Source organism: Amblyomma mixtum, chromosome 3 (assembly GCF_055824585.1).
Source record: "Amblyomma mixtum isolate Tamu chromosome 3, ASM5582458v1, whole genome shotgun sequence".
Classification (NCBI taxonomy): Eukaryota; Metazoa; Arthropoda; class Arachnida; order Ixodida; family Ixodidae; genus Amblyomma; species Amblyomma mixtum.
Window position 1 is genome coordinate 56423654 of NC_143014.1, and position 144179 is coordinate 56567832.

At 49.1% G+C, this 144179-nt stretch overlaps 2 protein-coding genes across 4 annotated transcripts in view; both read left to right on the plus strand.

Annotated features, from left to right (window-relative positions):
• The first annotated feature begins 47363 nt into the window (after positions 1–47363).
• On the plus strand, positions 47364–101729 carry LOC149350271 (uncharacterized). Of its 3 annotated transcripts, none has more exons than XM_089579268.1 (4): positions 47364–47503; positions 92943–93466; positions 95325–95638; positions 98600–101729. In XM_089579268.1, exons 2-4 carry the CDS (start codon positions 92987–92989, stop codon positions 99009–99011), a joined length of 1206 nt encoding a protein of 401 aa, XP_089435394.1. In that variant the 5' UTR covers positions 47364–47503; positions 92943–92986; the 3' UTR covers positions 99012–101729. The 3 variants fall into 3 exon arrangements, with proteins under 3 accessions (XP_089435394.1, XP_089435393.1, XP_089435392.1); XM_089579267.1 differs by lacking the exon at positions 47364–47503 and adding an exon at positions 48121–48403; XM_089579266.1 differs by lacking the exon at positions 47364–47503 and adding an exon at positions 48533–48676.
• Positions 101730–138382: 36653 nt separating this feature from the next.
• The window catches only part of LOC149350272 (uncharacterized), a 10939-nt gene continuing 5142 nt past the window's right edge, over positions 138383–144179 (plus strand). Inside the window, exon 1 of the mRNA XM_089576862.1 lies at positions 138383–138634. Within this exon, the coding sequence (XP_089432988.1) occupies positions 138625–138634 (10 nt within the window). The 5' untranslated portion in view covers positions 138383–138624. The remainder of the gene's footprint in view (positions 138635–144179) is intronic.

Below are 144179 nucleotides of genomic sequence, written 5' to 3' on the forward strand. Positions count from 1 at the left end.
TCCGCTTCGCATGCTTGAGGTGCGGCGTTCGATTCCCAGTACCGCCGGGAACTTTCAACTCGCCTGGTGCTCGACTTCTTTAGGGTGAAATGGGAAATGTTTGGGAAATGGGTCTTCGACACCACCTTGAGAAGACGAAAACACCTTGTGCCATGGCGCGCTTTGGCGGCAGTTGCCCTTGCGCCATAAAAATTGACAGTTTTCTTCATTGTACTAATTTTAGCTGGCGTGCATAGGTTTCTATAAGGATTTGCGTGCTCTCATGCATGTAGATGCCCGCTCAGTCGCGGATACCAACGGCGCGGTTTTATTCGACACATTCGCTTCAGGGAGCAAACAGAGACATTTCGATCCAAGATTAGGCTGTGTTAACTCACAAAAGCGATATTTCATGCTTTTGGAAGCGTTTGCTTTAACGATAATCGGATTTCCGCACCCAAATCACTGCGTAGATCGTCGGCCATGACGGCCATGTTGGAGGCGGGGAGAGCAGGCAGTAAAACCGGAAGAGCGGGCTTTCTGATGCTCCTGCCCACGCGCAGTGACATGTGTGGGGCCAGGCGGAGCAACTGTGTGTACAGGAACACTAAAAGAGATTCGCGGCAATATGTATACGTCTACGTTAATAAGTCTCCGGTGTGCTAAAAACGCCTTATATCTGGCGTTTACATATCAACGGCGGCGAAGGTTTTTTCGTCTCCGGGCGTCGAGTGCGCGCCGCAGGATGAAAATCGCCAACCTGCAGCGTTAAAATTGCTGCATGTATCCCTGCCTTTCGAGGGAAATGTTTGCTTTGGCGTCCGGTGTGTGAAGCCTTGGGGGAGAGGAAAAGGGCGAGAGGGAAATAGAAGGAGATAAGTAGTGAGGGAAAGCGGACTGGAGAGAGGGCGAGTTGGCGGCAGGCGAGCAAGTCGAGAGGTGAGCACAGTGATGAGCGGGTACGGCCTGGCACGCACACTGTGTTTGCTGTGCTGGATTGATTGGATCAAGCAAGTGGAGAGGGGAACGACGTGCGACGTGGTGGTTGAAGGACTAGATTACGCCACCCGCCACCGTCAGGGAGGAACACTAATTCTAACGCATACTCAGCCGTGTCAATCGCATTGATCGTCCTGGGCATTTCTATTTTTCGACCACCGTACACGTTTCGGAATTTTAAAAAGCCCTGCTGAGACACCTGAGAATTGAAAAACCATATGTGTCCCAGGTCTTGCATGTAAATTAGTGTCAGTGGTCGTAGTCCAAGCCACTCCCTGTTCTCATCGCTGGTGCACACAACTGTTTCAGTTTTCCTTTGCCGCATGTGTGCGATCTTTTCAGAGCAAAGTGCTTGATGAAGATGGAAGTAAGTATCTAGAAGTATACCATAAGGCGATAGCTGCATGCATGGAATACTTTTTTCGAAGCAAGCGGCGCCACTGTCGACGTCGTATGTCTAAATTGAAAGCTTCCACATTCACCTGCCAGTTTGAATGGTTGTACGCTTCATAATACTCGTAGCTTCTCCTTGGGATATTTAAACTTACTTAAAAACTAAATTCTAGTAAATATTACGAGTATAAATAAATCTTGAAGCAAATATACATCATCTACTAGAAGTTCGTGGTGTTATCTGAGCACTCCCCACACGAACCACGCAAAATATTAGTTGCTACCTTGCGTTGACTATCAATCTGATGCATCCTTGATAATGCACAGGAGGTGTAAACTTTGGCGGCAAACTGTAAAGCAGATTCACATTTGGCGCTGAGTAGAATTTGCGAAAGCTTAAATAGGTATTCAATTTCAACTTGCAAATGTGCTTAAAAAATGTGGTCTAAGTGTTCGCCTCCAGATATTCCATGGTTTCGTAAGGCGCAGTTGGAACACACTTGCATCTAGAGCACGAATCAAGTGGCGCTAAGGGTAACAGATTCGTTTAAAATAATTTCCTTCTTGGGATTTCTGAAACACTTGAGGGTCATCTTGAGCTTATCCATATGTTTCATTTCCGCAAACGCAATCCCATATCTTTCAATGTTTGTTCGCAAAAGTTCTGTATACTTATCGCAGGATTTATGAAAAACGGATATCGTTATGCTATCGATGTACTGGTAAAATACAACATTTATATATGGTGTTCTACATCATATGAATAGCGCACACACTTCACAAAACTTGTTTGTAATTGCTTAACTGATCATTATGTGCGGGTTGATTTGAAATGTTCGAGTAGATGGCTGCGTAGGCATACAGTAGCCTTGTCGAAGACTTCTGTAGGGCCCAAAATCTCAGGGCAGCATCAGGTTTATGTTCGCGTCGTATGTGAGCTAGCGGTCACTTTTTATACAGGTGTTCTCTTGTGCGCTAGTGACGTCACTGTGCGCGTTTCTTAAATAGACTATACGGACCATGCATGTGAACCCGTCGCTCATCTTGGGATGTTTATTTTCCATAGCAGAAGAACCTCTCTGTGGCTTATCGTATGCAACGTGACCCCGGCGAATACATTGTTTTTGAATGTGTACCTCCTTACCGTTACAGCACAACGAGAAAACCTAAATGGCGGTTATAAATTCGTAATAATGCAGGTTTATTTCAAACAACAACAACAACAAAAATTGTTCGACGTGACGCGGCAAAAGACATACCCATGACTGACGAGGCCGTACCAACGGTGTTGCAAGCAGCGGAGTTGACATGTTGCACGCAGCAAAGTAAAATGAGCACAACTACGTACAAACGGAGAAAACAACAGGCTCCGTGGGCTACTTTCACTGCCGCGGTCAGACCAAAGGGAGTCGAGTGAGTGAGTGAGTGAGTGAGTGAGTGAGTGAGTGAGTGAGTGAGTGAGTGAGTGAGTGAGTGAGTGATTGAGTGAGTGAGTGAGTGAGTGAGTGAGTGAGTGAGTGAGTGAGTGAGTGAGTGAGTGAGTGAGTGAGTGAGTGAGTGAGTGAGCGAGCGAGTGAGTGAGTGAGTGAGTGAGTGAGTGAGTGAGTGAGTGAGTGAGTGAGTGAGTGAACGTTTATTGAAGATGATGGTGGCCGGAGCGCATGTGGGTGGGACCTCAGTCCACGGCTGTGGAGGCTTCTGGCGATGAGAAGGAGAGCTGCCTGGTCGTCGAGGCGTGCGCTGGTCAGCTTCACCTCCCACAGTTCCAGGGCCGCATTACGCGGGTTTAGATGGTGGGGTTTGGGGGGACATGTCCATGTGATATGTGTTAGGGTGTCGCCGCACCACGCAAATTTGTCTTCGTAAAGTGTTGGGCGTACGCGATGTAAATAGTGTAGGTTGGGATAGCTGTTTGTTTTAAGACGCCGTAGGAGACAGGAGTCTTCAGAGGTGAGAGAGGGATGAAGGAGAGGGTATAGGCGTCTATTACGGCATGGGGTTTCGAGTCGGGTGGCGAAGTGGGAGGATAGGGGGCGTAGGTCAGGAGGGCATGGCCCCGCTCGGTGAGTGTATTCTCTAGCTAATGTGTTCGCCCTGACGTTGCCATCAAGGCCCTCGTGGCCGGGGACTGAGGTTGAGATGTGGTCTTGATGGAAAGTGTGTTCCAGGATGCATAGCCCCTGTCGTGGGACACGGCCGATTGTATACGCCCGACAGGCGGCTTGAGAGTCTGTGCATATGTCAGCGCTGTCGGATTGGGTGTCACTCATTTGTATGGCAAGGGCGATGGCGATCGCTTCAGAGGCGGTTGGATCTGGGGCTGGGGCTCGGACCGAGGCTGCCAGCGGTGGAGTGTTGGTGCTAAATACGATAGATGCCAAAGAAAAGATTGAAAGACTAGGCGCGCATCGCAGCAACCACGTCCGCTGAAGCGATGACGCCGGCTGCTACAGTAACAGATACCCCCCCCCCCCCCTCCCGGTCATCTGGCATGACACGTGCAGAAAATGTCTACAGATATTCCTCTACCAACGCTAGAGTCCTCGTTCCTTGCATCCGCATGACCGACCTCACCTAGATTGCGTGACAACACTGGAAAGTAAGTGAAATTAAAAACAAATGCTTGCACCGAGACTCCGAAAACATGCTAGGATTCTAAGCAGGCGTCTGGTACATGCTACGTCGTCGCTACAACCACGTGGGTGCTTACAAGCGATGTAAGGAAAAAAGTGCATCAAGATTTCTTTAGACACAACCTTCCTTGTGCTGCTTAAGAAGATGAAGCGCAAAAACGACGTGCGCTTTTTTGCTTTTCATATTTATACTTAAGCAACGCACCAACTCGTCCAGCAACGTGTTTTACTGCAGTACCTTCCTTGTGTTGAAATATTGAACAACACGCATGCATTCTTGCAGTTGAGTAATCTAGGCGCAGCACTGATTAGGCAGACACTTTTTTTTCCCTATTACGACGAGGTTAGCGCCAGAAGCCAGGCACGTGCTATGCACGGGGCGTGCCGAGGGATGGCGGACACTTTTTGACTAGGACGACGACAAACAAGCGTTGGCAGGAAAAGTAATACTGCGCGTTATGTTACAACGCCGACATCCATCCTTCCCTCACATTTAATAAACCAACAAGAGTAGCAGAAAAAAAAAATGCGAAAGCTTACTGCGTACGTGGCGTAGGATGTTTGTTAATGTGGCCTAAACGTAAGCTCATGGGCGCATTTGAAACTAGTTTCATCAACACTGTTTGAACCGGTTCTTTTCCCGGGTGTAGAAACAACGAGAAAACAACGTGGACGGCGGCGAAAACAAGACGGCGTTGCCCTACAACCTGTTTTAATTTGATGAGGATGCGAAATTTTATGTTTACGACTCTCTCTTACTTTTACATACCTTGGCACGAAAACAGATAAGTCGTAAGTCAGCTCTGTGTTGCATCAGCGAAGTTTCCACGCAGCGTATCAATTAATTTGACACGAGCCGCCGCGGTGGCTCAGTGGCTATGGTGCTCGGCTGCTGACCCGAAAGACGCGGGTTCGATCCCGGCCGCGGCGGCTAGAATTTCTTTGGAGGAGAAATTCTAGAGGCCCGTGTACTGTGCGATGTCAGTGCACGTTAAAGAACCCCAGGTGGTCGAAATTTCCGGAGCCCTTCACTACGGCGTCTCTCATAGCCTTAGTCGCTTTGGGACGTTAAACCCCATAAACCAAACCAAACCAATTTGACACGAGCTTGAACATGAATATAAAATGATGGGTGAAGAAGCAGAAGTCGACAAAAACAAAAAAAGGTGAAGAGAAAAAAAAAGAAGTCCTTATTAAACAGAGTCCTTGTTAAACCTTTACACTCGAGTTGCACGCAAGCGGTGATTATTTTTTGTTTTACACTGATAATGCTCCAGGAGTACCACTCTTTAAGACGCTTACAGCTGTAAAAGGAAATTATTTGTCTTTGATGTTGCAGTTATCAGGTCATAATCTAAAAATTGACAGAAAAACAATTAATCGTGCACAATCACCAACGAAAAAAAAAGCTTTTTTGTTGTCACGCACATTAAAACAGCGCAGCAGAAGTTGGTGCAAACAGCTGACCTAAAAAGGCTGCAATAGGCGCTACGTGCAGCGCCACGTACGTAAGCCACCTAGGTGAAGCAACGCGCAAATGTCACTGCAGGGCGGACAGGAGACCCTTGTAGGGTTTTTCATCTAGTGGCCCGCGAAGCATCGCCTAGGTTTCCAGCACTGCGCATAGCGAGTGACTGAACACGCTGCAGAGGCAAAAGTCTGTGCCTTTCATTTGTTCAACATTGCTGATGAAGACCACACTCTAAATCATCATTCAGTGTTAACTATATGCAGCGCGAGCTCCTGAATATCTGCAGGAACACGTCTCATTTCTTGCCTCAGTTAACACAGAGGAAAAAAAAATGTAAGAGGTTAAACCGCTCCACCAACTTTCGGCCGCTTTTCAATGTCCTCTGTGCCGGGAAGGTGGTTTATTAACTTTTTTATCGTGCGCATTTGCGTTATTGCGCTCTCTTATCCTGCGTTGGGTTCAGTCAGGCAAGTAGCACATAGGACTACAGTCGTCTTCCGTCATTGCTGAGTTCTGGCTAGGCTTCGGTTTCACGTGAGATTTAGCCGCTGACTTACAACAGGTCTTACGTTGCTCTTATGCACGCCATATGTCAAACAGAAGTTGCTGTTGAGCGAGATGGTGCAAGCGAGACTGGTTTCATCCAACTGTGACACAGCTACAGTGTCCCAGTTAAAAGCATAAATGCCGCACTGTACGTGACATGAATAGGCTCTTCGCGGATTCCTGTAGCTCTCCTGTCTCTCCAGGACTCGTAGGGCGAAGAGTAAGATCTCTCCTTCCCATCGAGATCTTCGGACATGGTCGTATTCGATAGGACCCACACTTCACGAAAAAATATGTGCTTAAGTAGGTAACTTTAAGCGAAATAAGTTTTGTGTGTACTCATTGCTCAGCGTCCTGGATAAAAATAAAAAAAGAAACAAACGAAAGGGCAAGCAGACTAAAAATTTGGGTTGGACATTAACAAAAAAAAAAGTCTTACTGAAGTCAAGGCAAGAAAGCCCAATATAGAGACGTGATCTGTTTGGCGACGGATTCGTTGCTTTGGGAGCAAGGGAGCCTTGCAAAGTCGGCGGCCTCGTCTCGTCGTAATAAATTTTACTGCACAAGAAAAGAAAGAAGAATGGAAGGGAGAATGGAGGAGGGGAGCTCCAGGTCCGCGTAAAGAAATACGGGAAAAGTATCCCCGGTTTCATCGTACCTTGGGACAATGCGAAGGCTGCGGGTAACGCGAGCAGATCAGGTCATGACAGCCGGCCACATGATTGCTGCCAAGGAGTCGATCAGCGAAAGTATTACATGTAACTGTCAAAAAAAAAAATAATAACGCTTGTAATCGCAAGTATTAAAGGGCAGAGATACATTCGAAGAGGTTATGAAGATGCCGCAAATATCCCCCCTCCCCCTCCCTCGACCCTGAAACACATACACAAGAAACAGCTAAGACTTAATTCACGCGAAAAAAAAAAAAAAACGAAAATGTATTCCCCAAATTTGTTCTCTATCTCGTCGCTTAGAGTAGGTACCAGCGTGCTATGCTTCTCAGGAGCAGCGTAGCGCATCGTAGGACCGGTCATAGGCGTTGCTAGCGGCACTCATCGAATCTGTCTTGGCCAGGTTCACGTGTTTTGCGCAATAACGTGTGTTGCGCAAAAAGGTTCGTCTGCTTTTCTTCTTTGACGTTAAGCGCGACTTCGGCTGCCATCTCGCGACCGCGTGCGGTCGCATAAAGCAGCCGCTGCCGATCAGTCCATCGCTTCTTGTGCTCCGATATCAAAACACGCGGCGCGTCCCAGATTTTCAACACGTTTGCTGATTCGAATCATCAGGCCTCATCAAACGGTGCAGCACTACTTCCGCCGAGCACGTGGACATGAAGGGTGACTGATGTAGACGATAATGATTTAAGTCCTTCCTGTTTTGTGTCAGCGCGATAGGCTTCGCCATCTGTGCTTTCACCCGCAGCCACTACCAGCGCTCTCAAAGGGCAGGCACGTGATAGCAGTGTGACGACCTACACTTTTCCGAGCATCGCCGTCTATGCAGCGCCATTCAGTCTAGCCGCTTAGTCTACGGCAAGTGCCCCCCGTACATGCATGGAAATATATGTGGGAAACACTGTTTTTATCATTGCGGTGATGGCCCTTTTGCCCGTAGTGCAAGTCGAGCGAGCCAATGGGTTCTAATCCAACTCGGGGAACTCTAGAGATTCTCTACTCTCGTATATGATTACCTTTCGGTCTGAAATTCTCGTCGTGTGTACCGGCGTCATCATTGCTGCCGCTGCAGGAGTATGTTTACGTTTTCTGAGAATGGGAGCTAAAATCATTCCATCCTTAAAGAAACGGTGAGCTCGGGATCATCTATGCATGAAAATGCAAAAAAAAAAAGCTTCAGTACGAAAAGCTGTACCACGCTCGGTATACTGTTTTTCTTCGGTGGCGGTCTTGTAGCCATTCTTCGCGCTCACTGCGTACTATTGAGAAAGACAAAGAGGCCGTACACAAAACCAGCGAAGCGGACATAGGGCGCTCCGTGTACGTCGCCGAGGCGGGTCTCAAGGACGAGCAGGAAAAAGGAGCAATTAGTGGTTGCGTATTCGGCCCCACACGAGCCAAGAGGTAGCTGAAGGAAGGAGAGGAAGTGGTCTTCTTTCCCCCGGTGGTGAGCAGACAGTGATTCGAAAACAAGGGCAAACAGCCTGTTGTGCCAAGTGAGCCCCCTTTTTTTTTTGCACTTCTTTCCCTCCAGCATTTACGTGGCATGAGTACGGGGTAGTAAACAAACGCTAATTAGTCGCGGTGCGTCATTGCGTGGTTTGCGCCTTCTTGTTGGCGCGCCTCACTCCCTCCAGCGGAGTCGATATTCTCTCAACTATACTGGGTGTTTCACCTTAGTCTTTCTGTAATTTTAAAAAAAGAGCGCTTTTTCCGGCATAGTATTGTCAGCGATGTAGTACAACAGAATGCAGCTAAGACGTGCTAACTAATATTGAATAGTTAACCTTTTAACTATTACTGTTAGGCTCACTGTAAATAATATCCATATGAGTTTTTAGAACTTTGAAAAACGCGGTTACCGTCGGCGCTGTGGCTGAACAAATCTTAGATATTTCTGCGAGTTACGTGCACTGGAAAAGTTGCTTTGCCGGCAATCTTCTATAAAGAGCATGTATTTTGGCCCGATGTACCCAGAATTTGTTGGCCCACAGCGCTGAGGATAACTGCGTTTTAAAATTTCCATAAACTGATATTGATATTACTTACGGTGGGCTATGCGCCTCTCAATAATTAAGGAGCCTAACCGTAACAGTTAAAAGTTATCTACTCGGTATTAGTTAACAAGCCTGCTAGTTAGCACGTCTTAGATGTACTCTGATGCCTGACAATGCTATGTCGAAAAAAATGCTCTTCTAACTGAAAAAATTGGCGGGGCTTAGCTTTGGTTAAGCCTGGTAGGTTGCGAAAGCAAAAGCGCAACGCCTCCGACTGAAGGAACGCAGTGCGCCGCGTCTACAGGTCACGCGTGGCTACCGGCCGCACTGCGCGACGACTCAAAGCGTCTTCGGTGATTTTTTTATATTTTGTTTTTGATGTTGTTGCGACTGAGAGAAAGAAAACATAATCTACAGCTGGTATGACGTCACAGCGGCAGTAGCGTCACAGGTGCGCAGCGCGGCAAACACACACAGTAACTGCAGCCGGGCTTTCTGAAGGAGCGAGTTGGTCGCCCATATTCACTCCGCTAAAGGTCAAACGTAACTGCGGCCGGGTCACGCGAAGGCTTGAAAGTGCGAGTAGTATTGCTTTCGCAATAAAAGCCTATTTTTAAGAATTGCTGAAAGTATTAGGTGAAACGCCCTGTATATACGCTTCACCAACGCCACCTCCAATGGGTCTGTTATACATGTTTTACGCTAGCTCGTCTGTTGAACACTTCGACCTGTTTTTAGTAAAATACTTTCTAGAGGTAACTCTCTGTGCGCAATCACAACTAAGTCAGAAAGTACCCAACAAGGCCACTAATAAAAGCACCAAAATATAATCGGACGTAAAAATTTGCCAGAAGGTAAGTTTTCGCTGACGAAATACTAAGACGGCCAGTCGTTTACTCCTGCAACGATCGCTACAAGAATTCTGCCCGCCTCCCATAAAGAGTAAGTTTGCTTTCCAACTCTAGTATTCCAGAGCACGCTCACAGCCCGTACATCATCTGGAATCGGTGCTTTTTCGTGCTGGAAACGAACACACTTGACACGAAGGTTACTTTCACTGACAAGATTTATCTGCGCTGCTCCTGTGAACTTCTCCATCAGGAGGCTCTGTACAGAAAAAGAACTTAGCATTCGCATTTTGTTACATCGCTGTCTGAATGAAATTTGAAATAAAATTGAGTGACGTTTGCAGGAGAGAAGGCGCCTTTGTTTAAATGCAGCTCTGCCTTCGAGCATGCAGAAAATACCGCTCACTAAGCGCCAGTAGAGATAGAGCTTGTTTCTACTGCGAAAGAGAGACAGAGGAAAGACGACGTCCCCTCAGCTCGCACATTGCAGTTTTGTTGCGAAAGCAACAAACACTACGCGAGTCGCCGAGCCATTTCGCGGAGCTGAGACAAGGCCATACTGCGCATGCGCGAGGAGCAGTGACGTCACACGGCGCCCAGCTGGCGCGCTGCCGCCGTCGCTGCGCGGGTGACTCAGAGGTGCCGCCGCCGCGCTCTTCAGTTGCGCATGCACAGTAGCGGCGCATAGCTAGCGTGCCGGGGCCGCCGTCGCTGCCGCGCGCTCTCCATCCTCTCTCTCTCCTCGTTGCTTTCGCAATCCTCCAGGATTAACCATAGCTAAACCATTGCCAACTTTTTAACGTGGTTGTATACGGCAAGCGCAGGATGAAGTTCAGAAAGCCATTCTTATATGTACAGCCGGGATCAAAAGTGTTATATGCTAGGCATTCTTGCATGGCTTATTGTCCTTACGACACCTTCCGGCGTTTTCGCCAAACAGGAGCATCACGCATAGCAACGAGCACACCGTACTGCCTCCGGATCACTACTCCTTCACGGCGCTCCTGCGAAAAACGGTCAGCTCCTCGCCTCTCCCAACAGCAGGCATGGAAAATCGCGTGGCGATGAAGGCTGGCCGAAGCTCGAGTTCCATGAGCTCCCGACAGTGCGCAGGCGCGGTTCGTGAACGGTTGGCGCCTTTCGCATTCGCTATAGTTGGATATAACTCCTGGCCAGCGCTCGTACGGGAGCCAGCGACGCAGCATACTCAATTAAGAGCAGGTTTGCTCAAATGGAATACGCAGTATGATGTTTGTTAAGCGCGGTTCCGGAAATAAGCTGTTAAGCATTTCGTACACCCGTCCTTGTTGTGGTAAGGCGAGATGGTTATGAGGAAAGCAAAGACGCAGCAGCCGTCTCACTCACAGCGGACACCTGTACCACATTTTGAGGGGAGGGATCTCTCCAATTAAAATGAGGGAAAGAGAAACAGTCGCCGTAGTGGGGGACTTCTGATTAATTTCGACCGCCTGGTGTTCGTTAACGTGCGCTGAGATCGCACAGAACAACTTCACATCGCGTTTGATTGTTAAGATAGTTTTCTCTGAGGTTGTGAACATATTCAGTTGCTCCATATTAGCATGCGCACCGTGCTTGCTTAAGAAACTCGACGGTTTAGTATGTCGGAAAAAATAGCGAGGGTTACGCGTAATTTTATTTGCATTATCGGTTTGTCATTCTGCAAGCGTACAGGTCTCATACGTCTACAAGACGAACAGCGATTATTTTAATTTCTGCTTAAGCATCACCCGACTCGATGTGACCTAAAGAGATCAAAGTTTGGAGAGTCAAGAATGCATTAATTTGTTTATTCATCAGGAAGGAATTAACGTCTATATAACTTTGTTTAATACATATAGCAAATTATATATAAATTATACATAGCCAGAGCAGGAATTAGTGTGCTTAAATGAGGGGTAGGCATCTTAAGCCATTTTTCGCGTTCTTACCGGCAGCGGCGAATTTCTGTTGGAGGTAGGGCTGAGAAATTTGACATAGGAAAGTAATGCTGAACTGCGTGTTTTGTTGCTAAGGAAAGCGTGAATAAAATGAGACCCCCCTCAAGAGCCTCCTCCAAGAGTGACCCACAAATCGGCCCCTGTTTCCAAGTTTCGTAAGGGCTCAAGAAAACATTTGCTAGCGACATGCACCTGAAGCGGTACAATGAAAAGCGCCTGTTTAACTTGCATATTTTTTTAATTTTCAGTCTTTAGGGCACTGCAACATGCCTACAAGCGATGAGGCATCCGGCTTGTGAAGATAATAGGCGTATATAAGAAAGGAAATAGGCGTGGGAGGTGTTGAGGGATAAAACGCATTCAACAAAGAAATGCATTGCTCGCATGCGAACTCATCCTTTTCCGTTCATTTCGAAATCTGCGCTTCGGAAGGGACCACGGGGCACGGCTTAACTCGTTCTGCCGTTAGCTTTCCCGCTATTAAGTGGAGAGACACCCGTGCGATTTATGGGCGGTTGATATATATTAAAGGACAATACGCAATGAAGCCGAGTGGCGCAGTGGCGATACGCTAAAGCGGGGCAAAATAGCGCAGTGAATTATAAAATGGTCTCTAGCGGGTCTAAATATGGATCAAAATTATCAGGTATGAACTTTCAAATGCTTTTAAATAAAAGGGCGATACAATCCAAAAAAATTTCCTGGAAAAAATGCAGGTGCGAACGTCGCAGAGTAGTGAAAACCGAGCGACCATGCGGTGAACGAATGACATGACTGAGTATTTCCTCACCGACGACAGACATAGCACAAGCGATGTTGTGAGAGAGAGAGACAAGAGCCAATGGTGTCCAAGATTGCCGGCTATTCCGATGACTGCACGATCTGCAGGTCTTCGCTTTGGCAAGAACCTTGAAGAGCTGGGCAGGTCAAGCCGAGAACATGAAGCGAGATAAGTGCACGCAAGTGCTTTTATGGGTATCATAAGTACGAGGGGGTACCCAAAAGAAACCGGACTTATTTTTGTTTGAATTTATTTGTTCACATTTTAAGCACAGACCTTCAATCTCCTTCAAAGTATTCCCCACTTGCAATGATACGCTTGTCGAATCTTTCATTCCATTTTTGAAAACATTGTTTAAATTAATCTTTTGTGATGCTTGACAGTGCCTCCGTCGTTTTTTTCTTCACCTCAGCAACATCAGCGAAACGCTTTCCATTCACCTATTTTTTCATTCTAGGAAACAAAGAAAGTAGCACGGGGCAAGTTCGGGAGAGTATGAGGGTTGAGGAATAGGGGTCATGGCATTTTTGGTTCAAAATTGTCGTAGAGACAGGGCTGCGTGAGCAGGGGCATTGCCATGATGGAAAAACCAGTCACCCGACCACCACAAATCTGGCCGCTTCCACCGAACACTGTTGCCCAATCTTTTCAAAACATCCAAGTAGAAAGCCTGGCTAACTGTATGACCCTGCGGACAAATTCTCAATGGACGACTTCTCTCACGTCGAAAAAACAAATCAGCATTGTTTTGAGGTTTGGTTTCACCTGACGAGCTTTCTTGAGGCGAGGTGAATTTGAAGTTTTCCATTGGCGTGATTGTTGCTTTGATTCAGGATTCGATTCAGGAACACTTGAGTTGTCCCCATAGCATCGTCCTTGTACGTCTTTCTTAATATTTCAAGAATTTCCATTCAACTTTTTTCCGAGCAAAAATCAGAATTTCACCGGCGCACGCTGTTTACGAAAATCAGCCATTGCAAAAACGACATTCATACAAAACAGTCGTCACTCTAAAACTCTGCCTAAACTAGTCTGACCTCCTTCAACGATGGCACTCGGCTTACTGACTCTGGAATGTTTGTTCTATGCGCTCCTAGTGGCAAAACGCGGTACCACAGAAGCTTTGCCGACCAAAAAATTTAGTCTGGTTTCTTTTGGGTACCCCCTCGTATAGGCGTCCGTGACCGGAGCTGACTCCAGGCTGCGTGTGGCGTGGCTTCTGTCGCTATCCGCGCTTGTGTAAGGCATCGAAAAGCGAGAGCCAGAATTCTCCTCCTCCTTCTCTCCAGAAGCTTTGTAGCTGAGCAGGCATGATAAAGAGGGGGAAGTTGCCTGGTCAAGGGCAGGTTAACACCATTCCGAGCTTTTGATGACGGCACCCACGTGCAGATTGAAGACGAAGGCCAATTCATGGGTTCATTCGTCACTTTTCGTACCTGCACGATGACACATCATGGAACCTGCCATTGACGTAATCTACGCCAATATGGTCCCCGTTAAGTTCTTTTTTTTTTAAGTATGATTCGCGCGTTCTGGAAAGGAACCTCATTTGCTTCTCCAAACAGGTGCACGTACTCTGCATGGAGTGAGAAATTTCCTTTACAGACTTCACAATTATTCACGTACGTTATGCATTTTCACCGCTCGTACTTCGTCCGCTTTTGGCAGGCCGTATCACCCGTCTTCCGGACAGCATACGTATCGTCCAAGCTCGGGCTTCATCAACTCGAATACATAATTCCACTATTCGCACTTCAGTCGCTAAATAAAATTTTCTCTTCCTGTCAGCGGGCAATCTGCTCTGAAGTTAACCAGTGCCAAAACAGCGATATAGCCCAGCGACCGGATGGAGCAACATTGAGGAGAATGCAGATAGGTTTTGCGAAACCGCCTGGACCTGCCGTGATGGCTCAGTTGCTATGACGTTCAGATTGAGGTCGCGGCACTGAATCCCGCCCGCGCTGGCCTTACTTAGATAAAGGCTAAGTGTGAAAATGCTTGTGAGTTGTAAGGTATGAATGCATGTTTAAGTACACCCTGCTGGTCGAAATACATCCGGTTCCGTCCACAACGGTGGCTAATTCATTCCCTAATAGTCGAGCCCACTTACAACGAACCTCACGGTCAATACGATGGCGTTCGTTGCGTCCGAGATTCGTTGTAAATAGGCTTCTCATATTACAGCTAAGAAAACTAAGCTTGACAAAAGTGGCATTTATTTCTCTTAAAAGTGGGTTTTGTGCGTCTACTTCTTCAAAGCTGACCCTGACACGGTGCTTTCCATTCTCTTCAGAGCGCTCATGCTCTCCTCGCCGAGACGATAACCGATTGTTCGCTGCTAACAATCTGCTTTGGGAACGCGTTATAACATATAACTAATCGCAGATGAAGCGTTCACGGTAGCTGGGGGAAGTTCAGCCACGTTAATCAAATTATTGGAGGCCGGGCACTGCCCTTACTTCGCGTAGAATTGAATTGAGTTCGCCGCTGCGGTGCTGGCGGTCGCACCAATGAAATCATACTATGAGACATCCGACTAGTTTTGCATTAAAGACGCGTTGAATAAAATCCACGTGCCTCTCATCCTATGGGCTTTCGACAGCGTCATCTGTCATTTCTGGGCCCAGCAGCAACTAAGGTGGCGTAGTTTTTATGTTAGCACAGAATGCAGCTGCACTATTTATTGTCTACGCGCTGTCTGCACACGATAACAGCAGGGAAGGTCGGCAGCCGACTGGGCAGGCCGCAGGAATCGCATACCACGTGACCAGCTATTCCAGCAAGGCATCCCAACTTTTCAAATCGCTCCCGTTGGTTCATCCCCGACCGTTCACAGCGTAGCTTCGCTTTCGATGCTGCCCCTGTCTCGTGCCCACAGCGATTCTCCGTCTACTTTACTCGCCTTGCGCACCCGGCAAAGATGAGACGATTGACAAGCCGGCCATTGGCGCGCTCTTGGCCGGCGGTTATCTGCAGCATCAATGACACCTTTGTTAGTGCTTTTTGGTATCGGAGACGCTCTTGGGTCTTCGCACCTGCTGGAAGCGCGAGTTTTCCGTCTCAGGAGGCAAGTTTACGGCGCCTCCTCCTTCGCTACAAGCGAGTGGTGCGGCCACAGTTGTTCGTTCTGTCTGAGATGCGTTGCCACTGACTTAAAGGTGCACTGAAGAGGAATCTGAACTCGTCTTTTTGCCGCGGGAACTCGATCTACACGTTCCTAGCATTCTTAGAAACTGCGACTTATTGCCCGGTGTGGCCGATTTCCCTAATTAAATCGAATTAACGTCCGGCTCCCGCCTTTATTTTTTGAATTCTGCCTCGTACGATGGGCGGAGTCGACCGACGCGGGGAGTGCCTTCCACCCAGTCCCGTGGCGGCTTGCCGCCCTGCCATCGGCGGAGTAATACGTAGTAGTCCGTAGAAGCAAATAGTCCGCGCGAATTTTTATTTCTGCGGGCTTATTTTGCGGTTATATTATCTGCAAATGAAACTGTTTATTCACGGAAACCTAAAAAACAAAATGAAGCGAAAGCAAAGCCTCCACGGAGCTGGCTGAAAGGCACTCCCCGCGTCGGTCGACTCCGCCCACCGTACGAGGCAGAATTAAAAAAAAAAGGCGGGAGCCGGACGTTAATTCGATTTAATTAGGGAAATCGGCCAAACAGGGCAATAAACCGAAGTTTCTAAGAATGCTCGGAACGTGTAGATTGAGTTCCCGCGGCAAAAAGACGAGTTCAGATTCCTCTTCAGTGCACCTTTAATGCATATTTTGACAGTCACGCCGTCCTCATTCGTAATAACCGAGCGTTCCCTATATCTGCGGCAGTTATACGTGGGCTCAACTATAGTGGCAGTGCGCAAAGAAAAAGGCGCAGTAACTGCCTCCCGTTGAACAATTAACCCAACCGCTCCATGACGAAAGGGATGGAAGTGGGAGCGCAGGAAGGGAGAGAAAGAGAGTCGCCGTATTGGAGCATTAACCTCGACCAGCTGCAATTCTTTAACCTGCACTAGAAATCTGGCACAACAATGCTTTTATATTCAGCCTTGATCAAAACGCGGCCGTCCCTGCCAGTATCGAACCCGCCACCTAGTGCTCAAGAGCAAAACACCATAGCCACTGAACACCCGCGCTGTGTTTCTCTGAACAGCTACAGGCAGCCTTCAAACTAAGCGATCAGTCTCAAAAGAAGCACGAAAGTGAGTCAAGAATTGCCGAAACTTTCTTTTAATCCTTGCAACTATTTTTGAAAACATATATTATTGTGGAAAATTAGACACTGTCAAAACGTTTGTCCCCCGATGTCCACATATAGCCAGCCAGGCTGGTGGACAGAGAGCGATTGTCCTCTTCAATCATTCAACATTAAAAAGTTTGGGTCTTCATCCTCCTGTCTATTGATGTCGTCTCGCAGCAGCAACGAAGATGAGACAAACGTTTCCTACCGTCGACTGACGTCGAAACGGAGTGGCTCAATTGGGCCACATAAATCAAAACTGTATCAGCATCGGCGCATTCGAGGGCCAGGAATACTAGTCGCTCGCCTTCATGACACCAGTGGTGAGCCCCGTGTGCGACGTGCCGTTAGCGCTGGGATGAATACGAGGTCGTCTTTTACACGAGTGGTGGTGAGTCATCGTGGCGACGTGGCCATACTCGCCGGGACCAGGAGCACGAGACCGTCGCCTTTACGGTGATGGTGGCGAGCGACCGGGGTGACATGGCCGTAGCTGCGCTGGCACCAGGAGCACGAGGTGGTCACCTTTACGATGTCGGTCGCTCGTGCCCGGGGAGCCATGGCCATACTCGCCGGGACCAGGAGTACGAGACCATCGCCTTGACGAAGATAGTGGCGAGCGACCGGGGTGACATGGCCGTAGCTGCGCTGGCACCAGGAGCACGAGGTGGTCACCTTTACGATGTCGGTGGCTCGTGTCTGGGGAGCCATGGCCATACCCGCCAGGACCAGGAGTACGAGACCGTCGCCTTCACGATGATAGTAGCGAGCCACCGAGGTGACATGGCCGTAGCTGCGCTGGCACCAGGAGCACGAGGTGGTCACCATTACGATGTCGGTCGCTCGTGTCCGGGGAGCCATGGCCATACTCGCCAGGACCAGGAGTACGAGACCGTCGCCTTCACGATGATAGTGGCGAGCGACCGGGGTGACTTGGCCGTAGCTGCGCTGGCCCCAGGAGCACGAGGTGGTCACGATGTTGGTGGCTCGTGGCCGGGGAGCCATGGCCATACTCGCCGGGACCAGGAGTACGAGACCGTCGGCTTCACGATGGCAGTGGCGAGCGACCGGGGTAACGTGGCCGTAGCTGCGCTGGCACCAGGAGCACGAGGTGGTCACCTTTACGATGTCGGGCGCTCGTGCCCGGGGAGCCATGGCCATACTCGCCAGGACCAGGAGTACGAGACCGTCGCCTTCACGATGATAGTGGCGAGCGACCGGGGTGACATGGCCGTAGCTGCGCTGGCCCCAGGAGCACGAGGTGGTCACCTTTACGATGTCGGTCGCTGGTGTCTGGGTAGCCATGGCCATACTCTCCAGGACCAGGAGTACGAGACCGTCGCCTTCACGATGGTAGTGGCGAGCGACCGGGGTGCCCTGGCCGTAGCTGCGCTGGCACCAGGAGCACAAGGTGGTCACCATTACGATGTCGGTGGCTCGTATCCGGGGAGCCATGGCCATACTCGCCGGGACCAGGAGTACGAGACCGTCGGCTTCACGATGGTAGTGGCGAGCGACCGGGGTGACATGGCCGTAGCTGCGCTGGCCCCAGGAGCACGAGGTGGTCACCTTTACGATGTTGGTGGCTCGTATCCGGGGAGCCATGACCATACTCGCCGGGACCAGGAGTACGAGACCGTCGCCTTCACGATGGTAGTGGCGAGCAACCGGGGTGACATGGCCGCAGCTGCGCTGGCACCAGGAGCACGAGGTGGTCACCTTTACGATGTCGGTCGCTCGTGTCTGGGTAGCCATGGCCATACTCTCCAGGACCAGGAGTACGAGACCGTCGCCTTCACGATGGTAGTGGCGAGCGACCGGGGTGCCCTGGCCGTAGCTGCGCTGGCACCAGGAGCACAAGGTGGTCACCATTACGATGTCGGTGGCTCGTATCCGGGGAGCCATGGCCATACTCGCCGGGACCAGGAGTACGAGACCGTCGGCTTCACGATGGTAGTGGCGAGCGACCGGGGTGACGTGGCCGTAGCTGCGCTGGCACCAGGAGCACGAGGTGGTCACCTTTACGATGTCGGTCGCTCGTGTCTGGGTAGCCATGGCCATACTCTCCAGGACCAGGAGTACGAGACCGTCGCCTTCACGATGGTAGTGGCGAGCGACCGGGGTGCCCTGGCCGTAGCTGCGCTGGCACCAGGAGCACAAGGTGGTCACCATTACGATGTCGGTGGCTCGTATCCGGGGAGCCATGGCCATACTCGCCGGGACCAGGAGTACGAGACCGTCGCCTTCACGATGATAGTGGCGAGCGACCGGGGTGACATGGCCGTAGCGGCGCTGACCCCAGGAGCACGAGGTGGTCACCTTTACGATGTTGGTGGCTCGTATCCGGGGAGCCATGGCCATACTCGCCGGGACCAGGAGTACGAGACCGTCGCCTTCACGATGGTAGTGGCGAGCGACCGGGGTGACATGGCCGCAGCTGCGCTGGCACCAGGAGCACGAGGTGGTCACCTTTACGATGTCGGTCGCTCGTGTCTGGGTAGCCATGGCCATACTCTCCAGGACCAGGAGTACGAGACCGTCGCCTTCACGATGGTAGTGGCGAGCGACCGGGGTGCCCTGGCCGTAGCTGCGCTGGCACCAGGAGCACAAGGTGGTCACCATTACGATGTCGGTGGCTCGTATCCGGGGAGCCATGGCCATACTCGCCGGGACCAGGAGTACGAGACCGTCGGCTTCACGATGGTAGTGGCGAGCGACCGGGGTGACGTGGCCGTAGCTGCACTGGCACCAGGAGCACGAGGTGGTCACCTTTACGATGTCGGTGGTTCGTGTCCTGGGACCCATGGCCATACTCGCCGGGACCAGGAGTACGAGACCGTCGTCTTCACGATGATAGTGGCGAGCGACCGGGGCGACATGGCCGTAGCTGCGCTGGCACCAGCCCTGGCACGGGGTGGTTACTTCCAGGATTATATCTTTGGGTGATCGGCGCGGCATGGCCATCCGTGCTTGGATCTCGAACAAAATGTTGTCCATCACGATGATGGTGGTGAGCGATGGGAGTAACGAATACTGGAAAGCACTCGGTGTGGACGCTGACGGCACTGTGGTCGGCTTCGAATCCCTGCCTCGACCACTAGCGCATACTGGTCTGCTAGCTTTTGTCACCATCGGGGTAAGGACCGGAGAGCAGGAGGCAGTAGGGCAGCTTCCAGCAGACCAGGGGCTCTGCGCCTGTTGACGCAGCCTTGGGCAGACACGCCGTGCAGGATTCCAACCAGAATGGTTCCGCGCGGATGTCGTCCTCTACGAAGCCCGTCGACGTCAGTTTTCTTTTAGACGTGAGCTGAGAAGCAATCGCTTTACCTTGGCTGGGGGGCAGGATGGAACAACTTCGCTCGGTGTCCTCGTCGAGCTGCGAAGCAACGTTGACGCAGACCTTGGCGTTCGGAAGTAAGGAATGGCGCATTCGCTGGGTGCTCCGAAGACACGTATCCCGCGTGTTGCGCGAGAGCGGACCGAGCTTTCTGCTTTCTCTTCGTCAAAATCAGCTAAAAGGATGTACAGGCGCGGACAAAAGTAAACTGAGCGCGCAATTGTCTTCGAATATTTTTCACCCGTCACCTAATTGAAATTTCTATCAGTGGTACGCGCATGCTGGTAGACGAGGTTGGTGGGCTTTCTTGTAGAGAAACAACGCTTCTTCATTTCCAATGGAGAAGGCGTGATTGCACTTCCAACGCAATAGCGTGCTCCGTTTACTTATGACCGCGCCTGTACGTTGGCTGAATCCCCGTGATCTTTGCCAGCGGGCTTTCTTTCTTTCGTTACTTCCTTTCTTCCTTGCTTCCTTCCTTGCTCCTTTCTTTCTTACTTTCTTTTTTAATGCGAAAGCACTTCTAGGCTATACGTCGGGGAGGTTCATGTCATTAAAAGATATCTGCAGCAGTTGTGAGGTCCTCAGAAGAGGTAGCGTCAAACGAGTGGTTGTAATCGAAAGAGGGCCATGTGAGGATGACGCCGCGAAAAGGATTATATCGATAAGATGATTAGTTAATTAATTAGAGCCAGAAATGTCCAAACAGTGGGCGGAACTAGGGCAAAGCGTGGCGCCAAAATTTGAAAACCTAAAATGGGTACTAAGATGAAACGAAGCAATAATCGGAGTTAAACGAAATTCAGGCAATCAATTAATGATTAATCAAAAGACGCAAGTCGTGGTTACGATTAAGCATCTAATTAGTTATCAGTGATTATTTAGATTGATTAATTGGATCTATTAAGTAATTGAGTCTAGATCAACCACTCATCGACCAATCAATTAATCATCGGCCGTGCAATCCATCTATAAAAAAACAATCAGAAACAATTAAACGTTAAATGAGTGTACTAATCCCCATAATTGTAATGATGTAATTGGAAACATGGTGGTGATGGATAAACGCAGTTAATAAGGAGCGGATGACGTAACGTTGTGACGTCATAGCATAACGTTGAGGTGACGGCACCGGGCGGCGAAGGAGCGCGGCGCCCGCCGTGTCGTCTCCGTGCGACGCCGCTCCAAGGGTGTTGCCATGGAGACGACTAGTGCGCAAGCGCGTCTCCTTGGATCGGACCACCGTGACGTCAGCAGTGGAATAATGTGGTGGCGTGAGGAAAAAAAGAAAAGAAACGAAAAGAATAGAAGAGCAAAGAGGGGCAAAGACAGCCAAAGAGGGGCGGGGAGGCGTGAATGCTTTCGCATTTCTCCAATGCGGGTTACCGCAGGGATCTCAAACGTTCCTTTCTTTCTTCCTTTCTTTCTCTCTTCCTTTCTTTCTTCCTTTCTTTCTTTCTTCCTTTCTTTCCTTCTTTCTTCGTTTCTTTCTTTCTTTCCTTCTTTCTTTCTTCCTTTCTTGCCTTCTTTCTTTCCTTCTTCCTTTCTTTCCTTCTTTCTTTCTTTCTCTCTTTCCTTCTTTCTTTATTTCCTTCCTTCTCTCTTTCTTTCTTCCTTTCTTCCTTCCTTTCTTTCTTTCTTTCTTTCTTTCTTTCTTTCTCTCTTTCCTTCTTTCTTTCTTTGTTTCCTTCCTTGTCTCTTTCTTTCCTTCTTGCTTTATTTTCTTCTTTCTTTCTTCATTTCTTTCTCTCCTCCTTCCTTCCTTCCTTTCTCTCGTTCTTCCTTTCTTTCTTTCTTTCTTTCTTCACTTCTTTCTTAATTTCTTTCCTTCCTTCTCTCTTTCCTTCTTTCTTTATTTCCTTTTTTCTTTCTCTCTTCCATCCTTTCTTTCCTTCTTTCTTTCTTTCTTTCATTCTTTCTTCATTTCTCTCTTTCTTTCTTGACTTCTTTCTTTCTTTGTTTCCTTGCTTCTCTCTTTCCTTCTTTCTTTATTTCCTTCTTTCTTCCTTTCTTTCCTTCTTTGTTCCTTTCATTGTTTCTTGCTTTCTTCCTTTCTTTTTTTTTCTTTCTTCCTTTTTCTCTCTCTTTATTTCTTTCTTTCTTTATCTCTTTCTTCCTTTCCTTCTTTCTCTCTTGCTTTCTTTTTGGTTTCAAGCTTTTCTTCCTTCCTCAAAGCACGATATGTGGCTTCGCTTTGTGTGGCTTTTGGAAAAACCCTGCAAGACAGGCCAAACAAGGGCCTGCCGCTTTCTATTTCCTGCTCCTGATTTGTCGACCACTGGCGGTATTTTATTTCGTGCGTGCTTTTTGGCTGCGGCGCTTCATAACGGTCTACGGTGGTTAGACCAGCAGAGAACGTTAGCGCCGTGAGAGTGGAGGAGCCACACTCCTGTTAATGCGGAAGCAGACGTGCAGTTGGAGAGGGTACCTGATTAACCCTTTCGCCCCCGATGTCGTCCACTGACATCACAACACACATATTCAACTCGTGCCTCAGCAATAGAAGAAAATACTATTAATTTTTAGTCGTATAGTTCCTGCGCTATACCTTTTGATATCGGCATCACTGCTCACGATTTTCCATTGAGGTGTGCGGTATAAGGAAGAAGCAGCAGCAGCATGGTAGACATTTGCTGAAGAAGACGAGCAACAGCAAATTTGTACATTTATATCGCGCTAACCACTCCTTTTCCGACCAGATTTTTAGATCTTTTCTGAAACGCCTATGGATGCCTATATCTGCGTTCTAAATATTATTGAATGCGTAAGGGCTGCGCTGCTACATGTTTTTGACATTCGCGATTTTGACACCAGCAGGTCTCAACAGTTGCCTGCGGTGACCATTGAGTGGTGATACGTAATCTTTCTAAAAGAACTTCTGCTAGTCTTTTTGCGGATGCAGTTATACTGATGAGCTCGTTCGACTGCTGACATGAATATTCCTCGCGCCCAATCGACGAAAGCTTAAAGGAGTACAGACACCTAATTTTGGTGGCATGCTTCCTTCTCTGTAATGGGAATACATTAATATGCATGATCACCGCCTGATATTCGCCTACAACCGCTAAATAATTTATAGTTCAATTTTTCTGTCATGCTGTTTCCGTTTCGGTTTCAACAGCCGAACGATGGCCGTGACGCCGACGTGTACTTATAGGTCACGTGAGGCACGAAAAAACTGCGATATAGTCGTTGCTTCTACATTCGTTGTCACGTAGACTCTTGAAGCAGGCCGGCTTTAGTATTGTAGTGAATTAAAACGACGAGCAACGATTATATTGCAACTTTTTTCATTCCTCACGTGAGCTATCAGCACAAACTGACGTCACATTCATCGTTCGGCTGTTGAAACCGAAACCGAAACAGCATGAGGAAAGAAATCGATTATAAAATTATTCAGCGGTCGTGGGATAATACCACGGGGTAATCAGTGCATCAAAATGCCTTATGCCTCATTGCAAAGAAAACACGCACCCAAAAGTTAGGTGTCTGTACTCCTTTAACATTAGCTTATTGAAGAATTAGAAATCGAAATTTTCGCTGTCGTAAAAAGTGAAATTTGAGATCGAGCCTGGAAATAACAATGCGGATGTCGGGGAACAGCAACCGGAGCTAGGGAACAGTGAGAATAAATGGACGCCTGACCTTGCGCTTTTTACTTCCTTTTCTACCACTCTACCCCTCCTGTGAGCATAGACAGCGAGCTGCAAGAAGCGACCGGGGCATTCGCACTGAAACTCGAGCACCGCCCCTCGTGCAGCACATGTGACGCAACTTCAGCATTAGGAGATGAATGGATGGAAAAGCTTTATTTTCGTCAGAATGCATGTGCGAACGATTCCGTGTTAGATGGCCATCAACCAATATAAGTTGCTGCTTTAAGCGAACTCAATCGATGGAGTTCATTGAATTCACTGTCTATAAATAAAAGCAAGACAAAGGCTGTACTTTTTCAACCTAAAAACAAAAATGTCCACATTGACGGCCATTTGCAAATGGGTTCCTCGGTTATCAACATTGTGCCATCCATTAAGTGCCTCGGGGTCGTATTTCAAGAGAACTTACTTTGGAATCTTTGTACAGACTCAGTTGCTAACAAAATCGCTCGTGTTGTGGGGATACTAACGAAACTTCGATTTTTTCTTCCCTTGAGCGTGAAAAAGCTGCTTTACAACTGTCTCTTCCTGTCCCATCTGAATTACTGCCATTTAGTATGGGGAAACACCACAATGTCTAACATCACAAAGCTTTATCTTTTGCAGAAGAAAGCAGTGCGCGCTATCGCTAATTCCTCATATGACGCTCATACGCAGCCTCTTTTCAGTGCCCTTAACTTACAGCCGGTCACCTCCATATATCGTAGTATTTTACTCAAGCGTTTCACTACTGCGAAAAAACAGAACACCAAATTCTTCGAGCATTTATCTCTATTGACAGTGAGTTCTAACATTTACAACACACGTCACAGAGAAACATGGTACGTTCCTAAAACGCGCACTAACTACGGTCAACAAATGTTACGCCACACACTGCCATCTTTGTTAAACTCATTAGAAACTTAATGACAACGTAGCTCTCCTTTTATGGGCTCATTGTGGATTCGTTTTTTTTGTTTTGTTTGCTTTGCTGTAGTATACACTGACGCCATGAATGTCTAACCAATTTTCTTTGCTTGTTAGTAACTTATTATTTATGTTTGTGAATTTCAAAGCTATTTTATTTGTATAATTTTATGCTTTATGCTTTCTGCTTTTTAAATCCTTTCAGCATTCTATCATTGATTTTTTTTTGGCCGTATGTATTTCTGTTATAGCATAGAATGTTATAGAATGTTCACTAATACTTTTTTTTTCGTTTATCCATTATTGTATCTTTGCGTTCTCTTTATTGTCCATAGTGCCATTTCTGTAGGGGGTACAGACCCCGTCAAGCCAAATCCATTTGGCTTTTTGTCTGCACTCCCGTCATCTGTACATGTATAGATGCAAATAAACTTGAATTGAATTGAATTGAACCCATGGCTGACGGCATCTGGGTGGCCCATTCTACGGCCCTGGTCTAGACGACCGGGTCTGCGCTGGTCAACACAGCCTCCCACTGCTCGAGAGAAGGATCACGCATTATATACGCCGGTGGAGGCACTATGCTACAGCTCCATAATATGTGGTCATAGGTTGCCAGTTCTTGACACCATCTGCATTCCGGCTGAATGTCCGGGTAGATCTTGTTTAACACGTGTGGGTTTAAGAACGATCTCGTCTGCTATCTTCGCCAGACGCACTCTTGCGCCTGGGTAAATTATCCGCTCAAGTTTGCAATGGTTAGTAATGCCGTGTAAGGACACCAGCCCATCTCTCGTGGACCCCCCCGGAACGTCCGGCTCACCTGCTCGGCTGACGAAACCTCGAGAATTCATGTGAGCCGTCTCGTTCCCACGGTTCCCAGAGTGTGCCGCTACCCAGACAATTTCCACCTCCGCAGTCCATCGCCCCGTGGCCCGATTTAGCAATCGTGCCGCTGTGACAGATATTCTGCCCTTCGCCAAATTTCAGATGGCTCTTTTTGAGTCGCTGAAAATCTGGTACTAGCTACAGCTAACGCTATCGCCGCCTACTGTGCAGTTTCTGACGAACGCGTTTTGACGGATCCAGAGGTGGCCAAGGGTTCCCCCCGCCGTCCACCACCGCAACTGCAAATGCGTCATTGTCCTTATACTCGGCGACGTGTACGTAGACTGCCCCGTTGTACTTCCCGTACATAGCAAGTAAAGCTCTGGCTCTTGCCTTCCTGCGGTCCTTGTGATGCATCGGATGCATATTTTTGGGCGAAGGTTTTATGTACAAGCCCTTGCGCATTTCCCGCCACATTTAATTGTCATGTCCCCGCTGGAGCATCAACTCATATGCCGATCCTCTCCAATATGTCCATTCCTGCTCTCGTTTTTGAAAGCCTATTTAGTTGCATCAGCAAGTGCGCCTCCCGCAGTTCTTCCAGGGTGTTGTGCACCCCTGATACCAGCAGCCTTTTGGTAGACGCATTGTTAGACAACCCAAGGGCCGCCTTATACGCCTGCCTAATCATAGCCTCCACCTTGCCTTTCTCCGTCGCGCCAATGTTCATAAAAGGCGTCGCATACACTCCTCTCCTGAATTCCTTTTCCTTGACCCCTCGCTTACGTTTGGCGATTCTCCAGATTAGCCTCATGGTAGCATTGACCGTATTTTTAAGCCTTTCCAAGGCCTCCCTATTCTTCCTGTTAGTATGCGGATGCAGACCCAGGAACCTGATCGTTTGGACCTCAGCGACTGGTGCTCCCCCCCCCCCCCCCCCCCGCCCTGTCACCTCTAGCGGGGGTGGCGGCACATAGTGCCTCGCACGTATCCCTCTTGGTTTATCCCTAAGCGTAAAAAGCTCGGATTTGGGCTGAGAACACGAGAGTCCTGCCTCCCCTGCTGGCTCCTCCACAATATTCACTGCCTGTTGTAGAGTTTCCTCTAATTGGGCGTCGTTGCCCCTGGTTACCCATAGAGTAATGTCATGCGTATAAAATGTATTTTTAAGTCCCGACGTCCCCCCCAGCCTCGGCGGTATCTTTATCAAGCCGAGATTAAACGAGAACGGGGATGAAACTGACCCTTGCGGTGTCCCCTTGCCCCCAACGGGAAGTGATCCGCTTTAGCTTCTCCGACTACAATGTCCGCAGACCTGCCCTCCAGAAATGATCTGATGTACCGGAAGTTTCTATCCCCCGCTCATATATGTCCGATAGGTTCCTAAATATTGCCTCATGGGTAACATTGTCAAAGGCCTTAGTGAGGTCGAGCCCCAAGATAACCTTCGCTCCCCTGCAATACCGCCAGGATCAACCACGTCCTTTTTGAGCTGTATCATGACGTCCTGCGTTGATAAATTAGCAATGAAGTCGATCATCGTTTCAAGTATCAACTCTTTGTCCTCCATTAACCCTGAAGCCTGTCCATCAATTTGGCCAAGCAGGACGTCAGCGAGATGGGACACAGATTCTCAATACAGAGCTTCTTCCCTGGTTTAGGAATAAATGTAATCCTAGCATGCTTCCACTCTGCCGGGATCTCCCCGGCCACTCAATACTTGTTCATCAAGTCCGTGGGCGCCCCCATTGACATGAAATCCAGGTTCCTCAGCATTTCATTTGTAACCCCGTCCGGTCCCGCTGCCGACGTAGTACAAAGCTGCCCCGTTGCAAACTCCAGCTCCGCCACCGTAAAGTCCGCGTCAAATTCTAGGTTTTCTTCTCCCGAGTAATCCGGCAAGCAACCGCCCGCCTCACCGTTTATGTAACGACTGCGCAGTTCCTGTATAAACTCCCCAATCGTGCCTCGATACCGATGCACTAGCCTAGCCATTTGCCCCTTCTGCGCCAATTTGGTTGCCGCCGGATCTAAAAGGTGCTTCAACAACTGCCATGTTTTGTTGCATCAAAATTGCCCATTCATCCGGCCAGAAATCTGCCCCCCCCCCCTTTGCACTGCAAGCCCACCGTGTAGGTTTCGATTTCTGGTTCTAGCTTGGCTACCTTCCTAAGGAGTACCCCATTATGCCTTTGTTTCCTCCACCTCCGAAGGAGACTCGCATGCGCTTCCTGCATGTGTAACGGTCTAGAGTCCGCCGTAAAGCACTCCTCCTCCATCGGAACCTCTTCTGTGGTACCCTTCACGTCCTGCTCGAGCGCCTCAACCCAGGCTCGCAAGTCCTCGATTTCCCCGTTCGCTGTGTCTTTCCCGACTTTCCGAAATCTGTCCTAATCCGTCACTCTAGTTCCCTTCATCTTGTCTTTGTGCTTAGTGGCGCTAAATATCGTGGAAAGGATATAGTTATCACTTCCCAGTGGCTCTCCCTCAACGTTAGAAAAAATGCAGCGTGTTTGGCTACTGTTTCTTGAGAACTCTATCCGGTGTGTTCAACAGCTACTGCTTTCTCCCCGGCCGAGATATCCGTGTCGCGTAAACCTATGGATGAGAGGGAATTTCTTGTCGCCTTTACACAACAGCATTTCTTCAAGATGCAGATCTCGAAGTTTATGAGTGCCTCTACAGAAAACAGCTGGTTTTAAAACAGGCGCTAGCCAGATGCATTGCGCTTCGGGCAATCTAGTAACTTATACATGTATGTAGTGGGCTAGCGTTGAGCGTTACTGAAGCGCTTCCTGAAGAACACCGGACGCGAAATTCGGAGGTCGTGGGTTCGTATCCCACCAGCGGCATGTGATTGCTTTTTTTTCGCCTTTATAATTCATTGTATTTCAGCGAGAATATTGTTACGGGATTGGAGAAACGCCGAAAGGGCAAGGCCGCAGAACAAAAGAAGAAGAGGTTGAGAGTGTTGTGCCCCGCTGGACGCTGATCCAACCCGATCCAACCTCCGATCCACCTCTCCGATCCAACCTCTCGCCGCTGGCCTGTTGAACCAGCTAGAACACCCCGGCTGTAAAGATTATAGCTGTAACAATATACGTGCACCAATAATTTAGCATTGATCAACACTGCAAGTAATAAAAAAAATAAACATTCCCCTGTGGTGCTTGATTTCAGTGACTGTTGGCTTCCTTCGTATGCATGTCATAACAAACCCCTTATTTCCCTTGTTCCCTCATCTGCTTAGTAGCTTAACGGGGGTCTCGGTTCTGGCAGTCTTGACTTCACAGGTGGCATAAGAGCGTTCTCACACAGCTTCCGTGACCGGAGCTAACTCCTCCTCCTCCTCCTCTCCAGAAACTTTGTAGCTGTGCAGGCATGATAAAGAGGGGGCAGGTGCCTGGTCAAGGGCAGGTTAACATCCCTCCGAGCTTTTATCTGGGTTCGGCAGTCACATTTCGTACGTGCACGATGACAAATTATGAAACCTGACATTAACGTAATCTTCGTCCATATGGACACCGCTAAGATCTTATTTTTTTTTCATATGATTCGCACGTTCTGGAAAGGAACCACATTTGCTGCTAGAAACATACTTTGCATGGAGCCAGATATTTGCTTTACAGACTTCACAATTATTCACCTCCGTTATGCATTTTCGCCGCTCGCACTTCGTTCGCTTTCGGCGGGTCGTATCACCTATCTTCCGGACAGCATACGTATCGTCCAAACTTCGGCTTTCTCAGCTCGAATACATAATTCCACTATTTGCACTTGAGTCGCTAAATAAAATTTTCTCTCCCTGTCCGCGGGCAATCTGCAATGAAGTTAACCCGTACCAAAAGAGCGACATAGCCCAGCGACAGGATGGAACAGCTTCGAGGAGAATGCAAAGTGGTTTTGCGAAACCGCCTGGACCTGCCACGATAACTCAGTTGCTATGACGTTCAGCTTGAGGTCGCGGCACTGAATCCCGGAGGCGGTGGCCTTAGCTGGATGGAGGCTAAATGTGAAAATGCTTGTGAGTTGTAAGGTATGAATGCATGTTTAAGTACACCCTGCCGGTCGAAATACATCCGGTTCCGTTCACAACGGTGGGAAATTCATTCCCTAATAGTCGAGCCCACTTACAACGAACCTGACGGTCAATCCGGTGGAGTTCGTTGTATCCGACGTTCATAGTAAATGGACTTCCCACATTACAGCCAAAAAAACTAAGGCCGACAGAAGTGGCATTTATTTCTTTTAAAAGTGGGTTTTGTGCGTCTGCTTCTTCAAAGTTTACCCTGTCACGGTGGTTTCCATCCTCTGCAGAGCGGTCATGGTCTCCTCGCCGAGACGATAACCGATCGTTCGCTGCGAACAATCTGCTTTAGGAACGCGTTATAACGTATAACTAATCGCAGATTAAGCGTTCACGGTAGCCGGGGCAGTTCAGCCACGTTAATCAAATTATTGGAGTCCGGGCACTGCCCTTACTTCGCGTAGAATAGAATTGAGATTGTCTCTGCGATGCTGGCGGTCGCGCCAATGAAATCATCCCATGAGATATCCGACTTGTTTTGCATCCAAGGCGCGTTGAAAGAAATCCACCTGCATCTGATCCCATGGGCTTTCGACAGCGTCATCTGTCGTTTCTGGGCCAGCAGCAACGAAGATGGCCTAGTTTTTATGTTAGCACAGAATGCAGCTGCACTATTTATTGTCTACGCGCTGTCTGCACACGGTAACAGCAGGGAAGGTCGGCAGCCGACTGGGCAGGCCGCAGGAATCGCATACCACGTGACCAGCTATTCCAGCAAGGCACCCCAACTTTGCAAATCGCTCCCGTTGGTTGATCCCCGACCGTGCACAGCGTAGTTTCGCTTTTGATGCATGCGCCTGTCTCGTGCCCACCGCGCTTCTCCGTCTACTTTACTCGCCTTGCGCACCCAGTACAGATGAGACGATTGACAAGCAGGCCATGGGCGCGCTCTGGGCCGGCGGTTATCTGCAGTGTCAATGTCGCCTTTGTTACTGCTTTTTGGGATCAGATACGCTCTTGGGTCTTCGCACCTGCTAAAAGAAAGCGCGAGTTTTCCGTCTCAGGAGGCAAGTTTACGGCGCCTCCTCCTTCACTACTGCCTAGTGGTGCGGCCACAGCTGTTCGTTCTATCTTAAATGCTTTGCCATTGCCATAATGCATATTTTGGCGGTTGCGCGTTCCTCATTCGTAGTAACCGAGCGTTCGCGTTATCTGCGGCTGCTATAAGTGGGCTCGACTGTTGTGGTTGTGCAGAAAGAAAAGGAGCAGTAACAGCCTCCCGTTGAACTATTAACCCAACCGCTCCATGACGAACGGGATGGAAGTGGGAGTCAGGGATGGGAGAGAAAGAGTCGCCGTAATGGAGCATTAACCTCGACCAGCTGGAATTCTTTAACAAACAATTGATGTCTGGCACAACAATGCTTTTATATTTAGCCTTCATCAAAACGCGTACGTCCCTGCCAGTATCGAACCCACCACCTCATGCTCAAGAGCAAAACACCAACTGAACACCCACGCTGTGTTTCTCTGAACAGGTACAGGCGGCCTTCAAACTAAGCAATTAGTTTCAAATCAAGCAAGAAAGAGGGTCAAGAATTGCAGAAACTTTCTTTTACTCCTTGCAACCATTTTTGAAAACTTACATATTATTGTAAAAAATTAAACAGTACCAAAACGTTTGTACCGCAATGACTACCAGCCAGCGAAGCTGGTGGACAGAGAGCAATTGTCCTCTTCAATCAGTCAACGTTAACAAATTTGGGTCTTCATCCTCCCGTCCATTGATGCCGTCTTGCAGCAGCTACAAAGATCAGACGAACGCTTCCAACCGATGCAATCAAGCTAGCGCCTGCCACCGACCGACGTCGAAACCGAGTGGCTGAAGTGGGCCTCATAAATCAAAACTGTATGAGCATCGGCGCAGTCGAGGGCCAGGAATACTAGTCACTCGTCTTCATGACACCGGTGGTGAGCCCCGTGTGCGACGTGCCGTTAGCGCTGGGATGAAGAACACGAGGTCGTCATTTACATGAGTGGCGGTGAGTCTTCGTGGCTACGCGGCCATACTCGCCGGGACGAGGAGCACGAGACCGTCGCCTTCACGATGATGGTGGCGAGCGACCGGGGTGACATGGCCGTATCTGCGCTGGCACCAGGAGCACGAGGTGGTCACCTTTACGATGTTGGTGGTTCGTGTCCGGGGAGCCATGGCCATACTCACCGGGACCAGGAGCACGAGACGGTCGTCTTCACCATGATGGCGGCGAGCGACCGGGGTGACATGTCCGTAGCTGCGCTGGCACCAGGAGCACGAGGTGGTCACCTTTACGATGTTGGTGGTTCGTGTCCGGGGAGCCATGGCCATAATCGCCGGGACCAGGAGTACGAAGCGGTCGTCTTCACCATGATGGGGGCGAGCGACCGGGGTGACATGGCCGTATCTGCGCTGGCACCAGGAGCACGAGGTGGTCACCTTTACGATGTTGGTGGTTCGTGTCCGGGGATCCATGGCCGTACTCGCTGGGACCAGTAGTACGAGACCGTCGTCTTCACGATGATGGTGGCCAGCGACCGGGATGACATGGCCGTGTCTGCGCTGGCACCAGGAGCACGAGGTGGTCACCTTTACGATGTTGGTGGTTCGTGTCCGGGGAGCCATGGCCCTACTCACCGGGACCAGGAGCACGAGACGGTCGTCTTCACCATGATGGCGGCGAGCGACCGGGGTGACATGTCCGTAGCTGCGCTGGCACCAGGAGCACGAGGTGGTCACCTTTACGATGTTGGTGGTTCGTGTCCGGGGAGCCATGGCCATACTCGCCGGGACCAGGAGTACGAGGCGGTCGTCTTCACCATGATGGCGGCGAGCGACCGGGGTGACATGGCCGTATCTGCGCTGGCACCAGGAGCACGAGGTGGTCACCTTTACGATGTTGGTGGTTCGTGTCCGGGGAGCCATGGCCATACTCGCCGGGACCAGGAGCACGAGACCGTCGCCTTCACGTTGATGGCGGCGAGCGACCGGGGTGACATGGCAGTGGCTACGCTGGCACCAGCACTGGCACGGGGTGGTCATTTCCAGGATTATATGTTTGGGTGATCGGCGCGGCATGGCCATCCGTGCTGGGACCACGAACACAGTGCCGTCCACCACTGTGATGTTGGTAAGCGATGGGAGTAACGAATACTGGAAAGCACTCGGTGTGGACGCTGACGACGCTGTGGTCGGCTTCGAATCCCTGCATCGACCACTGGCGCATACTGGTCTGCAAGCTTTTGTCACCATCGGGGAAAGGACCGGAGAGCAGGAGACAGGAGGGCAGCTTCCAGCAGACCAGGGGCTCTGCGCCTATTGACGCAGTCTTGGGCAGACACGCCGTGCAGGATTCCAACCAGAATGGTTCCGCGCGGTTGTCGTCCTCTCCGAAGCCCGTCGACGTCAGTTTTGGTTTAGACGCGAGCTGAGAAGCAATCGCTTTACCTTGGCCGCGGAGCAGGATGGAAACTCTTCGCTCGGGTCCTCGTCGGGCTTCGAAGCAACAATGACGCAGACCTCGGCGCTCGGAAGTAAGGAATGGCGCTGGGCAATGCGAGGACACGTATCCCGCGTGTTGCACGAGAGCGGACAGAGCTTTCTTCGTCTTTCTCTTCTTCAAAATCAGCTAAAAGTATGTACGTTGGCTGAATCTCCGTGATCTTTTCCAGCGGGCGTGCTTTCTTTCGTTACTTCCTTCCTTCCTTGCTTCCTTCCTTGCTTCTTTCTTTCTTACTTTCTTTTTCAATGCGAAAGCACTTCTAGGCTATATGTCGGGGAGGTTCGTGTCAACAAAAGATGTCCGCAGCTGTTGTGAGGTCCTCAGAAAAAGTAGCGTCATACGAGTGGTTGTAATCGAAAGAGGGCTATGTGAGCATGACGTTGCAAAAAGAATTATATCGATGGGATGATTACTTAATTAATTAGAGCCAGAAATGTCCAGACAGTGGGCGGAACTAGGGCAAAGCGGAGCGCCAAAATTTTGAAAACCCAAAATGGGTACTGAGATGAAAGGGGGGAATTATCGGAGTTAACCGAAATTCAGTCAATCAATTAATTAATGATTAATAAAAAGACGCAAGTCGTGGTTACGATTAAGCATCTAATTAGTGATCAATGATTATTTAGATTGGTTAATTACATCGATTAAGTAATTGAGTGTAGATCAAGCAATCATCTACCAATCAATTAATTAGTCATCGGTCGTGTAATCCATCTACAATGAAACAATCGGAAACAAACGTTAAATGAGTGTACTAATCCCCAAATTGTAATGATGTAATTGGGAACATGATGTTGGTGGATAAACGCAGTTAATAAGGAGCGAATGACGTAACGTCGTGACGTCATAGCATCACGTTGAGGTGACGGCACCGGGCGGTGAAGGAGCGCGGCGCCCGCCGCGTCGCCTCCGTGCGCAGCCGCGCCAAGGGAGTTGCCATGGAGACGACTAGCGCGCACGCGTGCCTCCTTGCATTTGACCACCATGACGACAGCAGTGGAATAATGTGTGGCGTGAGGAGAAGAAAAACTTTCAGTGGCTTAACTCTGATTAAGCCTGGATATGCAAGAGAAAAGCTGCAGTTATGCTTTGTTTGACGTCATGGCTGTCGCAGTTCGCGCACAATGGACTGGGAGCACCACGAAAACGGTGTAGGCAAGCGCGTTGCATACGTAGCAACTGTGGTAAACACGCGGCTTCGACGAAGGGGCAAACGGTGGCGAGGAGGGGAGCGCGCAGTAGCCGAGTCCCTCGCTACCACTTCTGGGTCTTCTTTTCCTCCTTCCATGGGGAATGTCTGCGCCTCTTCGAAGTTCTAAGGCCGCCGCCGCCGCTCACGCGTTCTCGCAACGCCTTGCGAAAGAACCTCCTCCTCTTGTGACGGCGGCGACCGCACGGCAGCGGCGAGGGGTGACAGTGGAGGACAGTGGAGGAGCCACACTCCTGTTAATGTGGAAGCAGACGTGCAGTTGGGGAGGGTACCTGATTAACCCTTTCGCCACCGATGTCGTCCACTGACATCACAACACACATATTCAACTCGCGCTTTAGCAATAGTAGAAAATACTATTCATTTTTAGTCGTATAGTTCCTGCGTTATACCTTTTGCTATCGGCATCACTGCTCACGCTTTTCCATTGAGCTGTGCGGTGTAAGGAAGAAGCAGCAGCATGGTAGGCATGGGGTGAAGAAGGCGAGGTACAGCAAATGTGTACATTTATATCGCACTAACCATTCTTTCTTTTCCGATCAGATTTTTAGATGTTTTATGAGACGTCTATGGATGCCTGTATCTGCGTAGTAAATGTTATTGAATGCGTAGGGGCTGCGCTGCAACACGTCTTTGACATGTGCGATTTTGACACCAACAGTGCTCAAGGGTTGCCTGCGGTGGCCATTGAATGTTGATAGGTGATCTTTCTAAAGGAACTTCTGCTAGTCTTTTTGCGGATGCATTCATACTGATGAGCTTGTTCGACTGCTGACAGGAATATTCCTCGCGTCCAATCGATAAAATCTTAAATGAGTATGGACACCTAATTTGGCCGGCAAGTTTTCTTCTCTATAATGGCACGGTAAGCATTAATATGCACGATCACCACCAGATATTCGCCTACAACCGCTAAACAATTTACAGTCCAATTTTTCTGTCATGCTGTTTCGGTTTCGGGTTCAGCAGCCGAACGATGGCCGTGACGCCGACGTGTACTTATAGGTCACGTGAGACACGAAAAAAACTGCGATATAGTCGTTGCATCTACATTCGTTGTCACTTAGGCTATTGAAGCAGGCTGGCTTTAGCCCTGTAGTGAATTAAAACGGCACAGCAGCGATTATAACGCAGCTTTTTTCATGACTCCCGTGAGCTATCAGCACACACTGACGTCGCAGTCATCTGGTGGCTGGTGAAACCGAAACTGAAACAGCACAAGAAAGAAATTTGAATACAAATTTTTCAGCGGTCGTGGGAGGATACCACGTGGTAATCCATGCATGAAAACGCCTTACGCCTCATTACAAAGAAGAAAACACCGCACTCAAATGTTAGGTGTCTGTACTCCTTTAACATTAGCTTTTTGATGAACTGGAGAATGGAAATTTTCTCTACCGTGAAAGGTGAAATTTGAGATCGAGCCTGGAAATAACACGCAAAGGTGGAACCCAGTGAAACAGACGCAGGAAAAAAACAAGGAGGCACACACACAACACCGCTGCACTTAAAAGTTGTAAGTCCAGCGGTGTTGTGTGTGTGCCGCCTTGTTCTTGTCCTGCGTCTGCTTCTCTGGTTCCACCTTTGCCCATTATGAACCAACTAGCCGAGCGATTTACTCTGGAAATAACAATGCGGATGTCGGCGAACAGCAACCGGAGCTAGATAACAGTGAGAATAAATAGACGCCAGACCTTGCGCTTTTATTTCCCTTTTCTACCGCTCTCCCCCACCTGTGAGTATAGACAGCCAGCTGCAAGAAGCGACCGGGGCATTCGCACTGAAACTCCTGCACCGCCCCTCGTGCAGCACGTGTGGCGCAACTTCAACATTAGGAAAAATGCAGCGTGTTTGGCTACTTTTTCTTGACAACTCGTATCCGGTGCGGTCAACAGCTTCTGCTTTCTCCCCCTCCCAGATATCCGCGCCGCATAAAACTATGGATGAGAGGGAATTTCTTGTCGCCTGTACCGAACAGCATTTCTTCAAGATGCAGACACAACAGATTGTCTCGAAGTTATGAATTCCTCTGCAGAAAACAGCTGGTTTGAAAACAGGCGCTAGCCACACGCATTGTGCTTCGCGCAAGCTAGTAACTCAGATGTACTGGCATCGCGCTGAGCATTACTGAAGCGCTTCATGAAGAACACCCGACGCGAAATTCGGAGGCCGTGGGTTCGCTTCCCACCGGCGACTTGTGGTTGTTTTTTTTTCGCCTTTCCAATTCATTATATTTCAGCGAGAGTATACTTGCACCATTAATTTAGCATTGATAAACACTATACGTAAAAAAAAAACAATAAACATTCCCCTGTGCTCCATGTTTTCAGTGACTGTTGGCTTATCCTTCTTATGTATGCGAACCCCTTAACGAACCCCTTAAGTCCCAAAATTGGCGGCGTGGTGTGTAGTGGAGTGAGCTGATAACAATTTAACTAAACGAGTACACCGCACATTTTGATGCTGCAGTTGTACTAAATTTAGTACATCAGAGTAATTGATTCCACTGCACAAATAATAGCACAAAGTTCAATTCACCTAATCACCCTTGTTATAAAAAGCGAAAAATTTAATACCACAAAGTTCAATTCATCAAATCACCCTTGTTATAAAAAGCGGAAAATTTTAATATTTCCGCTACACAAATAACTACACAATACCAGTGTAGTTGGGGCCAACACACACTGAAGAAGTAGTAAGGCTTTCAGTGCATATAATTTTTTTAGCTTGTCAAATAAAACCGAGGCCCGTTAGACGCGCCGAACATTCCCTTCCTCCTTTCCCCGCCAACTCGTACCTCTGCTGCATTGCAGAGACGCGCTTTCGTGTTTCCCGCCTCTCTGCCCAGCTTGTACACTCTTGACGTCACGATGGGCTGTGTGCTTACACACGGCCCTGCGGCAAGTCGCGGGTGGAGGTGGGTGAAGGGTTTGACTCGGCGTTCCCACTTGGGGATTCATGCACAGTGCTCAGACGTGGACACTGCAGAGAGATGCACACGATCATATATTTCCTCACTGAGTAAGTTATGAACAAGCGGCAGGAGTCTCGTCCAGATAAGCCTAATGTAAATATTTTTTAGGAGCAAAGTATTAAACGTGCTACGTTGACGGCCAACCAAATTTAATAGAGAGTTTTAGAATAGCGTCGGGGCGAATAGGGTGACCCTATCCGCATGCGCTTAGCGTCAGGGGAACGGGTTCACGTTTTCTGTCGCGGTTGGTCGCTTTGCGTAGCTTGAAGGCAGCGCCATAACGGCGGGAAACAGAAGCTCTTAGAACAAATAAGTTAATATATATGCTGGATTTTTCATTTTGTACATAAAACGACACGCAAACTGTTCCAGTTACCAATTACTACTTAAGAAATGTGAAAAATGACGCAAATATATTTTATAATGCGGACATGTTCAATCCGAGTCAAAACAATCCACACAGGAAGTTGCCGCCGCTAATAGCCGATTGCCCCTCCGTGAGCGCGCCTTGCTTTATTTTTGTGCATAAGTTCTGCGCTCGCTTTGGCGCTAGCTGTGCAAGGAATGCTTTTCAGATTTTTTTTTGTTGTTTGTCAAGTGCAGAACAATCTCGGGCGGAACACGTAATGGTAACTCTCGCAAATGAAATTATTTTCAGTTTTATTTACGTCCGCACGAATCAAATATACTGCGTAAATAAGAAAAGTGTGTTATCGCTATGCCAATTCTTCGTGACTCCTTTTTGAGACCAAAATTGCAAACATATTAGTGGAGATCAGTAGTTCAAACCTCCCGCGCTCTCTGACGTCAGTCGACGCGTACTCGCTAAGCCTAGCAGCTCTGTAAACACGGAAGCAATCTGAAAATTTGGCGTGTTTTATCGTTAAAATTTTGTGGTTCAGGCAACTTCAGCCAAAGCGAAAGCCTCGTGCGCCTTTAGTTTGCTGTGAGCGTGAGCCACAGAGTAGCGGCAACGACGAATCGGTGATGAAGCGAGAGGGCCCGCTTCGAGAGGCGCCGCCATGTTGACCCAACGTAAAGCGGCTTTGGGGCGCACGCACCCAAGGGCTAATAGCGTTCTGCGCATGCGCAGTAGCGTCCCGCTATTCCCCTATGACCCAAAGCGATAGGGTGACGCTATACTAAAACTCTCTAATATGAGCACGCCGAAAAGTGCGCCATTAAGTGCAGGTGTTCAGTGGCGTTAAATAATTAAACGTTCCGCGGGAAAAGAAAAAAAAAAACTGGGAGGAAAATATTTACTCGAAATAAATCTAACGAGTTAGCAACTCGGCTTCGAGACACGTCAGCTCATTATTAGTTATCAAAAGGAAATAAAAATGAAACGCGTGTAGACGTACTGCAGAATTGCCCAATATCACATGACCACGGGATCACATGATCATGCGTCTTGCTGGCCTTTCTTGTGACACGTTGAACGAGGTGACAAGTTTGAATAAAAGAAGTCATGTGGAAGAACTATTCTTTTGTTCAAGGGCTCTAAACTAGGCGCATTCAAGATTTCTAGTCTCTGATTTCCGTGAGCGTTTTGGTGGTGGCTGACTTCATGCGTGCGTTCGCAAGGAGTGTTTATTAAAGCGCGACAAAAAGTCGATTGCTGCGTAACTATGCATCTTGAGGCCAAGACGTGGAGGTACTCGAAGGCCATAGACAGAGAGAGAGAGAAGAGAGAGAGATGTAGCCTTTAGTGACTACTGAGATGCCTGCCAGGGTGGGGGAGTTGCGATGCAGCCGCTCTCGCCGTTAAAAAGTCGAAAAAATAGTCGTACGGAGTAACTTTTACAAGGACAACTCGTTCGCACGTGCTGTTCTCGAGATGCCTCAATCGAGGTGAGGGGGCCCAAGAGTTGCCCTGCCCGCGGCACAGGCGGCACGAGTGCAAGGGAGAAAGCCGGTGCGTTCCCCGGACGCCTGTCGACGAAGCGGAACGGCGGCGGCGGGAGGTCCGCCCATCGGTTCGTGTAGTGGCTTGCCGCATGCCCGCTTCCGTGGATCGTGACTAGACTGAGCAGCGCGCGCTCCCGCTGCAGATTTCCGAAGCAACGGGAAAGCGCTTCCCTGCATTAGCTGCTCTCTCCGTCGATCGCTTTATTTTGTCTCTTTTCTTTTATCCTCCGAAACCGCAAAGTGTCAATTACAAGATTGCGACCGGCGGAGCGACGACGAGGCGCTACAGCGTGCGCTCGTTTTGACTCTCGCCTGCATGCTGCCTTCGCCTTCGTTTTCTGTACCGTCCTTTCTGTGTCCAGGTACGCAACTCTGGGTTCTTCGACAGTGGCATCAACGCTTATTTTCTTTCTTTTTTTTTTTTGCGGTAGAGTGAATGCCCCAATTGTTGGGCCTTCACCGTGAACTCTTCGTTTATACTTTTATAGCGTTTGCTTGGATCCAGTGCTTGCGATCCTTGCATCAGGTGTTTCTTTCGCTTTCACGAAACGTGGTCGATCCCTGCCTTTCCAGTTCTGAAATTCCCTCCGCTTACAAGCCTAAAAGATGCCTCGGCGCTCGAGTCTTCAATGATTTGTTAATTAAACGGCTCTATGAAGATAATGAAGATAGTAATTTGCAGTTTTTATAAATTGCATCGTTGTGAGGCATTATTTATTCTTTTATTAACGTGGCAGTCACGAGAAGCAATTAGGGAGTCCTGATACCTCCTTAGAAGTATATAGCTAGAGAGTGAAACCTCTGCGCCAGTATAGAAGCCCAACTTCAATACGGAAACACTTCTGGGTGAACATTTTAAGGGGTGTGTTCTATACGGGAAATAGGCGAAAGGTCTTTTATTTATTCGCGAGCAGGAGATATAAACAAGCACCCCTACGAGTACAATGCAAAGCTACCAAATGCGATGCATTTACGCGAGCGGATGCCGCTCTAGGATACTTTTCCAAGAGAAGTATATATCATCGTCTAGGGCTGTAGCGACAGCAGATGCTAGGAAGAGTCTGTTTGCAGTGCGCGCGGCCATGCCTCCGAAATTTTTGCTCTTGCAAGGATGAATCTGTGTTGATGGAAAATTGCGAGAAAATCATAGGGACAGCACATCGGTCTGAATGACGTCACAGTGGCACGCACCGAAGTGCAGTGTCGGAAACGAACGTAGTATCGTTCTTTCAACTGCGCAAAAAATTGCTGGCAGTTCTTTTCTGTATATCCGCCGACCGTCAATTCCGCCCACGGGTGGCGTTTTAGTCCGATTGAAATCTTCCTTTTTCTTGCCGTTTTTTTTTATTAATTTTAAGCAGTTGTTGACACATTGCTGCTTCAAGTGGTTTTCTCAACGTGCGATAAGTCAGCTGCGGCCATCTTTAATTGGCGCCCAAATTTAGTCTTGGGTAGTAGTATTCGATATTTTTTTTTTTGCGTGTGCCAGTATCCTGCCATACAACTGATACAGCACGTTTGAACGTTTGTGAAGACAGCATTTTACATCCCTTCAGACCCCGGGTACATTACGATGCACATCTATCTTTTAGAGCGTTTTAATAGCGCATCAATTCTGCGGCATAAGTGCCATTCGGGGTTTACCCTAGTTACTCGGGTAAGCTCGGGTTAGTTCGGGGGAGCATCGCGCCAGCTGTATCCAATGGGAGGAGGGCGTCACACCACCTAGGTCACGTATAACCTTGTGGCGTCATCCCAACCTGCCCAACGCATTGTGAGCAAACTGGCCGCCATGGCAGTTGGCAGTTAAATTAATGTTTGATCGTGCTCGGGAAGAGCAGCATAGTGTGCACAATCCCCAGCCACCTGTCAGTGCAGTGGCGCATCGCTTAACTGCTACACCACTGCGCTGGAAGCGATACGAAGACTCGCCGCGATCTATGAATTTTAAGTAGGGAATGACCAGTACTGCATATATGGGTGTCATCCCAATAAAGCCCTTAAGGCTGAGCTCAAGTGTCCCCTGCTTTCGCACGTGTACTCGGTTTAACTACGTTAAACCCCTACCACTTTTATCTAAGTACGTATTCATCCGCTCACGTATTTAACTAAATATCTCTCATAAGGCGTTGTTGCACTTTTATGAAGGCACACTGAGAGGTAGTACACAGCAGAGAGAAAGGTGATAAGTGTTGGACTTACAGCAGCAAAGTTTTGTCCGTGATTTCAAAGGAACTCCAAGACGTGAGAGAAATGTTTCGATCAACGCCAACAAGCCGAAATTTCGCTCAGGGTTGAAGAGGACATGAATAGTGGCTAATTTGGCCACGCAGGAGTGGCTCTGCAGGGATGGATTGCAAGGAACATCCGTCGCACACGAAAATATGAAGATGAGCTGGAGGAGGTGAGGCGAGAGGCCATTATGCGCAGTTACCTCGTCTGAATACACGCTGGCATCCCCTCGTGTATCAGCTCCCTCCGATAGGCGGCGGCCACGGTCGCGCTCCCAGTTACGCGATTCGGTGCATTAGTGGGGAGCGTGAATGCTCGACAGCGGCGCGCTAACCGTGGCACGTGTCGCGCTGAGAGCGGTCGGAGAATTTCTTTTTCTCGGGTACCACCGTGGCACATAATCGCCGCCGCCCGAAATTGCGTCCCGGTTTCTTCCTGCTTCTTAATGCGGTGTCGCACGCCAACGGCTATTTTGGGATCCTCTTTTCCAGCCCGTATAGCAAAGCGAACGGCTCAACAGCACATTCTTCGGCCGTATGATGTCGTGATTAGCCTTCCCTCCCCCCTTGCCAGTGATGCTGAAAAAGTTAGGGAGATAAAAGGACGCGGAAACAGCTCGGAGAGGAACTAAAAATAGCAAAACAAAAGTCGAGAGGTCGAGAAAAGGTGGGGGCGAACATGCAGACTCTCTCAGGGCGCTTTTAAAGAGCGTTGGGACAAGCCGGAGTAAAGTGGCGGAGCCATCGTGCATGATTAGAGAAGGAAATAAGCCCCGAGTAGGAAATAAGACAAGCATCGAGAAGCAAAAAAAAAAAAAGAAACATCTAAATGAGCGGCTACGTGAAAGGCGGCCGCTATCGGCAGTCGCGCGACGCTACACGCAAAAAGCCCCAGATGCCATTACGCTGCGTGACGGTGACACCTGCACCGCGGAGTCATTAGGAGTACTCTGCCGGACGCGTTCTGTGAAAGATGCGCGGCAAACGAGAGGCTGGTTTAGGTTCAGAGTAGCTCGCTGGCGTGTGTTCGCGTCTGACTCTTCCGTTCTGAGCTGTCCTCCGCTGCCTACCGCATTCTTCCGCTGTACTCCCGTATTCACACGGAAACGCCCTTGACGCGCCAGCTTGTTTCCGCCATACGAGAGGAGTGTTCGGCAAAGGAAAGGGGGTGTTAGCGTTGCGTGAGCAGGTCGCTGGTTACGTGGTAGTCTGTTGCAACAACACGTAGAGAACCCGCGGCCTCATTTCACCTCTGAGAGCATCGATCGTTTGCTGTGGAAGCGGTATAAAAGGGAAAAGGTGAAAAGCAGTCGCAGAGCTCTCATCTAGACTTCACCTATTCGTTTCCTTTCTTTGCCGGAGAACTGCATTTTTCACCCTGAAACTTCCGGGAACTTAGGCAACTCTTGCTAATGCTTCATGGCAGCTAAGTGAGCCGTCATTATCGTGGCCGTGCAAACGATACTAGAAAGTAACTAGCCGCCAAAGAGAACAAAAGACTGACAAATGAGTCTACATCTGCCTGCTGTAGAAAGCTGACATCCGCTTTAGACTTGGCTTAGTGCACCCGGTCGGTGTTAACTTCAGGAACTACTGTGATCATGCGGGATATTTGATCGAGTGCAAACAGAGTTTGGATTAGTGCGATGTTACTTAAATGGTTGCTGTCATGCTAGTCTTGGCACAAGGCTGCGGGGAGGAGCATGGAAACGATCTTTTTAGTGCCCATATTCACGAAAAAAGCCTTTGTCCTTCTGGTAGATGGCACACCTGTCAACCCCCCTCCTCCTCCCCCCCCCCCCCCCCACACACACACACACGCACACTAGAATACAGCTACTACGCGCAGTAAACCGGTGTTTCCCATCTGGCACGGTGCGCATATTGGGATAACGTCGCAAGGTCACGTGACTAGCCACCTGACTTTTCTGCTCACAACGCCGCCGCCGACGACGCTAGATTTTCTGCAATACGGGAGCAGTGACTGGTATGCAGGCATAGCAGGGCTGTAGTGAGCACTGTGTCCTGTGCGCTTCATCCATACCATACACTCGCACAGCACACAGAAACGCTTGATTGACCACTTTAATCACATAACAATATCATGTATAACAAAGCATAATCAAGATAAAAATGCAAAACCAAGATAAACGATGCAACTCAATGGCCACACAGTGCTAGCGCACCTATCCTATTTTGGCATCACTGCACAAATCGAGCGTCATTTTTTTTTGTGTGTGAGAGAATCTAAGGTCAAATGCTCGGCTGCCAGTTGTCTTCAGTGTTTGAAAATGAGCGATACCGCCGTCCTCCGGCAGGCAGCCCTGAGTTTGCAGGTCTGGGTCCAGCGACTGCAGAATGGGTTGTACATAGTGAAAAGGTAGCGGCCACCACAGCCTATGGAGGCGGAATGTGGAAGTGTACAGATTTCTTTCGGGACACCGTGTAGTTGCTCCGGGGTGGTGTTGGCGTACTGTACAGCTACGTCCACATTAGGGCCGTAGTTATCAGGCCAGTAAGCTGGTGTACGCGTTAGCTAATTGACTGATGCAGTTTCTTTTTGTTCACTTACCGCTTTCCTTGCCGGCTCATAACAGTTGCAAACTTGAAATCGCACTGGAAGGGAATCATTTCTGTTGACAAACTACCAGCGAAATTAACTACTCTCCCCTCTTTTAAACTCATCACAACATTTATGTACACAACAGTCAGGAAGGGTGTCAGGCAAGGAGACACGATCTCTCCCGTACTATTCAACGCGTGTACACAGGAAACATTCAGAGAGCTTGTTTGGGAAGAACAGTGGATAAAAGTTAATGGAGAATACCTGGTAGTAATCTACGGTTCACTGATGACATCGCCTTGCGAAGTTCATGGACAAATTGCAAAGCATGATCGAGGACCTGGACTAAGAAAGCACAACGGCGGCTCTAATAACTAATATGCACAAAACTAAAGCAATGTTCGACAGTCTCGGGGTGTGTGTGTGTGTGTGTGGGGGGGGGGGGGGGGGGCAGCTGTTTACGATAGGCGGCGAAGCGTTGGAAGTGGTAAGGGAATACATACTTAGGACAGATTTGCAGATTCGGAACACGAGAGGAAATAGCGAGGATAATGAGAATGGGATGGAGTGCATTTGGTCTACACTTACAGGTGAGGAATAGCAGCTTAAACAAGCCCTCACTATGGGGAAAAAACGTGGAGGCTATTGAAAAGCGTTGAATTTAAATTGAAGACAATGCAGCGAGCTATGGAAAGGGACCAGAGTTGGACAGGGAACAAAAATGAGCTAATGACATCGTAGTCGAAATCAAGAAGAAAAAATAGGTTTGGGCAAGGAATGTAATGCGAACGCAGATAAGCGATGGCTGCTTAAGGTGACGGAGTGGATTCCAAGAGAGGGCAAGCTAAACAGGGGAGGCAGAAAGTCAGGTGGGTGGATGAGGTTAAGATGTTTGCAGGCATGAGGTGGGCACAGCTGGCGCAGGACAGCGTTAATTGGAGGGATGTGGGGCATGTTGTGCTGCAGTGGACGTAGTTAGGCTGATGATGATGATTTAAAGTAAAGCGACTTTTATTTTGACCCTTTAAGAATGATTAATTCATGTGCAGCTAGCGTAATTATCCAGGTGCAAATGGAGCATTGCAGTGCGGTTATGAGAGTGGTGGTTTGAGTCTGCACTTAATGCTTCGGTCAAGGATTAATCGTTCGCGCGCGTGCGCGCGCCCACACACACACGCACACGCACACGCACGCGCGCACGCGCTTTTTTTTTTGCCAAAGGAGGACTACACTGCTAACACAGTAAAAAGTTCAGGCCCATCAGGGATTCGAACCAGCACCGGGGTCATTGGAGCAGCTTCGTTTCTCGATGCCTTAGACCACTGGACCACCGCCGCAGCATACCGCGTTGTGTTTTCCACCTGGTGGTCTCCCATTCTACTGTTTCCATCTGTCGTCTGCGTCACCTTCGTCGTCATCTGCGCTTCCAAATGCTGGGTTGCCGCCGCAGCCGAGTGAGTGAAGAGACAGAAATAAGGCTCGTCCATGTCGCCAACGACAGCTTTATGCAGCTGCACACGAAGGTGAGAAGACGGCGCAGGCGGACTAACACGTCGTTGCAGGGCCGAACATGAGCGGGAAAGCGCCTTAAAGGAATGCCGACGACAACTACATCCATATATTGTTCTCAGTAAAAATTGGTTCTCTGAGTCTCGGGCTATGTTGGCATTTTTCATGCACCAAAAGACTTATCAACGGAAAATAAGGTTCAAAATCTACCCGCTAATATCTAGTCGATTCCAGTTCGTGGCATCCTTACATAAAAGGTTGGGTTTTCACCGCTTTGAAGTGAATGCCGATGTAGCGCAGCCTCCACGCAAAAAAAACAAAAAAAAATCGTAATCGACGCATGCATTTTTACTCGAGGAACCGGCTGGTGAGGGCGGCGTCTGCATGTAGCTTTCTGGCCTTTCCTAGGTTATTAAAGCTTCGTTTTTGGTGAGAGTTGTCTATTTGTGATTAGAGCGAGGTACCCTACATCGATACGGGACAACATCTATTTGTCCTCAGAGACCCTCCGAACAGGGAGGGACGCCAGCGCGCTGCCTAACGCAAAAAAGGTAAGCGGCTGAACGCGACGGCTCCTAAAGCAGCACGAAAATCCACATTTAAGCTTGTTGCGTAAATCGGCCATTCCTTTGGAGGGTGCCAGATACAGTGTGAAGTTACGAGGACGCCCCGTGGGCTGTTCAGCAGGAAGAGAAGCGGCTCTTGAAGTCTCGAAAGCAGCCAGGGAGCGGCCATGCGCGCTGCCCGGTTGAAGAATAGAAGCGGGCGAAGGCGGCACCACAGCCAGCAGCCGAATGACCGGGTTAATACCTGAGTGCGGCTACCACTTATGGGCGCCCTATAAGGTGCAATGCCTTCCCAGCAGTGCATTTCATGCGTACATTTGCTCTCGCTGATGAGATGGACTAAAAATTTTTGCCCACCGAGATGCGGCCGTCACGGCTAGTATTGAACCCGCGGACTATTTGTCCAGCGGACTAAGATCGCGTGCTTCGGTGGGTTACAAGCCCACCTGATTCTGCCAGAGGTAACAGAAGAATGCAGGTTTCGTAGGAGATGCACGTAGAAGTGATCGATGGTGGAGACCAATTGAACAGTGCTAACAGACAGCACGTAAGAGAAGAACACAGACGCAATCGCTGACTAGCAACCAAATGTCTGTTAGCGCTGCTCAATCGGTTTCCATTAACATGCACCAACCAGCGCGACTAAACCCTCTTCTAGAAGTGATCGGTCTTCGGCTTCTGGTTGAGAAAAAAAAATATATGTGGGCACCGCTGGCTAAAGCCTGAACCGACTACAGCATGGTTGGGTGCTCTTTAACAGGAACGTTTAACTTGCCTGATCACCCCGTTCCTTAGATATTTCAATTGCAATCTGTAACTTACTACCTTTTTCTTTTTTACGGCGATAACAGTACTATGTGGCACCTGGAGAAAATGCTGGCGTTGTCTGTGTGAAGCATCGGTGAATGATGTCCCCTCCATCCAGTAACACCACCCACCTCCCCATTACACCCTCTAGCCAAAAGGCAGCACTTACCCGCATACAAGCTACGCACTGAGCAACTGAGCAGTTTTTTTTTGTTTTTAAGGGTAGAAATTATGAACTAAGCTGCTTAATTTGCATAGATTCAGAAAGGACCCAAGGACGGTTGCGTACGAGGGACGTCAAGGCCATGGAGACCTACAAAGTGGGACGAAGCAAATCTATGTCCAAATTTTATTTTCCTGTAATCTTATTTTTGTGAGGAAACGAAAATCAGTGGAATTTTTTTACCTGCATCTTCCACGATTACCGCTCTCTGCTCATACGTCATAGCCAGACTTCTTTCTTTTTTTTTTTGACTAATGCAGGCTAAGAAGCTGCCTCAACTTGCACAGACTACACGAACGCAAGCTACTTCTGGAATAACTCCAATACCTGAGTAGCAGCTGCATGACCTTGAAGGCAGGAAATGTACAAGAAGCCCCCGTGGTTCGCACTTCCTGCATATTAAGAAAATACTTGCAAGAGAAACAATGGACCTACTGCCACTTACATCCTGAGAGCCTCATAAGCCTTGCTCCAAAACAAGCATGACGTTGCATCGAGAGACAAGCTGACCGCAAGGCGCGCAAGGCCGAAAACAGGAGCCAGTCGAAGGCTGTAAGTTGGTGCATCAAGAGCTCAGTATCTTATCTCTCCAACCGCGCCTCAAGTGAAAACCTGCTCAACATCACCAAAACACCGAACCCAAGTCACATGACACTGTGTTTTGCTCGGGCGGCCCGCCCTGAAGCCATGCGTAGACTTGAGGTAAGGGCTTTTTTACCATTGGGATGAAGGATTTTGGGCCGTCGCCACCAGCTAACTGCGCTCGCTGTTCCGGACAGTAGGACTGGGCGATGCACTGCACGTTTGAAGACCTGCTCCCTGGGACAGCATTCTGTCTGCTTGAGCGAGACAAACCACCACCGACAAACACACCGAGGTGCGCAGGAGAGGTCGTGGCCCCTGGAATGCAAGAGTGGTGGGGGACTCCCCCCCTCTCATTATCGTAAGGGAATCCGCCGGTCACTTTTCTTGTCACCGCTTCGCGACGCCACTCGGTCGTTTGCCTGCGCGTTCGACGAAGCGCCCACTTAAGCCGCAAAGAAACAGCAGTGACGGGACGCCCGGTTGCTGTCAGGTTTCGTTTTTTCTGTTTTTTTTTCTTGTTGCTGACCGTGGTGGCGTTTGCGCGGACCCTCCTCCCCAGCTGCGGTGGTTCTTCCTGGGGACCGGGGGCCCGCGACAAAGCTTCGTCTTCCTGCTGTCGGTGGCGGGCGGGGGAGAAATCGCTGCCGCCCGAAAGTGCTGCGCCGCCGGCGGGCGGCCGTGGATTCCGGCGGCGTTCTCGCAGACTGGCTTTCTTCGGCAGCCGGGAAAAAGTGGCCTCTTTAAGGAGCCGGCCCGCCAGCAGCAGCAGCAGCAGGGGAAGGGGGGACCCGTGACGTAGCCGGAAAGGGGCCTTCCTCCTTCGCGCCGACTCGCTTTCGGCGGGCGGCCCATTCTCGCTGCGCTGGCGGCCAACGTCGCGTACGCCGACGGTAGCGCGCGCGCGCCGGGCTCGCCCTCAAGGATAGCCGCGACGTCAGAGATCAGCGCTCGCGCGCCGTCGGGTCTGCCGGCCCACGGGACGACATGCGCCAGCCACGCGGCCTGCGCTGAGCACAGGTGAGAAAGCGAGGCCGCGCCGATGGCCTCAACTCTTTGCTGAGCCGCCCATCATCGGTGATCGGCGCGTTTCTCGCGTTTCCGCTTCTCTTACTCTTTCCAGTTCACTCGCTTCGCTTAACCACTAAAATTCACGTCCTGCCTGCCCGCTAGCCTTCGAGCGATTAGACCGGTATAAAATAGAGCTGCCTCTTAAATGGCACTTCCTCATTCATGCAAGTATGCCGGCCAAGCCGATGCTGTCCTCACCGCCGACGCGATACTGGACCGCAGGTACGCCGTGATGTCCGGCCTTTCATTTTGGGCTGACCCGTTCGGTTAAGCACGTACTTTCCTGAAAAATTCCCCTGCTTGCTTGAGATGGAGGCCAGTACGAATCAGACACGCGGTCCGTGATTTTCCGTACCGCGCTTTGCGCGCGGCTTCGAATGGGGACATGCCCAGTGAGATATCGCGCCTTCACTTCCGGAGAAAGCGGCGCTCACGAAGAGAGAAAGTGCTGCGCGCGGACGGGGCCGCCACAGCGCTGCCGGCGCCCGCTCGCTGTCAGAGTGAACGTTGCTGGTTCTGGCATCACCCGCACGCTTTGGAGTGATAAGTGTGTTTTTGAAGCGATGTGGTGCGGTAGTGGCCGCATTTTTCATGCTCAACGTTCTGATAGCTTTCGCGCCTCAGGGGTAAAATTAACCATTGTTTGTTCGTAATTTCCCTTCATAACCGGTACAGATAATTATAATCGCTCTGGTGATGGCGTGTGCGTAACGTGCGCTGGCGGCGGACTTTTCAGTGTGTGAAAGATTTCCGTCCAAGCCCATGATGGTCATCCTCACGTTCTCAGTGCAAATGAGGCTTCGTACTCATTCGCGCTGTGTGCGAGAGCGTTCCAGAGGGGGAATGGAAGCGCGAAACTGCATTTGCACTAGAAACTAAAGAAGGCTTTTCCTGTGTTTTCCTGTGTGCGTGTCATAATGTTCATTGCGAGTTAAGCTTTAGTAAAAGAGCCAAATCGACTACTGCATCGAACTCGAAAAGTTTGTGCCGTGAACGGCAGGAGTTTCGAGCGATCACAGTGGCGAAGTGTTCTTGTTCACCTTCGGTTCAAATAATGCTTTCAGCCGAGGGTAAGAGATTCTGATGTGAAATTGGCTTGGTTCGGTTTATGACATTTAGCTTCCCAAAGTGGATTAGGCTATGAGAGACGTCCTAGTGGAGGGCTCCGGATAATTTCGAACACCTGCGTCTATCGTGTCAGCAGCCAAGCACCGTAACCACTGAGCCACCGTGGAGTCTGGTGGGAAAATGGAGGAGGAAAAGTTGTGCAGGGCGTGTCTCGGTCTGTCTGAACAAAATTATGTTTAGAGCTTGCCAAGAAGAAAGAAAAGGAAGTTTTCGAAGTCCTCTTTCAGTGCACGTATAAGCAGTCTTTTAGTTCACGTTATTCACTCGCTGTGAACATCGATGTTTAAGCTTTCTTTTTTTTTTTCTCTCTCGCGACATATAAGTATCTCTTCGGAGCGCGCGACAAACAGTGAAGAAAAAATGCGCAAGAGCGAAGCTCGTCTTCAGAGCGGCCTCGGCGTCTCCCCGAATAGCGACAGCGAAAACGCCCCCCGTGAAGAGCTTTCTAAATCGACAGGCACAGCGCTCCTGAGCTCATCCCCACGCTCGCCTCACCACCGCGCGGCGGCGCACATGCATGCCTTCCAAGAAAAGATGTCCAGAAAGGGACGGACCGGTCCAGCGTAACCATTGCGCATCTTACGACACTCACTGAGGGGCTTGCGTGTCTGCTCGCCGCCTTCTGTCATTCACTTTCATTTCGTTTTGTTTTCTTCTCCCCTCTCCCTATTTACTTTCTTTTTCGGCAACCTCTGGCCGGCTGGATAGCTGCTGCCAACGCATGAAAGCTTTACGTAGTCACGAGTGAACGAGTTACGTGAGTTCCGGGTTCGCTTGAGAGTACAAAACAGGAGGCGAGTACGCACGACCCAGAAATAATAGCAATAATAATCGCAAACAGAAAAAGAAACGAACCCAAAACGAGAGGCCGCGAGCTTTCTCCCTGACGGGACGAGCGCCCAGTGTCCGCGGCGGTTCGTTCGGGCGGATATTTATGGCATGGTAATGCCGAATGCCGCGAACAGCCCGAACGGACGCGCTCTCGCCGGCGTTGCCGCCTTCTCTGGAAATGTCGGTCAAGCCGGCGGCGGATTGCTTGTCGCCAACCGCTTTTCCGGCTTTTCCTTCGGGGCCGCCTTCCAAATGACCTGGAGTCGTTCTGTCGGTGAAAGTTTTTTTTTCGCCGCGGCGCGTCCGTAACGCGGGACGGTGATACCGGAGATGTTTCACCGATCACGCAGCGGCTGAAGCGTGCGTCTCTGATGATCCCAAAAGGTGCGGATTTGTAGTTGGAAGCCTTCTTTCAGAGTGAGCGCAAAGGTGAGCGCGAAATACTCGCAGGTTGCACTTCAATGCCAAAAAGAAAGAAAATCTGCCTTCGCTTGATTTGTTGCGAGTGTGTATACCTTTGTTGTCACAGTGGGGGGATGATGTAGGGGGACGATCCTAAGTATTTCAGTACTATACTATAGTGAAATAGTAAGGCCCTTCGCAGTAATACCTCCCTGCTTGTTCAGCGCGGTAAGCTCCGCTTTTTAGCAGGAGCACTTCCAGATAATTTAACGGATTAGTATGCCACATCCCCAGCTGTTGAATTCGTGACGTCAAGCGTGACGATTTAGGGCCGGGCGTCGTGACTGGACAGGCCACGGGGGCGGCGCTACTGCTGCTTTTGTCTTTTTTTGTCGTCTCCATACTTAGTGTGTCAACCTATTGTTCAAACAACGGTCTAAAACAACAAAAACAAATGCAGTACCAGCCAAGACGTGCCGTGCTTTATCATGTTGGGAGCGTTGTTATATACTGCAATGTGCGGGGCTTAGAGAGTCGACTTGCTTGTAAAAAAATCGTCCCCGCTTGCAGTGCAGGAAAGCTGTGCGGTGAGTCGCCATGAGTATTTGATGTTTGCGCTATTTTCTCACTTAACGAAGTTTTACTTGCTGGTGCAGTGCGCCGGTTTCATATCTTTAAAATGTCTGTATACACGTACTGACTTCATACTGCATGCAGATTGTAGTCAGTTTAACGTCTCCAGGTTTGGGTGTTTGTATATTTGTAGAAAGCGGCCGCTGACATTTGGTTGTTTGTTCCACAAAAGATCGGTACGGTGCAGCCGAGTTAAATGATACATGGTACAGACCCGTAAAGCTATTCGAAAATGTCCCTGCATGTCCGATTCGTTTGACACTCGAGGGCATCCTAAATGTACTCTGGTTGGCTGCTTCCACTGGCCATCGCATTGGGTGCTGGCCATTTAAGAACGGGCCTTGCACACCAGGATACACGAATATTTGGGCATTTGGCCCCTGCTTCTTTCCACAGCACTGAATTAGTTATACAGAGCTGCAGGCACGCAGCGTATTCATTTGCCGTATTATAGTGGCCAGCGCTTGTCCTTTGTGCCGGACCGAATTAGTGCCGCTGTCCATACTTAATTAGCTGTAATAGATATGGACTGTCCACTCACTATCTTAAGGATATAGGAAGAGCAGTGAGAACAATAGGGGAGCAAGAGGAACGTTATTACACGGCGACTGTAACACGCGAAGTGGCCTTCATGCTCTCGAAGAAGAGCGTAATTTGTTCTTCTTCCAGTATAGCTGCAGTGAGCTTGAACGTTACGGAAAGAATGAGCTCGAACAACTGTGTTATGATGGTGATTCGCAGCGTCTTTTCCCTTTTCGCCGCCATTAACAGAAAATTGACCGTAAGGTATAGCAGTAGTCGTGCATGCTACGTGATCTTTCTGTGCCAAGCTGTATGATCTCATTTAGATGCACGTTTTTCTAACGCACTTGATGTACAAAAATATTATTTATTGGTTTGTTCGGTTTGAAAATGACAACGTTGAGTCTTTCTCTGCTCTGTGATTTTTTTAGCATGTTTTCAGTGCAAAGTGTCGGTTCCGTCGCTCATGTCTGTCATGACCTTTGCATAGTGTAGGGATATATATACTGTTGGCAGTAATTAAGGGAAAGTATTACGCCGGCATCTTGGTGTGTATAGAATTCTGTAAGAAAATTAAGGAACTTCGGCACTTCTCGCCATAGTTTCCTTTGCAAACCTACGGCAGTCAGCATCCCTAAGCACCAAAAAACCATTTACAATGACGATGCGTCCCATACCGAGGGCATAAGTTGGGTGTAGTGCTTGATACTTCTATCGCAGACCGTACGCACCTTCTCTCTATCGCGACTGCTACACGCTGCAGAAGCGTGCAGAAGCGTGCAGAAAGAACACGCAACAATATTCTGCTTCCAAGAGCCTCCAGCGCTGCCCAAAGAAAAGGGCGCAAGTGGTCCGTAATGTATAGCTAAATCTACCGGATTGAACATTACATAAACAAGCTGTAATTGTAAAAACAGCTTATAAGCAATTCAACAGTTATTGTACAAGGTCTAAAGCACGGAATAGGCCAGCTCTTTTCCTTTCTGCTTGCTGCTCTGCTGCAACCCACTTCTCGACCGCGTCGCTGGACTATAAAACAGGTCGCCTTTGCCCATTCAGTCGTCGCATAGTAGCTCAGAGCTGGGTATAAAGCGGCTATAGCAACTCAAGGCCCGAGGCATGTTGCTCTAGTTCACTGGCTGCGTTTTCGCCATGCCCCAGCGATTCGTCCAGGGTACAAATACCAGAAATTTTGGCTGAAGAAACGCTCAGTCGTCATTATATAGCACTTCACATCACAAGCTAAAGAATGAGTGAGCACTTGCTTGTAGCTCTAGTAGCCCTGCCATGTTCAGAGTTTTAACGTATCACAAAACGCTTGGCATTTTTGTTCAACACATCGAACTTTTAAACGCTTTGTAGCTGCAAATTGTCCGCGGTAGTCAGTTCCGTATTAAACATATAAGAGATCTGCATCATATTCTGGAGACCGACCGAATCAGTTTGTTTTCGCAGGTGAGTGAGCTGTGTGCCGTCGTAAAATGTGGTTGCAGAAAAGGTCTCGACGTGCTCACTTATAGTACTAACTAGCACAGTGTGGTATACGCCATGCACATTAACATTTTAATTTAGATGCTTCTGAATGATCTAGTACGGAGCGGATAGCAGATTGCGTCATGTACCTTCCTGATTTCTCTGCACTGGAGAGAGTGAGAAAGAGAGAGCCAGACAGCGCCGGAAATGCGTCATTGGCTGCACCAACGGTGCGCAAGTGTTCATTTTCGTTGCAAGGTCGCGACGTACTGTACGAGGCAGGATGCACTATTTTCGCCGTATAGCTCGATATCTATCTCGGATGGCCAGATAACAAAGTCTAAAGAGCGCGAAAGGCCACTGTTATGCTCGCGGTCAGGGATGGAGACCGAACTGCGCAACCGGTGCACCTTGATTGCATACGGAAGATGGAGGTAGATTGGCGATAGCGATCTGTCTGGCAGGACAGGATGTATACGTAAGGCGTCATAGCACACGTCACTAATCTCCTTTTGTTTTACTTTCTGCAGTGTAACTGCGTCCAGACGTTTATTTCCAGGAAGACAAAGACTTTCGCCATTCCATTTCAACTTTGTGTGCACTTTCCTACGTGGAATATGCCAGCAGTTGTAAACGAACAATGTTCGGTACATCTTTTGCCCTGAAAGGTCGGTCGGCGAGTTGTGTATTTTATGCCTCAAGTAACATCACCCAGACACGGGATAATCGTGCAATTTTTTATAGGCCATTTACCGAGGCTTATTCAGAGGCAAAAAAAATTGTTACTGTAACAAATTATTGTATTTTTATTAATTGTTTTCTTAATTATAGAAAGTCAAGGAAAATGATTTCAGCAAAGAGGCAGTAATGCATCAAAGAAGCTATCATGCCAGAGCTTGGAAATCTGATATCTTTCTCTAAAAATTTCACGTCGCTTGATAGATTAAACTGGTGCAGAACTGGTTAGCATTATCAGTATTTGTTTCTTCTTTCGTCACGAGCAAAGCGCATTCTTTTACATGTCTCTGTGTATTGAAAACACTGCTGTTGTTGTTTCACCACTGTTTAAAGGGACCCTGAGGTCAACTCCATCCAATTATTTTTTGCAGTAAAGATTGACTCTCTGGAAACATCTGGCCTTGTTGGCGTTTATCTGGCAGCAAAAGAGGCATCTATCGGTCAGAAAATCGTATTGAAGAATCTTCCCGCCAGTCGATCAGGACGCCCTCACCAACAAAAACCGGTTGCCACCGTTTGGAAGTGAATGGTTGTGTAGCGTAGCCTCAGGGATCCGCGCAAAAAAAATGTTGTTAACGCACGTATTTTACTTGCGGAAACGACCGGTGATGGCGACACCTGTATTTATTTTTCTTTCTGTCTTTTCTAGCTTATAAAAGCTCCGTCTCCAGAGAGAGTGGTCACTTTGTAATTATAACACAGTCCCCTATATCGATACAGGCCAACTTCTATTTGTCGTCAGTATCCCTTTAATTTTCGCAGTTTTAGTGAAGTCAAGCTTGAAAGACAACACTGCGAAAATCAGCTTGTCATCTGAAAGTAAGTTATGCTGCGTTTAATGGTGCGTAAGCAACAAAGGACATAATGCCAAAGACATTGGGTCAAAGTATCTAAAAGTGACGACTGTTCCTTTCCCTGCTAACTGCGTGGTGCGTGTGGTACATGACGTGTCACGTACCTCAAGCGCGACTTGTCGGCTGCAGAAAGAGGTGCGGAAAGTATACTGGACGGAGGACATCAAAGCTGTATCCCTCGTCACAGTCTTTCTGCTGTTTCGCGAAAAATTCCGGCATGCTGAAAGAAAGATACTGTTCCTTTGTTTCGAACATACTTTAAGTTTGCATGCACGCGCTGAAATGAAAAGAGTAAAGGAATGCGATGTGCGTGGCAATTCCAGAACGCTATGAGAAAGGACTCCCCTAAGCGCAACGCCTGCTTGATGATTTGGTTAACACCGCTTGCTGTAAGATAGTCTGCAAAAGTGTTGCAACTTCAGGAGATGAGCTTAGCATTCTTGGTCTGCCTCTGTTAATACGGGACATTCTTTTAATTTTGTTTATGCGCAAAAACGAGGCGACGCTGAAAATGGCGTCGGCTACTCGTTTCAGCATCACAGACGAGAGAGAGAGAGAGAAAAAAAAATGGAGCAGCGACGTTAATCCACTGGCAGAAAAAACTAATAACAGAGCTCGGTTCGATGCAAGGTCGAGCCCCACAAAAGCATTAGCTTTATGTAGCTGTCAGAGCTGATATGTGGTCAGTCTCTATCGGACGGTCTTGAATGGCCTCTTTGACTGGACAGTCTTTATCCCTTGTTTCGAACTGATTGGTTGGTGTATGTGGTTTAACGTCCCAAAGCGACTGAGGCTATGAGAGACGCCGTAGTGGAGGGCTCCGGAAATTTCGACCACCTGGGGTTCTTTAACGTGCACTGACATCGCACAGTACACGGGCCTCGAATTTCTCCTCCAAAGAAATTCAACCGCCGCGGCCGGGATCGAACCCGCGTCTTTCGGGCCAGCAGCCGAGCACCGTAGCCACTGAGCCACCGCGGCGGCTTTTCGAACTGACGGTACGTTCGTCAGACACAAGCGCGGGCACCACCGTTAGCTACGAAGCACTTGGTTCCACTTCTCCGTCTTCTTTTCTCATTTCATCCCATGGCCACTCCGTACGTGCGGGAGTCCGAGTCCGTGGTCGGAATGCCGAGCTGCTCTCCTTGCAATCGCGATGCGCCAGCGCCCTGGGCCCAGGCGGCTCCCGGCCGCTGTGAGAGCAGAGTGCACCTCTGCGCTCGGGCGCTGTTGCATTAGGTGTGACAAAGAGCCGGAGCGCGAGCGAAGCAACGGCCGGCCGACTAGCGGCGGCGCTGGAGGAGCGAGCTTTCGCTTTCTCGTCACGGTTTCGCGACGGGCGACGTGGCCGTTCACCCGGCGGGGGAAGTGCTCGCTACCTGGGCCGCGGATGGTCGGATCTATTACGCTCGAGGCAGTGGCCTCCCTCGCTACACGCAGGCCCCTAAGGAGCACACGGCATGGCGCGCGGCGCTGGCGGCGAAGCCCCTCGGAACGCCTTCGTGCTGCTCGCGTCCGCCGTGCGCTGAGGCAGTTCGAATGCGCGCGCAGCAGTTGAGGTCTCCATCGACGTGTGATGCGTCGCGGGCGGTCAGCCAGCCGTCGAAAGCCGCCATTTCTGCCTTTTCAACTTCTACAGAGCTAAGTGCGGCATGGCCAACAATCAACGTCTCATCTCTAATAGCACGGCGTCACTTGAGTGCTCGGCGGTAGCTTCTGAAATAGCTGTTGGCCAAAACAAAAGAAAGTCTGCTGCCGCCGCCCATCTTGGAGCACTGGACTGCCCGAATGAGCATTACAGGACGGAGCATCTGCTTTCCACATCGGCAGGAGGTGACGCACTTGAGGCCCTCCAGCTTGATTACGAATACGTGCTGGGTTTACAATGCAACTTGGTTCTTGCAGAAACCGCCCTTGCAGGGCGGAACGACCTTGGCCCTCGCGAAGTTTTCTCGCCTGCAGCACTAAGTGCTCTTTCCTCTTGCTGTTACTCTCTGCAGATAACGCAACACCCGGGTTCGTCCGCCCTAATTAGGCTGGTGTACGATGACGTGGGTTTTTTATTTTTACTTGAGTAGCGACGGTAAATAGCCACGGCATTACACGACGCACTCATTTCGCGAACAATGTTGAGGAAAAGTTGGGCCCCCTCTTCTTTTATTCAGAACAGGAGCATTAAAGAAAGAAAATTGCCAGTTTTGCATCAACACGCGCGCTCGCTGTCCATCATTACTCGCGAGGAAGGTGCGCGATGAAATTCCTGCGCGCATTCACCTTGTAAGCGTCCTGCGCTCATTACGCGCGCCGCAATTTTCCTATCTTCGAGTAAAAAAAAATAACGCCTCCTAGAATGCCTAACACGCGCATGCTCTTACGTCACATACTTGTTGGTCCCTCTCGTAGCAACCAGAATTGTGACGAACTAGCAGTTTTACGCCGCACGCGCATTTTCGTCCATTCTTTATTTTTCCCTTTTCGTCGCGCGGCGTCTCAAGAATGTGGGATAGGCACGTCTATAAACGCGCGGCTTCCCCCGTAAGCGGATCATCCTCGGCGGCCGACCTTGTGCCACAAAGGGCTAATCATCGCGCTGGTCTTAATGACGCCGCGTGGTGCGATGCGCAGACGAGGGTGCCTGCCTCGCCGCCAGGGGGAAGACCTCACCCGTGCCGGCGGCCACGCATGGCGCTCAGCCGTCAGCGGCGGCGCATGAACGCTCTAGCACGCCTCCCCCGAAGCACGCGCAGGACTACTCGAGGAAAAAAACGTCAAGGTTGTCGTTGCTCTTCCATTTTGCCGACTCCGGATGAGCCGCAGACGGAAGACCGAGCGACAGATCCATCCCGGCATGAAGGGGCAAAAAAAAAAAAAAAGTATTGCATAAAAGAGGCAAGATTCTTTCGCCAGATAGTCGCGTTCCCTAAAACATGTTGTCGCGCTTGGCGCTCAGCGAGCCGTGGCGCCGAGCAGGTACCTGCGCTGCATAACAAGCCTCTTGTTAAGCCCACGCAACATGCAAATGAGCGCCGACGGGCGAATGGGAGACAATGACGTGAATCACTGCCGCCGCTGTAAACCTCAGGCGCAACGCTAACGCGCACGTAACCGCTGGCGTCGTACGAGCTCACAAAGCCACCGTTTCCTCTTCCTCCGATTGTGCATACTGCGACGTATCCTATGTGTCAAAACAAGGCGGTCATTGTATGATCTCTATACAGTGGCATTTGTTGTCACACTCAAAGGCACTCTTTATCGCTTAGACGGCTTTCTAGCGCTATTAAGCCTCATAGAATACGGTTCCTTGAGTACTCACGCTCTAGAGCCTAACCAGGTCTCTCAGACTGGCAACCCAAGCTGAAAAAAAAAAAAAAAAAAGAGGCAAGGTGCTCTGTAATTTTCGGTGCACAGTCCGCGGACTAAACATGTTTAATGGCAGGAATTTTGCGCTTTGCGGACCATAGATAGGTGCGGACTATGCGCCATAGATTTTTGACATCGCCGAATATGGCAAGAAATTCCCAACAGTTATTTTATTACGAGGTTTTGGGATACTTGCGCTGAGCGCGCAAATTCGTTTTGATGAGCTGGTTGCATACCTTGCATTTACGGGCTGTGTACCGGGTGCGGACAATCTGGTAATTTTTTTAGCGAAAATTGTGTCCCACGGACTGTACACCTGTAGCAGACTGTATACCGGAAATTAGGATAATTTTCACGGAAAGGCAATTCATTGACTTCGGCTTGCACGAGAACAAATTTCTTCTCGTAAGAATCCCCCTTTTTGGTCTGCCTTGCGTTGAATTACAGAGAAGAGTAGGATGACTGCTTTAAACCAGTTTTTAGCATCAACATGACGTATAATATATGCGGCGCAGATAAAATTCAAGAGCCGGATGAGCAAAGTATTTATTATCTAAGTTTGGTTAGCGCTTGTTTGAAGGCAGTGTGCTGTGAAAGGTGGTCAACCACGAGATGATAACTGAAGTGCCAGCCAGTCACAAACCGAGGTCATATTTAACATTAAACCTTGTTTAGTGAATTCAGGTCCTCAATAGCGGCGGTAGGTACAAATTGCACATGAAGACAACAAGAAACGTTTTTTCATCAAGCAGACTGTTTCTGCTTTTCCCCTTTTGTTACTAGGGGCACATATCGATAACCTAGTGCTATACAACGTGCCAGTGAGGGTATTAGAGAAATCACCTGCATACAAGTTGTTGTTAGTGGCGATTTATTAATAAAAATAAAAGTAACAATGCAAGGAAAAGATGTTGCTAGCCTTGGCATCTGCCATCGAAACCTGAAGCACCTGAGCTGCGGCTAGCGGGAATAAAATAACAGGGAGAGGGAAAGAAAGGGTAGAGCAATAGTAAGAAAGGATAGGGGTAGGGCGGCAGTATACACTATGTACAAATACAGGATGTAGAAACACGCATATAAGTGTCCAGATGTCAAATATAGCGTTGCACTACATTCACGAAATTCATTTTCAATTAGAGGTGCATGTACTCGCCTTACCACCGTGTGCGGAAACTTGGGCGTGCTGATGGTTTTCATGGCCGCAGTAAACACAGTGCGGAAGACAAGGACGCAGAAGATAGAAGCACAACCACAGGACTGCGAGGTTTACCGAATAAAAAAAGGATGCGCAGATAGAGCCGTAAAAGGGAGCTTTGTGCTAGAAATGTAGCCCACAAGTGTGGGAGCTTGGGCGTGTAAGCACTGCGTGTAAACACAACCCGGCACCAATGTGTCTGTGCTTTTTTTTTTTTTTTAATGCGCTAGTGCTGAGAACCCCACTCACCGATTTCGCCGCTGCCTGTCTGGCGACGCGGGTTGCTCGGGAAGAGCAACCTGGGTCGCACAAGCCCCACCGGTGGCAGCACCTGTCATCGCAGGGCAGTGGCGCACCGCTCAACCGCTGCACCACTGCGCCAGGATGGGGTATGAGGACTCCCAGGAATCTATGAATGTAAAGTAAAGAATACGCTTCCGCATATACGGGCATTAACCCATCAACGCCATCGCCTCATACCCTGAGGGCGAAGCTGAAGTATCCCCTCCAGTTTCAGTGCGCCAGCACTAAGGTCTCCACTCACCGAGTTGGCCGACCTTCGTCTAAAGCCTGCTTGACCACGAAAACCTAGCCTCGCTAAATAGTCTCGCAATATTTTCCCTTAAATTCCCTTGTTTTTCGCGCCTTGTTTATTATAGTTTTTTGTCACCCCGCTTCTGCTGCTTGGAACATTTTTATTTATTTATTTATTTTTCGCGGGTAGCACTTACACGTGTACAACACTGGGAAAGGGACTGGGCGAGAAAAAAACCTTTGCCGCTTGTCGGAGTTTGTCTACAAGATGGTGGAGAGGAAGGCTTCAGCCCGGCTAGCCCGTATTCGCCCACTGTTGCGTTATGGTCCCTTCTCCACATTTATTACTGATTGAGCCGTTGCTTCTCGTCCTTCAACTCGCTAATTTATTTTTCCCCGCAATCATGCGACTGTATTGTCACATGAATTGCACGCGAATGTATCGTCGCAGTTAAGTAAATAAAACAATAACAACAGCCAAATTAAAAAAATTCTCTTATGTATGATCGGCTTCGGGTCAACCGACGCCCCGAATGCCGATTCTTTCTCAAGGCATCGGCAACAATCACGACATAGACACGACTCAAGTATGTCAGTATTTCCTTCAAATTCGGTGTGCTGAATATTCCGGCTGGTGAACTTTATGAATACAGATTTTTTTGCTGACTCTTCCTAAATTAACTTTTTGATACTAGAACTTTCCACTGAAGTGAGAAAGAGGCTCTCTTGGTGTTCTGAAATCGAAGCGAAGCGATGTTGCATATTTTCACCGCCCATCAACTTAGGTAGGTGCTGGCCAGTAATCGAATCCGATACCTTGACTACAGCAGTGCAAAGTTCAAGTGATTACGAGGCTATGCAGCAGGGTGAGAACCCATACTTGCTTGCAACAGCATGTTTTTGTTTTGTTTTTTCGCGCAGTGTGATTATGCTCCCATAGCCACCGAAAATATTTCTAGGGCTGTGTATATTCCGAAAGGGCGTTTTCTTTAAATGGCATAGGAAGTCATTTCGACTTGCTTTGAACCAGTTCCTAGGTTTCGCTGTGAAATTATTTCTCATTAGTTATTTCGCCTGTCACGCGCTGGCCGCCACCTGCGCTTTGCTATTAGACGCAGCGCTGTATTATGGCCTCGCTTTTGTTCAGGTGTCCACATAAGGTGCACAACGGACGAAAGTGTCATCCAGGTACCTCTATAACTACACAGAACGCGTGGGTGGCGAACTACACGTGGTTCTCGTCGTATAGTAGCACAGTGCCGGAGAGAAGACATTCGTGTTTCGCCAGTAGAAGTGTCCTACTTTGAAAAGAGTGCATGCACGTGGCGGTTCTCCCTGCTTGGATTTATTCAGAAGTGTTAGGGAAGAAATGACTCGGTGATACAGAGTATGTGCAGTTGCGGATGGAAGATCATTTGCACACAAACCAATTTCGCCGCGCCAGGCGTATCGCGTCCGCTTCATACACTTCTACCGGCTCAGACAACCGAAAGGTATCTGCCCTCGAAAGAGACTTTCCGAAACAGCGACTGTGCATCTGCAGTTTCATTACCAGTTTGCTGTTTCAGCGCAAGACTTGCCGCCACCCGCAGTATAGTTTAGAAGGAACGATTGCGCAAGAAGTAGGACTGCACGCCAGGTGGCTTCTGGAACTGGTATCGCCAGGGTTAGTAAAAACGTCGCGTTATCAGATAAATACCCACGTCGCCAGTATAGACTCCTAGCGTGTGCGCATGCCTCCAATGACCCGATTATGGGAGCAAATTTTATGTAGCACGAAAAACAAAAGAAATGCGGAGAATTCGCGCCTGATAGCCGCGTGGTGGCGTTGCCGACGGTCGAAGGCCATCGAGGCTCCCCACAGCGCGCGTCAGCCGCGAAGCCGAGGCGCCCGGCCTTCCTCTGTTTATCGTTGCAAGTGAAAGGGGGCCCCGTTCGTGCCTGTGAATCGCGAGCAGCATCTGCCCGGCTGACACGAAGGCAGGTCGAGCAAGGAGAATGAGTCGCAGTGGAAACATAAGCCATGGTAACAGCACCGTCACCATTACGCCAAGGTGCGCCTGAAAGATATTATCTGAGATCGGGAAGATAACCTCGGGCGTAAAGAGCGAAAGTCTCGTTTCTCGCTCGCCAGGGACATCGTGTTGGGCGGTAGAAAATGGTTTGTCCTAAATTACGCTCGACGATAAGGGACCCGGCACAGCTAGCAGGAGCGTATGCTGGCGTGAGCGTAACTGGCGGCCCTTTCTTTCACTGCGGTTGCGCTTGCCTTCGTGTTCATGAGCACGGTGTCCACGTCCCTTCCACTTCTATCTCTTCGTAGGTCAGTAGCTTCAGTATGGATTTTTCATAAAATTTACCACAACAGCTATAGCCGCCGCGGTGGCTCAGCGGCTATGGTGCTCGGCTGCTGACCCAAAAGACGCGGGTTCGATCCCGGCCGCGGCGGCTGGAATTTCTTTGGAGGAGAAATTCTAGAGGCCCGTGTACTGTGCGATGTCAGTGCACGTTAAAGAACCCCAGGTGGTCGAAATTTCCGGAGCCCTCCACTACGGCGTCTCTCATAGCCTTAGTCGCTTTGGGACGTTAAACCCCATAAACCAAACCAAACCAAACCACAACAGCTATGTGACCGAAAAAAACATACTAACAAAACCACCTTAAATATCAGCACGCATTGATCACCGCCGCAAAGTTTAGATTCCATCTTGCCACACAGTATGTTTTCATGGCTCATTCGTATCTAGAACTTATGTCAGCTGGATTCACCTTCCCTATGACATAGCTTTTATGACCGATAATGACGCATTTCGCAAAGCCATTGTTTTTCTCTAAATGTGCATATGCTTGCTACTGTCTAAATCTTGCTCTTTACTGCCTGATGATTGTTTTTTATGTGTCCCCGCTGTATTTGTAACGGTCATTTTCTTCTCGTGTTTTTTACGCCTATGTACTTGTACTTTCCTTCGTTTCTCTTTCTGTTGATACTGTTCATATTGCATTTTTTGTATGTATCCCCACTCCCCTCTGTAATGCCCACTGGTCCAGAGGGAGTAAAAATAAATAAATAAGCAAGAACCCGGCGCCGAACATTCCCTCCGCCTCTTGGGGCTGCATCTGCTTGGATTCGCCCATTGATTCGCCCGTTGATTCGCCCGTTGATTCGCCCGTTGATTCGCCCGTTGATTCGCCCGTTTATTCGCCCGTTGATTCGCCCATTGATGTGTAATATTTTTCCCCTCTCGTGAAGTGCAGTTGTGCTCATAAGACGCCTATAGATTGTCATTGCGCCCTTAGGGCGGTCTTCTTGCTGGGCGGCCCGACTCAAGCCAATTATATGGTTTTAGAGGGTTGATGTTTGTGCTCTATATACTGATTTATTGACCGAATCTCGTTCATTTAAATTCACTAAATGTTCGTATGCGCTGCAGATTTCCATGATATTGTGCGCAATACATATATTTTTTATCTGTAACAGGGGAAAACAGGCATGCTTTGTGATATAAAAAAAATTTATAGAGCGTAACTTACCAACCTAGCGCTTTAATCAGCGAAAGCAGTTATAGCTTTGGTTCAGCCATTCAGCTCTGCAGTTTGCGGAGGAATCTATACCGTCAGCTGTGAGAGCAAGCCTAGCCGTGCTAAGGAGAATCAGCGAAATCTGATCTGGTCACCCGTCGCCTGCCACCCTCTCGCTTCTCTCTCTCACTTTCTGTCTCCTTTCCCTCCCCTAAACGGGAGTAAGCGAGTAAAAACTTTATTGAACGAAAGAGTAGAGTGGTGGTCAGTGGGTGATGTCCAGACCATGCAGGTCTTGGACAGCACAGGCCCATTAGACGGCCTTGACTTGAGTGTCTTGGTCGTCATTGGCCTTTGCTGAAAGCCACAGGTCATGTGAGGGAGCAGTCATGAGATATGTGGGGGGGGAGGATGCGCTTTACAGTCCCATATTATGTAGTCCAAAGTAGCCTATTCGCCACGGAGCCGGCAGTTTGGGCTAGAGATTTGAGTAAATATGTGCGTGACAGCTGGAGCAGGACGTTTTGGGTGGAGCGTCCTCTTCTGAAGCCCACCATGGAGTGTGACATGAGGTTGTGGTCTTTGGTGTAGTTCCGTAGTCTGCTCAGTACTACGTGCTCCATGAGCTACTCGAGGCAAGATGCGAGGGAAATAGGTCATAGGTTGTCCAAGTTGAGTTTCTTGTTAAGGTTTGGGATTAATGTCACTTTGGCATGTTTCCAGCTGCTGGGTTGATTCCTATCTCCCAGCGTATGTTGACGCAATCTGTGAGTGCCGCGACAGATTTCAGGTCTAGGTTATGGAGTGCCCTATTTCGAATTAGGTCCGCCGAACAGTCTAACCTCGATTCGAGATTGGCACACATGTGTGAGGCAACAAATAGTCTCATGAAGAGATGGAAGAGACAGACTCAACAAAAGGCTATGAGTAGTCAAATCGCCAAACTCGAAAGAGAAATCGAACAGCATGCAAGAGAACTCACCCGGAAACAGTGGTGTCAAACCTGCGACAGACCAAATGGACAACTGCGGAGCAAGAGAACGTGGCACCTGCTCCACCACCTTCTCGACCCCTCGCAGTCCAAGTCGGCTGTGCAAGGACAGCTCACTCCAATCGTCCATCAACACATCGGGGACGAACAAGACTCATTTGACCTCCTCCGGGACAAATACCTAACCACCGCATACGACGGAGAAACGAGCCCACAATATTCGGGACAACTAAACCCGCAGCTGTACAAGCCTTTCAGTGACGCAGAAGTCTGGGCCACGCTGGACCAGCTTAGGACAACCTCAGCGGCAGGACCCTAAACGGGAAAGGGGATTTTACTCTCTCCACTTTGCCACCTGCCAACCGTTCTAAGTGGCCGCTACCTGCTACGGCAGGTGGCGGCCATTGACTTGGATTTGATTTAAACTCAGTTAACTTAAAATAAATGAATTAATTTGCAACAAGTTAATTCAGTAAGTAATTAAGGTCTCACGGCTCACGCTGTAGTTTCCTCGGTAGAATGCAGGACTATATGGCTAAACCAAGGATATAACAGCTTTCGCTGTACAAGAATTTGGGGAGATGCGCATGCATTTTAAATCACGCCATTCGCTGAATAAAAATGTTGTAGCCTTAGGTCTGTTAAGCTCGCGTATCGCGCAGAACAAAAGCGGGGACCAATCGGTGGAGTAGTGTACAGCGCCTCGCTTCTGCGCGGCAAAAAAAAGTGTGTGCGTGTGTGTGTGTGCGTGTGTGTGTGTGTGAGAGAGAGGGGGGGGGGAGAATTTTGAAGTACTTCTTTTCTGGCCGGTCAAGGTGCACTCTGACGCCCCAAATAAGGTCACAACTTAAAGCAAAAAGCACCCCCAAAAATCGCAGATACACACAAGAAATTCTGAGTGAAACTGTGGAAGACAAACATTTCCACCGACTGCCCATAGGAGCCTCTCTATACAATCTAGGCTTTTGTCCTTTCCTTCAACTACCACCTACGCGGCCATGCATACAGTGCGCTGTATACGTAGCCACGTATCAGTGTATGTACGCTTTTAAAGTTATGGGTGCTCTTTATTGCTATCGATAGGTGCGGCAAGCAGTTCGGACTCAAAAGTGTTGCCGCGAAGGCCAGGCGCATGCTAACTCGGTCGTTCACATTTCAGTGGGTGTGCCCTTATATCTTAAGCCTGTCTTGATGCGCATCTGGCGTTCGGCTGTCTCTGCAGTCTGGCCAGCTCAAGAGCATCTTCGTTCGTCTTGGCTTCATCATCTTCAGTGGTGTCGTATATGTTGCCTGTAGCCACTCATTCGGCAAAGTTAAGCTCGGGGACCGCCTTGTACGGACAGTCTGGGTTGTTGCTATTCAGAGAAGTAGCCAGGGTAGCGATAATAAAATGCCTCCACTCCTCGCTGCCTGTAATTACTGAGCGCTTTCTTCGCCATGTCCACTTGCCCGAAGAAACCACCCTTTCATCAACGGTGCTTGAGATGGCAGATCACTGCAAATGAAACGAAAATAAGTTTTGCTCCCCCATTCGGCTCTGTGACGTCAATGACAGGGGCGGCGATGTGGGTGCTAAGCAGCACGGTGCCAGCAGTTGATTCCTTTGGTACCAAAACAAGAAAAAGATAACCCGCTCTGCATGCCTTTTATAGGTAATACGTGTGCGCGTAGACTGCCTCCAGTCGAAGCGATGAAAGTAATGCGGCCTGCAGAACCCCGCAGTAGGGGAGGCTCGGGCCGGCGCGCTCATCTCGCTGCACCGGAGGTGAACGGCCCTCAGCCGCTGACGTCCGACTCCCAAGGCCGCGGTGGGGCCCCTCGGTTGAGTGACCGTGAGTGTGTTTGCCTTCGATCCGCGGTTGCCGCGAGCCGCGGCCTTCCGCCTATTCCGGTCAGGGCTGCCGCGGGCCGGGGAACATCGCCGGAGCCGCCCGGCACCTTTCTTCGCTCGGTGCGCCGCGGCCCGTCAAACGCACGTGTGTCCCCTTTCCGAGCGCACGACCCGGGACACGGCTTCTCGGCCGCCGCGGTGTCCACCGCTGAATGGCGCGGAAATGGGCCTCGCGTGGACCGCCTTTGTTGCACCGAAACGTTACCGTAGGCCAGCTTCATGCCCGCTTCGCGGAATGACACAGCGCCGAGAAGCAGCACAAGCGGCTTGGGCCGATGCTGACTTCCGGCTGTTCTGTTTCACGCTCAGACCCTAACATGCGGTACCAGCGGGGAAAGTGTGTCGATATATTTGTGAGAGAAAATAACTAATAACCGTAGATAAGTACTGCTGTAGTGCGTGGTCGCAGCTGTATATTTTAAAGAACAGAGCACTAGTGTCTTCGCTAGAACGAAAGGATCAAATGATGAAGGATGAAAACTGTGTCCTGTAACGTGCCATGATGAAAGCGTATTGATCTTCATGCTTTGAAAGACAAAATATTTTCACTCCCTTACTTCCTAGCACTAGCGCATAAACGAAATTACAGTTCCGTTTTGTGGATAGCAGAAGCAATTAGTTTTGTTTTCTTGTTGCATTTCGAAAATCCCACTGAAAAAACCTTCAACATTATCACGATCAGTCTGACTACGCCACTGCAGTGCAAGAGCCTCTCCCATGTCTCTCCAATTAACTATCCCTTGCCAGTTGCGGCCGCCTTATCCCCGTGACTTACCTAACTTTCTGTCGCCCCCTGCTACGCTTACCTTCTCTTGGAATCCACTCCGTTCCAAGAGGACCAGCGGTTGTCTTGCCTTCGGATTACATGCCCTGCCCAAGCCCATTCCTTTCTCTTGATTTCGACTAAGATGCCATTAACCGCACAATTTTTTATGCGAAGCATACTACTTTAGCTACCACTTCAGCCCTTCACCGTGGTTATGCGCCTCCAAATCACGTGATACATGACGTCACACCACGTGACACGATGACGTCACGACAGTAGAGAAACGGGGGCCCACCTCGCGCCGTCGCTGTGGTTGTGCGCCTCCAAATCACGTGATACATGACGACACACCACGTGACACGATGACGTCACGACAGTGGAGAAACGGGGGCCCACCTCGCGCCGTCGCTGTGGTTGTGCGCCTCCAAATCACGTGATACATGACGTCACACCACGTGACACGATGACGTCACGACAGTGGAGAAACGGGGGCCCACCTCGCGCCGTCGCTGTGGTTGTGCGCCTCCAAATTACGCGACACGATGATGCTTCGCATTCTCCAGGCTTAACCAAGTTAAGCCTCAGCCTTTTTTTATGTCTTCCTTTATTCATGCAGTCGATGCATCATGTTTCTGGTACGTCCAGTACATAAAATGTGCAGGGAATTGAAAGTAACGGGAGAAACATTTTTGGTCCGCATATAAAGGCGATATAAGCTCTCCGTTTCACACTCGCATGTTTTCGGTAATGAAAAAGTGCATCAGGTGAAACCATAACAACAAACAGGTACAGGTTAGTAATTCAGACGGAGCCACTAAGCCACGAAACTGCTACTCCTGTCCGTAATAATGTGGTTAGCAGAAACCTACAAAACATCAGCGAGAACCACTGGCGGAATCCTACATTAGAACCGAAAATCGCTCCTTCCTCTGCACATCTCAAAACAAAGGTGGCGGCAGTTCGGTAGTGATTACCATAATAAAAAGTCGCGTGACTTTTAGTGCAGTAGAACTACTAGGCGCTTTTTCCGATTTCCGGCAAGCGTACTTACGTACAGGCTGTTTCACACTGGGGGAAACTGCCGCCTACAACCGGTAAGAATGGGCGGAAAAAGAGCATGCGCAATAAGCATGGCTGGCTGCTCTTTCCGCGCATGCCCCTGGTGTCGCCCAATCTCGCCGGATCTCGACGGCAGCGGTTCTCGATGCGTGTCGGCCACGCGCTCCCAGTTTCCCTCTAAGTGTGAAACAGCCTGTAAGTACTGTACTGTACTGTCAGCAGCAAAAGTTTGCGGGATCTCCAGCGCGTGGCGGAGCGACGCAAAACTGCATTCCAGCGCCATCTGCCGCGATTACGCCCGATGTCGAGGCTCACGGAAATGGCGTTTGAAGCACGCTTTGCGCATGCCTATCCTTTCTTCGCTATCAAGCATGCCTTGACGTTTGCTTCCCCGTGACGTGCTTATCAGACTCAGGGAAACCGCTGAGGCGCTGTGTGATGTTCGCAGCCAGTCCTACTTTGGCTCGCGCGAGGGATCGGAGCACTTTTCAGCATCGCAGCAGCCGAAACAGACGCGCAACGACGGTGACACGGCGATTCGTTGCCAGTGGCAAAAGCGGATCCCGGCGAAGAACGCGATGAGACATGCCCTATAACAAAGAAAGGACAGGCATGCACAAATAATGGCTAACACGGAAGTGCTGTGAGCCTCGACATCGGGCGTAATCGCGGCAGATGGCGCTGGAATGCTGTTTTGCGTCGCTCCGCCACGCGCTGGAGATCCCGCAAACTTTTGCTGCTGACAGTACATACCGTCTCTGTATACAGTAACCAGACGGGCGCGAACGACCCGGGAGCGGGAGCGCAGTCGTGAGGTGGCATTGCGTTCGCAGTGTGAGGGCGCAAAGCAACGTCATCAGCGGTAATCTCGGAGCAAGCACTCGCAAGCAAGCGATGCCACCTCACGACCGTTCGCGCCTGCCTGGTTACTTTCGAGAAAGACGGTACGTCCCTGAAGCCTGCTTAGTGCACGGCTGGCAAACCGCCTGCCCACTGGGTTGTGGGCAACCTTCCAGCTGTGTATACCTAGTAAAGGCCTTTAGGGTGAAGGCTTTCGTGGTAAATGCCTTCCGGGATCTGCTAGGTATGTACTGTCGTGAGCAATATGGGAAAGAACAAATTTTTTGCAGAGAATTCCGAATTTTCTGCTGATTCCGCCTAAAAATTTGATAAGGACTTTTGGATATTAGACGCCAAGAGGAAAGCTAGTTAGAAAACGGAGAAAACTGAGCTTGTCACGCGTAATAAATGAATGCTCAAATTTTACTCCCTTGCATATTTCTCACGACTGTACACCTGGCAGGTCTTCACCTGGGTGAAAGCCTTTATGCCTTCATCCAGGTCTTTACCGAAAGGCCTAAAGGCCTTCGTAGCAAATGACTTCGGGGTAAAGACCTTTAGGTAGAAGGACTTTATGGCAAAAGCATTTAGGTCAAATGCCTTATCACGTAAGGACGGTGGCTGCACGATATTCCGCGCTTAGACATGCTAAACCATCTGCTATATTTAACTGACTTATGAGTTACGTGTTTTGCACCCTACATAGCCTGCTATTTGCCTTTTACATTGCACCTTCACCTTTGGACGACGAGAACAACAGACAGACGCCGTCAACACGTATAACACACTTCGTATCAGTACCAGTACTAATGTATGAAATAAAAAATATAGGCCGAATGAACTTCGGGTTATGGTGTGATTTGGCGAATTGAATAAAGTAAAAAAGGCAGGATTTTCTGCTGTAGTTTTCCGACGTAATAGAAAATGCCCAAAATATGTGCTTCAAACGAGGTCGCCCATTCTCTCAGTCAGTTCCCGGTGAGTGCTGTAATAGTTACTAGAAAAGTACGCTTGCCGACAGTTGAAGACACCTGCAGCACGCGCGCCTCGAGCGCATAAATACACTAGAATTCTTCGTTTTGTATCGTGGAGTTAAGAATGAAACTTTGAGGCGAAGTTCACGAGTCATTGTGAACCGATAGCAACAATAACAATCATGCTTAAAACGTGTCCGATTCCGCCTGCAAGCATTTCGAGCTAAACATTGCACTGCATATTATTAGTTTTTGCATGCTGTTGGCAATTTGCGACACCGCATTAGTGGTGGTGGTGGTGGCTATTGTTTAGTTACGTGAAAAAGGACAGGAAGGATTCCGCCGACAATACTTCAGCTGGCACCTGAGCTCGGCAGCTCGGTACGAAGCGAAAGGAGTGAGAGTGAAAGGAAGAAAGAAAAGTGTAAAGATAGAAGCGAGGAAAAAAAGGAGCAATTTACAGGGCTGCATTCGACGTCATAAGGAGCAGTATAGCAGCCGAGAACACGATGCATGACTGCTCGGTGAGGGATGCAGCCAATGGCCTTATCATGGGCGCGGGCGCAGCGGAGCTTTAAGGGTTACGCAATCTTGACAACAAAAGTGTCTTCTTCGCCTTTCGAAAGCCTCATCTTTTGTTGTTGTTTTGTGCTTTTCGAGTTGACATTGAGCTTTGCCCTTGGCGCCCTTCAGGCGTCAACATGGCTTGCTTCGTTCCCCGCGTTATGACAGGCAAAGGCGAGGACGCGCCGCATTTCGAGTTGTTTTTGAGCGCTTGCCACTGGCAAAGGTAGCGCTCCGTTTGTGGCACCACCGCTGTTCGCGGCTCGCGTCAAAACACTGCGCTCCCATGAACGCCTCTCCCGAAACCAAACAAAAGAACAAGGCAGCGTCAAGCTAAATTCACGCAGGTATGCAAACACGCGTTCATATTTGTTGCGCTTGCACTGTGAGAACTCCTGGCGCGTCAAGGTTGAGCTTTTTCGGTACTCAAAGTCACCATTACCCCCCCCCCCCCCCCCCCTTTAAAAAGAACAAAAAGAAGGCACCACACAAGCTGCCACAAAGATGCCTGCGTGACGTCAGTGCAGCGGAAGATTTGTGAATGGGCAGGTACCGCGAGAGCACGTACAGCGGCTGCTGACGCTGCCGCGTTTGTGACAGATGTACTCGTATCTGTCCCGCCGGAAAGCGACGCGAATTTTTCCACGAGCTGTTCTCCGAAGAAATCTCCATGTCGGAGACCTCTTTGGACTGTATCGTTCGCGGATTGTGATTGGTGTGAGAATACACACGCAGAAAGATTACTTAAGCGGTTTAGAGCATCAAATAAATGTAGGGATCCAAAGCAAAGATTCGCTCTGTGCGGACAATATATACACTAAAAACAGTGCGGTATATACGCTCTCTGTACCCGTATGTGAGCAGTTCATGGAGACGCCAGAGTCACCTTTTGTGCGTTGTGATAGCGAAAAACGAAATGCCCTTTAACTTTTCGCCATTGATAAAGAGAACAAAAAAAATTGGAGAGGACTCCGCCTTTAGTGTATGACACAATAGCGTAATGGGTTCATTCCTATACACGCAGAATTGGTCATTCTCTACATTCATAGACCCCTGGGTGTCCTCACACCACTCCTGGCGCAGTGGTGCAGCAGTTAAGCAATGCGCTACTGCCCTGCGATGACAGGTGCTGCCCCCGCTGGGCCTTGCATGACCCAGGTTGCTCTTCCCGAGCGAACAACCATTAATTTAACTGCCACGGTGGTCAGGTTGTGATGATGCCGCAAGGTCACGTGACCTAGGTGGCTCACCTGCCTCCCAGGTTGCTTCTGCATGGATTTTTCGCTCACGGTGAACGACGCCAACGCCGGATTTTCTGCGGCACAAGATCCTTTTAATGCTATCGCGTTAAAATGACTTCCTAGGGTTTCACTGAGTGAAGAAAATTCAACGAAGTGTGGCGTACTTTATCTAGCTAGGTATGCCTAAAGGCTAAAGCGCTGGACCCGCCTATTTGTGCCAGAGCGGAGCGTCTGGGAAGAGTAACATTAGTGAATTTCTTTTTTTTTTTACCGGCGCTGGCTTGTAGCTACCTTATGCAAAATTGCTGCCATCTATCGGAGAAAAGAAGAACCAGCGTAAATCCGCCATGTTGGAGGATGACTGAAGCTCGTTCCGCCTCTGCTCTCTGGATTTAGGCGTGTCCTGCGTTAGCTTCCTTACTGCTGTGCTGGCTCGAAAATCTTGTTTACTGTCACTTGAGCCTGTAAACATGACTGAATGGTCAGTCGACCTGTTTCTGATGCCCAAGTTTCCAAGCGACTTCGCAGACACTTACTACGCGTCCAAAACACTTTCCGAACGCCACCGGGTACGGAGATACAAGTTTTTCACGGAGTCCTACATCAGTTTACCGACGCTGAACACCAAGAAATGTACGAAGCAAGTGTAATTTTCGTTTACGGCTAAAAATGTGCGCATTTCAGTCTAGTTTGAGTCAGTTTTTATTTGGTTGGATACTTTTTGCGAACGGGCATGCCGCTTGAATTGCTGCTGTTGTGGTAGCGTTTTCTGTGTGTTGCGTCGACACCGAAAGCAAACGATAGTAAACTTCACGCTCATGTTGTCAGTGTGGAAAAAAGTGGCCTGTCAACATGCGACGCTTTTCATTTTCCTTGAAAAGTTCATACAGCATTTGTTTGTTTGCCCTAGTGCTCTAGCGCACAGAGCCCCTAGTTTGCCCTAGTGCCCTAGACAGAGAAAGAAAATACGTTATTATTATTACCGGCCACATAGACCCCTAGGTCCTCGCACGACCCCACTACACAACTGTTTACCATTCTTGGACTATCGCCGTTAAAAACACGTAGCCCGTGAATGCAGCAGTGTCTATGGCTTTACCACGACGAGCAAGCAGTTGTGCACTGAGATTTTTGGAGGATTCTACATGCGTTATGCATTCCCGCTACTAGTTGGAACTATGGTACCGCTTGAGCGGCTTCCCTTACGGTCCTTTATTTTTTTTTACACAACACACGGTTTCGTGGAAACCGGTCGGTTAAGTGAAATCGCTACATGCAATCAAGCCGTCGCTCCACAAAATAGGCACCTTTCCCTGGTCTAACAGAAACGATTGACTGACTTGCAGTGCACAAACGTTCCGTGCCACGGGCACTTGATACTTGCTGGTGTTTCCGTCGAAACAAATATTCACACTTAAAACTAACGCGTGTAACCGCTGCGGCGGATAACGCTAGGAGCGACGGTTCTCACAAAGCGCGACCCGTACCACTGAACAGCTGATCACGATTACTCTCTTGCGAGGCCGATAATAGCAGCATTTCACGGGCAATCGCAGGAGAAAAACTACTTTTGTGTGATATTTTCTTCGTGCCTACAAAGCTTATTTCTAATTTCGTTCGCTACATAGCGATAACGAAATGCGTTTCGCGACGTCTCGACATGTAGCGACGGTACTGCAACATTTGTGTCGCCGATGTCGGGGATCGCAGTCCAAAAATAGAAATGCGCTCAGATCAAGTGCTCTTGCCTTTTTTCCCTGGGCGTCTGTGTGACCCTTCTGCGTAAAGCAAGGCAGTAAGCAATATGTGGGCATACTGAGGACGGTGAAACTCGAGCGCGCGCGACGAGCGTGCACCAGTACGTGCTGTGAATCCGGCGGCTATCCTCCAACATGGCGGATCGCGCGCGACGACCGCTAGATGGCAGTGCATTTCGCATAAGGTCTATAGCGCGAACCTCTCATCGACTAGCCAGAACGCACGCACGACCGACACTCTTCCACGGTCAACATATTTGTTGCTTTCGCAGGGTGCGGCAAGAGAGAGAAAGTACGGAAGAAAAAATGTTTTATTAGTTCTGCTTTCCTGCTATCTTAACTCGTTTGAATACATTATTTAAAAAAAAAAGGCTGCAGTAATGAGGTGAATTCCCTAGCGTGGATGCGCTTTTAAGCAACCTCCTCTTCTGCAGTGTGAAGCCGATGCAGACCAATCCTGTACGTGGGAAACTGAGACCTGTAACGCCTCTTTTATCAACAACGGGGAGGGGGGCACTAGGATGAGAGACCTTGTCATCTTAATAATGTAAGCAGCTCTGTATAATGGGCTAAACGTCTGGAATCTGACCTCCTTGCAAGTCACCTCAGCACGCAGTCTGAGCGCCCATGTGCTGTGAGAAAAGCGCATGGCCAGCTCACCTTGATGCATAGCCATGGGCTTTGAATTATAGCTACGGTTCCATTAGAACGGTGACAACTAGACGAGTATTATTCGTTGAGGTAGCAGGTGTGCAGACGCTTAATCCGGAAACGTGCTTTCAGAGCGAATAGCCTCATACGCTTATTCGCACTCTATCCCCCTCGTCCTCTTTTAACCTCAAAGAAAAGACCAATAGAGATCGCCATGTTCTGTGCTGCGTATTAATATTTGTAAAATGCAAGTCAAAGCAGTGCCTAGAAAGCAACTTTTTTGCTGTTGCTTTGCGGGCTTTACTTCCTCGTGTATCGGTATCCCTACCTGTTAAAAAGAAAAAAAAAAAAGCTGGGGGGGGGGGGGGGGGGGGTTCGAGCTGCCTACTCTGCATTGCATACATAGAAATGCTCCCGAGACGAATCTATCAGCCGCGGAAGGGCCCCCTTTGCGCCAGCGTAATACTTGGCGGTGCTGGCTGTGAGCTTTTGCGTGTATTTGATTTCCACCCCCCGTAAGAGGGAAAAGCAAGAGAGATGACGCACTTGCACTGCCCAAGGTTCACCGACAGGAAAGCAGAGATTCAGGAATGACGCTGTCGTTTTTTCTTCCTGAAGATATTTTCCCACCCTCCCTACCCCTAGCGCACCTTTCCTCGGATGTGGGTGCTGTCTCAGAAGCGGCCGCCCTTTGAGAGCCAGCTTCGCTCCTGGGTGAAGCCATGGCTGGGCACGGAGAGGGGTAGTGGGGCCTCTGCATCTAGTTTGGGGGGGGGGGGGGGGGGGGGGTTGTGGAATCCACGGGGACACGCTCCTGGCTGCCTCCGTCGTAGCACCGGTCAAGGACGGGTTACCAGATCGAGTCATGCCCGGGGCGATTCGAGGCAGCCTGTAGGGGGACGCCCTCACCGCACGCTAAATAATGAACCGATTGCCCAAACACACACAGGCGTGCAAGAAATACGGAGTAGAATTATCGACGACCTCGTCCCGGTTGCCACCGGCTGCGCGCCTTTTCTGTGAGCTTTTTCTCGTATATACTCGCCTCCTTTCTTTCTCACTGGCGGTGGTGCTGTGCCCGTCGATGACGTGTGTCAGTCGGAGGAGGACGCCTCAAGGGAGCGGGTTCATGACAGCGACCGCGCCACAGTAGCGGGCTGCGTTCTCCGCCTTCGTTCGCGGCTCGGCAGTTGCCGCCGAACAGGCAGCCGTTTTTTCCATGCGCGCTTGCGGATAAGAGGTTTGCCAACGTCGCGGAGCAGCTGCTGCTCAGGTGAGCGATGACAACTTTCTGGGACGCGACACTGGTGACACGGTCGGCGTGCGCGGCTTGGCGCGCATGGTTGGAAGCGTAGAGTCAATGAGAAAGCCAAGTGTTTTCACAAGTATTAATTTTCCGCTCTTTATCACGACGGTCTTGATCACCAGCAAGCAATCTGTTATCTGAGAAATGTCACAACAGCAAAACGACCAGTCGGGATGTAGAAAGAATCCTCACGCGGCATGGCGCATGCAGACGCCAAGGCGTCGCCAATCCCTGGCGTCTTAGTGGCAGCTTGAACTGTTTGCTTTGGGCTTAGTCGCAAGTACGGCTTCAGTGTACCTGCAGGCTGGCTGAGAAGAAGTCGTATTCATCGTATTTTTGCAGAGTGTTCGAATCTCGGCCAGAACCAGACTGAAGCCTCTCTGGGAGCATATAAACAACGAATGCTTTAATTGCTGCAACGGAGGATCGCGCTGCCATCGTTGGGCACTGGCTGCGCATTGCTGTGAAATCCTGGAAAAACAAGTGCTGTTAGAAATGTGCGCTGTGAATTCCGGATCACGGATCGCCTGAATGCATTTTTTTACGTGCCATCTGCACTATGACGGACCATTTGCATGTGCGATTTAGGTGCTTTTTGGGTTAGATACTACCATATAGAAATGCAGCACATATTAACGAAGCCTTCACTTGTAGAAATGTGAACCGGTTTTCGCAAATATACGATTTCCACTTATGAAGTGTTGGCAATGGGTCAGTCCTTACAGGCTTGCTTCAGCTCCCCGGTCTCGTCCGTTCGTTTATTCAGCTGTCGTCGAGCAGGGACATGTGTACCGAGTTGCTTACCGGCTCTTCGGACGGCGAGAGCTCTCCAGTGGCTGCTTGCGACGGCATGGGGGGGGGGGGGGGGGGAGAGAACCCGTCTGACGCCGGTAGTTCCTTATTACGGGCAGTCTTCCTGCCAGTGAAGACTGCCGGGTCGTATCCTCATCCGAGATCAGCCCCTCTGTTTTCCTTTCTAATAAGCCCGGTCCCACCCCGCAGCTATAGCTCGACGGCTATTTTCGACTCCATTAATTCTTGCGCCGGTCTTTGTAGTGAGGGGGAATTGGTGCGGCACGCTATTGATTCTTGGGCGTCATCCTTCCACCAGCCGGCGCTCCAAGCTCGTACGCGCTAGAGTTCCTGTATATGCTACCAAAGGTAGCAGAGTTGCGCGTCTGTTTTCCCTCGCCGCTCCGAACGCCATTCGCCGAGAGGCGGTCACATGATTTTCGTGACGTCGTGTGTTCTACCCTCCGCGGAGAAGCTGACTTCACAGGTGCAGCGCCGAGCGAGCTGTCAGCTCGACGCCTCATGTGTGCCCGCACCGTCGGCTACATTCATTTGTTTTCCGTGCACACCTGTGGCGTCAGGTTTGGTGTTCTGAAGTGGCAGTGACGGATGCACTCGTCAGCTATGACTGGGTGCAGTGCGCCAAACTGCAGCAATCGCACAGGGAAACGGCAAAGCGTTTTACGCAGTGCCATGTGGAAGGTCGGCGGCCGAAGTGCGTCGGCGCCTCAAGTGGCTCTTGAGAATGAACCTCTCCTGTTTGCGGCTTTGAAAGGCTTACAGTACTGATGAGTAAATAAAAATTTCTAACTTGTTTCACGATCTACCAGTGCCATCACAACCAACATTTGCCTGTTTCGACAGCAAGATCAGAAGTATTGGTAAAAACATTTTTCATCTGTCGACATTTGTTTACCTTGAACAAACCACTAGTTCTTTTTTTAGTTACACACATTATAAAATAAGGAACAGGCAACGAAAATCTTGTTTGTCTATATCTTTCACTTAGTGTCCTTTTATGGATACTAGTTTGAGCCTATACCTGTCCCTCGAAGCAGTATTTGTAGCATATCACTGCATTAAAATTGTACAGAATTTACAGTCTGCATCTGCAACTCTTTGGCCCTTCACTAGGGCAGGCTCTGCTTACTCTACTGCTGCTTCGAGTCTTCTGTAGCGATGGTTCGAGGTGAAATATAAGGGACAATGAATGTTCAAGAAGCAAATTACATGCAAAGTTTTGCTACATTTCGATGCCAGTCTCACCTGCATAAACATTTAATTTGCCTATGCAGCCGCTGCGGTGGCTTAGTGGTTATAGCTCTCGGCTGCTGACCCGAATGACGCGGGTTCGATCCCGGCCGCGGCTGTCGAATTTCGATGGAGCCGAAATTCTAGAGGCCATGTACTGTTCCCTGTCATAGCCTGAGTCGCTTTGGGCAGTTAAACCCCCCTAAACCATTTGTCTGCCTACGCTATAAAGTATTGTTCTTAGTAAAAATGCCCTTAAAAACCATCTAAAAAAGGATTAAGTGACTATAGGATAGGCAAAAATGGCATGTAAACAAGTGTCGCAAATATTGATGCCGCGAATAATTTCAGCTAGAAGACAGCAAATCAGCCTATAACCCCGGCTTTAAAAAAATCCAGGAGTCGCGAAATGTTTTGATACTGCGAACTAAGCCGAATCTACGAAGAAGGAGTACAAAAATGCAAAGCGGAACATTAAATTAGTTTTTCCGAGCAATAAGGATGAAGCAGGCACGAAAACCTACCACAGTAATCAACAACTATTGCAATTTAATAACTAAGGTGAAACGATAGTGTTTTTCGATAAAAAATGAGGAAAGTTAAATAAGATCTACGTGTAAGAGTACTTTCAAGGTCCTTTAAAGATCCGAACTATCACTGCATTTAGCAACGGGGTACATTTTGTGAAATGTGTTGGGCAAGCAATTGAGTGTTAATTTTTTCGTTATGTCAGACTCGCCTCGTTCAATGCATTCCCGTTGCTTTAGTCTGCTTGCCTACAACAAGTTGCACAATTATTTTAATGTGGTTCTAGAGAGATGCGTTTTCGTATTTTCCGCGCATAACTAGTATACAGAACACACGGCTGTGCTAGTTGTGAAAAAAAGTAATTCATCGCTATACTCTTTTTGTTCTTAAGACGTGCACGCAGGAAAACAGGATGGGACGGACGCTGTCTCATCTGGAACGGAACTGCTTGTTCTTCTGAAATTACTAGTTCCAGAAAGAAAAAAAAACTCGCAGGCCGTTTCCAGTCTTTTTTCGTCAGTTTGTCATGATTACGATTTGCTGTTAACCTTTGGCGATTTTTTTTTTTCGTGCTGTATGCACACCCTGGGCAAATCACAGATTAGTTTTCAGCGTTACGTTTAGAAACTTGCCATCAAGTCAATCTATTTAAAGGAGAAAAAAAAAGCCCAAGCGCCCTACACAGCGAGCTACGCAGCCCCTGTACGTACGAGAAGTGGCTTTCCCGCACAGCTTAGAACATGATGGCGGACCTTCGCGCAACTCTGCTCCCTGCGGGAGCATATACAGGAACTCTAGTACGCGCTAGGGTGCCTCGATGCCAGCGCTGCGCCGTACGGCGGCGCTGGCATCGAGGCACCCTAGTACGCGCCGCGTTGCACGTACAGTCGGGGACAAAAGTCTCCGGACCACGTGTTCCTCTAACGAAGCCGATAGCTTTTTTATTAGACGGCGGCTGGAGACCACACTTGGGGAGGTAGAAGTTAAATTTTTGTTCTTTCATCTCCACAAGTGCGGTCTCCAGCCGGAGTCTGATAGTAGAGTTGTAAGCTTCGTTTCAGGAACACGTGGTCCGGATACTTTTGTCCCCGACTGTACACGCCGGGCTCGCACAGAAGCGCCGAATTCTCTGGGTGCTCGCTGTGTCGCGCTGTTCGTCACATCGCATGCTCACATCGAAGCAGAAACGGTTTGCCTAGCTGTAGCGACGGGTACAAAGTAGGCTAATTTGTTGACTAAGTTTGTTGTTCTTGACTGAGCTTAAGTTACAATTGCGATGATATGAGGAGGGTATGCCACGGTTAGTTCGAACGTCTCTCTTTCTTTAGGTTATCGTTAACTACTTACCACCAGTTGTGTCTCATTTCTGCTGTGAATGCTATCTCACGAACAAATAAGGGTAATCGCCGGTGCTGTAGCGGAGTATCACTGGTCATTCGCGTCACTTGTAGCCACGCAGCACCGTGACTGCTGCTGGGTCGTGCACTGAGGCTGGAGCTGTAGCTCTGGCGCTTCAGATCTGTGTAGAACAACTCCGTTCCTCACTCATTCGGCGCTTTGAAGCTCCAGGGGCGCTCACGCTTCAACGGCAAACTCATCTGCCTGGGGACTGGTAACCAAGGGTGCACAGCCGTGGTTAAAAGTCTTTGAGTTTGGTTTTGAGTCCAATAGTGGAGCTCTCTGGCCACCCCTAAAAATCTAGACGTCTTAAAATGCGACGGCGAGGATCCTCTGCACCCATGCAGAGGTTTAGAGCTTCAGGAGTGCCATGAGCTCGCCACTACAGGGCTCGAAGGTGAACCAAGAAGCCCGAAGATTTCGAACAAGGGAACAGCTGAGGAAACACGACCGCCCTGGCACTAATGAGGAGGGATGGATAAGAGCGCTCTGCGGGCGCAAATGAACCCATAGAAACGGTTTCGCCGCCTCCCGGGCTCTTTCCATAGTATATGTGCCTTCCAGCGCTTACCAGTAAAAGAACCGTGTTTTTTAATTCATCCCATCATAGACTACGTCCTTCGAGTAACTTTTTGGTAATACCGACCCCTAAATAACGGTCACATGAAGAAAGTTAAGGAATAAATTGACACTGTGCATTTTTATGCATCCATATACAGAATACGAACGGCCAATAATGGACAAGACATACCTATAGTAGCGCACTTTTCTGGCCCTGTATAAATGAAAAACTTACAAAAAAGCTTCCCGCCAGGGGCGCTGAGAAAGTAGATATTGAATGCATCTCCTAATTATCCGCGATAATTGTGACACGCACGTACGACACACATTGACTATGGCAACGCATAGTATATGCTGTTTCTTATAAACTTATAAATTTGGGTACCCTGAGCTCCGTTAAGCATCTTTTCCATGGCGGGAGTAACGCGTTAGCTTAAAGTTCCTCTCTGAAATCCTTGTATCGTTGAACGAAGACACTGTAAAAGACACGAACAATAAGCGTATTTATTCATAACAAACTAGTTTATAATTTCGGCCGCTGCTGTACCACCAGCAAGCAAGAAAAGCAACTTTAAGGCTATCCGCATTGTTTAGAAGCGCATATCCTGTGTCAAGTAGTACATTGCTGATTGGGAGGACTAGACGCTGCTCAGGAAGACGAACAACGAAGACATGACAGGGCTTCTGTCATCTTCTGTCGTGTCCTCGTGTCCATGGTCATTTCAACACACATTGCAAATCTTGAATGTCTGCAACCTCACTGCCTTTCTGCTTTCTGTCTCTCGACTCCTATTTGATCAAAAATTCAGGGGTTCGCTTTGTTGATCTAAAGCGCGGAGAGGCGAAAGCCTTAAGCGCGATGTTGCTGCTAGCGTCACTGATGTGAGGTTACGATGTGAAGCTTCGCCTCTGAGTGTATCGCGATAGCGTCTTGCAACGCTGCCATAGAGTCCACAGAACTCCATCGCCCGTTCGGCTCTACGTCTTGCTTGTCGGTAAATTAGTGTTTGAGGCAAGGAACTGTATCGGTCTCGCATATGTCGGTGGACACCTGAACCTCGCCTTAAGGGAGGGGAGGTAGATGGGAGTGAACGAAGACACCGTATTCACTAGACGCGCCTTTGTTCGTTCCAAACTATCGAGCTGGCATGGCGGAGTGGTTACCGTGCTCCTCTCGCACTCCGGAGACCGGGGTTCCATTCCCGGACTCGACCAAAGTCCTTTTCGGTTTTATTTGTTTATCTGGTCAGGCTAGCAAGCTTAATTAGGCTAATTGGTTAATTAAGCAATGAACTAAACTCAGTCCCACTTAGTTGGAGCATCACTATACGATCCCTTTAGTTGGCTGCATGGTTACTAGCCAAAGCAGAATTGGCCCCGTTTGAAATTCGCGCACTGTGACGTCAGGACCATTTCGACCAATTGAAAAGCGTGACATTTCTGTCGACAACTGCTGCTTACAACGATGAGGCATTAAAGGCTTCCGCCTCAATACCGGCCCATATTACCGAAACCTGCTGGTCATGGTCTAATGTGTGTGTGAATGAACATAGGCAAGTGGGCAGCGCCGCACGTATAAGGCACAGTGGGCGTGGTTTGCTATTCGTCCCGTTCCGGCGCTGGCGCTTTGCTCTCACGACTTGCACAGTGGTGTGGACCCCCACTGGGACCACACCACTGTGCCGGCCCATACTAACGGCACCAATACCGGCCCTTAATAACGAAACCTGCTTGCCATGGTACCCCCCTCCCGGTCAAGCCGTCGACCAGGAGACCAGGCAGGACTCAGCCAGTCTCACGGCTCCTAGAAGCGCGCCACACACCTGAGCACACGCGCAGTCTGCGGTTCTTTGGCCGACGAGAGCTTCCCCCGTCGGGTGTTTCGCTCCAGTTTTGGAGCCATCCGGAGCCCACGCCGCGCGACGGAGTGCCCCTTGCGCGGCGGCCCCGATTCTTGGCGGGGCAGCGGCGCGGGCAGGGCCGAAGCCTTTGGGTCCCAGTGTCCTCCTTGCGGCTTCAGGAGCCCGGCCGAAAGCGAGAGGCGGCCCGGTCGGATGGGGGCTTCCAGGCGCCGATCTGGGTCACAGGAGTGTTCCTTTCCTGTTCGGCGGCTGGCGGCGGCGCTCGCGCACGCACGCACAGCACGCGCGCGGTCCCTCCCCCGTCTCCCTTACCTCTTCCAGCCTTTTGTTTCCTCGTCGCTTTTCTTCGCGAGCCACTGCCGGGGCGCCATGTAAACGCACCACACTGTGGGCCTGCGCCGTCCAGATGCCGTAGCCGCGCGCATTTCCTCCCAATTTCCTGTCGTCGCCATGCTGCGATGCGCCGGTAGCGACATGGGCTATTTTCGGGGGCCTCCTGGCCCGCTTTCTCTCTCGGGTGGCTCGCTTCTTTTTCATTTATCCTTTTATTCTCGGGCACCGTGAGAGCATACGGCTCCGGCGGCGAAGACATGGAGCAGTGCTCCGGCGGAACACTAAGCGGTCGTGCCTTGTTGCGGGTCACGCTCGTCGTCGATGGGGCGCGCTGCGAACGTCTCCTTTTGGACGCCGATCGTGCACGACAAAACGCCGCCGAGGAAAATGGGATCCTCCGCAGGAGGCTCCCTCTTCCGAGCAGCCTGCTGATGGAAGAAGAAGAAAAAAATTACGCCAACTCGTGTACGAGGAAAGAGGAAGGTGCGGCGCGCGCCACAACACGCAACAACTCTACCGCCTTGTGCGACGCTGCAGGAACGATCGCACTCGTCGTTACGCCGGACGCTGAGTGGCCCTCGTAGGAACTGGGCGAGCTGCCGCGTCTAAATGAGACCCCCCACCGGCTCCGCTGCGCCGCTTGCTCGTACGGCGGGAAGTCACGGAGCTCATTATGTCGCAGCGACATCGCTTGAATGCAAACAAATGAACGCATTACAGACCGCGTGGTTGTCGTAAACGAGCGGGGAGAACTATAAGACGCAGTGGGTAAATTGAAGTATAAGAAACCGGCGCCTGGAATAGTTCCTTCTGCTTTCTTCTCTTGATGCTGCGCCGAGGAACTTTCCTCGCGATATAATGCGCCAGTTGAAGCTTCGACTCGTGACCAGAGCGAGGTGCCCGCGATGAATGGACAGTGCGACGATGCTCTGTAGTCGGTGCAACTAAAGTCCGCAGTGAACACCACACTGAATTGCGCCGTGACAAAAAGTAGTCCGCTGTTCAGGCTTTTCTTGCTATCTTAACAAGAAGTTAACCATCAGACAGAATCATAAGGGCAAGAGTTTTGATGCCCCTGGCTTGTTTTATATAGCCAAATATTAAAAAGCTGATTTATTTTACTATTGTGATTGGTCAGCGGAGTACTACAGGACGCCGCGAACCGTAGCCCATTGTAACCAACTGCCGTCACTTTTTTTTTTTAGTTGTACCTTACATTGCATCCATCATCGCGGGATCAGTGGCTCTTCTAATCGCAGGGTTCCGCAAACGGAGAATGAGAATGCTCGAAACCGTATTCTCACTGTTGCTTAGCGCCATGTTTAAAACTTGAACAGTGTAGCGTCTACGATATGTTAGTGCGAATAAAAACGTTTTTCGTTTTATTTTTATTTCTTCAGTTGCCATTATTCTGCGCTTAAAAGGATCTGGGGCTAGCCCGTTGCGCGCAGTAATCTAATGAGCCTAAGCCGACAAAACTCTATCTTGCGCAGCACAAATGAGGAAATCGGAAAGTTTCTATGGAATGAATCGAGAAGACGATCCGAGCTATGCGAGCTTTACCGAGCATAAGAATGGCACCGCACGTGAAAAAAAAAAAAAAAAAAGTCTGTTTCTAAGCAATGTAAACATTGAACGATCGTTCATCTTTGGAGCAAAGACAATTTCAGTGCAACTTTATTTCGTCTCACCTCACTTTTCTTGTGCGCTCTTCGACCTCCTTCTTACTATCATCTCTCTATCTTGTCGACTTTCCTAGATACAGGCACCATGCCAGATTCCTTGAGGAGAGTCTTTTCGTGAAAGGAATGAGCCGCATATCTAAATCAAGTGTCGATGACGCAGAGCGAACGATTAAGAGTACGCGCGTTTTATTCCTGTTTTGCTGTCAGCATAAAAAATGCCTCTGTTATACTCCGACGTACGGCATGCGCGTCTAAAATGATCTTTCGGGAACCGCTCTTTCTCTCGCGCACGCCCAAGTCTCCCGATTGCTAAACTGCAGCATCAAGCGGGAATACTAATGAAAAGAATGAAGCAACTGGCCACCCACTATAGGAAACGCGTGGAGAGCCACCAAGGCCGCTATGCAGAGCCAGCCATGCGTGCATGCGCTGGAAGTCGCAGGACGTTCTGTATACTAGGGGGACAAAAAGACTTCCAATCCGCTGATTACGAAAGAGGTGCGTCTTTTTTTTTTTTGCCCTAACAAAGCCTAGCTATGCCACAGCTCTGCAGTGCATGACGCGCAATAAAATACACGTTCATTAAGTTTGCTTTTCCTGCGGGCTTGCGTTTACACAACACAATCGCTCACGTGGTTTTCTGCAAGCGTTGCATTTTGCTTCCACGCGTTTACGAATGAATGATCAAAGCCTATCTCTGAGACACTAACGGGATTATGGCTCAGGGAACTCAATCAACGGGAAGCAAAGTGCAGCCTTGCGGATAAAAGGAATTTTTTTGTTTATCCAACAAAAAGAAGTCTCTCTGTGTTGAGGGCGGGGGGGGGGGGGGGGGGGGGGGGGGTTGGCATGCTGTGTTCGGCAGAGTGTTTGCTGCTTCTCGCAGTCGTGATTAGTCTGAGTTTGAAGAGGACGCTTTCACCAATTGCGGAGATTCCAAAGAGGCTCATCAATAGGAGGCCGATAGAATTGCAGAGGAGGGAAATGTCGAAAGGTGTATGACGCACGTCTTGAGTTTTGCATACGATCGATGGGTTTGAGACCAAAATGAACAATTTGCATTCACAAATGAGGAGGCCGGCCAAGGTATACACTACGCTTTTCGAGTGCGTAGACAGCCAGCTAGCAGGTTTCGTGGGTCGTGATAACTTTTCAAGGCGAACACGAAGGCCTTCCCGCTCGAGCATGCCAGAAGGAATGCGTGATTCATGGCTGGCTATAAGTTTCAGAACAGCAGCATGAAGCATGCTGTTCTGTCCTCTCGCGCGAATGAAAAAATAGCACTCTGGCTCGCCGAAAATGTAGACGAGACGGCGTGCTTCTCACGGATAGAACAGCCAGGGAACCGTGCCGTGAACGAAGTTTTTTTTTTGTTTTGTTTTTAACTCTAGTTGTTACTAACTCCACCTTTGTGATGCGATACCTGAAGCTACAAAATCCACGGAGCTGCGTCATACCATGGAGGAGTTTCGCTCCGACCGTCACTGTCTAACGTGGGTAATTACGCGTCTTCAGCTGTAAATTTAGAGCGGAATATATCGGAACACAGGCGTGCTACGAGAATTCTACTTGACTGAGTAGTTTAGGAACACACACTATGCTCCCAACACGAACATGCACGCCAGCTGCAATGACTATAAGTTTATGAGTTGATTTCATATAATTCAAAGATTGATTACAACTACCGCCTCACATAGTGTCCGGCCGGTCGCTTAATGTATACGCGGAAAACGGATTTTACGTCTTGGTTATTATTTAATTCTAAAAAGCCCTGAAAGTCTTTTGTTGTAAAGCATTCGTACTGCTCCCAATCTCTGGTGCTGTATTTTTACTTCCGAGGCTAGTACTTGGATTTAAAGGTAGCATGGGATCAGAGATCAGCACGTTGCTTGTGCCTGCGGGCGGGCACAAGTTGCGTAGGCCGCAGCGCTCTTAATTATACGTCAGTGTCCTCCGCTGTGGCATCTCAAGTGACCTTACCCTAAGTACACTTCGAGGCTACTCGAGCGTCAGCACAAGCTTCTGCGCTACTCTTAATTCATGCATGCAGCAATGAGACCGAGCCCCGTAATCTACTGCCAGGATGCAGTGCATTAGCACCCGTGCCCACTGCTGTCCGTTAGAGGGTCGCCTGCACACGGCGACCCTCGCAGACACTGTGTCCTTTCCTTTTGGGACGTGCTCGGAATCGGCACATGAGTGTTTTCCTGGTAGGAAGACCTTGGCTGCCGGCAAACAAACAGCCCGTTTTGGTCGGCAGTTGTGTGCGTAAATCACAGCGACGCGGAAACTCGACGAAACTAAAACGTGCGCTAGACGGATGGCACAATATCGTGCCCATGTGTCGTCCATGAAGGCGGGGGAGGCTCTCGACTGCGCCATTATTGGAGACAAAAGCTTAACCTGTTCCTGCTCAGCGAGGGCATGCTGATAAAAACATCCTGATAAGGACTGGTACAGCCTGAGTAAGAAGTCTTCAGTACACGGGCGCTCTTCTCACTTTACAGATATTTATAGCTTCAAGGTCTGCATACGTGACCGACTACATAGCTGAAAAGCAAACCATTCAACCTGGGGACTTTCGGCCAAGACAATAACTGGACAGTCCTGCGGTGTTTAATGACGAGTTAGTCGGCTGTGGCAATGTGTATACAGCGTGCTGCGCGTTAGGGAAGCTAAAGGGCTGTATTCCAGGGAGCTCGACAAAGTGTAGGGCACGAACACCGGCTAAGCTTCGAAAGCGACGTAATCGCTTAGATCGGCTGAGCGCTAAAAATGATTTCATCTGGTGCTTGCACGCCGAGAGGCGTATTGTACATGCATACCTGGTTCTTGCATACCACTGTTCTCTTTCGTAGGAATAACACGCTATTCGAAAATCAGATTTTCGAAAGTGTAAAAAATGACAACTGCACGTAGACCGGCGTCACCTGAGCATGCCTTCGATACAAGTTGCAAACCGCTCCATAGCTTTAAGAAGCATACTCGTTGACATCGTGGACTGTAAGGAGGTACTGGATTTTATTGCCTCTTTGAAAAGTGTGAATGCACGATTTTTGTTCTTTGCTCTTTTGTTCCCGTGTTTTGGTTTGTTTCTTTGCCCACTGCTGCTTGGACTCCAGGAGGAGTCTGCAGTGTTGTTAAATAAAAAATAAATATTTTTTCTCGTCATAACAGCACAATACGAAACTATATGAACCAATTTAAGACCGCGAAACATTCACTAACACCATGTTGACGCTCCTCAGCATTAAAATAAGGGCAAACGCAAATAAACAGTGACGACCGGCGTAGCTAGTCTGAAAGCTAGATTGCCTTGAACAGCCATTTCCATTCCATTTTCGGTTTCTTCAAACGAGGACGCATAAATAGCGAATATGACGCAGGTATCCTTCACGAGACAGCCAATGCAAATATGTCTTCGCGTTGGTCAGCGTGCGTTGCATGTTGCATAGGGGAATTAACTTCTTTCGACTGTTGTAATCGCTTTATGGCATCTTTAAAAAAAAAAACGAGGGGTGGGGAAGAGGAGGTCAAAGAGACAAAATACCGTAGTCGTATACTCTATAATCGTCATGCCTGCAGCTTGTGCATCGCAGGACGCGCCACAGGTGGAGCTGCGTAACCTCGAGAACGGGTTGCTGACACACGAAGCAGTTGGATAGATTCGAGGAACGTGTTGCCGCAACAGGTAACGACGTGGCGTAGACCGCCTATAACTGCGTACTTGCAAAGCGTGATCGAGCCCGTTGCCGCTGGAGGCCACCCGGCTCTGCAGCTGGGAACGCCTTGGGCTGGCGTAGCGCGCTGCTGCCTATACCTCCCGTGTTTCTGGCGGGCAGCCTCACCCCATGTTTGAAATAAAGAACGAACGAGGACGCTGCTAGACCCGCTAATTGTAGCCCTCGGCCGAATGTACCCCACTCCTCCTCCTCCTACGTTTCCTGGGATGCATGTCGGCTGCGACTCGGTGGAAGAAATGGTCGCTAATGGTTATTGGTTTTCCTGGTGCAAATCTGTTCCATAAGGAAAACAAGCGTCAGCCTTGTTAAGGACGAAGACCAGAACAGTAAAAAAGTAAAAAAAAGAGACTAATGGGCTATATCGGCCGTGCAGAAGCCAAGGAAGAATTCAACTCAAGGCCGTTTCGATATAATTAAATGCGAATGCTTCCAGAGATATTCGGCCCATGTATAATCCCGGTAACGTTTTATGAGCCGAGTATGAACGAGCTCCGCGGTCTAATTCCGTTGAAGCACCGACCACACGAGGGGAGGGGAGAGTCATTCGAAAACTCAGCAAGCGGTAATAACTCTTGATGGGGCCTAACATTTGCCAAGCACGTTGCCCACTGCACCGTGCAATATCTCTCACTGGCAGTTTCCGAATCCGAAAGCCATGGCTGTCCATTTGCGCTTCGTGGGGTCTGCAGTTGCATATAACACTTTTTCCCTCCACTTTTCGAAAGAGCTAGCCAGAATGGCCAAGATTTGGCGCGCGCTTGATTGCGCGAAAACTCAATACGCGCGCTTCTCCATTCAGCGCCTACTTCAGCATTGGGCGTGAAACGTAGACCATGTGTTCAAAAGAGAAAGAGAGAGAGTGGGAAAAGGGGCAGCTATTCCAAGGTCCCGCCGACCGTCACGGGGAGGATATCCTTTTAGCCAGAACGCTTCGCTTCTGACGTCTGACAGCTGAATGGTCGGGAGCAACCTTGCGTTCTCGGGCTCAGCGCGACGCTCCAAGCGCTCGTACAGAGAGGCAAGTAGAGTGTGCGCATCGCACTAACGCGCTGTTTCAGCGTGCAGCCACGAGGGTCGCGCCACGCCGCGATAGACTATACAGTTGCTGCATAAGTCCCTAGAGTTGCGCGTAGGCCTGCCGTTTTGCCGCAGAAAGCATCCAAGATATGCGGCAAAGCCGCAGAGTGAGACAAGCTTTCCCAGTCTTATACTCGGTATAATGATATAAATCAGCTGTGTCCACGCTAAAATATGGGGAATAGGATTGCCGAAGGCAATCTTTCGATGATTTCCCCGTCCCAGTTGCATCGGATAGCGTCTCCTGCAAACGCGAAGTGCGGCTTCGCCGCATAACTTGGATGCGTTCTGCTGCAGCTTGGCAGATCTACGGGCAACTGTAGGTACTTATACAGTAACTCTACGAGAGACTAAAGGCTGGTTCACATTAAAGCGACTGAGCGAATTGAGCGATTGACCGGAGCGTCGCGGCGAAAAATTTGCACGTCGCTCTGGACGCTCGAGCAGCCGTGAGGGCTCGAATGAGGCTTTTGCGCCTCGGCGGCAGAAATCGCGAGCGTCTTCACTTGCGTGTGAAACAGGCCTAACGAGAGAACACGCTAGATTCCTGCGAAATCCTCAAACGCAGTTTCGGCTCACAATTGTTATGCGTGCTCAGGATTGACTGTACCATGTGAGATTTCGGTTGTATGCCCTTTTTTTCCTTTTTATTTCGTTTTTTATGGCACCTTTTCTTTTTAATCAGCTTGTTCATAACCAATTTTTTACATTCCTATCAGCAAAGTTTTAATATTGAGTGAGTTAAACTTTGTGCCTATAGCTTCGGAAACTTTCGGTTTCTTTTTTTTTTTGCGTGGTAATAACAGTTGACAGAGGCTACGGCAACCAGTTTTTGCGCTGAATGGAATCAAGTACTACTTGTGGGTGACTGCATTTTTGCGCCGGACCAACGGAGCAAGCTCGAATTAAGCCGGTGTCTCCGTGTAGTGAGGTACGCTGCACACTGCAAGAGAGTAAACTTGCCAAGACAGTGTTCTCTTTCTGTTCAACATACTGACGGGATGAAAAGAAGAACAGCTTTCTTGCTGAGCACGGCCCGAAGGATGGGAAAAGATGCTGCAGGTGTGGCTGCAATCTCTAACTAGTAATTCGCAGGCGGCGAGCGAAGTCAATGGGTGACGTGCTCTGCAAGGTAACCGTTTGAAAACGGGATCCTGCAACCGAACCAGCTTTCGTAACGTTCGGGCGCGCGTTATCCTGCCTGACTGAATGCCGAGCATTTCAGAGCTCTCTGTCGGCATCTTTTCGGTTTGCTGCACGGCGACCCCCCCCCCCGAATTTTTCAAGTCACGCGCTGCGGGTAGATGTGTTTGGCGGATCGTGGCGCCGCGATGTCCCCTTGCACCGCCTTTTACTGTACGAGCCCTAGGTTTCTTTTTTTGCCTTCATTATTTTTTCGGATTATCATGCTACGCAGGGTACTCTGCGCCTTTTCTCCTGCTGTATTTGATTATTTAGGGACAAGAAATCAGGCTAGAACGCACCTGCCAGCAATAAATAGATCGGTCGTGACAACCGTGCGAATTATTCCCGTTCGGCGAAAAATAAGCGTGCTCAGAGGCAAGTGAGGTGTACAGGTTTTCAACTCCGATGTCCAGAGGCGTGCATGATCGTTAGTTTTGCTTTCGCCTTGACGTTCTATTTTACTGTCTTTCCGTCAGACATCTTTCTCCCGCATACTGCAGAACTGCATTGTAAAAGATACTGTTTCTGTCCAAAGGAACCTCAGCACAGGAGCATTATCTTCTGGTGGGAGCGGCACTGTTTTGTTTAGAAACGACATGGGCAGAATGGTTAAGCCTCTTTCTGTTCCACACTTGCAGTGTTAATCGAAATAGTTCGTCCTAAAGCTAAATATTCCAAGGTTTGAGAAATGCAACGTACGAATCGAATAGGTGTTAACTTGGCAAGTTGTTGGATTCGCATCCGAAACTTCAAACGCTTCATTTTATTTGGTTTATATACTGTTCGACCATACAAGGACGCCTTATGTAGACGCCCCTTGTGATCGCGTTCCTCCTTTCCTCCAGCAACGGCGTATTTTTCGTAAGTAACAGCTGCCTTATCATATCGAGAACATACCTCAATTTTTATTACTCTACATTAAACTTTTACGCTTCATTAACGTAACATGTCTAGTCAATCATCCCTGGAGATAATTAAGAAAGACAGAAAGAAAGAAAGAAAGGAAGAAGGAAAGAAAGAAAGAGAGAAAGAAAGAAAGAAAGAGAGAAGGAAAGGAAGAAAGAACGAAAGAAAGAAACAAAGAAAGAAACAAAGAAAGAAAGAAAGAAAGAAAGAAAGAAAGAAAGAAAGAAAGAAAGAAAGAAAGAAAGAAAGAAAGAAAGAAAGAAAGAAAGAAAGAAAGAAAGAAAGAAAGAAAGAACGGAGGAACTGCTATATAGTTCGCTTTAATCTGGAGAGTTTTGTCACCTCCAATCTTGAAATTAGGCCTTTAGCCCTCCCACTCTCTCTCCCACCTTACCTTTTATTTTTATTTTCCCAACTAGTCTGACTGACTGCGTGCTTGCTTTAAGTATAGGTATAGGTATTATGGCTGCAGCAAAAGAGAACGAATATGGGCGTTTGTTTTGTTTCTAGGCGAAAACCCCTTTTAAGCATAAAGCCTGTTTCGCATGCAAGCGAAAATGGTAGTGAATCCTGCCGTCGCGGTGGAAAAACCTGTTTTGAGTCGTCGCTGCGATGATCTGCGGGTTCCAAGTTTGAAATTTTCGCTGCGACGCGCCGCTCAATCGCTTGCATGTGAATCGGCCATAACGCGCGCTTTAGTTATGTTGCGTTATTCTTCTCTTCCCTTTAGTTGAGGATACATGCTGCGAATTGCCAATAGAAGACTAAGACATTCGAAGTGTTTTCTTTCTCCGCAGGAGGTAAAGGTCAGTCACCGCGTTTTCACCCAAAGAAATAGAAATAATCGCGGCGGATTCGGCAGCAAGGCATGTCTGCGTGCGGCATACTGAAACAGTCAGTATTCGTCCTGAAGCAAATGTGTTCGAATGCCCAGCACGATTTGGAACTCTCGATTCTCGATTTAGGCAGTCGCATTTATGCAGAGTTGAGTACAGGATTGCGGTTATTGCCATAATTCAGAGATTTTGAAACCTGCTCTGCTCGGCGTACCACGCACGATAAAGACGAACAGATTTCACCTATGCTCGTAAATGTGTTTGAACTCTTCACTTCATTGCAGAAACGGACTTTGATAGGCTATTTATCGAAGCAAGGTTAAAGCGCCGGCCGTCCGAGATGCAGGAGTCCTGCGGGGCGATAACTCTCTGCGAAAGCTAACCCCAAAGATAAACATCTTAAAATTTATGTGCCCTTACTGGTGCGCTGGCAGGTGAGGGAATAGTCTTCAATTTTGCTGTTGATATGTTGTATGCGCCCGACCATTTTCCCACCAGTTTCTTATATTTCTGCGACGTTGGGACAACGAATGACCAAATACTGGAAGTTCATAGCTTTTATACAAAGTTTTTTTTTTTTTCGTTTGGGCATTAAAGGATTATGAAAAACTGGTGGAGTTCAGTGATCGGAGTATTACAAAAAATTTTTCGCTTGAAAGCATGACTAACATTAAAACTCTGTACTAGCTACAAATAAATGTTACTGCAACTGCGTACATATTGGTACGCCTTTAAAGTTAAAAGTTACTTTTAGGTACCTACAGATCACATATATAATCCGGTTACGAGATTTTGGAACTCGTGCGACGAAATTCACCACACTGTGACTTGACAGATGAAGTATAGGATAAGCAGTCTCATAAAATGTATTTATTTGACGGTTACGGTGGCGACAGCATTCCGAGAGTTCATTAGCCGCCGTCACGTAAACTTCAAGCTTAATGCGATGCTAATTCATGCAACTGTGCACTCGCTGCACTCTTTCACATCGGGCGGCAGAGGGCAAGACACTAACGCATTTGCGATGAATATAAAAATTCCGCTCACGGCCGCGCAATTGCACAGGTGTGGCTGACGCGGTCGTTGCGCTTGCTATTCCCAGCACTGGCGCGCGGTGAGTGGGAGGGCCTGAGCCGACCAGCGAGCATGGACGCGGGCCACCGGTCGCTGCCACCGTCGCGCCGCGAGAAGAAGCGGCCGGCCGAGGGCCCGCTGTCGGCGTTGACCGGGGGCGCGCCGGAGTGGCTGGACGTGATCCCTTGCGGGCAGCTAGGCGCCGTCAGGGACGTCTTCAAGGCTGCCGCCGCAGCAGCCGCCGCGGACGACAAGTCAGCCGTGCCGTCCTGTTACGAATCGTGCGACTCGACCAGCCTCTCGAGCTTCGACAACGGCTCCGAGGGCGGAGCCAAGGAGCCGCGCTCCAAGGACGCCTTCGCGGGCCGTTACTCGTTCAAGTCCAGGGCCGACGATCGCACCGACGGCGGCTGCCAGATCACGCGCCTGTGCATGAACCGGGACGGCTCGGTCCGCTCCACGGGCTTCGTGCCCAGGGTGACCGACGCCGGCGAAGAGGAGCCGCCCGAGATCCTCGTCACTGCAGACGTGAGCCGGTGCTCCGACGACGAGGTGAGGGCCAGTCGCGGCGCTATGCGCTGCGTTGATCGGTGCTTTGCAGAAACGGGTGGGAGATGGCAGCCGCCTTGGCAGTACATTTCGCCATTGCCGCTCGTTTCGCATTCATTAGGTCCACTGCGTGAGCGCCTGATCCCGACTCTGAATCGTCGACCCATGAGAAATGTAAGGGGCACATCGGACACGTAACTCTTACGTGTGCACTAAGTATCTTGCGTGAATCCACTTCCAGCGTAGTTTCAGCCACAAGTCCCTTACTATTGCTCATTTTTTGGATTACTGTAAGCGCGACATATGTTCGTGCGGCTAACCTAGGTTTCTGTGTCGCGCAGGAAGAGCCCTGATGAAAACTAGCAATACCACGTATTCTAAGCCATTCAGCTGTTCCATGAGCTAGGGAGCGTAATTTTTTTCCTGATTTTAGCGGCGAGACATCTAGGCCACTGCGCTGAAAGTTGGGTTACACGTGGAGGAACCAAAATAGTAAAATTTGAGATCGAAGCTTTCAGCTGCCGTAACTCTGGTACTTTCGGAGGTGAAACACAGAGAATGACTACTGTTAAATATCAGGATTTTAGTAGAGCGCAACTGAACTACAACATAACTAAAATGTACTCTTTATCGCCCTGTATCGTAATGGCTCAGAGACTACAACCATTTCATGGAATTTCTCTCAGGCTAGAAACTGTACACCGACTTAAGGAATGCGTCTAAAATAAATATAACAATTATTACAGGTTTGGAATCAGGCCTCCCCATTCTGTCATTTTCATATCTACGGCACACCAGAATTATTTATCACTGGTATCACACGGGCCCTCTGCTGGACGCTCTCTTCATTGAACATGTCGGGGTGTGTGCATGTCTGTAAAGAACATCACAGCTGCGTGAAATGGGTCTTTACCACATGAACTATTCAGTGTCACCTAACTGAGGCTCGTCTGCAGATGCCCACACTTTGAGAGCTCAGATGAATATCGATGACTCCTACAGGGACACCACTGAGACTTCCCGCTAAGCGTTTACCTTCTAAATCTTGGCAAAGATGCGCGCGCTCCGTGTCAACGCTTGTAAGACGTGTTGGCTTCTTCTTGCTGCAAGGGTGAAGCTGTCGATTGCTCATCATTGCAACACCTTAACTGCTTGACTACCATATGCGCCGCTGCCGGATTTAATGTACAAGGAAAGGAATTAGCTTAAATGTAGAGACGTCCGTATGCAGGTTTCTTTCGCCGTTATACTCCTGTTTTTTCTCATTTTGTTGTTCACTGCGGGAATCGTTGAATTAATGCTTTAATGGTCGTCCACGAACCCTTCGCTTCTGGTGCGACCATACCGCGAGACCTCTACGCACACTGCAAATCACATGACAGCCGCTATCAGCCAGTAACAGGGGACGCAGAGAAGCCAGAGAGCCCGCGCCCACTTTCCCCTTGGAAAGGACCCATTCATGTTGCAAGACGATTTCGATCTTGCGAGCGCATGTCAGGAAATGGACGACCACGCGAGAGAACGACGACAAAAGAAAAGTGACCAATACCATTTCGAATATCCAGCATAGCCTTTTTTTTTCCTTGTCCGAGCCTTCCGTCGGCCTTGGCTTGGACGCCACGGAGAGTGAGGAGAGCGAGAAAGAGGGGAGGCGTGGTTACGCAATGGCCCCCGCGCTTCGCGCGTAATTTCCGTAGGAGTCGTCCGGAGCAGCGCTGGTTGCAGCTCGCAGTCCATCACCGGCGTCCACGCGAGCAATGGGTGGCCCGTACTTTATGAAGCCGGCTTAATCGCCGGCCACGCGAGCTTCCTTCCTCCGGCTGATCCCTGGGCAAACAAACAAAAAAAAAATCCCTCGCAGAACGGCAGTGGCTGCGCCATCGGCCGCGGCTCCCCGTACGCGTCGCTGCCGAGGGACTTCCTGCGGGTTCCCAGGAGCCGCAAGGGCCGCCTGGTGCTCTCGGGCCCCAAGAAGGCCGGCCGAAAGAAGGGTTCCGAGGTGTTCGAGGTGCGCCGCGTGCCCTCGGACTCGGCGGACTCTGGCATCTACACGAGCTTCGGCAAGGAGATCCGCAGCTACAACCTGCCCCAGGACCCCGCGACTCCCGCCGGCCGCAACATGCCGACCCCGGAGCCAGAAGTGGCCGAAAGCTCGCTGGCAACAGTGGCCACTCCGTGAGTAAAGCGACGCACCCTGTTCTTGCATAATTTGTTTGCAACGTTGTTATCTTTTTTTTTTTTAAAAAGAAAACAACATTGCTGCCTATCTCCGCACCTCGATTAAGTGCTGGCATGAAATGCTTTGCAGGACCGGCGTCCACGTCCTAGAGCTGATCATGACGATGCCTTTAGCTGCTCTCTTCGAATAAGTCTCGACCAAGTGTTTAGGGCGGCGTTCGCCCACTTTTCTGCTTCAGCCAATTCAGACGCGTTCAGCCGTTTCTCGCATTTGCGTACACGGCCGATCATGGAACGCGTATAACATGAAACGATATGAAGGACGACTCATGAAGATTAACTAGATTTATCTGCTTCCACTTTTTGTCAGTGCAGTTGGCGCCACTACCTGTTCATTCGCGCAGTGACTCAGAATGCCGTTGGGGCAGGGCCACCGGCCATAATTTCGGCCACTCGCTTTGGGTCAGTGCCGTTCTCACATTGCAGTGGTGGCTGTGTTCAGTGCATGAGCTGTTTTGTAGATAACCGCCGTGCATAAAGTTTAACAACTGTGCATAAACACGTTCAATAACTAAAAAAAAACAGTGTCAGTGTGGCGAGGGGTTCAAAAGCCGCAGTCAACCGCGCTTCTAGCTTTCCCCATAGGCGTGATTTCGAGTCCTGCTAGTACAGTCTTTTTCTTTTTTTCTTTTTCGGAAGGTTGGGGGGTTATATGAAAGCACTACGGACGGAAATTCGTGTCTTATTCAAAGCTGGAAATTGCACCCTCGGTTCCGACTTCAGTTTCAGCGTCAACTTAGCCTCGGTTTTAGGTAATATGTTTTACTGAATCTGCCGAGAATGGGAGCTGAAAGCAGTTCATGGTTGAAAATCCTGAGTGCCATGCAAGGTCTTGTAATGTACTTGGTAAGTCTTTTGGTTGCTTGTTAGCGGCTGGTGATGTTTTTGTGCGTAGCAGCTCTCGGTAGCGTCACAACCACTAGAACGCAAAGGAAGAACAGTTTGCAGGAAAACATTGGCCGCAGTGTCCATGCGTTGCGTTTTCCCCTGAACGACTTCCTTCCCAGATCACCGTGCCACCAAATAGTACGCATTAAGCGAATTGCCCCCCCCCCCCCCCCCTCGCTATTGATGAGGGCGCCCTTTTTGACACATGACTCACGCGAAGATGTAATCATTTTTTTCCGCGCGACTGAACAGCCTGTCCTTCGTGCGAAGTCGAAAACACGCCTTATGAAATATCGTAACAAAAAAAAAAAAATGAGGATGTAATCACAGGAATCCATGCAGTGCTTTTGCCGCCAATTTTCGGTCTTACTCAACCGACTGTCTGGATGCGTAAGCACCTCCGCAGCATTTTATGCTACTACATACATCGTGGGCACAGATATCGCGAAAAAAGACAAAAAGAACATGAAGAAAACGGTATGAGGTTATTGGCAATATACCAAGATTGAAGGGCGCGCTTCAAAATGTAACTGGCAAGCAGTCTTTGAGAGGAGTAGGTGGTTGCGCAGCTTGTATGAACTTCGTAATATGCGGGGAAAAAAGATGGGTCATTTAAAAATTCTTTCTTCTGAGCTGCCGTAGTAAAAATGGCTGATCACATCCCTCCAAGTTTGACAGCTATATGGCTATAGCTACACCGAGTTCATATCAGTGTCCAAGTCACAACTACTCCTTTATTATTGGCGTAGCAGCTAGGGCTAATTGGTGACGCATATTTTGTGAACAACCCGGTGAGACGACGTGCGTGAAATGCAGGACAAGCAGTGAATAACAAGTGCAACTGCATCATGCACGCAGCTGTACTCTATGCGTGGATGATGAAGGTGCTTCACACATTCAGCTGGCGGCCAAGTTAGGCGTTGCTTAAACATGTAGTATGGACGGGGTCTTAAAATGAAAGGCTTGAGAGCAGCGTATGAAGGTATGTGTATAAATGTATGTTTATGTGCGTGTGTGTGCATTCGTGTGTACATTTCACAAGGTGAAGGACGTAAGTTCATGCCACTTTTGTTTGCCTTTAGCAATTATTCTGGGTGTTAAAGTGCAAAATCTTCACAGCACTTCTTTTTATTTATTTGCTTTTTCAATCTGAGCCCCCCCCCCCCCCCCCTTTTTTTTTTTCAGCAGAGTAAAATATATTGTTACAGAGGGAAAATGGTAAGAAAATTAAGCGTTTTCAGATATATTTACAGTTTAGAAAGTCAGCGGATGCATCCATGAGTGTCAGCATGAGTACATTCTTATAGTGTCAGCAGTGAACACAAGTTGTTATTATCCGCGCAGAAGTCGAAGTGTTGTTTGTGAAGGTTCATCCCGTCTTGAACTTGGACAGTGTGCACACATTCACCAGTAATACACCCTCTCGCTCAATAGTGATACTAGCCATAATATACCCGGGATTGGGTGAGGGAACTCGGAGTGTAAGTACTATACTTGGCACATTAAGCTATAAATGCAGAGGTAGCAACTATATTTTTTGCGTGTTTAAAAAAAACATGTGCTTGTGATGGCCACAGGGCGGCGAATCATTCGCATACAATCGAATCTCGGTAATGCAGAGGGGACCGAAAATATGTTCGAATCTTTCGGAGATCTAGTTAGCTAGAGCCCAATCGGGCTCCACTTAATTCCGGGACCAAAGCGTCAATTCGAACAAATTGGAAGGTCGAATTCTCCCATGAGCTATATTTCATTTTCGTTCTTGTTTTTATCTTTCGCGAAACCACCTGTTAAGATATTCGACATATCTGTTAACCTATACACAAGTAACGCGCAGCAGTTTAAATCATGTTAAGCTGCTCATTGATGCTAGGTGATATCTTTTAACAAACTGAAGAGGCGTAGCAGTTGTGTACGCAATGATCCACACCCCCGGACCAGGCTTTTACCCCCCCCCCCCCCCCCCACCCAAGTGACGCCCCTGTATTGCCTACTCCTATTCTTCTTCAGCGCCGCCACGACGACCGAGGCGCCGTCCGACGAGGCCGCGGTCGGCTCGGCCCAAGTGGAGATGGAGCGGCGCCGACGCCAGCGCAACACCGAGCTGGCCACCATCTTCATCTTCATACCCGTGCTCATCGCCTGGGTGCTGATCGTGCCATTGGTGTTGTTTTCCTACTCCTTCGAGAATCCGTACAGCAAGCACTTCGAAGTGGCGCTGTGGATATGCATCCCGCTGTCCACGATCGTGCTCAGCGCCACCTGCCTCGTGAGCAACGTCTACTGGTACTACGACCGGGAGGCAGGCCGCTGGCGATACCTCATCCACTGCGGGAAGGGGCCCGCGGGCTTCTACTGGGGGGATGTGCTCACCGAGCCCGGAAACGGCAAGCAGCAGACCGGAGGCGTCGAAGTGGTCTAGTGGATCAAGCTGCCGATGAGCCAACCTCACGGATCCGTCCTGAAGGACTCGTTTCCTGTCGGAGCAGTCCCTGCACAGCGGGACAGTTGGAAACTGCCCCGTGCTGGTGCGAGTCGCCTGGGCAGGATCCTCTGATCGACCGGCTGTTGGCGGGGAGCAGACGGAACAAGTATTAACCTCACAGATGCTCGAGCGCTGACTTCCAGCTAAATGTTATTAACACGTGCGCGCACACTATGTGCGTATGAATAGTGATGGTGCCGATGATGACAATGGCGCGTACACAAAGGCAAAAAAGAACACGATAACCTTTGGCTCACGTCTCTAGAATATGACGTTTAGTCGCAAATGAGCGCTCGTGGGTCGGTCTTATTTGTATCTGTACAATCTATTCTGCATTGTAAAGTTAAATACAACATAACCGAAAGTTGGGCGAGTTGGTGCGTAAACACAGTGGAACCACAGCGGGTGACTTGCAGACGCGGACGCTATGAAAGGCGCTCGTCCGTCTTCCACATCGTCTGTGCCTGTAAGTCGCCCTGTGGTTGCATAATGCTGTAAAAGTTCTCCGTGAAGTTTACCAACTGACCCAGATTCACGCATACTGTCGGAAAAGCGCTTACTTTTGCGTGCCACTCGCTGCCTTGAGTGGCCCATTTGAGAGTTGCATATCGAAGGCGAGTTGTGTGCCGAGGCGATTATCGTCGCTGCGTTGCCGTAAAGTCGCTTTGAGAATCACCAGCCCTGGCTGCTCCTTCGCGCGTGAGTGTGAGCAGAACAGATACATTCTGCCGACTGCGGTTTTCACTCAGCCATATCAGAAACGAACGCAAGGAACAATCAGCATCATTGCATGCTATACGTATACGTGCTATCACTGTTGAGATGCAAGATACATTACGATTAACCGTCAACAGAACATCTGATAAAAGCCAACGATCAAACAAATGGTTTCTTGTGATTCTCGAAATGTTTGAAAGTATTTGTCCTCGCGCTGCGATGGTTGACAGTCCGGAGTTAACCATCCCACCGTCGTAGAGTTGACCATCTGATCAACTCCACGACGCCTATTGAGTGCGAATGCTGTGAAAATTCTGCGTCTCGCTCTAAATGATAATTCGAATCTTTCTTGTCCGATGGGCTTCACGAACTGGGGCTACCGATAGACATTCCAAACGCCTGATGAGGTGAAGCGCAATAGGTGGCGTTTCAGGTGGTACTTTAAAGGAACAACGCTGGCTTTGAAGGCTTTGCGCAGCTGAATATTGCCTAAACTTGGGCAAATAACACCACACTTAAAGCTGAAATGAAACCCCAAAGCGAAATAGGAAATTAGCAAGGTGGTGGACCGAAACTAATTAATCGTTCTTTGCTACAGCGGTGCAGCTCCAATCCATACTTAAAGACAATAACGCTGTGTGCAGGGCTGCACTGCGAAAGTCTTGCTATTTTCGTCTTATCACGTCATTACGCGATTGCCGAAGGATACCTATCACACATCGACCACTGCAGTGATAATACGTGTAATTCATAGTCATTTTCCCGGATTCGAAATCCAAGTAGAGACACACAAAAGAATGTATTAGGCGCAGATATACTGCAGCCAAGGTTGAAGTACAAAGAAAATTTATTGCGGATTGAAAAAGCCACACCACGCGTTTAAATAAACGTGCGTTGTGTGCGTTTTTTTCAAACACAATTTGTTCTTTGGAAATTTCGAAGGTGTCGAGAGCAGCTACGCCTTACGCTGCTTCCTCGACTGAATGTAGAACTACAACATATATATTTACTCAGGGTGCCATTTGAAACTTTTTATCCAGAGCAGTGACCAGAGCATGCGCGCGCGACGAAATCTTGATGCGCATCACCAACTGTAGCCCACAATGATGGACGCTCGGCGCTGTATGTAGCCCACAACAACGCTTTGCGTTGCAAAGCGAAGTTCGTGCTTATTTTGATGCGCATGCAGACTTCAGCGCGCATCCGTATTGTTTCTGATTCCGCGATGTGGTGTTCTGTTTATTTTTGTTTGTTTTGTGTAGTATTATTGCGCCATTCTTTCAGCCACAGTACCATGTCCTACGTATAGACTTAGCGAAGGCATGATGGACTACGTGCACTCGCGAGCTGGCTTGTCTTTGTGCCCCAACCAATACTGTCTGCGCGCAAAGGCTTGTGGCGTTTCAAAGCGGTCGTCGGAGACCGTGGCAAACGGTTACGCTCAACGGAGTCGCATCGAGCGTAGTCTGGCAGCTGGTGTCATGTCTGATGAAGTGCATCTTTGTGTGTGATTTATTCTGTATGTGTGAGCGTTCTTGAGGTATCACGCGTTGTATGTTATCTGCATATCCATGTACAAGCATGCAGTGTGTATGCGAGAGCTGCGTTACAGGAAGTGAATCAGGTGTACTTCTTTTTGTATCGATCTTGTCATGTGCATCTCAGTTTGCAAGTGGATTCTTGTACAAGTGCCGTTTGGGAGACAGTTACCGGGCCCTTTCTTCGTGCCACTCCAGGACGCTATGTACTCAATAAAATATCAGAGAAGGGCTCTTGTACAGCGTGGTGCCTTGATCTTCCAAACGCGTGATTCTACTGCGTCAAAATTCTTGTGCGATATTTTTGTACTTTTCGTACCTGTGTGTATTCCGCCGATGAGCATCGTTACCCGGCCAGTTTTGTTTCCTTCATGAATGAAATAAAGAAAAATGACTACGATGTCTGTCCTGTGCATCTGGCTGGAAGTCCTGCGCGTCGTCCCCAGGTTTCGATTATGCCAGTTCCAAACGTGCAACCGATCAGGTAGGGCATGCCTGCTTCACCAAGGATGTGCATATGCTGTACCAGCTGGTGGTACCCAATGCATTTTGAAAGTTATTCCTCGGGAGGTAGCGGAATTCTTCATCATATTCAAACTCTGCCAAAGCTCCCCCACTGTCGACGCGCATGTTACCAGCCTCTTGTAAAGCACCCATGAAGTGATGCACAGTCATAATTATAAGTAACCACTGAAAGCATGCCTGGTTTCAGCTGGCTCCAGGCCGTGTTGCTGGTCTTCTGCTGAGCTTCAGACGCTACAAATCCCCAAGTTTCAAAGAGGGCAGTTCTGGCCACTGTCTGGAACTTCCGAACACTTCACGAACGGTAAATCAGAGCCTCACATTGGCTTCTGGTCAAGCACGCAGCTGAATTTTTATTTTTTTCCAAGGCCGTACAGCCTTTGTCAAAAATATACAGCCGGAGGTGTTTGCTTCCAAGCCGTGTAGCGGGGCTGTTAAGCACATTTGACAGTTGCTAAGCTTGGGAGGGTTGAGGACTAAGTTTCTCCCGCCTCAAGAGCAGACTCCTTGGGCTGTATACTTTTGAAAAAGACTACCTGACGGGCAACGTTCCCACTGCCCAGCGGGCAGAGAATCTCTCATGATCCATAGAATCCACGAAGCTTTTTCATGAGCTGAAGCTCAAGAATGACTGAAAGATGGTCAGAAAAGTTGGCGCGGAGCACGTTTTGATGATACGCGTAAATACATTCATCATTTTTCAGATTCATGAAAGCGGAGAAAAGGAGGATTCGGGGCAGGTATCGGCGTCGCAGTACAACCGGCGTAGCCGCAAATATGTTCTTTTTGCCCCTCCCACGTTTCTCGCTCACCTTTGCAACTGTGCCGTTGCTCTACGCCGCTCTGTACGCGACCCTGGCAGCCTTGTGTACCCGTACGCGTCAGCTCAGAGTTTACCATACCCCCGTCGTACCAACCTGTCTTTACACAAGATATGCGAGTGGCGTTATCTTCCGCAGACCTACCAAGGGGGTTTATTCCCGCGACTCAATTCATCTTCCCAAGAATTACATGGCAGATAGCTCTGCATGACTCTCCTGTCGACTGGGGAGGACCGTAAGCACATCCAAGCCCACCGGTGCACTAAAAGACGGAACCGAGGCACCGGCTGCCATGGTTAAAAAACAGACCAAAAACAAGCAAACGGTTATTTCGCAGTAGAAAACTAATCACACACGTAGTGTTGAATACTGCAGCCCCCCTTAGAAAGCTTCGGCGCTAGTTTTGCAGCCTATTGTCAAATCCCACCAGATTTTTTAGAAACGAGAACCTTTTCTACTATCATTTCTCACCTTTAATTAGCGTTTCCGCAGTGTGCGAAAAAAACAGGCAATATTCGATTTGGTTAGCCTAGCAGTGCGATTCGAGGAACAAGCGGGTATTATATGGGATGTCGTAAAGCTTAGCGAGGTTAAGAGGACCGATGAAGAATATACAGTGTTGAGGGCATTTAAGTATTATATGCTATCGTGGTTTAGCGAAACGGCGTGAGCTAGGTGTGGGATTCCTGATAAATAATGATATAGCTAGTGACGTAGAGGAATTACGCAGCCTTAAACAGAGGGTGGCAGCTATCCTAATAAAACTTAATGAGAGGAACAAAATGAAGGATGTCCAGGCCTACGCACCTATATATCCTGTCATGATGACGAGACAGCCGAAAGGTTCTACGAAGACGTAGAAGCAGCAATAAGCAGAGCACAAACGCAGTTCGGAGTTGATCACACTTATCCATAGTGGTAAGACAGGCGCTCTGAATTGCGCGAGCGACGCCTGGCGGCAGTCGCAGGGTTCGAGGTCACGTGGTCAAAACCGCCACGAGCGTGGGTGCTGCAGCCTTCGCGGCCTACCGAGATACAGGCCTTCGTGATTTGCGGGTCGGAAGTGTTGGCTCTGTATCACTGAGTGGAGCACTGCGAACTACGCTGCGAGCAGTATGGCGGCAGCGTGACGGGTTTCTGGCTCAGCTGGGAGTGCTATTTCAATGATAAAGAGCCAGTGCTCGCAACCCGCAAATGAAACAGGCCTGTGTCCCGGTTGGCCACGAATTCCACAATTTTTATGCTCGTGGCGCTATCTGCCAATCGATCTCAAACCCGGTGACATGCCGCCAGGCGTCGCAGGCGCAGTTCTCAGCGTCCGCCAAACCAGTGTGATCGACTCTACACGATCCTGATGGGCGACTTTAAATCCAAGGTAGGCTAGAACTAGAAGCGGGCCGGCAACCAGGCTGTGGGGTCTACGTCATCAGTTTTAGTAATAGCAGGGGGGAGGAGGAATTATTATCCAACGAACGTGCCGAGTCTCAACCGCAGAGGACGGCATGGTTGAACAGCACGCGAGCGACATGTTTCACAGCGGCGTTATCCAGCTGTCGCACTGCCTACTGGCGTCTCTGGTTGTTATAATGAAAAATTACTGCCGAGTCGGAGTACCCGGGTTCGAACCCGACCGCGGCGGCCGCGTTTCGATGGAGGCGAAACGCAAAAGGCGCCCGTGGGCTGTGAGATGCCAGTGCACGATAAAGATCCCCAGGTGGTAGAAATTATCCGGAGCCCTTCACTGCAGCACCTCTTTCTTCCTTTCTTCTTTCACTCCCTCCTTTATCCCTTCCTTACGGCGCGGTTCGGGTGTCCACCGAGATACGTGAGGCAGTTACTGAGTCATTCCCTTTCCTCAAAATCAATTTTCATTTTCATTTTCATCGGCTAATCTGTTGCTTAACACGAACCTTTCAGCGAAAATCTGTCCCCGCGGTGGCGTTCCCGCTGCTGTTCGACGCCTGAATAGCGGCCGTGGCTTCCAAGAGCCGGCCGGGACCCGCTGCCTTCTTTGCACGGAAGGAATTACTAACGAATGACAGTGATCCTACTAAATTCAGTGCGTTGGGTTTAAACGACGATCAAGAGTCTTTATTACATCGACGGAGAGCGGCTGAAACGCAATACTATCATTAGATCTAGAGCAGCGATGACGCGGTAACCACGCTAATTTGTAGCCCAAGTGAGCAGGCGCACTTAGTGCAGTCAGCCGCTCTCGAGTCTCACCCCCCCCCCCCCCCCCCATCCTCCTGGCAGCGGCGTCGGCGAGTCGACCGCAAATGGGCGGCAGCAGCAGCCGCGGAGAAACGCGCGGTGTTTCTTGTTTCTTCTGCGCGCCGAGGCTGCCTCTTCCACCCGAATTCGCCCTTTCAGGGGTGCTGGGCAGGGGAAGAAGGGGAAGTGCACCGAAACGAAGGCATGAAGACATGCGAGTCTCCCGCGGGGGGAGGACGGGGATCGCGCGGGGTGGCGGGTAGGGTTGCTCGAAACGTAGATACGGAGGCACGCCGGCCTGGCCTATGTCTCGACTGCAACTAATTTATGGTGAAAGCCTCTGTCGGGATGCCGGTTACTGCGAGGTCCGTCCCCTCTCTTTCGTACTTGGTAGTTCAGCGCGCCGGTGAGAGCGACAGCTGAGGGGGGGGGGGGGGGGGGGGGATATTTTCATTTCGAGATATACCCAGGTAGAGTTTGACAGCGACATGTATATATGCATAGATACAGAGCACTATTTTTAGTTTTCCAGACATGCTCCTCCTTCGACTAACACTCCTCCTCTCTTGGCCGCCGTTCCAGGCGCGCGTCGCCACGGCCGCTCTTCCATTTCTCGGTCGGCGCGTTTCGCAGCAGCCGCTGTAGATGGCGCGTGCCATACTCCTCCACCCTCTACCTGCTCTCTCCCCTCCTTCAACTGTAACCACTCTTCGGGTGGTTGTCGTGGTAGCCAGCCCTCGGTTGTGGTTCTCTTCGCTCTCGCCATACTCTCTCCTCCTTCCGAGGCAGTTTTTTTTTCCTCCATGTTCCTCGGTTACCAGCCGGGGGGTTACGCATTCCTACTGTCTCGCAATGTACGCCCTCCTCGTACCACGGGTAACCACCTTCTGATTCCGCATTTCTCCGCTTTCGTCACACTCGTTTACTTCCACGGTTACCACCCTCTGGTTAAGCACAACTACGACGAGGAACCCAGGGAACGGGCGTTTGGCAGCTGTCGCTGCAAAAAGACAGCTCCATCCGAGTCTGCGTGCCAAGAAAATCAATGGGAATGCATTTGATGATAGTAAGAACGTTAACAAAAAAAAAATGCAATACTGCCGTCGGGTAATCTGCGGATTTATTGATTTTTATAGTGAAATCTTATATCATGTAAAAAACTGCGTTCATAAACGTTTCCCGCTCAGAAATACTTTTGTCCAGAATTTTTGCGTACGTTACGGAAACTCGAGAGAGACAAAAGACAAATTATTAATAAGCACGAAATATGTACGGAGTATTAACAACGACTTGCAATGAACAATCTTTCTGGCCGCCCCACGGACCCTCTCTTCGGCTACTCGAGCGTTCGGTCTGCCCACCTAGCTCCAGAAAAGTCGACCTCTGAAAAGCATAGCGGTGGCGGTTAAATATGAAAATATCCCCCACCACCTCCGCGCATAAAAGTAAAAGAGTTAAACTAGAGCTCCCTCTGCCATCAGTTTGGAGTTTTCCAATTCGTCAAAGGTGATGTCAGGGTTTCTCACTCTCCTCCGTACAGTGACCCGCGGATTGCGCAACATCGCGTATCACACGCTCAACCGTGCACAAAGACCGGCGGGGTGAACACGAACCTTCGGGATTCCAAACAGACCGGATGCCAGCCCGCAACACAAGAGCATCTGACACCTCTGCAGCGTTCAACGGCCCATGCGGTTGTTTAGTTCCTATGATGCCCGTGTCGTTCACTGTAAACACGCTAGAAGAAACGTCGCAGTAGAGCGAAAAATAAGGCCTGGGTTTCTGTCGAACTCGCGGGCAATCCCACAATAAACAATAAGACACACACACAAAAAAAAGAAAACGACACGTCGAACCTTACAGGCAGTATGATTTTAATGGCATGCCGCTGGGCCTCTGCATGCTCTTGCCCCTCCCTAGCGCATGATGGACAACGTCCTCAGGGGACTCAAGTGGCAGACCTGTCTCTGTTACCTCGACGATGTTGCTGTCTTTTCTCCATACCTCCCATCTCATCTTCAGCGTCTTGAGTCTGTTCTTCGATGCCTGACCGACGCTGGGCCCCTGCTCACTTTTAAGACGTGATGCTTCTGACTCCGGTAGCTCGCCATCCTCGGCTACATCGCCGCTGTAGATGGCGCTCTCGTGGATCCTGCGAAACTTTGCGCCGTTGAGGAATTTCCTGAACCGACTTCTGTGAAAAAAAAAACCTCGCAGACTCACGGGTCTCTGCTCGTACTTTCGCCACTTCGTCCGTCATTTTGCCACTATCTCTATACCCCATTTACGAAACTTATATCCAGGAGCCACAGCTTTCGGCCTGTGTGGAAGCTTTTGGCATGTGAAGATGGTTTTACGACGCCACGCCGCTTTACGCATACCCATCTACACTGAATCATTTTGACAGGCCCCGCACTGAAATACGCACGTATACTAATCCCGTCGGCCTCGGTACTATTACAGGCTTTCAGCATACTGGAGGCGTATTTGCGTGGACGTACACTGGTTTACAGGACATCTCCTGCGCACGCGCAGTGGCATGGGTGAGCCATACCATGCCGGGTGCGCGTGCGCAGCCGGCGTCTGGTAAACTGGTATACGTCTATATACACTAATACATCTCCGGTATGAAAAAAGTTTCTGTTCTCGTCGGACGAAAGCATAGTTTTGAGGAGTACTTTGCTGCGTATGAGAACTGCACACCGCTAAAAATTGAAGCCGTCTATTAGGTCATCGAGAATGACTGTTTTTCCGTGCTACGATCAGAAAAATTCACCTTTGTTCGTGCGAGTGCCCATTCGACGTTGTTACCAATCTCCACACACTCTGTTGCCTGTCTTTGAAAGATCAATTCGGTCGCCTAGCGTGTTGTGCTCTCCGCCTCCAAGAGTACCACATTCGCGTCGTCTACCTACCCGGCCCGATACATTCAGACGCCGACGCCCTCTTGAGTACCCCCCACCGTGTCAACCTGCACCTTCCTCACAGAATGGCTAGCAATATAACAAAATAGATGCGCATAATAGCTTTCCGTAAGATTTCTGCTGATGCTTTATTACGTTAATTATAATATTATTAAGCGTCTACAGAAATCCCATGTAAAGCTATGTAGCCGAGAGGTCGCTTTGACCGTCGCGGTTTTCCCAAAGCGTTGTTATCGCACGTTAAAACAGGGGCTCAGAGTGCGGCCGCTAGTGAGCGCAGATGGCGACCGTGGCTGCACCAATTAACACGGCTGTGAGCCATGGCAGCGCCCACTAAAGATGCGGAAGCAGATGTGGTATTTTCAGAGCACACGCTCATGCCGTAGAGATTTGTATTTTGGAGCGCCTTTTATTTGTAGCACGGCGTTTAATAATGCAGCTGCCGTCACAAAAAGGACGCTGTTCGGGATTTGTGGTTTATGCCGTGCTGCAAGTGGTTAAAAAGTTGATTAGTTCACTCAAATTGATAAAAGAGTTACTGAACGAACAAAAATAGCACTTGAAAATCCGCCAAAAAAATGTCTTTCATTATTTACACGAACCTACAAGGAGATGTTAGTGCACGGCAGTGGCGTTGACCCCCCCTCCCCTTGGAGAACAAAGTGCCACCAAAAGTGAGAGCTTAGTGCACACAGCACGACACGACTACGGCATGTGACATACAATGCAGCCACTATGTATACGTTTAAAGGGAAACGGAAGAAGACTTGCTTCCATTTTTGCTGTCAGTAAAAATTGATTCCACGGTTCTTTGCGCATATGTCGATGTTCGAACGACAGCCAAAGGGGCTTTTATTTTAAAGCGCTGAAAGAGAGCACACCAAAGAGAGAAGACGGGGCATGTGCTGGACACGTGGACATGGGACGGGAAGCGCATGTCCCCCCGGCGTCTCAAGTGCGCCATCTTTTAGTGACTTCATATAGCAATGCTTCAACTCTCTCAGCAACGTGCACTGGGATACCATATGTGTCACTCTGTAGGTGCCCAACTTTGAATATTACTTACGCTAAAGCTCTGGAATGTACACAAGGTCAGTGATCTACAGTTTATCGTTACGATCTCGGCTTTCTCTGCGTAGCACATGGAAGCCATTCATTGGTTCTTACTGGCTCAAGAGGCTATATTTCGGTGTAGTAATGTGCATATGTCTCTTTGAGCTTTAGTTTCATATCGTTTTTTGCATACGATTAGCTTCGCGTGAAGAAAAACAGCTCTTTAAAAACCGCTGAATATAAGCTGAATGCAATACAGTAATTGTTCGGTTTCAAAATACTCCTTAGAGGTCCACAAGCTTACAATGACCTTTTAACTTTATTTTACAGCGACTACCAGTAAAAAGCACTGAAAGAACCTACCGGACGACCATCACCATTACCGGACGACCTTCAAAGGCGCTGCGAGCTTTGGCGATGAAACTCGCTTCGTGCCCCCCACCTTCACTGCACAAAAGTAACGGCAAAGTAACGAGGCAGGTACGCAAGCCCCGCTCATGGGCCGTCGGGCGATCGGCTCACGAGTGGCTCAAGGGAGCGCGTGGGCTGTGGGGGATGCGCAAGGGCAGTCTACCCCTGCTCGGCACCTGTGTTGCGCGCTGACCGCCCTGAAAGCGGCCACTGTCCCTGTACGGCTAGCACTATGAGAAAAAAATTTTAAGCGCTTCTGCTTGCGGTGTAACGTGCAACTATTAAAAGCTTTAAAGATTCTCATACTATGCAAGAGGTAAAAAAAAACAACTCACAGGACAGCCGCCACTGCGTAACGCAAGATTCAGCGACAGCTGCTTGTGGTGGTGCATTTAATACTGATTATTCATTATTATCCGTCTTATTCTTTCGCAGAGTGCGCGTAACTTCACTGAGTTCGGACCTGTCAGCGTGTCGTGCTGCCATTGCGACCTCCCCTGACATCATGCTGACCAATCAGCGTGGCGTGTTACGTGAACGCCAGCGCCAGCGCAGCAGAACTACGAAACGCGCCCCTTAATATCTGTCGCGTTGAAACTTCTGCAGCCTCAACTGCCGACTCAGCTGTTACAGTAGTCGCGTACAAGGAGGCCAAGAGTGTCATACCATGGCCAGATTAGCTTAAAATACTCACTGGTGCTTGTCTATCAACTGTAAATAATGGCAACGACAACAGAATCTAAAGCCTTTTCAGCCGGACGTAGACGCCGGAACAATTAAGAACTGCTTGGCAGTGCCAGTGTTGCGTCACGGGAGCGATAATTACTATTCTAAGCCGCTTTCTGCACAGTGGGTATAGACTTAATTTGCACTCGTATGTGTGGAAGAGTGGCAGCACTCGGCACGGGTGTAATGTATAAAAGCTATGGTGTACTCTGACGAACAGTGCACGATTTCATCACCCGCCGCAGTGACTCAGGAGACTTGGCATGCACAAGGTCGCAGGATCGAACCCTGGCTGCGGCGGCTCCATTTCGATGGAGGCAAAGTACAAAAGACGCCCGTGTGCTGCACAATGTTAATGCACGATAAAGAATCCCGAGTGTGCGAAATTATACCAGAGTAGAGCACCCTTGCCCCCCCCCCCCCCCCCTCCACTCCACAGCACCACGTGCAACTGCGGAACGTTAAGGGGACAGTAAGGAAAACTCCATCGAAATATTTTTCTTATAATCTGGCCCATTCTGGGTATTTGAACGTTTTTTTTTTGTTTTGGAAGCAAAATACGAATTTTTGGCAGAGTAACTCGTGACGTCTACACCTAGAAGGAGTGCTTGCCGCCGTTTTGAAGTGAATGAACCCGCACCCAAATTCCGGTGTCGGCGCAAGCTCTTTACCGCGAAACCAATCACCGCGAAATCGGCTGGTGATTGCGGCATTAATATTTTTCTATTTTTTTTCTTTTCTAGCTTTTTAAAGCGTCTTTTTCGGTGAGATTGGTCTGTTTGTCGTCAGAATGTCGCAGCCTATCGATACGGGTCATCTTCAATTTGTCCCTAGTGTCCCTTTAAACTTACACACCCAAAAATGAACCACGAGGTTTCACCATTGCAGTGAAGAAAGAAAGGATAAACGCTATTGAGAAAGTGCCCTACTTCCGGGGTCACAGTGACGGAGCAACTTTTCCCACAGGCATGATAGATGTAGTGCCTTACATCCCTGCTTTGTAATCCAGGGGGCGGGTTTGAAACCCATCGTTTCTCTTCTCGCAAGCAACAACTGTTTGCAATCCTGGCGGATCACCGCATGACGTTTCGCCGCGTCTTTTTTTTTTTTTGCACGAACGAAACCGATGAACGCCAAAACAAGCAGTAAAACAGTGCTCAGCGGGCTCTTCGACGGCTCAGCATCTCGCTCTTTCAGAATTAAATAGTTTATCGGAACGGGTCACCCTACAGTGCGCAGTTCCCGCGTAAATTGGACGCAGGTTGTTGAGTTGACTATAGTTCATAGTTCTGAATTGCTTGCTTTGATCAAACACGCGGCTTTGTTCAAAGCAGGCTCACAGAACATTATTATATTAAAGGCACTGGTTGCAATATGTATGTACTGACATGCTGTGGATGCTCGACATGGAGCTGTATCGGAAGATATCATTAATGAACGGCTGAAGAAGTTTGCCGTGGCTCAGTTTCGGGGGCCCAAACTTGAGTAGGAATGGATGGGCCGTTTACCAAGTCCAGTGCATACCAGAACGCGAACTCGCCTTTGAAAGATTCAGGTGTGTGCCGCGGGTTTGCATTGCTTGCCATTTCAGCTTTACAGACATTTCAACTTTGCGGCTCCATTTTTGCGGCTCCATTTTCTCAAAATCTTTTCGAAAGAATGGACGACGTACAAGACAAATTTACTGATTTAAATGCCGGCTTCTATGGGAATTCAAATTTTGAAAATCCTAAACAGATCACGTGTATAGTAAGTCACCCGTGAGCGTTAACCCAACACCATAATGCTCGGCGGCTCATCAGCAGAAAAATTTTCAAGTCAACAGCATCTGCACTTTTGCCCGAGCGTCGATGGACGTATCACGACGCTGGGTTTCAAGAATATTGTTGCGAATACGCTTGTCGCCGATCCATTCGCGGATCCGGGGAAAGGCCATACTGCGCATGCACGAGGAGCAGTGACGTCACACGGCGCACAGCTGGCGCGCCGCCGCCGTCGCTGCGCGGGTGCCACCGCAACTCTCGCCAGTTACGCATGCGCAGTACCGGCGCATAGCTAGCGTGCCGGGGCCGGGGCCACCGCCGCGCGCTCTCCATTGCCTCTCTCTCTCTCTCTTTCTAGTCAGACCAGAAAAAAATCTTTGTGCATGATGGGGCTCGAACCACCACCTTTCCGTTCCGCAGCCGAGCGTGCTAATTACTACTCTACTTCCTGCCAACGCATATGTAGTTCTCCTGGTTAGGACGCTGGAGAGTGTTTGCAGAAAGGCGTCGAATCGCACGGATGCCTCCCAACAACCCTCCAGTGTCTCCAGCATTTAACATTCACAAACAATTGTGTCCTTAATTAACATCTTAACCACACATCAGTGACGACAAGCAGCAACACCGCGCTAAGGGCTTTCGCCTCACCGCGCAAAGTGCCTCCTGAATTTTTTGGGGGGCGCCTCGATACTGCTTCCTTTGAGTGGAGATACCAATTGTACGATTGAAAGACGCCATTTTGAATTAAGGATTGCGCCGACCACTACAAAGGGCAGAAATGAGCTAAAGTTTGGTTTATGGGGTTTAACGTCCCAGAGAAACTCAGGCTATGAGGAACGCCGTAGTGAAGGGCTCCGGATTATTTCGGCCACCTGGGGTTCCTTAACGTGCACTGGCATCGCACAGTACACGGGTCTCTAGCATTTCGCCTCAGTAGAAATGCGCCCGCCGAAGCCGGGGTCGAACCCACGTCTTTCGGGTCAGCAGCCGAGCACCATAACCACTGAGCCACCGCGGAGGCTTGAAAGGTGCTAAAGTTTATTCTCAAATAAAGTCAGGACCACTATAGACCTGAATCACCAAATGATCAGGCAAGCTTTAGTAAAGGGCACTCGACAATAGACCATATTCACGCTGTCAGTCATATGATAGAGAAATGCGCAGAATATAACCAACCCCTATATATAGCGTTCACTGATTACGAGAAAACATTTGGCTCGGTGGAAACCTCAGCAGTCATGCACGCTTTGCGGAATCAGGGTGTAGAAGAGGGTTATGTGAAAATACTGGAAGATATCTATGCGAACTGCACAGCCACAAATCAAACAGAATTCCTTAGCGAAAAAGAGGATGTGCTAAAAATGCATTTTAAACATATCGTATTATTTTCATATTTACTTCGCATTTTTTTCTCCCTATGCTTAAACTGCAATACGAATGCTTTCTAAGTAAACTGGGAATAACATTTTGAACGTCCTTAAAAATACATGGAAAGTACATTTTTTTCCCGCTTAGCATATTTATAATGCATTAAAAATATACTAAAAATATACATTAAATACATTAGATTACATTAGAAATAGACTTAAAAATACATTAAATACATTATAAATATATTCACTTCGGCTTAAAAAAAGGTCTACTGGTCGGCTTCACAGAATGAGACGGGTTAATGGTTCAACTGAAGAACAAATTGCACACGCCGCGGTAGTTATCATCAATCAAGAGGTGCGTGAGATTAGAAGGTCACGTGACGGAATGGGAACGGCAAAGATACCTACACAGAGCGAATCATGACGAAGGTCCCGCAGCACACACGAAGTGCTCCTACAAGCGCGATACTTGGCTTGCCTTATAGAATACGAGGTCTGTTAGAAAAGTATCCGACTTTATTTTTTTTTTTTGCGAACACCTGATGGATGTGAAACAAGCGCGCTTACAACAGCCGACCTTGAACCCTCGTGCGCATGCACGAATTTTTTCCCGCCTGCCGATAGCGTCAGTCGCTGGGAAGCAGCGTTTGAGTGAGGCAGTGCGCAGTGCTCTCGTCGGTTTTTTGTTGCAAGGAAAATGGCGGAGCGAGAGGAGCAGCGCTGCTACCTCAAATTTTGCCAGAAACTTGGCGATAGCCAAGTGGAAACCATTCGAAATGTTCAGACGGCTTTCGGTGATGATGCTATGAGCAGCACACAGATTAAGCAGTGGTGCAACTGGTTTAAAGACAGCCGCACATCCGTGGAGAGAGAGCCACGCTCCGGTCGGCCATCAACATGCCGAAATGACCAGGTCATTGCCGAAGTGAACGCTGTGGTGATGCGGGACTGTTGTGTGACTATCCGAGAAATTGCGGGAGAGGTGTACATCAGCAATTTTTCTGCACATTCCATTATCACCGAAGATTTGGCCATGGAGAGAGATGCGGCGAAATTCGTGCCGAAGCTGCTGACAGTGGAGAAAAAGCAGCTTCGTGTTGAAGTCTCACAGGAGATGCTGGATTCCACAAACAGTTACCCTGACTTCACCGACGCCGTAATCACTAGTGACGAGTCTTGGGTGTACGGGTACGACCCGGAAACCAAATCCCAGTCGTCACAGAGGACGCATTCTACGTCACCAAGACCAAAGAAGGCCCGCCAAGTGCGCAGCAATGTCAAAGTGATGCTGACTGCTTTTTTGACTCCCTCTGTGTGGCACACCACGAGTACGCACCCCACAGGGTCAAAGAATGACTAAATAGTACTACAGGGATGTCCTCCATCGCCTACGTGGTGCTGTGCGGCGCAAGAGACCGGAATTGAGGTCAACAAGAAATTGGCGCATCCCTCGCGGCATTGCTCCTGCACATTCCTCGCATTTGATTCAGACTTTTCTGGCGAAAAACCAGACTCCTGTAGTTCAACAGGCTCCTTACTCTCCTGATATGTCCCCCTACGTCTTCTGGCTGTTTCCTAAAATGAAGAGGCCATTGAAAGGAGCGCCATTTCAGAAAAGAAAGGACATTGTGGCTGCAACGACGGCAGAGCTAAATTCCAACTTCCAACAATGGCAGCACCGATGGGAGATGTATATGGAGCCCCAAGGAGACTACTTTGAAGGTTATTAGGTTTCGAACGCTCCAGTTATGTCAGTTTTTTTTCTTTGGCCAAAGGTCGGATACTTTTCTAACAGACCTCGTATACATACCGAGAGCGACGCACTATCTTGCCCGGTGAGGCATTCTTTGCGCAAAGACTGTGGGCCCCAAATTATTGCACAAGTGCCCTACTTGTCGCTTTCGAATCAGGGGGTTAACTAGAATCGAATTGCTGGTCAAACTTGCTTCAGGAATAGGTCAGGAGTCGAACTGTCAACCAACAGATAAACGGGCGTCTAAGGGGCCGGTCGGCCTTGCCGGTCGGGGTCATTTTCACTGGCATATTCGGGCCCCGAAGTACCCAAGGCGCCTTTGCCGGTATAATGCTATCACGTTCTCCGCACGTAGTGTAAATAAGTGGTGATTACTTTCCTGCTAGAAGTTACCATAAACGAAATGACGACAGGAAAGGGAGAGTTCTCACTGTTCCCTGAAACGTCATTTCGAGCCCTAGATTGTTCCACGGTAGCTTGAAGTTTAATGCAAATATGTTTACGCGGACTGCCCGTTTGTTAGAATTTAAGTACACTTTGGACATATTAATTGCGTATTTACGGAAGTACACTTCAAATACATTGACAACACGCAAATGTCATTTCCCGAAACGCGATTTCGAGCACTCTGCTGTTCAACAGGAGCTAGAAGTGTGCTGCAAATAGGTTTAAAAGGGCTGCCCGTTTATTAGAATTGAAGTATAGTTCGGATGAATTAATTTCATATTTACGAAAGTACACCTTTAATACTTTGACAAGATGCTAAAAATGAGTACATATTTTTTCATGTATTTGAAAAGTGCTAGAAGGATGCTTTAAGTGAGGTATTTTTGGCATATTTAAAGAATATATTTCGAATACCAAGCATGAAATTTCAGGAACGTATTACCTACATATTTTTAGCGCATTCATAAATACAAAATATGTTTCAAATACAATTTAAATAGCCTACCGCATATTCCAAAGGTATTAGTTTTTGCTAAGGGATGTAAAGGTAATTATACAATCTCTTTGCTTACGCTCCCATCGGCAAGCACTAAGAGACGGGCACTCGAGTGAGGTGAACAGTCAGGATACAGTTGGTTCTTTTCCCTCATCGAAATGGTCGAGTGTTACAGGGGTTAGCGCTGCGACTGCTAGAACGGATTCTTCCGCGGACGCACAGCACAGTTTCGCCGCACGGAACTTGCGCTGCCTGGGTGGCGCTGCAATTTCGTCGCTACTAAACGGGACCACATTTTTAATATTGAGAAACGCGCGCCTATTGAGTGGTCTTAGTTTGTTTGCTTTTGCTCCATACATGGCCCCATCACGCAGACGCACGTTGCGTGCTTCGTCAGCAAACAGCGGACGCTCGTACCCCCGGGATACAATATGTCCGTGCATGCAGTGGCGTCGAGAAAGCGCTGCGGTCGACATGGAAAACTCCGGCGCAGGTTGCCTGAACAGCAGAGCGCGTACGGCGTGAGAGGACGATGAGGCGGGCCTTGCGCGGAGGGCACGCGCCGCCACGCCACCGCCTTGAGGAGGAGGACGAAGCACTGGCTGCACATTCCTCTGCGACATCTATTCTAGAAGGGGAACAACAACAACAACAACCGAAAGGACTCGGGACACGGCCGACAGTATGGCGTCATGGGATGACCCCGAATAGCCCTGGGGTCCAGTCAAAGGCTCGTCAGATGAAGACGACGAGCTCAAGCTGCGCATCATGACGCAGGTCGAGAACCACTTCTCGGATGAGAAGATTCTTCGAGACGCCCTCCTGCTCAAGTACGTACGGCTGAACCGCGAGGGCTTCGTGCGCATCAAGGTGATCGCATCATACCGCAAGGGTGCGGAGCCTGACCAAGGACTGGTACTGGGAAGAGGTGCGGAATGCACTGCGCTGGTCCACTCAGCTGGAGGTCAGCGCAGACGGCACCAAGGTACGCCGCTGCCGCCCAGTGCCAGACTGGACCTCCCGCACCGTAGTCGCCTACCCGCTGGCGGACTGAGTGAGTGCCGTGGAGCTGGAGTCCCGCTTGGTGCTCAGCCGTACAGCAGGACCGGAAAAAAAATAAACTCAGTCTCTCGTGGAGCCCTCTAGGCGTTGTCAGTGTCTGTTTATTCACCCCACCGTGGATTTGGTCCGTGCGTGACCTCGCGTCTTGGCCTCGACATTTTCGGCGCACCTGGAGAACCTGTGGCACAGCGACACAATGTCGCGGACGCTTGCAGACAGTTGCAGCAGCGTTCCAGTAAGGGAAACCTGCCGGCACCTATATTGAACCTTCAGGTGCGATGACCTTCATGCGACCCACGGCATCGTACTACAGGTCAGGTTAGCACTGCTTCAAGAGCCGCCTGATACGGTTGCGTTAATAACACTGCAGTGCAGAACAAAGTGGCCCATTTAGCGTTTATCGTCGCCGTCTTCCTCTTTCTGCGCCAATTCTCGCTCACTGAGAGGGTTCTTTCTCGGCGGCGTGGCATCAGAAGCGCTCGCGCAAGAGCACAAAGGCTGCTACGTATACTCCCACGCACGAGCGATGGCAATACAACTTCACTGGCCGGCGGGCCAAGCGCGAGCACTACTGCGCGCGTAGTCGTTTCCTGTCTCGGTCCTCCAGAACGCTGATTTACGATGACCATGATGATGATGTTGTCCTCAGGCTTAATGGCACATACCGACCGTCTCCACTGATTCTTCTTTTGCGTCTTCTTCCACTTGCATGACTGCTATATCCAGTCCAGCCTTTCTATGCTGCTGTTGAAGACTGCGCTTCAATCCCACCGCTGGTACCAGTGTTAAAGACGGAGGGGTCCTGGTGTTGACTGATTCGTTCAGCCCCGCAGGCCCCGGCTCCAAAGGACGGGGTCAAACTCCGATATGGAGGAAACTGTACAGAAGGTTTATTTTACATATTTACAGTCGAGATGGGAGTGCTTGGGTCACTAAAAAACATCCAGTTAAATACCCTTCGTATTCCCCAGATCCGTGACTGTGGAATAAAGTTCGGAGATCGATGTCCAATCAGGTGGACAGTTGTGGTCACTGGCGGTACCACCCACGTCAGGGGGCGGTGCTGGACTCTCTCGCTCTCTTGCAGCTCGGTCGGTGGGAAGGGGAAAAACCAGCAGTCCCCGAACACTGTCGTGTCGAATTGGCAGGTCCAGCGCCTTCGTGGGAAAGGAATGCCACGCCGTTTCCCAGCCGGTGGACAGGGGGGAAAGACACGTCATCGAAGGCTGTCGTGTCGACTTCAGCACTGTGTTGAGTTCGGTGCCTCCGTGGGAAAGGAACTGCGCTGCGTTTGCCAGGAGGTGAATGAGGGGCATTGTACGCCCCCGCCTGATGTCCGAAACGCGGGACCTCTGTCAATGTCGCAGTCGCCTTTCAAGTAAAATCAACAATGAGTAGGTTGGGGCAACCGAAAAGGAAATAAAAATAATAAGCCCCTGCCTGCACCACATAAAGTAAAATCAACAGCGCGACCTTTCACCACGTCACTCCATCCGGCGACCCGTGGGCAGACTTGGCCACCTGACGCCGCCGCCGTCACCGCTGTTCCCCGCCGCACCTTTGTTGCATGACTCACGTCGTCTTGAAATTCCTCCCAAGCCCGGGTTCGCCGATCTGCCTATTAATACGCCAAGCACTTGATGCGGTTTATATAAGTAGAATTCATTTTCGCTGGCAATGCTCACTGTGTCCTGGGAAACCATTAGGGTACTTTCTCCTCCCCTTTCCAGGTAGCCGTACTGGTGTACAGTGCTGGACTTAATGGCACGTAAGTAGCTAAGGCTGTCAGGCGCCAAAGAGGAGATTAAAAAGTCTCCTGTTTAAAGGTGCACTGAAGAGGAATCTGAAATCGTCTCCTTACCGCGTGAACTCGATCTACGCGTTCCGGGCATTCTGAGAACCTTCGAATTACTGTCCTGTGCGGCCGATTTCCCTAATTTAAATAGGATTAAACATCCCGGTTCCCGCCTTTTTTGACCTCACGGCAGACGGCAGGAGGAGTCAACTAACGCGTGGAGTGCCTTTCAGGCAGTCGCATGGCAGCGTCGCTTTCGCTTTTATTTTTTATTTTTAGGTTTCCATGAATGAATAGATCCAGTCAGAGTGTACATGGCTGCAAATTAGGCCCACGGAATTAAAAATACAGGTGCACTCTTTGCTTTCGCCGATCGCTATGTATCACTCCGTCGATGGCAGAGCGGCAAGCTGCCACGGGACTGGTTGAAGAACTGTAGAAGAACTGCAGATTGGGCTAGTTGGTGTAGATTCATAATGATGGTTCAACAGCGCACACACACACAGACTAAGAAGGAGACAAGACACACACACAGCGCTCTGTGCGTGTCTTGTCTCCTTCTTGGTCTGTGTGTGTTTGCGCTGTTGAACCATCATTATGAAACTGGTTGAAAGGTTGATTGACTCCTCCTTACGTCAGCGAGGAGTTAAAAAATAAAGGCGGAAGCTGGCACGTTTATTGTCATTTAAATTTGGGAAATCGGCTGCATAGGACAACTGTTCGATGTTTCTATGACTGTTCGGAACGCGCAGATCGAGTGCCCGCGGTAAAAAATTAGTTCAGATTCCGCTTTAGTGCGCCTTTAATGAACTAAAACTTTTCCAAGTCTACAGTTTAAGACATTTGCTTTCTTCAGCAACCTAAAAGCACCGGACAGATCAACAAGTTCATTTTCACATAACAGTAGCATTGAGTGAAAATATTTGTTCACTAAAAATATAGAGTAAAATATTTTTCTCTTAACATTTCCACCTTTGTGGATGGGAATAACACATGGTGTTTACAGAGAGTTCGCCTCCACACATTTCAAATAAACACACTAGTGAGTACGCGCGTGCGTATGCGACATGCCTCCAGGGAGTCTTAAGAACTGCTTGTTACGCGGTTAAAATTCAATTGTATCTGCTTGTGTGCTTGTTGTCACGAAGTAAGTACGAATCGGGCCTCACGCTCTCCTTGCGTTCACACGCAGCAATGAACCCATCATTATTCTTGTCTAGTATGTACTGTCGGCGAACAAAGTTGACGGGTGCGTTTTTTTTATTTTTGGGGGGGGGGGGGGGGGGGGATTATTGTAGTTCTGCCTTAGCGACACAGCCGCCTGATAATTTCACCAACTGATGGATCATGCTCGCTCCAATACGCCTTCACACTTTTCAGGTGATTGGCGTGCGTGACTGAGTCGGAATAAAATTTACCCCCTCCTTACCAACCTAACTCGCATCCCTTAAAGTGCTGCGGCTCATAGTACGCCATGCGAATGAAGGTTGCTGATTTCGACCCAGCTTATATTTAAAGCAGGTAGTTAAAAGGTAGTGACTGTTGGAAGCAGTATTTGGATTTCAGGCTACAATATTGTAAATTCAATAATTGTATCATTACGTTGCTCCGCCTCCTCACTGAGGCTATTTGTAATGATTCCTCACTATTGACGTATAACTCGTCGTCTCAGCTCCCACCGCTTGGAGACGACGCTGGAAACGTTTCGAGTGGTACGCAATGCGCCGGAGTGTTACCTCGCAAGAGGTAACACTCCTGTGCCCATTCCCTTGAATTCACATCACGAAGCGTCGATCTAACGCCCGTTACGCGGGCGCGGTAAGACGTCATCTGTGGTCGTGAATCACAGCCGTGAATGCGGCCCTGCTCGGCTGCTTCCCGCTAGAAGACTGTCACGCGTAACCGTCTCAATGCATTTAACACAGCACTTCAAGTGGTGAACCGTCAGCGAAGCGCTAGCAAACTGAGTTACAAGAAGTATGAAGTCATCTAAGGCTAAGGATGCCGCTTAATGGTTTGCATCGCTTTTAAAACACTGCACTGTTTTGGGAAGCAGCATTCCTTTGCTGAACTCAGTTTTGCTCGGTAATACTGTTTTTGAAGCTCCAGAATAAACACATAGCAGAGACGGAAATGTCTCATTGTGCGCACTTCGGAATGTGTAGGTACGACCATGCACACTCTCGTTTCATGCTTAAAGCTGCTGTGTATGTGCGTACTTAATTTAGGGACTTCCATATGCTGAAATTTCTCGGCACGCGCTTGTTGTATGAAAGGAAGCTGATACAGGTGCGCCCATATAAAGGTGTCTGCCACATTGACAATGAAGGCATGCGCCCATCCGACGAAGCTTAGGGAAGAGCTCACAAACTGGCCCTCCACTGCATTCACACACGGGCACGCAAGGACCGTTCGTGACGTGAGCGGGCCGAGTTTGCCCTGGCGTCACTACCACTTCGGAAATCAGAAAACGGTCATCATCACTGCCTGCCAAGGAGCTCCCCGTACTCGTCGGTTCCGCATTTCCTTCGAATGGTCGTCGTATTCTCCATAGCCGGCGCATTCATATGCACGGAAAACGTCGACGACGCCTTCCCGCATAGGCTTGCGCAATCGTTGCTGTTGGCGTATAATCGAAGCTCACGAACTTTTGCTGGTTCTGTGCCGTCACCGATGTCCTCCACCGGGGCGTGTCGTTCTGAACCCTAGCTGAAAACAGCGCTACGGCGGAATACGCAAATTTCAATAAACAGCGTGATGACGCACTTCTAACGTCGAAGCGAAGCTCCGCTTGAGCTGCTTGCTGCTCTTGCAGCAGCAGCCCGCGAACTCGGTAACCGAGCCTGCACACTGGATGGATCAGAGGAACTTCCGGCACAAATCGTTGCCAACTGCTCCGGCATTTTTGAAAACACTTAGCTGTTTTTCCTTTCTCTCTCTCTCTCTCTCTCTAAGACAATAAAGCTGCCTTCCTATTAGGCATGCCTCGTTGCAGACGCAACATTTTTGCTACAGGTGATCCGGTTGCCGGTCGAGTCTCAGCATATACGCATACTAGCTGATGATTTGTTTTATTCGGAATTCGCTGAGATAAACGGCAGCAGGAAGGGACCGCTGATCAAGGCGTGCGACGAATTTCCTGGGGTACACTGGTATGAAGTGACTACAGTGTAATGATGAATCACTGGAATACGTGACTGCAGGGCAGTTCAAGCTCGTTTCTTGGTTAGGCTATGGTGTTAGAATCAACGAAAACGATAGACAATTGTAAAACAAAATTTACCAACAGACTTGACCAGAATTTCGCGTCCCCCATAGCCTGAGTCGCTTCGGGGCGTTAAACCCCACTTACCGCACCCCTAACTAGAAGTTCCTTCGGAGAATTCCAGTGTTAAAGAGGGACTCTGACTACATGATAAGTCCTATCTAACACTGAGGAGAAAGACCGTATTTTCACTGCGACGTCTATGTACTTTGTAAATGAACAATTACCAAGGCTGGAAGCGCGGTATAAAATATATAGGTGGGGACATAGCAGCCCTCACCGCACGCAGACAAAGTTCCCTAGTTCCTATATAAGCGTCACGAGATGACTTCGCTCAACGGCCTGTGACGAGTGAGGAAATTGTGAGGAAATTGGACGATAACAGTTGGGCAGCTAAGGTATCTAAATACCTATACAGAAAGAGCGTGCACACACAGTGGCCGAAAAGAACTAGGAAACTAACCAGTAAGTATGCCGGAGACGAGGACGGAGAAAGATACAGCATTAAACGACAGGTGAAAAACGCGGAAGGTAAAAATTTGATTAATTCAATGGAAAAGAAGCATAGTGTAGAACTATAATGATACTGGAAAGAGCAGATCAGGAAGGAATTGTTCAATGATAACTTAAGAGGCAGTGCCCTAACATTTGAAGCAACTAGGTCAGGGTGTCTTAGAACGCGCAGCTACAAAAAGATATTTAACGAAGAAGATGACACATGTGCTGTGTGCGGTAAATCTGTAGAAACAATTCAGCATCTCATGATCAAATGTGATGGTATCCCTCCGGATGTCTATGGAGGTACAATCACTCTTCCTAAGGCCCTAAGGTTTAGAGATAATAATCATGTAAATAAATCTGCGGTGGAAGTTAGCAAAAAGCGATTGGAGGATTGGTGGCTGAAAAGCAGAGAGGTGACATAAGGTTAGAAGTGTAGGAAAACGTATTTAAAGGAAATGGCGCATTTTAATAACAATTTACGACACAGTTAAGCAAAAATAAAGAAAAAATGCCGAGCATGGTGGCAGCTGCCACCACCCGTTTCAAAGGGGGTGATCCTAGCTTCCATCTATCCTATCTATGTGACGTAGCGGCAAATGCGGTGAATTCTGGCGCCTCATTTGAAGCTGCTACGCGAGTAAGCTTCGACGCTTTGATAATCAAGCAGTAATTATCGCTCGTTTCGTTTCCTCCCATGACCGTTGGCTCTTTGGTTCATGCGTGCGTATAGCCTATCCGCTAACTCCTCTTCCCGCTCCATACCACTCGTTTGTTCACTACTTTGCTCATGAGCTATTCCCTTAAAGGTGCACTGAAGAGGAATCTGAACTCGTCTTTTTGCCGCGGGAAATCGATCTACACGTTCCGAGCATTCTTAGAAGCTTCGACTTATTGCCCTGTGTGGCCGATTTCCCTAATTAAATCGAATTAACGTCCGGCTCCCGCCTTTATTTTTTCAATTCTCCCCGTACGGTGGGCGGAGTCGACCAACCCGTGGAGTGCTTTTCAACCAGCTCCGTGGATGCTTTGCTTTCGCTTTATTTTGTTTTATAGGTTTCTGTGAATAAATAGTTTCATTCGCAGATAATTTAGCCGCAAAATGAACCCGCAGAGATAAAAATACGCGCGGACTATTTTCTTTTACGGATTACTACGTATTACTCCGCCGATGGCAGAGCGGCAAGCCACCACGGGACTGGGTGAAAGGCACTCCACGCGTTGGCCGACTACGCCCACCGTACGGGGAAAATTAAAAAAATAAAGGCGGGAGCCGGACGTTAATTTGATTTAATTAAGGAAATCGGCCACACAGGGCAAACAATCGCAGTTTCTAAGAATGCTCGGAACGTGTAGATTGAGTTCCCGCGGCAAAAAGACGAGTTCAGATTCTTTTTCACTGCACCTTTAAATCATTCCAGCATTTGTTCCAGCTTTCGTACATCACGCTCTTTCCTACTTCCGTTCACTCGCTTATTCTCTGGTTCGTTCACATAGTCGTTTGCTCGTTTGTAGTTTGTCCACCCCTCCTCTCTCTCTTTTTTTAAATTGACTTTCTCCCGTTCACCTGCCCGAAGGCACGTATGTTTTCCTGTATGCTATGCGCAGTTTCTATGCCTTAATTGACGCATACTAAAAAGTCATAGAACAAGCTTACCCAAGCACCTACATTAGAATAACCACGGCTGTATTGTACGGTGATATGCTTCTCACTCCACCTCATTGCAAAATCAAGCGCAACATCGAGCGCAACATCAAGCTCAACATCAACCTTATGTCTGGTACGTTGTAACCAATAGAAAGCCTCAATAGCATTAACACTCAAACAACAGATTATTCTGGCCTTCGCTTCTGCACTGATGCAATCGTTGCTCTCCCCAAACTTCGACTGTAGGCCACGAGATGCACTGAAACGAATTGAATGTACTGACTTCTGATTTACTTTTCGCTGCGCTTTTCTTTCATACCACACTTTTCTACGCGTCACTTTTGCATTACTGGATTCACTGGTCTTGCCTTTTTCACGCATGCCAATAACTCGTGGCGCTGCATTTGCAGTATTTTTGCTTGTACTTACAAAGAGAATGAAATCACTACTCTTCGGTACTTGCTCACGCTCACCACTAAAGTCTAACTTTTGTACTTAAAAGCTATCGCTGAAAATGCATGCAGTCAGAATTTCAGAAAACTTAGCTTGTTCAATTTACCAAATTTCTATTAGCTTCCTCTGTGTGGGCTGCAGTTTCAGGGAGTTTATGCAAAACACTGAAATGAAAAAAAAAAATTGCCGACGATCACTGGGCCGCTTCGGAGCTATGCGTCTCACTCACTCGACTGCAACGAGACGTCTGGCGAAGGAGCAGCGGTGTCGCCGCCGACTCGCGCGCGCTCGTTCTACCGCTACTGTTTGACGTCACGGTTGCTATGCACAATATGTCCGATGTCCATCTCGTAGTTCCACCGTTGGCAGCAGTCGTCTCCAACGCAGTGCTAAGCGAAATGTTTTTCAGCGTTTAAAATCTCTCCTCCGCCCGTTGGCAACCAAATGCCTGCGATGAAAGCTTTCAAAATATTCTTGAAACCCAGCGTCGTCACACACGTTCATCGACGCTCGGGAAAAAGTGTTTATGCTGTAGAGTTCAAAATATTTCTGCTGATGTGCCGCCGAGCATTATGGTGTTGGGTTAACGCTCACGGGTGGCTTACAATACACGTGATCTGTTTAGGCTTTTTAAAATTCGAATTCGCACAGAAGCCAGCATTTAAATCAGTAAATTTGTGTTGTATGTCGTCCATTCTTTCGAAAAGATTTTGAGAAAATCATGCTCTAAAATGGAGCCGCGAAGTTGAAATGACTGTAAAGCTGAAATGGCAAGCAATGCAAACACGCGGCACACACCTGAATCTTTCAAAGGCGAGTTCGCTTTCTGGTATGCTCTGGACTTGGTAAACGGCCCGTTCATTTCTACTCAAGTTTGGGCCCCCGAAACTGAGCCACGGCAAAACTTCTTCAGCCCCGGCGCTCATTAATGATATTTTCCAATGCAGCTCCATGTCGAGCATCGACAGCATGTCAGTACATCTTGACGCAACCAGTGTTTTTATAATGTTCTGTGAGCCTGCTTTCATCAGGGTCCGCCTTTCTGAACAAAGAAAGCAATTCAAAGCTTTGAACTATAGTCAACTCAACAACCTGCGTCCAATTTATGCCGGAACTGCGCACTGTAGGGTGAACCGTTCCGATAAACTATTTCATTCTGAAAGAGCGGGATGCTGAGCCCTCGAAGAGCCCGCTGAGCACTGTTTTACTGCTTCTTTAGGCGTTCAGCGGTTACGTTCGTGCAAAAAAAAAAAAAAAAGAAGGCGCTCTATACGTTACTTTTTTAAAACGTTGCAGAACGTCATGCGGCGATCCGCCAGGATTGCAAACAATTGTTGCTTGCGAGAAGAGAAACGATGGGTTTCAAACCCGCCCCCTGGATTACAAAACAGGGATGTAAGGCACTACATCTACCATGCCTCTGGGAAAAGTTGCTCCGTCATCCACATCGCGAAGACTGTGACCCCGAAAGTAGGGCACTTTTTCAATAGCGTTTATCCTTTCTTTCTTCACTGCAATGGTGAAACCTCGTGCTTCTTTTTTTGTGTGTGTAAGTTTGAAGGGACACTAGGGACAAATTGAAGATGACCCGTATCGATAGGCTGCGGCATTCTGACGACAAACAGACCAATCTCACCGAAAAAGACGCTTTAAAAGCTAGAAAAGAAAAAAAAAGAAAAATATTAATGCCGCAATCAGCAGTCGATTTCGCGGTGATTGATTGGTTTCGCGGTAGAGAGCTTGCGTCGACACCGGAATTTGGGTGCGGGTCCATTCACTTCAAAACGGCGGCAAGCACTCCTTCTAGGTGTAGACGTCACGAGTTACTCTTCCAAAAATTCGTATTTTGCTACCAAAACAAAAAAAACCTTCAAATACCCAGAATGGACCGATGATAAGAACAATATTTCGATGGAGTTTTCCTTACTCTCCCCTTAACGTCCCGCAGTTGCACGTGGTACTGTGGAGTGGAAGGGGTGGGGGGGGGGGGGGGGGGGGTGCTCTACTAAGAGATAATTTCGCACACTCGGGATTTTTTATCGTGCATTAACACTGTGCAGCACACGGACGTCTTAGGTACTTTGCCTCCATCGAAATGGAGCCGCCGCAGCCAGGGTTCGATCCCACGACCTTGTGCATGCCAAGTCCCCTGAGTCACTGCGGCGGGTGATGAAATCGTGCACTGTCCGTCAGAATACACCATACATTTTATAGATTAAACCCCTGCCGAGTGCTGCCACTCATCCACACATACGAGTACAAATTAAGTCTATAACCACGGTGCAGAAAGCGGCTTAGAATAGCAATTATTTTGTGGGAAACCGACGTTAGCGGGCTCGTGATCACTTGTCGCCAGCCCATACCGATGGGCCTTCAGGCAGCGCAGACGCCCCGTTTTTCCACAGTTAAGCCGTATACTGTCGAGTTTTGGTTCTCACATCTGGAACGGAGACGCCGATGGTAGCGGATACCTGGCTCCCATCAGCTGTTACTAGCTCATCAGTTTCACACCCGTGGGTAGACCGGGACGCCCTTCCTCCTTTGCCGATATGCGGCAAATGGGAAAAACAATTATGGCTGCCAAATTATGCATCAGTTTTTTTATTGTTGAATGCTATGCTCTGTATGTAGTTGTAGAGATTATAATAAATGAGAATATAGACGAGTGTATTCCATACAACAGCGTAAACATAGAGCGGGAAACAACACAGGACAAAGACGAGACGGGACAAGCGCTAACTTTCAACACAGCGGATTGGTTGCACATCAGCAGCATATATACACTACTGATACAGCAGAAAGAAAAAAAGGAAGAAACATGAAGGAACAAAACAAAATGCCACATCTCGTCATGCGGAGATCTCGAGCTCTTTCTTCGATAACGCCACAGACGGTCTGCTGACGCGTTGGTCTCCTGCCCGTGCTATTTAACACGCTTCCTTGATCTCTCTAGTTAGATCGTTTTGGTGTGGATACAAAATGACTGTCTTGTCGAACAGAGGATGGCAAGGTGGAACTGCGTCACATTTTTTGCAATGTGCCGCCAAATGGCCGTCTGTGAAGATATTGCCAACTTTATTGATGTGCTCTAATAGGCGCACATTCAAACACCTACCCGTTTGCCGTATGTTTGTTGGCAATGAATTACTAACCTGCCCAAGCCTATTCTGTTCTGTATTCCATACATGTCCTGAGCCTGATCATGGTGCTGCCTTCAAAAAATCCCGTTCAGTCCCCAGCAGGCAGCATCATACACAGCGTCAAGAAAGTCTGGACAAAACGACATACGATACGATTATGCTGGGTGCTGAGTGGCGCCGGGATAAGCGGCAATGAGGGAGCCGACACATGTGCTGCACAGGCTCACAGTGGCGAAACAGAGGAAGTGAACATGCGCCATAGAGACTGCATGAAGTTGACACGTAGTAAATTGAACGATCACCGCAGAAGCTGTGAGATAATGAAGTAAACTGCACTTCGTAATGCTCGTCGCGGTAGAATGGAAGTCGTATGCAGGCATCAGGAACGCTCCACCAAAGTGATTTTATGCCGTCTTCGCATCGGACGCACACACCTCCCATAACTTCTTACTGACAATCACTACTCACTAGCGCACGACGCGATTAACAACATACACTATAAGCGCAGTTCATCGTCAGTTCATCGTGGCGGCTCTGTTAGATCTAGCGGCGAATTAGTTGTCATAAACTTTCTACAAAACCAGACGCACATCACCAGCGCTGGTATCCTCTCTTCGACCTGCACAACCTCAACTCGCTACTGCAACTCGAGCAAACACCCTTCCCGCTGCGATTCGAATCTCTTGTGTCGCCTATGGCTTGGAGTGGCGTTCATAAACGCCTATTCCCATCTAACTGCAATGGCAGACTATCCGGCATGCGAGCACTGTAGCTGCGACGAGGCAACTGCGCACCTACTTTGTCAGTGCCCGCGCTTTGACAGTCAGTGATTGTGTCTGGAGGCAGCACTACGCACCTTGCACACACCTTCCCTAACGGAGGACATGATTATAGGACCGTAGCCCCAACCTTCTTCAGCTAGGAAGCCATCAAGGTGCTCCTCAAATATTTAAGAGACACAGGCTTGAGCGTGAGACTGTAGACTGACATTAGGCGCCCTGCGTTGTTACGGGCTGAAGGAAAACGTGGCCAAGATATAATCTCCTCTTCTCTTTCGGCCCCTTTAATTCCTCCCATTCTGCAGGGTAGCAAACCGGGCAATGCCATGCTTAACTTCCTTGATTTGCCTTTCTTCTATCTCACTCTTCATGCCGCCGCGGTGGCTCAGTGGTTATGGCGCTCGGCTGCTGGCCCGAAAGATGCGGGTTCGATCCCGGCCGCGGCGTTCCAATTTCGATGGAGGAGAAATGCTAGAGGCCGGTGTACTGTGCGATGTCAGTGCGCATTAAATAACACCAGGTCGTCGAAATTTCCGGAGCCCTTCACTTCGGAGGCCCTCATAGCCTGAGTCGATTTGGGACGTTAAACCCCATAAACCAAACCAAACCAAACCTACCTCTCTCTTCTTCCCTAATGGTATGGGGGAACGTTCTTGACGTTGAACTTCCCGACGAACTTTAACCACAGCGAGAATTTTCTATCCCTTAAGTGTGCTTCAGTTTCCGTGCATAACGCCAAATTAAAGTAACGTTCTACTTCCATCTGGCAACCGACAGTACCCGCCACCGACACCAGGCATTGCATTCTGGGTAAGAACTCGAATGTGTCATGCAAGAAGTCTCATACGCTAGGTAGAATGCAAATCTGTTGAGAAGCGTACAAAAAAGCGAAACGGTCTAGTCGCATTTTTAAGTCATGGTGGTGACCTGAAATTTGCGGGCACACAAAACGTCACGATGCTATACTTCGGTTGAGGAAGTTAACTTACTAAGCCTCCCTACTAACCTACTATTCGGCTCCACTAACCTACTAACCCATGTAAACTGACAACCTGCTGACCTGACAACTAGCCTACAACCCTCGCTGGCGCATCCCGAAAGAACCGGTTTCGAGATCGAACGCATATGATCACGTAAGAAAAAACAAGGAGAGCCGGAAGCTTGCCACTCATGTAAACAGGACGAGGAGCGCATACTGCGGCTTTTGAACAAAAAATCAGTGCCATGCACACTGCTTTTACGCTGTGCCTGTATGCCCGTGGCCTCTATTGACGGTAGCCGCATTTACCAAGGGTTCAACGTTATCACACTGTACACGAGAAGCAATCCATTCGAAGGAGTGCAGTAATTCAAACAATCCTTCCTTTACCAAGTTGTAACATTTATTGTAACATTTGTAACATTTCAGTGAAACTTGAGCTTTCTAATAAGTTTAGGTATCTGTACAGAGTGACATTGCATAAAATGTCCAGAAATAAAACAAATAACAGCGTCTCGTTTCGACGTCAAAACGTGTTTCAACGTCAAAAAGGGTTTGATTAGATTTTACGTATACAATTTCACATGGACTTGTACCGTTGATGAGCAAAGCACGGGTGTAAGGGCCTTATCAGGCACAGCATATCTGTCTTTTGCCCATACCTCGACACCATGAGAGGTGGCTCAATCCCACTCACACTAAACCGCGCTCACCACTCACTCTCATGTCCACTCACTCTCATTCACGTTCGCTCACACTTTCCGTGTTTGCTGAAAACGGAGGGGGTTAGAGATATTTACTGGCGCGGCCGACTGCCCTCGCGGCTCCCCTAGCGTAGCCTCAGTCGCAAAGATGTGGTGGTGAGCCGCCCAGGCTTCGTCGGGCTATTTGGCTAATTTTCACAGTTTCGATGCTCTAAGGAAGTGGTCACTCATCACTCATATTCCATGCACCGAATGCTACGCACGTGAGCTCCCGCGCTTGCTGCTGAGACGATGAGTGTCTGTATAGCGTCAGCAGCCAAGATGCTTAGACAAGTTTTTGAACGGTGTCCGTAGGCGTGCGCAAGGTTCTGCATGAGAATGAGCCAAGTTTCAGCGCAGTGCCCCCCCCCCCCCCCCCCCCAACCTTCTCTCACCTAGGCATTACTGCCAAAAGGAAGTGCAAAGATGAGGAAGGATTGCAAAACATTTATTTCCATGTGATGGAATTTGCAACATATACAAGATATTATTTAGCAGTAGTTTTTATTTTTATCTGTAACATCGGCAGAGGAATATATAGTATGGAGAGGATAAGCGGCTGGTTTTTCGACACTCAAAATGTGAACAAGGGAGGGGAAAGCCTCAGGGGGCTTGCCAGCGTTTCGACAAGAGGTCTTGTCTTCACCCGGACGAAGACAGTCCTCTTGTCGAATCGTTCACAAGCACCCTGAGGCTTTCCCCTCCCTTGTTCCCCACGTGAGTACCGGCACAAAAGCAGTCACTGCGTCGCTGAAGCATCAATGTAACATCGCGCTTCCGGAGTAATTTCCATCCTCTCGAGACTCCTGAAAATGTGACAGATTTGTTTTTTGGTTATTGTCACTTCAAAAAAGAACCTGAAAAGATTGCCTCACAATGACCGGGCGAGTAAACTGTTCTCGGAACGCAACATCATAGACCTTCGGCCGTTAAACAGCCTGCTTGGCCATAGCACTGCACTGTAAACAATGACGGAACAGGTCCGTCAGGGTAAATGTATGGGGCAGACTTGGCGATTAGGGGGCTTAGACAATTGGGGGGGGGGGGGGGGGGATGGCACCCCCTCCATTGTACGCGCGCCTATGACGGTGTAACAATAAGTAACAGTAAGTAACAATAATGAGTTTGTTTTGGCAATATTCCTGAATGGTGTCTAATTACCAATATTTGGTCTTTCTTGACAATGACGTTCCGAGACTCTACATGAACACATCGGAGTCAAGTGGCGACTATGAATACTTTTCGCGGCATGGAAAATGGAGCATGTTTCTGAAGCCATTGTGATTTCCTCACGGAAAAGGAAATGCTGGAATGGACCGCAAGTAGAGGATTTCCCCGTGTAATAACGATGCTAGGGGGAATTGCCATCGACAGTCTATCTACTATGTGAGACCGATCTGTGGACATGTCTTTAGTGAATTACGTTTTCTGCATTGCACATAATCCCGGTCTGAAGGAGGTTTTACAAACCAACCGTTTTTTAGGCCAGTGAGTGCGGAGACCACGTGAGCATCCGCGTGTGCATAGGGGGTGCTTACATTGCACCAAATTATTCTCCAACGTTGTTCGCGGAAGAATGCGTATGCAGCTAGCTTATGGGCCATTTTGTAGCACACGCCCTTCTGAAACGATGGGACTTTAGTAGAAAAAAGTTCTATCCAGAAGTTCGTAAAGGAAATCGTAGTATCCGGTTCAAAGAATACCTCATGCTGTCCAGATATCCGTGCGGGTAGGTTTGCTGGAATCGGTGCGTGCAAACAGAAGTTTATCCACTTACTGTACTGAAAACACGAAAAATAAACAAAATTGCATTTCACAAGCTCATTTTGATTTCACTCGTCCAGTGCCAAAGATTAGGCGCCGCAAATCAGAAACACGCCTTGCACACATACACTGGAAGCTTGTATGCAGTTGTTGACTTCCCAGGGCAGCCCCCAGCCGCTAAAATTGTCGGCGACGGAGTTCCGCTTGTATGACGCTGAAGGGAGCCTTTTCATGACCAGGTAAAAAAAAAAAGTTCTCTTTTCTTTCTTTTTTTTTTACTCTGGCGAGAGAGTGAGGGAGCTTAATTTTCAACTCTTTCCTGTTTAACGAGCACAGTCCAGTGTCGAACATGCCGGCACCCTCCTTCCTACCTGTTTATGAAAAGCTCCTGGCCCTCCTTTCGCCCACCGCCCTCAGTTTTCTGTTCTCTTCTGGTCACATTTTTGTCTGTGGCGTCCTTCGGACGTTTTTTTCTTCGCTGCCTTCTCGGTGTTGGCAGTTTTAGGCGAAATCAACACTGTTGCCCTAGCTTGATTCTTATTAGCTTTACTTCACTTGTACTGCTTTTCTTTTGCAGTTTTTTCCCGAATGAAACGGTGACAGTGCTCAGGGCCATTATATTTTATATCCCTTTTCCGAGTGCATAAAAATTAAGTTCGAACTGTACGTCCAACCAATCAGAAAGGGTGCGGCCAATTTGGTCGCCACCTCATATCCACTGCCGAAAATCGCCGCAATGTTTCATCACAGTTGAGTTCCCCTCTCTATCTTGTAGAGGGAAACTGCGTTGATGATTAGTGAAAGACGCTTGACGTCTTGCAGATTCGATATTGCTCAATCACGTTGCTAGACGACACTTCTGGGTAGGCTAACTTTTTATTAAAAATTAATAAAACAAAGAAAGTTACAAGCAAGGAGAAAACTTATTTACATTTAACTGACTCGTCGTTTTACGTGACGAAACCAGCCCTCGGTCCCGCCGAAACAGCTGGTTTTAAACCCTATGTCCCCGCCCTCGGTGGGGACAGTAACCAATCAGATAATTCCACAAACACCCACCCAATAAATCATTGGGGAAAAGAAAAACATCACCAATCAACAATTGAGAAAAGACGACACAGCCAATCAGTGATTTTGGAAAGAAAACTCACCTCGATAAACACTGTACAAATATGTACACTTTCCACCATCAAGATTTCGGAGCATTCTCCCTTATTCCGCGAGCTTCGCGAACATTCTCACTTTCCTACGGTGCAGGTTGTTTCCACCTCTGGTGAACACAGGTTCGAGGGAAGTCGCCTCAAGGCCCATCTGTTCAGTACCATCACTTACAAACTGTCTTCATGCCTGCAGCTAGTGCGGCAATGTCCTGTTGACCACGCGACGCGACGCGACGCACAGTGGAATGCGACCTGACGTATACGTTCCCGGAGGGGGTTTGATCATCACTGTATTCTCGGAATCCTCTGCTGTCCGGCTCCCCTTATCCTGCCGGGTAACGAGTGTGACCCACCCCCTTCTCTGCAGTTGTGCGGAGGGCAGAAAAAAAAAATTCAGCGGACATTCCTTTAGCGTGAACCAGGACGCGGCAAACAGCGCACAGAACCGCGAACTTCACTATCACCATCGTCACGAAACAATCATTTCTGGCGCAAAACATAAAATTTGGATGTCTCCTTGGCTTCAAGGCATCGCCATGTCTGATGCTATGCATACAAAAAATAAAAACCACATGCTTGATTTGCGACGCTGGGCTCCTTCGAGTACATGATAGAAACAAGAATCCTCTGGCGTTACCGAAAAGCGCTCTTGGTTTTCGCGTCGTTTCCGGGCTTGAGTCGGGCTTGTGCAGTTCGAGCTGGGCCAAGTAGGTCAGGTTTAAGCGTGGGTCCGGTCCAATCAGCAAATTACGGCCAGAGCAAGCTCCGCAATACGCACACCTGAGTCTAAAATCTAAGAGTCCACAGCAGCACTGGAGATCCCATCTTACAGTAGTCATTGCCGAGAAGCGGAACGTCGTTGCTTCAGCAGTAAGCATTGTAACTCTGTCCAAATGAGATAGAGCCGTGCGGGGAGCGTGGCAAGAGACATCTATCTATATTTTCAGGACTGGCAATGCGAAATTTGATGAAGGATCTCACAAAACTCGTAGCGGCTCAGTGCATCCGCGAAGGGCCTGCGCCCGTGCCAACGGTGAACAACAAAAGGAACGAAAGATTGCCGTTCCTGTGCCAGCGGAATCCTCTGCTTCGGTTGTCCAAAGCACCGGCATGATGCCTTATGCTGCCTCGAGCGCCCTCAGTAGTGAATATTTGCTTCCCTCAGCTGTCATCAACATGAACATAGCTAAGCGGGTATCGTCGTCGCGAAACATACGCGACGGACTTCGCTGTCACATCCACCCACCACTCACATCCACTCATTGCCACTCACGTCCACTCACAACCACTCATTGCTCCCCATGTCCATTCACATCCACTCATCAATCATGTCCACTTACCACTCACCTCTACTCACGCTCACATCCACTCACTCGCACTCACACTCACCTCCACTTACACCCACATCTACTCACTCACACTCACACTCATGGCCACCCATGCTGACATCCACTGACTCGCGCTCGCACTCACGTCCACTTACACTCGCAACCACTCACTCGCACTCACACTCATGACCACCGACACTCGTATCCACTCACTCGCACACTCATGACCACCCACACTCACATCCACTCACTCGCACTCACACTCATGACTACCCACACTCACATCCACTCACTCGCACTCACACTCACATCCACTCACACTCACGACCACTCACTCACACTCACAGACGTGAGTGTGAGTGAGACGATATGAGTGCACTCATGAGTTAGTGTGCCGACCTATGCCTTTGCTCCATCACCCGAAACCACTTTTGTGTTTAAATAAAATGCTCAAAAAACATAAATCAAAATATAAATATCTAAATTTGACCTTCTCACAATGCTGCACTGCAGCCTAACTTCAAAGCAGGACACTAAAAAATAACTCTAAGCTAATGCCATGCGAGTGACGTTCACAGCTATACCATAGGTTGATTTCGTGATAAGTCAGATTACCATAGCGACATGCCTGACCAAATTCTGACCGCCAGAAATCGCTGCTAGATGTAGTATATATGTAACATACCACGTGCAGTGCACAACGCACATTTTATCCAAGATAGGCATCTATATTTTATTTTGCTGAACACTGATAAAGAAAAAAAACAGTGTGGAGCATCTTTGGTCGTCAAGTGGCCAGGGGGCAAATGAACTACAGCCAAATTTAAAATGTCTTACAATTCAGGTTAGAAGTCACGTTAGCGTAAACCTAGTTTCCAGTTAAGAATTGTGTTAAGGTACAGGGCTGCCTGTTTTTGTCCCAAACATTCTCCCTATTTGTAGAGTGGAGAAATGTTTGATGAAGTTCACTGGTCACAGACCATGGTCGAAAAAAGGAATGACGTTTCGGAAGCACTACGACTCCATTGTTCACGGTAATACGGTGGTTATATGTCACAGTCAATTGGCTTTGTCTCATCAACGGCCAAACCAATCATTTTACGCAGCAAGCATAAACGGGGTCACTGTGGGTTATCACATATCTTTCAGGCGACGGAAAGAGCGGCTTCGTAGTAGACTGGCATTTTGCAAAATAATGCGATTTCTCAAAAACAACTCGTCAAACAGGACTTGAAAGGCGTAGTATGAAAATAGCGAAAGCTATCTTGTCCCTTTTTGAGTCGCACATTTTACGGCCCCTCCATCTTGCCACCTTGTCTTGAGCTTTATTGAAATGTTCGTTTCCTTGAAATGCAGGATGTAGCACCATTGGCTGCGATATAACAAGTAACGCGAGTAACCCAGTGTGCACACGAAGGTTATGAGTGCTTAACCAAGTGGTTACTGATATCAAGAGGCCCTACGTGATAACTTACAAACAAAAAGAAAAATGAGCTTTAACTAATTATGAAGCACAAAAATGACGGATGACCACTGCGAAGTCAAAAGCGCAAAAAAGAAAGTAAATCATGCTTCCAGGGCGAAGTCTCTCCATAAAATGTCCCTAGTGTCTGCTATTTGTAAGGTAGATAAATACTAAGAATGGATTGTAGTAGTTCAGTGAGTTACTATTAAGTGACAGTTTGCTTACCTAACCACCGTGATCACCTAGTACAGGTTTCTTCATGACATTACATCGCGAAGCATCTATAAATGTAGAGGCCGAGAGATCCAGTTTCTTGTCAAAAGGTGCAAAAAAAAAGGGGGGGCGAATGCTAAATCCCATACCAACTAGACACGCCGTAAGGAAAGTCGACAGTTGTTAGAGGCTTCATTATCCGCACTTAGTTATCGGCGTAAGTTCGATGCGTCTAGGGACAAAAATCGGCTCGTCCATGGCTTTCTGTGGGCTCCCTTGGTTATTACAACCATTTTGTCAATGCCTAAATTGGACTCTGCCGTCGCGCAGAGAGGCTATTATCGGGGCCTTCCCCGTTACAGCAAGCCATTTTGGTCGTCTGCCGGCGCCAGGCTTCAAAAGAATGGGGTGGAACGAGTGCAAGAATGCGCTGGTCTGGAGAAATGGCACCTTGCGGGCAGATTCCGCGAAACTGCCCCGGCCCTGTTGTACGGCAGACTGTTCCATCAATGAGCTTTCCGGTCGGCCGAGATAACCGTTCTGTCGGCGGCCTCCCCGTGTCGACTTACCGCCTTGATGGACCGGCTGGGTTAAAACCTTCTGGATGGAGGTGATTCAGCAGTGCTGGCGGCTAACGGTACTTTAAAAGAGCGACCACAAGGAAAAACACGAGCTTTCGATAATGGTGCGGTTGTTATTACTCAGAGGAAAGATTCTGGCGAGAGAGGCTTTGCGCGCAAGCCTTGCGGATGTCTCTGAACACGGACACATTCGGCAATTTCGAAGATGAAGTTTCTCCGTTTTTGTTTCGGTTTCCTGTAAACTGCTCGAAGGAGCTTCCATCACAAGCACGGCTACCCTTGGGCCGTAAGGCGTTTTTCAAGCTAGAACCAGCCTATCGAACTGCGATGCGTTGTTAAACTCGAATATTTAATATCTTCGTTCAACGCTACGTTCATTGTGCGCTTTTGCGGGTTCAGTACCCCTCCATAGAATAAACATTTTAAAATGGATATCGAGTGAAAGTTACACCCTTCAGGAGATTTTTCTATAACTAGCACCAGCGCAAAAGATTCTATGTCGCGAAGAGGCTACGCACCCTCAAAGGTTGCATATGCAGAAGTTCATGTCGTTCATGAAAGCTACCTTTTTTTTTTTTATTCAGACCAACGCACGAAGTTACATGCAACTCTCGCAGTTCTGTCTTTTGATAGAAGTGTAGCGATATGCGACATTATCGCCATGAAAATATTATTTTGTCCTGGAGTACAAGCAATAATCAACGGTGAAAAGCTTTGCAATTGCAGCAAAAAAAAAGAAAGGTATAGGAATTGCAGAATGCACTCTTGAAATGGCGAACATCCAATCAGTCAGCCTTATTTTTATGGTAAATTTTTGTAACATGTTAGCAAAGAGTACAAGGGTGTGTGTCTGTAGAAAAACAGAGCCAAACCAATTGCGTTTACAAAGAGAATAAATTGCCGAGAAGGCCGACAGTGACGCGGCAAAAGATCTGGATGTTTGAATTTCAGTACCGCATAGGCTTCTGCTAGCCATCCCTCGCTGCTCTCTAGTCATCTCTAGCTCTCTACTTTAGAGCGCAGCGCACGTATACCCGACCGAGCTCTTTGGCAGGCTGTCGCTACGCCTGGGGAGAAAAGAAAACAAAGAAAACTTCGCAGAACGGTGACACTGGGTGGTTGACAACGTCTGTCGACATGACCAAAACTTTCCAGGATCGATCAGGTCTGGCTCCAAGAGGCTATATGCACTGATGGGCGGCAACTCTGCATCAGGTCTGCGTCCGAGTGAGTTGCATCCCGCGGGAACTCCGTAATTTCTTACGCAAACTGGAATAAGCGGAAGCCAGGCCCGCTCTGACCTTCGCGGCGTGACCGGAGAGTGGCTCCGGCAGGGGTTAGGCAGGGAGTGGCCGAAACCAGCCCAGCTGTCGATGCACCCTTCCGTGCCGATTGCGGCCGAGAATGCGGGGAATGCGCCCGCTAATGACGCCGGGGCACGGAGCTCTGCTTTTTCGGCGCCGTCCGATCGGCGCCGGGTGGCCCCAAGTGGTGCCACGGCCGTCCGCGTCAGCGCGGTTTCCCCGAAGCGTCTTGCCCAGGGCTGTCATTAGACGCGCACCATCACCGGCGGCCGCGAACTTCGAGGTGCCGTTCAATGACAAGCGTCGCATTACTCGCGTCGTCGTCTCCGCCGCCAGAGGTGCACCGCGGCGCCGCGGCGGACGAGCCGGAAGCGAAAGCGGGTGAAGGACTGAGGAAGCCATCACGCTGCGTGCGGGAATTTTGACAACGGAGCTGCCGAAAGCAAACCAGGCACGGATCGTTGCCGCCCGTATCCGCTGACGTCACACCTAGGCTAGTGCACGCGTCACGCCGGGGATACCTGGACGCAGTGCAGCTCGGCTGGCGTGGTCGCACACGCAGCATGCGCGCCGCGCCGCACGCCTGGTCTCCGAGTGGCCGCCCCGGACTCAGCCATGCACCCAGGTGAGGACGCCGCTGGCGACGAGGACGCGCGTGCCGCCGTCGGCAAGGATGCAAACCAGGGCTGAATGCAAGACGGTTTCGATGCTAGCCTCTGTTGGTGCAAGCATTCGGAGTTGATGCAACTTTGGTACTACTGCACGTACGCACCACGCTTAAACATAACGATCAAAATGACTGAGCCCTGAAATGCGGCGTATCTTCACTGCCATCTTGCGAGCTGAATATTGCTGAAGATAGGAGGAGGCACAGTGCAAATACACAGCCATGTAGCCAATGCATTACACAACGCTCCTGTTGTAATGGGCGACTAATTTTTGCATGGAATTCCTCCAGTAAGCAATCGTAGGCTGTCAACCTACCAGCTGGCCTACGAAGCAACAATGTTTTGCTGAGGGTGCACGAAGTGCACAGTGCATGGCTCCTGCCACATAGCAAATATATGGTTGCAGCGTCCCGAAGTAGTTGCAAACTATAATATGCTTGATTGCGCAGAAAAATGGCACTTCTTCAGCGGTTCCTTTTTCACGGAAACTTGGAGTGCACGAGCTTCGCAAGCGAGATTTGGATCTTTGTACCAACTCCTTGGAGCGATGCACCCGCGTTTTCTCAATGCAAGCTTAACCTTAACCTCATTCCGAAGTACAGCGCCAGAAGCGTATTTACTCGGGATCAGTCACAGAACGTGGTAATAAGCTTCGAAGAAACATCCTAGAACGTGCTCGAAAAAAAAAAAAATTCTTTTGCTAGAACGTACTGTGCGCATAGATCTCTACAAAGCCTCTGTAACGCTGTCTTCGTCTGGCTTCAATTTTCGATCCAGCTTTCTGTTCAACCTCACGGTGCCTACGCCAGTGCTATTTCTTATTTTCCTGCGTTCTGTAAGCTGCGCTGCTCGTCTATTAGCGTCTGTCCTCAGTCCCGTACTAGCGCCCTCCGACAACCAGCGCAGCTAATAGAATTCAGTGGATGCACGCAGCTCCGATGAGCTCCCGATCCGCGTTCTTCGCAAACGCGCTTCGAATCGGCTTCGAAATTTGCGCCGCCGAGCCCGCACCGTTTCGTGTGCGCGCGTAAATGTGACGCGCTCGCTAGGCGGAGGCGAGCATGGGGGACACGGCGCAGGCGACACACCTTGCTGGCTCCGAGAGTGAGTTGTACGTCCGGCGGGGCCCGGGCATCGGCGCGCCTCCCGACTCTCAGCTGGCGGAAAACATCCGCCAGGGGAGAGCGGGCCAGCCGAAAGCGCTTGCCTCGTGAAATCCGCTAACGAAGAACGGGGCTGCGTGCTACGCGAGGATGGGATGGACGGCCCGGCGCTCGCTCGGGCGCGCAAATTTACGCGCGGTGCAGTGTAAACACTTTGGCTTCTTCTCGTGGCTTGGCGCGTGTGCTCGTACGAGCGCCTCGAAGGCGGCCATGCCTGAGGCGCCGCTGCAGACATATGCCACTCTGTTTCGCGGTCAACACCATCAGACTTCTGTCGTGCACCGACTCACTCACTAGCTCTCTATCTTCCGGCGATTATGCGCCCACGTGTGAAGCCTGAAACGTGCACAGGAAAATGGCAGACAGAAATATGGAAGCTAACAACTACTATAAACGCTGCGCATACTCGCCATCATGTCATTGCACAGAGTTCCTACATGCGCTTGAATGCGTTTCAAAGTCCAGGATTCTTGGACATCAGTTTCATCTGTGGAGCAACTGTAAGATATTGTTAGATACTGCTATGGAAATATTGACGGTAAGGTGCAGTCTCCCGATACGCAGCAAAATCTATCTTTTAAAGTTTGCCCTTCGCTCGAATCGACTAGATAAGATTGCCAAATAAAACCAATGGGGAACGTTTCTGACGATAGCAAACAGCAAGAATCTGCAAGCCCCCCATGGGAAGATCTGCGGATATATTTATTGTTATCTTAGAATCTTATGATACGTGAAAAAATTGCGTTCATAAACAAATTTCTGTTGAAAAATGCGCTTGTCCAGAATTTCTTGTGATGCTTTTCTCTCGATCTCCTATCGTATCTGTTTGGCTAATTACTAATTATTGTTTCTATGCCAGTGTGCTTTAGCTGAAATATGTGGCGAAAACTTTGCCTACACTCTCTATAAGTGCCATTAGCGTCAGGCAATCGTTTAGCGCGCTTTGCCTGAGACTTCACATGCAAGAATAACAGTAACCATATCGCCTTGCCAAAAAGCTGAGCTGAAGTGCAAATCCGCTAGAGCGGCAGTCTTGTGGAAGGAGGGAGAAAAAACCTGAACGCAATAAAAAATAAAACTTTTCAAGTACATCTTATTCCCGTATGTGCTGCTCCTCTTGTTTTTTAATTTAAGCCGGGTGCAGATTGCAAATGCACTGATTATATATTACCACTGAACACGTTTTATTCAGCGCACAGCTAGTAGTGCTTGCACAGACGCGCAATGCACCATTTTACATTTCAAAATGCTCACATTCCGGTGTAGTTCAGCAAGTTGCGAGCTAAATGTTTCAAGATTAGCATAGGTTCTCGTACTGCAGGCATGCACAAGAAAAAAAAATGGGGGGGGGGGGGGGGATCAAATTCACAGCTCCATTCTGTTCCTTCCTTACGGATCGAGTCAATAGTTCACAGTGAGAAATTGGCACTGATATTATATTAGTTTAATATGATTACACACGCCATGTTGCGTGAGACCGCACTGAGTATAATTTCACGTTTGTACCTAGCTGTCATAAACTAAAAAAAATAATGGTAGCTAGATCGTAAAGTTTAAGAATACACAGTTTAAAACATGCGAAGACTCCATAAAGGTGGGGCTACGCACTAATCCTTTCTGCTGCGGGCGTTTACGACCCTTGTGGCTTATAATTTGCCAATTATGGCGCATGCAATTTATTTGTCTTGTAATGCTAGATTCAAACAAGTCGATATTACACCGGCTTTGTCGCCCGTGCTCACACAAAAAAGGAATAGAGAAGAGCGGAATGCGCCCTCCCGTGCCGACTGTGACCTAGAATGTGGTGAATGCGCAATTAATTTTTTTGCCCGTGGCAAATACTGTGAAGTTTAAATACTGAGGAATTCAGTGAAAGGCCATTTAATAATAGATCCCTGAATGACCCGTCCAAACAGGAGCAAAGCTCAAAGTAGCTTGTGTTTGAGGAAATTAGTTTTCACAGCTTCGTCGGTGGCACAGGAGTGACGAATGCGCCTGAGAGAAAGTGAAAAACTTCACTGTCGTTTCGTGACTGAGCCTCTGCACTGTTGGTTCACCCCTTGCTATGGCATCAGCCAGACAGTTCTCGTGTAAAGTCGGTTCCTTGTGTAGGCGTGAATGGACCCTGCTACTCGGTTATATGAGAGGAAAATAAAGCCGGACGATTTTTATCATTATACAGTTTCTATACGGGTTTCATGCTGCGTATTAGTATGCGCATCATATCCTTCGCTCCATGCGTGGCTTCAGTCGTGCTGCCACCCCCGATAATTAGTTTACGCGCGCCATTTTTGACCGCATCGAACATGTCTAGACCACTCACGAAAAGTGCGCAACGGGTTCGAACTGATTTAAACTCAGGCTGCTGTGAAGCCACGTGATTGCCCGAAAGCTTGCGGCAAGCTCATCGCGCCACAGCTACAGCGACGAATACCCACAGCAAGCTGCGAACAGGTAGGTGCGGGAGGAGTACTCGTACTGTGCGGCCAACCGGTGGAATCGGCGGAAGAGACGCCGATACGGTTCTCGCCTTGCGTCGCCGCGACTCCGACACCTGCGGCGTTGTTTTCTTTTGCGGCTGGCGACGGGACGTGTTGTTCTCGGGTGAACAAGCTCAGGCATTTCCGCCGCGCGAAGCCGAGCGTAGGGGAGTCGGGTTCTCACGCGCAGGCGCTGTTCCCACGGCTGGCTGAAAGACGAGCACGAGCGCGCCACCGCCTTCCCGCGATTGTTCTGCGTAGCCATGGCAACAGGTGCGGACACGCGGCCTTGACGTCCTTCATACCCTTTCTGTCGCTGCACGCGGCGCGCTGACCAGCTTTATTAGAGAAGCACTAGCTCGGTTGGCGGTGCGTTGGCAGCGCTGTTAAACTCCACCGTTCTATTCTGGGGCCTGACGCACGACGCGGATGCCATCGGTATGGATCGTGGTGCGATGCGGAGAGAAACATAAGACTGCGAAGAAAAATAGCTCATTACCGTCGAGAAATGCGTAAACACGTTAGTATACCGCAGCTAATTGTCGCGCGAGGATAATTTAATGGGTAAAAAGAAACCTGAGATGGGATGAAGGTTGATTCAGTAGAAGGGAGGGTAATGTGTCGAAGCGTCGAACGGGCTGAAGAAGCCCTGCCCTTCTGAAATGTTTACAGGGTCATGTTTTTGAGACCTTCCGTACCAGAAACATGAGACCTCAGGTCTTATCTTTCCTCGAAGTTCATTTGTCTTTACTTTTTTTCAGCGTGACGCCACTTTTATATTCTTCACATTAGGATGTTTCAGTTTCCTCCTTCCTCCTTCAGCTTTATTGGTTGATTCTATCTCGCGTTCGATTGTTATTTGCGCGTACTTTGTGAGTCTCGATCACTGGGCTGCCTTGGACGATAATAACAATGACCGTAGCTAGGGGATGTGTTGTTTCATGCGTTGCTCCCGAAGTTTAAATGGGAAGACGCCGCGCAGAAAAGCACAGAGGGAAGAACGCCAAAAGTAGAGGTGAAAATTGATTTACGCCTCCTTTCTGCACTGAAAGGCACGCACGCAGTACCAAATACGTTCACGAGACGCTCCGAGCTTTTTCAAACCTTTGGATTGGCTGGTAAATCAGTTCACGTGCGATTTAGAATAGGACAAGTAGATTCGGTGACACCAGTCAACTGATCAACGCAGAATGCGAAAAGTTAATCAGTACCAAGCCCCACCTTATCGAAACACAGGGGTTCATCATCGCTGTCTCAATGCAACAAACCACCGCGCTCAGAACGACTCAACATAACTTATTTCATCTAATTAGAAAATAACACTTCGTGCTCTTCCGCTGCTTACGCGGAAGAGGTCAGTCATGTGGAGTTCCGGTTGGTGAGATTTTAAGAAGTATTACTGCGTTATAGGGCTAGTGTCGAAACGACCAGTGCATTTGTGCGTGTAGTTCTGTAGCGCTCTTTTGAAACGACACACTGGCTAGCTGAAGGAGCTTTGTATTTGCACTGTATCGCACAGAACAAGGAAGCTGAGCACAAGGTCTTTGCCCTTTGCTGTTGATATGGCTTCAGGCGGATAACTCTGTCACGCACTGTGGGACTCACTTCGTCGCACTGTGGGGCGACGAGAACAGCTCGTAACTCTCGTTGTGCGTGGGGGATTTGGCTTTATTTAAGGAAATCGACCGACACATTTTACGATAGTAGGTAAATCTATTGCTTTGCCAGAAGCAGAAATGCCTCCTAAGCGCGGGGATGTCTGTCACTTTTTTCGTTTTAACGAAACAATGGGTTACAGAATAGCAAGGTATCCCTTTTCTGGTCGAATCTGTCGTTTTATGGCGACATTCAAAAGGTCC

Coding starts and splice junctions, on each gene's coding strand:
- LOC149350271 (XM_089579266.1), top strand. CDS start 48,625: ATGCCGGCCAAGCCGATGCTGTCCTCACCGCCGACGCGATACTGGACC. Junction 48,677..92,942: donor GACGCGATACTGGACCGCAG/GTACGCCGTGAT, acceptor TGCTATTCCCAG/CACTGGCGCGCGGTGAGTGG. Junction 95,639..98,599: donor CTGGCAACAGTGGCCACTCC/GTGAGTAAAGCG, acceptor ATTCTTCTTCAG/CGCCGCCACGACGACCGAGG.